General features: G+C 46.6%; 3 protein-coding genes across 5 annotated transcripts; all 3 read right to left on the bottom strand.

The window, feature by feature from the left end:
* Positions 1-2,376: 2,376 nt before the first annotated feature.
* Positions 2,377-40,125, bottom strand: SLC45A3 (solute carrier family 45 member 3). Of its 3 annotated transcripts, XM_045012567.1 has the most exons (6): positions 40,019-40,053; positions 19,445-19,607; positions 13,878-14,312; positions 12,405-13,232; positions 10,049-10,314; positions 2,377-4,739 (listed from the first exon to the last, which is right to left on the bottom strand). In XM_045012567.1, the coding sequence occupies exons 3-6, from the start codon at positions 14,047-14,049 to the stop codon at positions 4,299-4,301; spliced, it is 1,707 nt and encodes a 568-aa protein (XP_044868502.1). In that variant the 5' UTR covers positions 14,050-14,312; positions 19,445-19,607; positions 40,019-40,053; the 3' UTR covers positions 2,377-4,298. The 3 variants fall into 3 exon arrangements, with proteins under 3 accessions (XP_044868502.1, XP_044868503.1, XP_044868504.1); XM_045012568.1 differs by lacking the exon at positions 19,445-19,607 and having other exon boundaries at positions 40,019-40,125; XM_045012569.1 differs by lacking the exons at positions 19,445-19,607; positions 40,019-40,053 and adding an exon at positions 18,257-18,387.
* Positions 40,126-63,374: 23,249 nt separating this feature from the next.
* Positions 63,375-87,805, bottom strand: NUCKS1 (nuclear casein kinase and cyclin dependent kinase substrate 1). Its single transcript, XM_045013990.1, has 8 exons — positions 87,547-87,805; positions 76,929-76,978; positions 75,678-75,783; positions 73,349-73,404; positions 72,736-72,885; positions 71,561-71,713; positions 70,912-71,061; positions 63,375-69,024 (listed from the first exon to the last, which is right to left on the bottom strand). The coding sequence occupies exons 1-8, from the start codon at positions 87,561-87,563 to the stop codon at positions 68,822-68,824; spliced, it is 885 nt and encodes a 294-aa protein (XP_044869925.1). The 5' UTR covers positions 87,564-87,805; the 3' UTR covers positions 63,375-68,821.
* A 2,256-nt stretch (positions 87,806-90,061) lies between these two features.
* Positions 90,062-111,600, bottom strand: RAB29 (RAB29, member RAS oncogene family). Its single transcript, XM_045016360.1, has 6 exons — positions 111,390-111,600; positions 110,734-110,829; positions 105,773-105,844; positions 98,184-98,365; positions 95,232-95,353; positions 90,062-93,783 (listed from the first exon to the last, which is right to left on the bottom strand). Exons 1-6 carry the CDS (start codon positions 111,418-111,420, stop codon positions 93,666-93,668), a joined length of 621 nt encoding a protein of 206 aa, XP_044872295.1. The 5' UTR covers positions 111,421-111,600; the 3' UTR covers positions 90,062-93,665.
* Positions 111,601-120,485: the final 8,885 nt, after the last annotated feature.

The following is a 120,485-nucleotide window of genomic DNA, read 5'->3' on the forward strand; positions in this document are numbered from 1 at the left end:
AGTTCGATTGCTCAACTCTCTCTTTTCAAACACAAACACAAACACAGCCACCTCCCCTGCCATCGTATCTTGGCTACAAGCAAACTGACTAGGCTCCTTTTGCACACAGGGTCTGCCCCCTCCTGGGACTGGCCAGATCAGGGCATGACAATAGAGACAAAGGCTAGAGTTTACACTGGGATTTGGGTGCCCCACTCCCTCTGAAAATCTCAGCCTATGTTTAATCAGGGGCAAAGGAGAGGCTCTGGTTCAGGATCTGTGTGTTTATTGTTCTAGGCGGTGCCTGCCTGATACCTGGACATATTACAAGCAGACCTTCACTTCTCCTCCATCCCATCACTTTTCCATGCATCTTTCAGATGAGTGGCCAAGAGGTCCCGAGCGCTCACGGACCATTATTTTCAAACCTGAGTGCCCAAAGTTAGGTACTTAAATAAGTGGTTTGCAGAGGTGCTGAGCCCCCAGCAGCTCCCAGTGACTTTAAAAGGTGTTCAGTGCTTTCGAAAAACCAGGCCACTTATTTAGGTACCGAAGAATGGACTTGGTTTGAATATCTTCGTCAGTGGTTATTACAGAGTTTGGTCATTAGGCCTGGCATCCTGAACAAATGCCATCTTAGGTAAATACATTGTGCCTCCTTAAGATTCCCCCCTGCTCCTTTCTGCTATACAATGTAAAGGGGTTTTCCTTACATAGTAAATAACTTCCCATCTGCAACCCACATGTAATTGCTCATTGCAAGGGCGGGTTACTTCAGCCTCTAATACATGATTAAAACACACATCATTATATTTAACATGATGACACCAGTCTGAGATAGGTGCTGTGTCCGGTCTACTTCATCTAAAAAACAGTGGATGGGATTTTGTTTTGGGTGGGGAGGGAGATGGAAGGAAATGAGAAGGGTGCTTTTCAGCCACTGTCCCTTCCCCCAGAAAATTCTATCGATGGACTCAGAAGACGTAACCTTTTGGACCCAGAACTCAGATTTCTACTCAGCGAGCTGGAGATTAATCGCCACGAGCCCAGCCAGCAACAGAGGCTCTTACACACACATCCAGAGTGGTACATTCCAGAAGCGTGCATGGGGGAGAATCCAACCCCCCCCCCCATGAGCTCATTGGGAAGGTTCTCCCTAGAGCTGGAAAACAGTGACTTGGGGTCGGCTTGGCAGTGAGGGATCTAGGTTAAAGCTAAAGAGACTGGGAGGGCTGGAAGCCAAAGTCCTCTATTGGCATGTGGGGCACCGTGAACCCATCTCCCCACACCATCAGCCCCATGGCTCTGCTTGACATGGCAAAGCTCCACACTAGCTCTTGCCTGGCTGCTGGCCCTTGTGTCTGCCCTTCCCTCTTCTCCCCGTCCTGCGGAACGGGGGCATTGATCCCATGGGTGGGCGGGTGGCTTATTGAGTTGGCTCCTTGGGCCAGGCATTGTCTGGGCTAGCGGGACTCTTATTTAAAAAGTTTGCTGGTGGGGCAGTTTCCCGTGGGAAGAACGATAGCAAGAGGCAGGGGAAGACAGTCCCATTGTGAATGAAAAAAAACAGAAGAACCAAGGATTTTAAAAACCAGTAGGGAGATTTTCAGAGGCCCGAATAGTAGTTTGGTTTTCAATGGGAGTTAGGCCCCAACTGGCATTTCTGCTTTTGATAATTTCCCCAAGGTCTAATGGGTTTGTGAAGTTAAAATGGGAGGTGCAATTTAATGACTGAAGACTTTGTAGGTGTGTTTACGCTGCAGTGTAAGCCCAGGATCTGAACTCAGGCACAAGCCTAACCCCCCCATTCTCCATACACACAAATTGTGCTAACCCAGGGCTCAGACCCAGCGTCCCAGAACCACATGGGGATGGAGGGTCCAAGCCTGAGTCAAGCTGGACACCGGGTTCAAGCCCTATTGCTTTGCAGCGTAGATACAACTTCCCTGGACGCATGCTCTGGAAGTCTGCCGAAAATATCCCACAATGCCACAGCCCGGACTTTCTTTGGGCTCTGGACAGTCAAGTTTTCCAACACTGCACCACAAACAAAGGGCTAGAGCAACCACATGGAAGAGCGGCGCCAGGGTTTCTGGCGCCCAAGGCAGAATTTGGGGGGCAGCATTTTGTGCGCTCCCCACGGGGCGCACGGGAGCTTCCGGTTCCACTCCCATCGCATCGCCAAAGAAGGACCCTCCGCCGAAATGCCGCAGGCGACAGCGGCAGTCATTGAGCTGCTCAATTGCCTGCCGCTGTTTTCCCGCGGCATGTCGGCAGAAGGTCCTTCTTCGGCAGCGCAACAGGAGCGGAACCGGAAGCTCCTGTGCGCCCCGTGAAGAGCGCACAAAATGCCGCCCCCCCGAATCCTGGCACCCTAGGCGACCACCAAGAGTCACTTAATGGAAGCGCCGGCCCTGACCACATGTTGGTAGGGCGTGAGGAAGTCTGGTCTATGGGTGGTTGAATTTGGGTGCACATAATACAGTGTAGATGCTGGAGTCCCAGGTTGGGACCCAGAGTTCAACGGTTCCTAAGCTGGGCTTCCAAATGAGCACAGACGCTCAAGCCCTAGGTTAACAAACCCCCAGTTTGCTAACTCAAGTTCTACTACCCCTGGCTTGCGTTGCAGTATAGACACCCCATGTTTCCATAAGGGTGACTCATGGTGGGTGGGATATAACTGACCTGGGAATATCCTCTTAGCTGGGAACGATCTCTGCAGCAGCAGGATTTCAGAATCCAGGACAGCTCTGCCATCAATTCATGGCAGCAAGAGCAGGACCAGATCAGTGGAAAGGTCATTCTTGGCTTCTTCCCTTTGAAAAAGGGGCAAAGCAGAAAGATGTCCCTACAGGGGAGTAGAACCCAGGACATGCTACAGGGTCGCCTCTCGAGCCTGCTCCAGCTTACTCTCCTGTCGGAGGGAATGACTGCACCCTATTGGCATCAAAGCTATTCCCGAGTGGAGGGGAACGGGAATCAAGGGGACCCAACGTGGGTGGAGAAGACAGAGAATGTGAGGAACAAGAGATTTGAAATGGAGGAAGCACCTCATGAGGTGGGGAGGGAGAGGGGCAGGCAGAGCCATGTGGATGAATAAGGACAAGGAAGGGATGGCAAGGCTAGGCACCAGCAGGGGTTTATGCAGTGGAAGAGTCTCCTGCACACCCTTCAAAGGGCAGGGTATATGTGCCTGCTCACACCATCAGTGAATGTGACCCGAAGACAGGGCAGCACGTCCAATTATTAAGCCATGCAACAGGGCAGCCTGGACAGGATCTCGCCCAAGGGCTTAGTGCATCTCCTACATGGAAAGGACTTCAGAGCAGTAACCTGGGACAGGGTGTCCCATTAACATGCCTCAGGCAGGGGGACAAAGGATAAGTGCTTCCAGCCCCTGCAGGACACAGAGGACGCCAGACCCTGCACATTCCGCTGGGGAATATTGCACTTGAATACAGGGTAATGTTCAGGCTGATGAGGTCTGAGCAGTGCCATAAAAACGGGGCCCTGGAGCCTTGTTAAATCAACTCTGCCTACTGCCTCTAACCAGGCCATTTTATAAGGCTACTGCAAATAGGTTTCAGGCACTTTTGGTGCACAGAGCAGCCGGCCAGTTCTGCAGGGCAGTCTGGAGTACACTAACACCGAGCGGTCACTTAGTGTGGTGCTCACCAGAGCAATGGGATTACCAGCCCTGGACAGAGCCAGGCTCTGCCCATGCACCTCCAGCACCCCTGTGCCATGCAGGACTGCGTCCATACAGCTCTGCCAATGCACCCGCGTCCTGACCTGCAATACCCCATTCTCCCCCACCCCCGCCCAGCTCTGTCAATGCAGCACCCTCCCGCCTGTCCCCCAAATATTCCAGTCCACAGCGGCCACCAGTCAGCGAGGGGATTTACACTTTTGAAGCAAGGTGAGGCCTGCCAGAGCAAGGCAGGATTTAAGCTTCTCTCTCCAGGAATGAGAGGAGGAGCACTCTCCCTCCGGGATGAAACTGCGGAATTGCACAGAAATTTAACCCTGTGACTGACGGGAAACTCTTCTCCTGTCACCTCACTGATGCCCTCTGGGCAACACTGCTCTTAGACAAAAGCAGCACGGGGCAAGCTCTGATGGTGGGAGATAGAACAGCCTGGTGCCCTTCCTAATACACCCGCACTTAGCCCAACAGCCTCTCCCCAGCCCCATGCCCCACAGAAACAGCATGAGAGACAGAAAGGAGGTGTGCACAACGTGCAGCCTGCCATAGTATATAGTGTCAAGGCACGTGTACAAACAAGTTGGCGGTGTGCCACGTGCACACGTACCCTGTTTTACACCGAACACTTGGCCATATCGCTTTTATCAAAGACGACTTTGGTTGCAAAGTAAATAGCCACCAACCCGAGGCCGGTGGCGAACACCATGTAGGCAGTCACCGACTGTGTAAACTGGACGATCGAGCCCATGACGAGGGATGGGACCACCTGAGAAAGGAGGAAAGCGCTGTCTAAAATAGCCAGGTCCAGGCAGATCCCTCGACCAGGCGCTGCAGGGTCTGAGTCTCCCACCCTCATCATGAGCGAGACCTCGCAGGGGGAGCCGACGCACAGGGCCGAGCTGGCAGCTGGAAGAGAGGAGGAGAAGAGGCCCCCAGCATGGCCGTTCTGGTAGGTCAGCTTCTGGCTGGAGAGGGGGCCTTTGGGGAAGCCTGATTTCTTGTCCAGCTGAGCAGCATCTTCCTTTTCTTTGCTTTTGTACTTATGCAAAAAAACCTGAGACACAAAATAAAGAGAGAGGGAAGGTGAGAAACTGCAGGTGGTGGGGCCAGGAGAGCAATGCCATTAGCTAGAGCAGTGCAGAGCTGGAGCGATACACCCCTAGGCCTGGCAAAACTCCCCCTGGCTTCAAATTGTTCCAGTCCCATGAAAATCCTCAGGCCAGGTTTGGCTAAAGGCTGGGGACATTTGCAGCAAGTCTGGGGCAAGTTTGATGGTTTCCAGCAGCGTGGGTAGGATTGGCAGGAACTTCTTTGTTAGGCTTCACATTCAAGGTGATCCTGACCTGCTGCGGTAACTTGGCTCGAAGTGGCACCTTTGTGTGTTTGCTTCATGCATCACCAACGCTGGGGAGCATTTCAACCCAAAGCCAAACAAGGCTCTGCCGTTTGGGGCAGTTTTGCTCTGAGCCTTTTGAGAGTCGTCTGATCACTGGACTCTCAGAGAAGCAGGCGGTGCAAACCCATAACGGACCCAATTCTCTTCTCTCTCAAAGCACAACTCCATGAACTTCAATGGCCAAACTCCCAGCACACACTAGTGTGAGGGGAGAATCCTGCCCCAAATACTCCCCCCTGAATCCCTCTAAATAGAAAGTGCTCCATTACCTAGGGAGAACGGCCAAAGCCCTCCCCACCCTCATGCCACTGCAGCCAGGCCAGGGATGAACTTGGTCTAATGAGGGAGTGATACCATCACCCAGGGCTACAGGAATTGTCTGGGGTGGGTGCAGTTTGTTAAAAGGCAAAGAGCAGTACCGCCGAAGCAGCTGATCTAAGGGACTCAACGGTGAGTTGCTCACAACCAACCCTTGCTTTGGAAGCATGGGCATCACCCACATGGACTGAAGGCAACGTGTTGGGCGGTGGATTTGGCATTATTGTTTTTCAAAAGCTGAGTGTCAAAGTGATAGTCTCAAGACCGGAGCACAGGTAGGCATAGAGGCAATTGTGCGTTCAAAGGCGTATCGCTGCAAATAAGAGGGGAGTAGCTGCATAACTCAAGTGCTCAAATTTTCAAGCAATGGCCCATATGGCTTGTCTACACATGCAGTTATTCAGGACTAGCGATTGCATTTCAAATTCACACTCTACCTTAGTCTGAATTAACTTTCCATCATAGGTCTTGTCTACACTACCAAATTAGGCCAACTTAAGTCATGTTGACCTACAGCCACGGCAGCAATTAGATCGGCTGCTGGTGTCCACACTGCCCTCCTTCTGCATGTCCTCACCAGGAGAGGATGTGCTGACTGAAATGGAGTCCCCTCGCCGCAGGGCTGAGCGCCAGAGCCGGAAACAAAATGTGAAATCCTGGCAGCTGTGAAACTGACAAGAATGTCAATTTCACTGCTAGTAGGCTGCCTGCTGTGAAACTGAGCACCTGCATGCTCCAGCTGTCAGCCCTGGGGGCAGGGAGGGAGGACTCCAGCTGTGAGCCCAGCACCCAGCTGACAGCTCGGGCTGACAGTGCTGGGGTGGGGGCAGCTGTGAGCACTACGTAAGTAATGTAGTATCTACACAGACACTGCATTGCCTTCACTAGATTGGACCCAAGCACTACACCTCTCATGGAGGTGGAGTTATTAGGTCGGTGTAGTGGGTGATTTACATTGGGGAGAGTAGCGCTGTAGAGTGCATGCTGATTGCTGTGGTGTCCATGTGAGCTGCCCGACATCAACCTTACTCAGTAGCACAGACCAGGCCTTAAGTAACTTCTGTGACACTACCCAGCATGAACTGTGACATCGCTCCGTGCACTCTAAGGCTGCATAGGTTCCCTATACAACTGGGTGGCACAGCGGACTCTCAAGACAATCTGCCAAGGCGCCAATGCTAGGAAGATTCCACAGCTGCTTAGTTAAGCTCTTAGTGAGGCAGGGAGTATCACTGCAAAGGAGCCATCGCTCTGGGTAACCCAGGCAGCCTCTTTCGGCCAAGTTCCTTCCATTGCTACCAAGAATTTTACAATGACACCCAGCTGGGTTAAGGTACTGCACTGGGACTCAGGGGACTGGGACTCTGTTCCTAGCCCTGCCACAGACACTCTCGATGAACCTGGGCAAGCCATTTAATCCTCTCTGTGCCTCACATTGCTATCTGTAAAATGGGGAGAATAATCCTGCCTTTCCTCCCATCCTTTGTCTGCCTGTCTATTTAGACTATAGGCTCTTTGAGGCAGGGACTGTCTCTTGCTGAACGTATGTACAGCACTTAGCACCTTGGGGCCCTGATCTCAGCTGGCACCTCTGTGGGCTACTGTAATACAAATAATCAATATTTATGTGCAGCAAGTGAAACTGCTGCAAAACTCCTGCCTTGAAATGTCAAGGTATCTGTGCTTAGACACATCCCATGCACTGTAGCTAGCCACGGATATATTAATCCTTTCTCCATGTGATGGGGTAAAACCAGCCAGGAGAAAGAAGACTGACTGGTTGAGAGAAGAGAATTTTATACCAGCAGTGCAAGGGTCAGAGCTGTACTGCCCAAAATACCAACAATATCAGCTTTCCACTCACAAGGGAAAGGCAGGGGCCACTGGAGAATTACACAAGCATACTCCAGGGTGTGCAGGCATCTCTGCTGCATTCGATGCCTAAGCCACACCACAGCAAATCAGCAGCATCTCATACCTCACCTGACACACACAGGGCTTGGCTACACTTACAAATTTGCAGCGCTGCAGCAGAGTGTGAAAACACACCCTCTCCAGTGCTGCAAATTGCGGCGCTGCAAAGCGCCAGTGTGGTCAAAGCCCCAGCGCTGGGAGCGCGGCTCCCAGCACTGTCCGTTATTCCCCACAGGAAGGTGGAGTACGGACAGCGCTGGGAGAGCTCTCTCCCAGCGCTGGCGCTTTGACTACACTTAACGCTTCAAAGCGCTGCTGCGGCAGCGCTACCGCAGCAGCGCTTTGAAGTGCTAAGTGTAGCCACAGCCACAGACTCTGCTGTGGTATAGCATCACTAGCTATTTTTCCATTAATGTTCCCTGAAGCCATGGCTACAGCTCTGCAATGCACCAGTTTCTGATTCAAGCAAAGAAATGAAGCCAGATGAGACTTGGTCCCCAAGAACCTTTTGTTGAGAGTCAAACAGCTTTACATGGACTCTGACTAGCCATGAATCTTACCAAGACAGTATTTTGTAATAAAGTTTGTCACTTCACTGGTCTTATGAATTTAAGTCAAGCCATCTGAATCCCACATGCAATGGCCAGAGCGTCACAAAACTCTCCGTTTACACCTACCACACCCAGGTTAGAGGGATCCAGCACAGAAGAGAAGTTGGTTAAAAACTGTGAGCGCTAAACTCCTCAGAGCTCTAGACACCTCATACTTGATGCAGGATGGTCTAAGAAGCCTACTCGGATACCCTGAAGGCACATGCCACAATGTCTTGCTCTTTCTGACCTGGTCTAGACCAGAATTTTAAAAGGGGTACATGTTCCAACACACATGCACATGCACACAAAGCCTAGCCTTAAGCCTAAGGGCATGGCTACACTACAAAATTACGTTGACTTAAGTTAGGTCAACCTACAGCCACTGCAGTAATTAAAGCAGCTCTTCATATCCACACTACCTTCCATCCTCACCAAGGGCATTTGCACTGACTTCAGTGGAGCATTGTGGGGCATTGACAGCCAAAGCCCCACCGCCCCACGCAGGGCTGGCAGCTGGAGCCCTGTTGCAACTCAAGTTAGTTGAGTCGAAGAGATCCTAGGTTTTAACTCATCTAGCTTAGCATGTGTTAAATGCAATGTGCCTCGTCTACGATAGACATTCAAATGCATTAATTAGAACACCTTTTATCCTACTCTAGACAAGGCCTCTTTGGTCTCACTAGTACAGGTAGAATCGAGGGCATGCACGAAAAGAGACCAACTTACACGGTCCATGTGAGCAGCGTCAGATGGGGTTAGTCTTGCAGGCTTGCACTAAGGTTCCACACAACGCTGGAGGGGCAGCCGTTATGCGGCACCCTTTCATTGACTCACTTCAGGAGGAGAGGGAGGAAAAAAAAAAAAAGAGAGGAAAACAGAAAGCAGGAAAAAAGGAACGACAAAAGGCAACAAAGAAAAAGAATTAAAACAGTAAAAAAAGAAAAACAAAAAGGAAGTGGATCCAAGAAGATGGATACATTTCTGCAGAGGCATTTTTTGGGACTTATCTTCTCTGGGGTTCCATTGTAAGCCGTTAGGAAGACAACGGAAGCAGGAAGGCGGGACCTCACAGCTAGTCAGAAGTGGCTTTGTGAAGGCCCATCTCCTGGTCATGGACGGTGTTTCCCCATCAGCCCTTTGAGGAAACAATTGGACCCCTCCACTCACTAATCCCTGCTTGGCAGGAAAATGCCCTGGTGGGTTTAATTTTTTGCTGGCTGGAGTAGATCCCAAGACCAGGACTTTGGAGGAAACCGAAGTGGAACAGGCCCTCCAAATGCATCCCTAGTTTGACAGGCATCCTAGTGCATACTGGGATGGGCTGCCTGGAAGCATTAGTTCTATGCGAGCACCTGGATGTCTGCAGCAAAAGCTCCAGTTTTAACGTCACAGCAAGTTGCCTGCCATGGGGACGAAAGGTGCTCTCATGCCACAAGTCATTGGTGCGTTTACAGTGTGTGAGAGGCTCCCAGTGCTGTGGAACAGCTGCATCGCCAACTATTGTGATTTTATCATGTCTCAACATTTGGTGTTTTCTTCAAGCCCCAGCTCTCAGTTTTCATTTCAGACACCCTTGGTGGTTATGGACAAAAGCCTGAAAGCGTGAACCCTAAAGGCTCAACAACCAGAAGGCAAAATAGAGAACCCAACATTTGTAATTTATTACTTACTATCTCATGGGGTGTTTTGGGACTTGACTCGTGATTTTTGAGTTGAGGTTGGTGATACTGCAAAGGTGATTGGGTGCAAAAAGCACAGGAGCCTCTTGGGACCCTGGACTGATTTCCAGCCAAGCATTCAGAACGTGGAGGAGATGAGGCGCTGCCTTTAGAAATATGCAATCCTCATTCAAAGCAATATGCACATCCATGTGCTGGTTGTGCAAGTAGGGAGAGGCTAGGGAATTGGATCCCCCTCCACCCCCCAGAACCAGCATTGGGTTAGATCCAGATTGTGTTTTTATTCAGAGCCCCAAGATAAATGAGGCCTCTCATCTGAGCCCTCTTGGTGTTGTGAGGCATATGTGACAGTGTGTGTGTGTGTGTGTTTCTTTCCAGCCACAGGCCAAGCTGAGCTGCACCCCATGTTGTGATTGCCACCACGGTGGCCATTGTCCTCCATCACCCCCCAGAAGGCCCCCACCTGCTTGTCATGGTGATACAGCGACGCCAGCGTGTACGGCAGGATCTGGAGCGCAGAGAAGGTGAAGCCCGTCAGGGCGGCCGAGACAGTAACGATGAGGACGCTCTGGGAGAAGCATATGACGAAAGGAGCCAGGGGGAAGAATGCCACGCTGGCCAGGTAGACTGCCCGGGTTCCAAACTGCTTCACCAGCCGGTCCATGATTGTTGAGAAGAAGATGGAGATAACGCATTGGAGGAACAGGCCCAGGCTGCCCATGCGGACGCCTGAAAACAACAGACACACTGGTGGGGAAGGGGATGGTGGGCAGGCTACCCCTGCTCAGCTTTCTGAAAGCCAAGCAACTATGGGGACTCCATAGGGCCCAAGCAGGATCCTTCTGCGCTACTCCATAGAGGTCAGCGCATTTCAACACAAGCTCTGGAGACCAGAGTCCATCCTTGCTCGGAGCAACGTGAGATTCCCCACCCTGCCAGTCTCCATAGTCCATTTGCTCCTTTGATTCTCTGCCCAGATTACGCACAAAGGACCCCCCAGACAGTGCTGGTGAGAACACCAGCCCCTTTCAGGGGAAGAACCGAGGGGAACATTTTCAGAGGCACAAAGGGCATTGGCAGCTGTGCCTTAGAAAGTCACTCCCTCACCTTCCCCCAACTCTCTCCCCAGAATCCATCTCTTGCCCACTTGCTAACCAGGAAGTGCTATCCGACACCAAAGCAGCAACACAACAAAAGGGAACAAAGAGTGGTTTTAAGCTGGTGAGGAACTCTAGAGTTTGGCACAGAGTGAGATATCCACAAGCTGCTCTGAAGCATCCGGCAGCCATCCTGCCCTTCCCCTTCGAAGAGGCATGTCGGGTTACAGGTAATTAGAGCATTAACTCTTTGGAGCAGGGACTGTCGCCAACAGGATGTTTGTACAATGTGTAGCACAATGGCCCTACCTGGTAGAAGCCTCTGGGCCTACCATAGCAGAACTGTTAAACAACAATTAAGCTGATTCTTGAGCTAATGGAGACATTAATATGAATGATTACAGCCTAACAAAGGAGGAAACGTACAAGGCGGAAATAAGGAAATATAGAGGCCAAGGTACATAACTGACGCATTCAGGAGAAAGAGGACAGTGACATATGTGCCTCGATCTGGGAGGCCCAGAAAATGAGAGGCTGTGGAGCTGGGCCAGAGGGCTCCAGGGCTTCCAGAGAACATGCACATGGAAGGGAACCCAGGAAGAGAGCAGTGTAGGAATGAGCGAGTCAGTCCGGAGACAGGGATCTGAACATCATTATTGCAGCTTGGCTCATCTCACCACTACTTAACACTCCCAGGGCTTTGCACCCCCAGTCTCTAAGTGTTTTACACGAGGTGGGCAGGCATCAAGAGTGCCATTGTATAGATGGGGGGAAACTGAGGCACAGAGTGGTGAAGTGACAGTGGATCAGTGGGAAAGCCACAAACGGCCAGTTGAGCGTGCTAGCTGCTGGACTACAGTATCGCTTAAGAATTCAGGCACCAGACCTGCGCTCCATCGAATCAGGCTCTAGTCCCATATTTTATGTTTCAGAGGAAGAGGAAAGTCACCCCATAATGTAGCCAACCAACTGTGTAATGTTGCCTGACAAGTGGGAGGGTAAATTCCTTCCTGCCCCTCCACCTCCAAGCTGATCAGCTTACATCCCTTGGAGCATGAGATTTTATGTCAAGGAAACTAACTCAGTTCTTCACACTGTTGCCAGGTGCTGGACACCAGTAAAACCTAGAGGTGGGGTTTGGGGTTTGCAACACCACGTAGAGAGAAGTTGGCTTTTGGTTCTGCTCATCTACCTGTGCCTCAGTTTTCCCACCTGTAAAATTGTGAAAGTTCCATTTACCCACCTTTCAGATATTGGGATGAACTACTAACAATAGTCATTAAAAAACTGGCAGGTTCAGGCAAGTGGTTCTGGTCCTGGCAGATTCTCACCCCTGCCTATGCAGCAAAGCCACATGTGGCCCAAATAGAGCACCAAGTGCTGACAGACATAGATATCAATATACCTACCTCCCTGCCTCCATCTCAGCTAGAGAGGATACCCAACTCAGACATGTTTACATTGCAACTGGGAGAGTGCCTCCCAGCCTGCTAGACAGACTTATGTTGGCAGAACTCAAGCTAGTGTGCTAAAGGGAGCTGTGTGGATGTTGTGGCACTAGCAGAGGCTTGGGCTACGCACCTGAGCTCTGACCCAGGGGGTAGGGAGAGATGAACCCTATAGGTAGAGCCCATCCTGACCCAATCTCAGTGTTTCAACTTCCCTGCGTATGGAAACAAATTCTGCCTCCGCAGCCTTGAAGGCAGTTGGCTCATTCATTACCTTCATCATAGTGACGTCTGGCTTCTGTTCCCGGCTCGGCCCTGGGAACACCCTGGTACAGCCCTTCGCCAACGAAGTCCGTGTAGAACAGCATGAAAGTCATGAGGGCCATCCAGCTGCATAGCTCAGCCACGAAGAGCCGCCGGATCACCTTGGGGATGCGGCAGCAGAGGCCATGCAGCCGTGGGACCAACGCACAGAGGTTCCTCAAGGCCTGGACCACATGCCTGGCTCTCAAGAGGCTCTTGGAAACCTGGCACAAGCAGCAGCTGGGGGACGGGGGCTTGGGGGAAGAGTCCTTCAGCGCGGGGCCTGCCAGAGCGTCCACCTGCCCCACTGCTTCCTCCGTCACAAAGAGGGTGGCCAGGACGCAGCCCAGGAAGATGACGGTGAGGAGGCTGAAGAGGCACTTCTCCTGCCCCCCCAGGTAAGGGGCCAGGAAGCTACCGGCCCAGTTGATGGCCGGAAGCAGATAGCCGACGCAGCCACCCAGGCTGATCATGAAGGCGTACATGGAGAAAGCCTGCCGGCAGTTGTCGGGCTCCTGGAACAGGTCCGAGAGCAAGGCCTCTAGGGGAGTGAAGCAGACCTGGCCGCAGAAGTCCAGCAAGCCAATGCCCAGGATAAGGAAGGCAATCTCCAGGGGGTGAGCGTTGAGGGCGAAGAGGCCTGCCAGGCGGCTGGCATGGGGGATGATGAAGAGGCTCAGCAGGACTCCCAGGCACAAGACCCAGATGAAGGGCCGCCGCCGGCCGTAGCTGCTGTGCCAGTGGTCGCTGGCGGAGCCAATCAGTGGTACAAAGACAAGGCCCAGGACAGGCCCGATCCCTGGAATGGAGACAGAGACGTGGCTTTAGGGGCAGCGTCCTAGTGCTGCAGACAATCCCTGTGCCCAGCAATAAGAGCTAGGGCCAAGGCTTTCACAAGCGACTAGTGATTGTGGGTGCCCATCTGAGGCACCTTAAGGGGACCTGTCTGTCAAAGTGCTGAGCACCCGCCCTCTGACAATCAGGCCCCTTTAAGCGGTCTCTCAAGTGGGACATCCATAATCACTTGTGGAAACCTTGGCCTTAACTCAGCCCAAGAAACCAGCCCCCCACCATCACCTGCCCCCTCGCCATTTTGAACTTTACGGCTTCTAGGCAACTTGGTAAGCGCACACTAGAACAGCCCTCCACCATGCATGTCAGAGCACTTCATCGACATTAAGCCTTCAGCCCCTCAGGGAAGTACCCCCATCTTAGAGAAGGGGAAACTGAGGCAGAGCCACACAGGCAATTCAGAGGCAGAAGCCAGGAATAGAACCCAGGAGCCCTGGCTCCAAACCAATAGGCTGCACATTCTCCCTGGAATAGAGTTGTCTCAGCTGATCAGAGCATGGGGATACAAATCTTCATGCCCCAATTCCCCACTGCCCCCTGAACCCACAACGGGGGTGAGCATCTCAGTTGAAGAAAGAAAGAAGCCACCTACCCAAAACCATGGTCATGAACTTCTCCTCCACGCCCACTTCTAGCAAGAGTGGTGGCACGTAGGTGATCCCAGCAGCCAGGCAGACCTCCAGGCCGAACGTCAGAGAGTTGACCAGCAGGAGCTGGGCTTTGCGGTTGTGGAAGACCATGCTGACCCACACTTTCTGAGCCATGCTGCCCTTGCTCCGCTCAATATGAGAAAGCTGTGTCAACTAGACAGCAGCCTTCCCGGGGCGCCCAACAGACAGACATCAAGGTCCGAAGTCTCCTTTCACAGTCCAGTGGAGAGACACTGGCTGCCATTTTTAAATCAGCAGTGAACAGCTTGTCCCTTCTTCCTCCTTAGGTTGCAAGATGCAGTCACTACAATGCAGAGTCCAGGCACCGGTAGACAGGCTTCATATTCCAGGTCTCTCCCCTGGCTTCACATTCTGTACTACGGAGAAAAGAAGAGAGCACATTAGAAATCAGAAATCCCACACCAGGGTGGGTTCTTCTTAAGGGGACCAAAACAAGAAACAGTTCCCCATTCCATTGACATCAACAGCAGCACCCGTCTGGAGTGGGACACAAAGCTACAGTCACGAGGAGGGCACTGGACAGCGTTCCCCAACACAAAATCACTCCCACTGGCCTTTGCAAACAGCATCAATATCGGCAATATCAAAGGACCATGGTTCACAAAGAGGCCAAGCCTTGGAAGGCTCAGCCCCTTCACTGTCAGTCACCCCAGACCCTCTTCCATTTCTTACTGGCATCACAGTAAGTGCTTAGAGGCCCTCACGGACAGGAGCGGCTCCAGGCCCCAGCACACCAAGCACGTGCTTGGGGTGGCATGCCGCGGGGGGCGCTCTGCCGGTCACCGGGAGGGCGGCAGGCGGCTCCGGTGGACCTCCCACAGGCGTTCCTGCAGAGGGTCTGCTGGTCTCGCAGCTTCGGTGGAGCATCCGCAGGTACGTCTGCGGGAGGTCCACTGGAGCCGCGGGACCGGCGACCGGCAGAGCGCCCCCCGTGGCGTGCCACCGTGCTTGGGGCGGCGAAAGGGCTAGAGCCGCCCCTGCTCACGGAGATCAGGGCCTGTTGTGCTAGGTTCTGTACAAACACAACGTCAGAGATGAACCCTATCCCAGAGAACTCACAAGCTAACTAGACAAGACAGGCAAAACAAAGGATTATCTTTGTTTTACAGATGGGCAACTGAGGCAGAGGGAGATTAAGTGATTTGTTCAAATCACATAAGGAGTTGGGGACAGAACCAGGAGTTGATTTCAGATCTCAAGGCCTAGGCTTAATTCTTTGATCACGAGGTCAGCTGTCACACACTGCTCCTTCCCACAGCCTAGATGCACAAAGCTCTCAGGTCAATATTTTTACCTGAACTATGTACCCACCATCTCGGCAGGGGCATGATATTCAGCAGCACAGATGGTGCCTCATTGAGTTCCACAAATAAATATGACCCAGTTCAGCCTCCCCTGCCAGTAAATGGCAATTATCATGAGCATTAGTTTGTCATCTGAGCCAATATTGCCAGCTGAGTCATCTGTTTTCCCTTTAACATGTTCCATCTCTCCCACCTCGCTCATGCAGCTTCTCACGGGGACTCTGTGAGAATGGGCTCAAAGCAAGGGGAGGGGAAGGGGTCTTCTGCCATGAGCCTGCAGATATACCAGGGTGCTGTTCCGCCTCAGCAGATCCTGTAAACTCAGCGGGAGCTGACCTGGTCAAGCATAGGATGGCAGAGTGAACAGCAGCTCCAGGCAGCTGTGCTTCAGTAGATGGAATTGCTGACTGGGGCAATACTGAACTGGCGCCCTTTGAGGAGGGAACAGCCATTCATGTGCCTTAAAGCTGGAGATCAGGCCACTTCTGCTCTTTGAAGTCCTCAAGGCATGTTTTCTACCTTGGTTCTTTGTGACCCATATCCCACAGCAGTGGTGTGTCTTCCCAAGTATTTATGGGGTCATCACAACATGGGGAACTGAGGGCTTGTCTATACCGGGAAATAAACTTGGATTAAGGCAGGGTATGAAAATTTAAGTGGAATTCCTGAATAACTCCATGTGTGGATGCTCTTTTTCCAGAATAAGAGTGCCTTATTCTGAATTACCTTAATCCAGATTGGAAGTGGATTAAAATAATTCCAAATAAGGACATCCACACATGGAGTTATTCAGGGATAAGTAATCAGGAATAGTTATACTGGAAAAACTCCCCATGTGTACAAGCCCTGAAATCCAGGAAGATTAAGGGTTTGTCTATACAGCCCCACAGTTCAGACTATGGAGGAGTGAACTACAGTAACTCCCCTGTGTGGACGCTGTGGGAGTGAACTATATATAGGATACCTTGGTTTGCTAGGACTAATTTAACATTAACTAGGTACCTTTTATTTTGGGCTCGCAGCATCCATACGGGGCCGTTAAAGCACAGCGCACTAGCTGCAGTTCACACACCCCTAGTCTGAACTGTGGGGCCATGTAGACATAGCCTAAATGACCTGTCCGGTGTCACACAGATCTCCCCAGGCAATTGCTTTGCTAGCAGAATGCTGGAGGAATGGCACAATGGACATTCAGGCAAGTTAGGGCAAATTTACGTCAAGTGGGAAGTTAAAGCACATTAACATCCCTCCCCGCAGTGGACATTCTCATTCAGAAGTAAAGTGGCCTAAGGTATTGTCTACATGAACTATTAGTCTGCAGCAAGCTAGGGTGTGAATCTACCCTGTGCTAGCCTGCCAAGGACTGTTATGTGCGCCCTGCTGACACGCACATTAACAGTTTGTTAGAGCACTTTGAGCGGTGTGAGGACAAGATCAAAGTGTTCTAAGAAACTATTAATGGACATCCAGAGGTTCCCAGGAACCAGTAACCTGGGGCAGGCTTTACTGTGGGGTAGATTCACACCTGCGATTGAACTATGTAGGTAAACCCTTAGTTTATTGTAGCATAATCCTCACTCAAGCAAACGAAGGCCCCTTTACTTCTGAATGCACTTCACCTCAGTGGCCTAGGGAGATCTGTTAACCCCACAGAGCGAGGCACTGGATTAAGTATAGCCAGGTTTGGATTCCTGCTGCAGCCTTGGACAAGACAGAATTGTGCTTTTTACCCCAGTGACTGAACCACCACAAGAATGTGGGGGTTTTAACTCCCTAGGGCCAATGTATATTATCTGTCTACCCAGGGTCACCTTCATCACTAGATAGGAAAAACAATGAGGAATCCTTGTGGCACCTTAGAGACTAACAAATTTATTTGGGCATAAGCTTTTGTGGGCTAAACCCCACTTCCTCAGAGTCTGGGAGAGTTTGGGATTTCTCCACCAGCCAAATAGCTCAGCCCAGACTTGGAACAATCTCTTCTTGGAGCATGTTGATGAGGCTTCACAGAGCATCATTCCCAACCTTTCCCTGCTGTTGCAGTTATGATAATTGACAGAGGAGTCTCTTTCCTCCACAGAGTTGAGAAGTTCATGGGCAGTCATTAACTCATCACAGATAACCAGCGCCCATGGATTCATGCCTAATGTCTCTCCCCTCCCACTCAATTCTGTGTGACTCATTTGCTTGCCCCCAGCTTCCCAAGGGTTAATGACTTCAGGGTGCCTCTTATTGTGTTTTATCTTCCTTGGATTATGTGGGAGACAGAGAGACAGCCCAGCCCAGCCCAGCCCCTAGGTGGCATGGGGAATAGATAGAAAGATCCATGCCAGGAGCTGCAAGCAGATTAATTGTTGATTCATGCACCCACCTCTGGGGTAGAGTGCAAAGCATCGGTTTTACAAGCTGAGCCCCATAGGTTGACCCCAATGGCCACAGTGACTAAATGGGGCTCCCAAACATTTGTAAGGGTGCAACCACATGGGGACAACTGCAGCAACTGTAAATTGTGTTGGGAGCCTTCAGAATGTAAGGTGCTACCGAAACAAGATCAAACCTCATCCAAGTCAACTGCTCTGCGGAGAGAGTGCCTAACACAAGTACTTTGCACCTCCAAAACAGCTGGGCTTTGGCAACCATTAAGACTCCCAACACTCCTCTGAGAGGTTATCCTTTCACAGCAGGAGAAACAGAGGCATCCAATGAGGGTTTAAACAACTTGCCCATGGTCAAATAGCAAGTTAGTGGCAGAGGTGGGAACAGAACCCAGGAGTCCTGTCCCCTAAGCTAATATGGGAAATTTGAAGGCCCATTTGGGATTGGCCCAGATATTCTGAATCCATGAGATACACTAACGTCTATTGGGAAAGGATTGGGGGGCAGAAACCCACCTTTCTTAGATGTAGACTAGACAGGACATCTCAACAAGGCCAAGCATCATGCATGCGACAGCCACCATCCTAGACAGCAAACTAGAGACTGAAGCAGGGACATACCTGACAATAAGAGCCTTGATACTCTGAGCTGGACAGCCACGTTGAGAGCCATAAACACACCCTTATCCTCTGTGGATCAGGCACAGAGCTGAAGACATAATGTACACTGACCAGTGGGTTACATGCACTGCAGTCCCAGATGCCTGGATGGTTTACGGACTGGGGTTTAAAAATACAAAGACCTCAGATGCAAAACCCCACTTCCCACTTCGTACTGTAGTGGAATTTCTAGCATTAAGAGTAGCTGTAATGGGGGAAGCAGAAGGTAAGATCTCAGACTGCCCTAGAATTTCAGACCAAGGCAGACGGGATCCGCCTCTCTTGTATCAGGAGAGAAGAGCGAGGTGTGTCTCTCTCCCCCACATCCAGCCTCCACTAAACTTTAACAAGAAGATTACACCTGGCATTGCTGCTGTGTACATTGGGATTAAAGAGCAGATTGGGAGCTACCAACTGTGACCCAGTTACAGGTGATGCTGCTGCTGCCAGAAGCCCTTGTGGTATTAATTGCACCTTGCTCAAACGTCCCTTTTCTTCCTCTTTCAGGACAAGCATTTACCAGTCTGAAGGTAAATGCCAACTTGGTTTTGGAGAGACAAGGTGTGGGGAGATAATAGCTTTTATTGGACCAACTTCTGTTGGGGAGAGAGACAAGCTTTCTAGCTTACACAGAACTTGTCTCTCTCACCAAGTAGGTCCAATAAAAAAAATATTACCTAACCCACCTTATCTCTGTAATATCCTGAGACCGACATGACTACAACACCACTGCATACAACTTGGTTTTGGCCACACAAGTGGAGCTGGGTGAGCGAACCACAAGAGAAAGAACAACAAGGAGTCCTTGTGGCACCTTAGAGACTAACAAATGTATTTGGGCATAAGCTTCCGTGGGCTAGAACCCACTTGGTTGGGTGCATGAAGTGAAAAATACAGGAGCAGGTATAATACATGAAAGGATGGGGGTTGCTTTACCAAGTGTGAAGTCAGTCTAACGAGATAAATCAATTAACAGCAAGATACCAAGGGAGGAAAAATAACTTTTGAAGTGGCAAGAGTAAAGGCACAGAGTTAAAAAAGCGTTAGGATAGGATCAAACCACCGATTTGGGCAAACGCAAACAAAAAGCGTAGTCTTGGGACGCCTCAGAGAGCCAGCGTCTCTTGAAGCGAAGAACACCAGACTCACCTCCCTCCCTGCAGAGGAGCCAACAGATGATCCAGGTAAATTCCTGTCTTTGCCCTGCAGGAACTTCATTTAATAAAGCCAGCCTGGCCCGGATGCAGAGAGCTCAGCGCTCCTTGGAAAAGTAGTTAAGTAGAGTTTGCAGGAAGCGGGAGGTGGAGCCAACCTGTGGGCACACACAGCACACCTATGGGGTTTGGTTGCCGAGCCCTCCCTTGCCTCTGATCTTTTTAAACCCGGAACCACAGTATATTACCCCAGCACCGAGGGGCTTCACCCTGTTGTGCCAAGTTCTCTACAAAGACACAGTCCCTGCTCCAAAGAGCTTACAACTTTCACGTTACAAAGGATCCTGTTCTTCTGTTTCAAGTTCTACAGAGATGGGTTTGAAAGCGAACTCCACCTCCCTTCAGATGGGAGCCCCCAGGGTCAGATCCATATCCAAACCTTGCTGCTCAAGCCCTGTTCCAATACAATAACAACAACACTTAGCACCATCCATCTCCAAGCATGCTAAGGCGGCGAGGGAGCATGGTCATTCCTGTTGACAGCCTGGGGAAGCAATACTGACTTGTAACTGCAATGGCAGCAATGGGAACTCAGCATATCAGAGGATCAGGCCCAGGGCTTTGCAAAGCCCTGCTCTAAATCGAGCGGATGCCTGAAGGAGAACTACATGGCTGGCCCCAGTCCTGCAAGGTTTTCTCGGCCGGTGGACCCCTGTGTCTCCATGGAGCACCACGGGGCTCTGCCCTTAAGGAAGAGCTTGCAGGACTGGGGCTATGCTTAGAGTGACCATACATCCCGTTTTGGCCGGGACAGTCCCTTTATTAAGGCCTGTCCCAGCCCTCCTGACTTTTTTTCCCCCCCAAAAGGAGGCATTTGTCCCATTGGCTCTTGCTGAATTGAGCAGTTGGCAAGAGCCAATAGGACAAATGCAAAAGTGGGGTGCGGTGCAGAGCAATGGGGGGGGGGGGAGGCCAGCTCTCCACAGAGGGGGAGGCAGAGTTGAGGGGGGGAGGCAGCGTTCCAGCATGGGTGGAGGGCAGGGTTCCAGCGATGGGCAACAGCCTTGCGTGGGGGCCCCAAAGGGTTCCAGCCACCGGCAGCAGTCTCCATGGTGGGGGGACCCTCAGGCGAGCGGCTGGCGTACCCCATTTTCTCTTTGGGAAATAGGGTCACTCTAGCTAAACTCCCTCCCAAGGAACAGCACTCAGGGAAACTCAACATTTTCCATTCACAGGGTATTCAGGGCTCACTGTTAGCCACATTCCCATGCACTCCATCCCCATGAGTGTCAGGTTCAAGTGAGGCCCCCAAAACTCAAAGCAGAACTCCCTCCCATGACCGAGTTCCTCGCCCTGACTCTTAGGGAACTCCTTCCTTGCAGAAGGGGGGGCTTCCGTCTGAAACTTAGCTTAGATCTGTGGCACCTTAGAGACTAACAAAAATGTATTTATGCTAAAATTAATTTGTTAGTCTAAGGTGGCACAAGGACTCCCTGTTCTTTTTGCTGATACAGACTAACACAGCTACCACTCTGAAACTTAGCTCAGATTTGCAAACCTGGCCCACCAGTGGGCTTTTAGTGCAGCTGGGGCGCATGGGGTGTCATCTGCATTTGGATATTATGGATCTGCCCCGCCTGCCCTCAGTGTCTTGCCCCCAGCCACAGGTTTAATTCAAGATTTCATTTTAAATTATTTTTACACCCTCCTGACTGAACTGGCAATAGCTTTTCACTCAGAGAAACACAGATCAGCTTGTAAAGACTTCCTCCCCTGGTAGCCAGGTAGGTGGGTGGGACTTGAAATGATTTGAAGGGAGAAAGCCAGAAGAAAAGGAGCTTGCTGGCCAGACAAAGGGAAATTAAACTCTCAGTCTCTGAGGTGGACAGGGGATCCATTTCAACAACAAAAAAAGGCAAACCCTGGATGTTTGACATTCTTGCTGTCCCAGCCTCTCCAATAAAGCGGGAGGAGAGACTTTTAAGTGTTCAGAGACTGACAGATTGACTGGGTCCAGCTAAATATAGCTGACCTGAAAAGACTGGCCGTTTATTATTCAAGCAGCCAGAGAAGGTGGGATAAATCCAAAAAAAGATAGCTGCCTGGGGGATACAATCCTTGGAAGCTAACTCATTTTAGCTAGTAGCCCAGTGGCTTCTTTAGATTCTTGCAATTCCCTCGTTGAGATCCTCTCCTTATTCAAAGGCTGCAAAGCAGATTTCAATGGGTTACTAATTATTTATATTGTGGGATTACTTGGGAACCCTGGTTGTGAAGCAGAACGCTACTGTGCTCGGTGCTGTACAAAGAGAACAGAAAGGTGATTCCCTGCCCCCAAAGAGCTCACACTCGAAATATAAGACTAGAGGTGGAACAGACAGATGGGAACACAAGGGAACAATACTGAGTTTAAAGCTGGTGAAAGGAACTAGTTTGACAGCCTTGGAGGCTAGAGTAGACAAGGTGACTTATGGTAGTTGGTAGAGGTGACCCCTACACTTCCCCTTTGCCAGCTAACATGTTAAAATACAATTTACCCTGGCTACACTAGGGGTTTTAAAGCTTTGTAGCTAACAGGCTTTAAGCAACACCTTTTATTTTAGGTTCAGCCTCCCCAGACACTGGGAAATGGCCTATACACAACATGCTGTCAGCTGCACGAAACTAGCTGAAGAAAGGACTCTTTTTATTCTCATCTCATCAAAGCCAGAGAGTTGCAAGTAACAACAACATTGTTCAGAAAGAGAGGAAATTTTAACTCGATGTCCTTTCAAGATCTGGGTCGATCTATGATCAGCTGGCTAAGAAAGTTCCTGCCTTTGGGATGAATTCTCACTGTTAATAATTTTCTTGGGGGGGGGAAATCACAATTTCTGATAATTTTTTAAAAAGCTAAGTAGTTTGAGTGAGATACCTCAACTAGCAAATCAATACTCTGTAGCCTGAATTGCAAGGATACCTAGCATTTTCTCTTTCAAGAAATCTGATGTCCTTACAGGAATGAGTCACTGACAGAGACAACAGGTTGTCTGCCCTTGATGTTGTTGGCCTGCCTCAGTCTGTCACTTCTCTACCTCTCTCCTTGTTACAATACACATTCCCCTTGGCCCCAGGGCCTGATTCTCTAGTGCTCTGCATCTCCTCCAGTGCCAAAGACATTCCCAAATCAAAATCGCAGCCATTCAGGTCTGCCCAGCCTTTCACCCACTTGGCACTAGGTATCACTGACTGTGCAAACTGCAGGGCAACAGAAAATCAGACCCAGTGACTCTGTGAACCACCAGAGTTGGTAGGAACTGCTAAGCATCATCTTATGAAGGGGAAAAAGGAGAGTAACGAGACAGCTCCCGGAGGACTCGTTGCCATATGCAAAGTCTCTCTTAAGCAGTCTTACTGTCCAAACTTAAAACAAACCAAAACAATTCCTCAACCCTCTGGGCTCCCTATTCCCAAGGGGAGCAGGCAGTGAGAGCCCCATGCCCAGCTCAGCCTGACACACCTCACCAGCTCTCTGCTTTTCAAGCTCAATTGGGATCAGTTGACCAATCACAAACACACTGGCCCTGCTCTCTTCAAGGGCCAGTGTCACCCTGTGATGGGGGCATCACTCAGATTTCGTAACGAATACAGTCATGGTATTGTGCATTTGTACAGCCTCATTTATCAGGTCTCAAAGCACGTTACAGAATAGGTCAGTGGGATCCCCCATTTTACTGAGAGGGCAACTGAGGCACCGCATTTCAAAGATTTGCATAAGGTCCCGCAATGAGTTCAGCTGTAAGTACATCTCCTGCCTGGACTCCAGGGGGGGATCCACAAAGGGACTTGGGTGTTGGGGAGACTTGGGTCTGATCCAGCATGTAGCATAATGCTTCAGTCAGCATAACCCTGCCTGCCCCTTTGCCGCCCCACAACCCAGCAGGTTTGGTGCAGAAAGTCCTTCTAAGCAAAGAGAGGGGTGTGGGGTTTCCATTTACAACCACAACGTTACATTTCTAACCTTTGAGGGACATTGTTAGGATGATTATTAATTCCCCTCTCTCTGGAAGCCTTCTGGAATCAAGGGTGTGTGGGAGAAAGAGAGCGCAAGTGTTTAAGGAAGGGCCGTTCAGACGCTGCCAGATCCCTTCACGACTATCAGAGTCTATTCACTGTGGCTGACTGTGAAAGACCCCATGGAGAATAGCTCTGGCAGGCTTGTGCAGGATGAAATGGAAAACTCACCTGACCTCCTCTGACTCCCCCCCACAATCTCCTTGACCCCTCTCAAAGCGGAGGAAGGGAGAGTGACCATTGAAGAGGGGAGGTGGAGAAGTGTAATTTATTTAGTCTCTCTGAATTAACACTATGTTTCCTTTGAGCCAGGACTCCATTATCTCAGCCTCACTGGGTTCAGCCAATACTTTAGGGAAAGAGAGGAAACCAAACACTGGAAAACCCTTCCCTTCAGTACCAAACGTGGGAGGTCCAGGAAGGCTTCAAGGTCTCAAATCCACCTGCAATTCCATTGCTTTCCCTAGCTCTTCAGAGGGCAGGGCTGGCGCTTCCATTAAGCGACCCTAGGCGGTCGCCTAGGGCGCCAGGATTTGGGGGGGCAGCATTTTGTGCGCTCCCCACGGGGCGCAGGGGAGCTTCCGGTTCCGCTCCCGTCGAGCTGCCGAAGAAGGACCTTCTGCCGACGTGCCGCGGAAAACAGCGGCAGGCAATTGAGCAGCTCAATGACTGCCGCTGTCGCCTGCAGCATTTCGGCGGAGGGTCCTTCTTCGGCGGCGCGATGGGAGCGGAACTGGAAGCTCCTGTGCGCCCCGTGGGGAGCGCACAAACTGCTGCCCCCCGAATTCTGCCTAGGGTGCCAGAAACTCTGGCGCCGCTCCTGGCAGAGTGTAGCACAAAGACTAGTGTGGAATTTGGGCACTATGTTTGGTGCTGCAGGTTGGGAGGCCCCTTTCACTTTGATTTGCAGGGAGATGTTAGACCATCAGGAGGACATTGATATTAGTCAATAAAAAGCTTGTCTTGCCGTGACAATAGTCTCTTCCTTGCCAATCCAGCCGACATTATTACTTGTCTTGTAGTAACACCTAGAAGCCTCAACTTACATCAGGGCCCTAGTGCTCACCCCAAAGAGATTTCAGTTTGAACAGACGAGACAGACAGAGGAAGGATTATCCCCCATTGGGGAATAGAGGCCAAGAGAGAGAGGAAGGACCAGACTTTCAACTGCTCAGCACCCACAATTAGTGGTGGATTTTCAAGAGAGCTGAGCACCTAACATGCACCCATTTTGCAGAGCTCTTTTGATAATCTGGAAGCGAACAATGTTGTATTTGGCTGCTGCCCAATGTCTGTTCAAAACTATGGTGATGGAGTCCATTCTCTTGCCAAGTCCCCTCATGCAGCAGGTACTGGCTGAGCTGTGATTTGAAAGGAATGGCTCAGCAGGCGAGGCTGATGACCAGAACACGTATGCTGAGATGGCCAATGAAGCTGCTGTCAGCCATAGCCTTGGTCTGCCGGGCAGGCCACTTTGCCTGGATGGAGTTGTTTAAGATGCAAGCTCTGGCCTACCGCAGGCCATCTCATATAAGATTGTGGGCCTGGTTCTGCTCTCAGTGATGCTGGTGTGGATTCAGAGTGATTCCACTGACATCAGGAGACTAGCACTGTGTCAGAGCAGACACAGGCCCCTGGCCAGACAACGCCAGCAGAGGTTTGCTGGAGGGATTGAAAAGCTAAGTTGGGATGGTTGGTGAAAGTTTCCAGCTTGTTAGGGAACAAGTCAAGGAAGGAGGCAGAGATCTACTGGTCCTGGAAGGAACCCAGGAATCCAGAGGGAACCCCCAAAAATGCAGAGGAGGGGCAGAAAAATCAGGAGTTCTGAACATATTCCAGACACCAGACTATGTTTCATTCAGGTGTCGTTTGTGCATTGAATGGGTGACTCGGCTCAGTTTGTTTTACACTACAGTACTTTGTGCCTATGTACTTCCTGTCGTCTTTGAAAAGCACGGCGTAGAAACAAGCAAGGCCCAGGTAGCTGGTCAGTAGTTATTCTCATTTGACCAACAGCGATGCTAAGGCACAGCCCAGCATGGCCACTTGCCAAGGCCACACGCTGAGTCAGCAGTAGAGGGGATGAGTGTAATAGACAGCTTTTATGGTGGGCTTTTCATCCAGAGAGCTGAGGGCTTTGCAAAGGAGGGAAGTAGAGCAGGTTGGGATTTTTCAACAATCGTTTATTTCCCCAACCCCCCACCCCCAAATCGCCTCTCCCTCCTAAGCTCCTTTTCAGTGGCAAAAATTAGGAGAAAAAGAAAAAAAAACGCCTACAATTGTATGTTGAAGGACGTGGGGGAGGGGGAGAGAGAAAAGGACTGAAAATATTTGGTAAAAGATTTCAGCAAGTCCATTCTTTTCAAAACCTGTGAAACACATTGATTCCCCTCTTCATTGTTCCACTAGCTCGTCATCTCCATTTCAGTGGAGGGGAAAACTGAGAACAGGGAAGTGACATGACTTGCCCTAGGTCACCCAGCAGGTCAGTGGCAGAGTCAGGGATTTCAGCAGAGATCTCAAGTCCCTCCAGTGCTCAGGCCACTAGGAAACACTGCCTCAGAGGTTGCATGTGACTCAGACAGGCTCCTACTTTGATCAGACCGTCCAGCCAAACCAATTTATCTTGCTAGAGAGCAGGGGGCGGAGGGAACAGTGATCAGAGACAGTGTGATTTTACAGAACAGTCTATCACCTTGAAGAGAGAATTCACTGTTCTGAAGAAGTACTAGCCCAGGACTCTTTCCTGGCCTGGGGACGCCGGGCTGGCTAACGGCTCCACGTAGCCTGTTGTGTAGAGATGAGTGCCCCTGAGTGGATCAATCCCCCTGCTCTTCACCCCTGCATTTCTCCCCCTGCTTCATGCTTTTTGGTGGTGCCACGACAGAGATTCTGTGGGACTCTTTATCTGAAGCCTCACCCTTCTAGAAGAGCCTCCGGCAGCTCAGCAGCCTGCCGGGTTCCACAGACCTCTGGCCCCGTCATCCATTCCCTCTACTTGGTTGACAAAGGAGGAGGACCAAGAAGGGAGGTTCTCACACTGAACTCCAGTGTCCTACTCCCCTGTCCCTCACCCTCTCCAACCCAGAGGAACGATACTGCAGCAAAGGCAGTGGCCAGTTCGAACCGGACATGCTTGCCTGTCTCTGTTAAAACACCAACCACATGCCTGACCAAGAGAGGAGTTGACTGACTCACCAGAGAAGCAGAGGCCATGGGCGGATGCTGGACACCACAGGAAATACATTACGCTTCCCGAGAGGGCAGTGCATCAGCAGCCCAGTGGGTAGGATCATGGTGGTCAGGTCTGTTGAGTAGCAGAGGAAGGTACCTCCTGCCTGGAAGGCTAAGACAAGGAATGAGGAGCCAGCGCTGCAGGCTTCTACTGCCGGCATTAGGAGGCAATGTGGCGTAGTGGTTAGTGCAAAGTGGTAGGAGCCAGGACATGGCAGGGCCTCTCACCGTGACTTGCTGGGCACTCCTGTGCAAGGGAGAAATGCCAGAGCCAAGGCTCCCAATCCCGGCACTCTCAAACATTGGGAAAGCTCAGAGCTGCACTGGAGCTCTGGAGCTCAGGCCCATTTCCATCAAAAAGAAGTTAGAACCTGTAGGGGAGGGAAGACATTAGCCCACTCCAAGGGTCAAATCAGCAATGAGGGGCCAAACACAGTGACTGAGATATGGCAGGGCTGAACTTGGCCATAAGAGGGAGATCTTAGGACAGCGTTGAGGGAACAGCAATGGGACTGCGGCACCTATGGCCCTGCAAGCCAGCCCTGAACAACTTTGTTTGCCCAGAACCAAATTTCTGCTTCGTCATCTGCATCCAGCACCTGGGAGTCTCAGACACAACACGTTATTCCCCAGGACATCGGAGGCTGCCCCTAGTGCTGTTTCTTCAACACAGGAGGAGCATAAGCGTCGCCAGACAAGGTCCATCTTGCCCAGATCCTGTCTCTGACAGCGGCCAGCACCAGCTGCTTCAGATGAAGCTGTAAGAGCCCCACCATAGGCAGATAATCGACCTCCCACATAGGTCTCGTCCCATCTCTAATGGTTTTTAAGAACAGGCTGAACAAACACCTGTCAGGGATGGTCTAGTTTACTTGGTTCTGCCCCAGTGCAGGGGGCTGGACGTGACCTCATGAGGTTCTTTCCAGCCTTACATTTCTATGATTCTCATCACCCTCCTTGGAACCCCCTCCAGTCCTGCAATATCTTTTTTTGAGACGGGATAACTGGGCCTGTGATTGATGTTCAATAACTAACCAGAGTTTCATTCCAACTCCTCTCTAAGCGGGTCCCACTGCACCATGCCTGCTCAGGCTTTATTTTAAGAGATGGGCCCATGTTATGAAGTCAGGATCCGAACACCCCCAGGGGTCAGGGAAGACTTGGTTCTGCTTTTTATTCTGGCTCGCCTACTGTGCCCATCACCATGACATCTAGCCTAGTTTGCCCCTCTCCTTTCCCTCCCCTGCTCTAGTTTTTATTATTAGCAGAAGAATAAAAATGTAAATTGAATTGGAGGAGCGGGGAGGGGGGGGAATAATGAGCTCCAGCCAGGTTCCCTCCCCTCCTCCATGGAGTGGTAACTGGCACAGATTATATCCAAGGAGCCCCACATGACCAGGGCCCCGTATTTATATGTCAGTGTGTAAAACACACCCTGCTGAGCTGCCTTTTCTCTGCCAGAGGCTGGGGGCTTCTGCTGCGCGTCTGGTCAAACAGACGCACAAAGAGGATTAGGGAGAGCCTCTCAGCCCCGCAGCGTAATCCATCAAATTATCCCCTTGTTGGCGTTGCCATCCTCTTTAAAAAAATAAAAAAATGAAAAAGCCTCCAAAGATTTTTAAAGGGACTGAAGTTACGCTTGAGCCTGAAAGGCTCCACCCAGCTGCTCTAATCCGGCATCACAATGGGCTGGTTGTGAACTGAATGCTGGGGCGTAGGGAGTGAGGAGAAAGACACAGACACTTAAAAAGGACAGCGGCCTCCACAAGTGTGGAAATCCAACAGGTGGCTCAGGATCTGCCCTCCCCCCCTACCCTCTTTCTGTATCTAGGAACAGAAACAGAAGCGCTCAAAAGGGACTAATAATAAAATAGAAAATGTGACAACCCTCCTACTTCCAGCCACACGCACACACACACACACGCAAAAGAAGCCTGTCTGGTTTTCTGGAAGCAATTGGATGGGTTAGCCATGCCTCAGGCGGCTCCTTCCACCCAGCTTTGCCAAGTTCAGGATCTGCCTTTGCCTCTCTCAGTACTAGAAAAGGACCCAGCCTGCCAAGCTTGGATCCAATTCCAGACCCATCTGACTGCAGGGGGAGTTCAGAACGGGACTCTCCCCCGTTCAGTCGCTGTGTAATAACACATGGGCACTGTGCATTCCCAGGTGACCTTGTGGGCTTTTGTAACCAGATTTTCAACAACAAAAGCAGCTCAGCAGCCACCACATCCCTAAATTCCCAGCTCTTGGTAGGAAGAGGTTAATTCATTATGGAAAGAAATAGGTTCCCTTGAGTCCCCAGTACAACCCTCTCCACCCTTTTTCCTACACAAGGTAGAGACTCTTTAGGTGTGGACACGGATACTCGCGGATAGCTTAGCTAGATTCAGGGGGTGCCAGGAAAGGCAGAAAGGGTTTAATTTGCCCTTTCCCAGCACCTTGCACAGCAATTTATACGGGCACAAAGTGGGTGAAGTGCTCCCATTCTGACCAGGTAGCATTTTCAGCTCGTGCAAGTGACTTTGCAAGGTGCAGTGCAATGGTGAACCAGGCCCATGGGCCTCATTTCCAGTAGTGACCAGCTTTCAGGGGTCAATTTGAGCCTGAGCCACATGGAGCATGCAGACTCTCTGGATAGATTCCCTGGCTCATTGCTGCACCTGTTGGTTTATGCCCATTCGTAGCAAGTGTGTCCCAAACCTCTTGTTCTGGACATTTGAGAGACTCACTTGAGTAGTTTCCCAGCAGTCCTAAAGAGAGTGGTTGGGGACTTTTAAGGAGGAAGAAGGTTAAAAGTCAGCCCTGATATTACACACGCACGCAGCAAAGACAAAGGAAATTACAAAAAAAAAAAAAAAAGCCCTGAAACATCCAGTCACAGATAGGAAACTAGCTCATCATTACATTCCACAATTAGAAACATTCTGACTAACAACTAAAAGAAAGAAGCATATGATCCAGGGATTCCACACAGTTCCTCCTCCCTAGACAGATAACTCACCAGCTTAACATCTCTCCATGGTGTCAAGAATCTGAAAAATGCAAGAGGCTTAGAAATGCGAGACTGAGAATGGCAGCAAAATAAAATAAAATAAGTTAAAAAAAAACAAACCCTGCAATTACAGAATTTGAGAGCAACCAACACAGTCAATACCAAATCCACAGGGTCAGAGGAAGTGTTGCCACCAGCCAGACATTCATTTAAAAAAACAGACCACTTTTGCACCACCCCCTACTAGCTAGTAAAGGGCTCAAAATAACAGAATGTCTTGGACAGATGTACCCAATGGAGTAGGGATGGCTGAAGCTGGACCACTCAAACTCCACTTGGGATGCCAGGGACAAGGCCTCCCCCAGCACACCCCTCTGCAACTTAATGTCCTGGCAGAAGGCGAGACAGCCCCAAAGCTCTTTCAGGGTGCAAAGGGAATTTCAGTATAAATCAGATCCGCCTGGGAAAACATGAGATTTGACTTTTTTTTTTTTTTTTAAACCATGATCCCCTGCATTACTTTTGTTAAAAAAATAATAATGCTTCCATAGATTGTCTGGGGGAGCAGTCCAGCACTGGCCATAAAAAGGAGTTAGGGAAGAGAACAAACAAGAAGGAAATGTATAAAGTACCTGCCCCTCTAAGTTCCATGATTGGAAACACAATAGGAAGGAAAACTAGTTCAGTCTCTTCTTCCCATATGAGCAACATGTGCTGAAGTCACACTGAACTCAAGTTACACTACTGGGAAGTCAGCCCTGGCTCCAGTCCTGCAATATCAGCATTATAGTTGCTTTGCTCATTTATGATGAGAAAAAAAAAGTCTCCAAGACTGTAGCAACTGTGAGGGTGTTAGTGGTTATCTTGTCTTGAGACCACACTGCCTGTGTACAGAGCAGGGAAAATAGGAAGCGAAAGCCAAACTTCTTGCTTACGATGGGAAGGTGGATACTGCACAATCAGGGATTTAAGAGCATGAGAATATCCATACTGAGTCAGACCAATGGTCTATCTATCCTGTCTTCTGACAGTGGCCAGTGCTAGATGCTTCAGACTTAACTCACCTTTGAGCCAGCATCCTGCCTTGAACTCCCAGCACCAGCCTTGGGGAGAATTTGCAATGCTAGAAAGCTGCAGTGCTTGAGATATTCCACCTGATGTAGTTAATTTGCAGACCAATGGCTCTGGTCTGCACTGACATATAAAACATCCTGGCTGGATTATTGAAATGATTTGTGGTTCTCTGGGAATTCAGCAGAGACAAAATGCTCAAACCCTGTGAGTGGTGGCAGAAGGGAATGACGCATTAGCCTTAATAATACCCCTGCTGGCCAATTCGGAAGTAGCAAGAGTACTCCAGTAGCACTCCCTCCAAAGGGAGTTCCATTGCAAGGCGGGAACGGTGCTGTTTGCAGACATGGTCTTGAGAACATAGTGGAGGGAGGGGGGGGGGAAAAAATCTATCTTTTGATAGACACAGAGGATCACCACTGGGGACTGCGGGGGGTGGGGCGGGCACCACAACTGTCCAAAAATCATCCATGAAAATCCCAGAGTAAAACAATCTCAAAGTTATACAGCCCTTTGTGCTTGACATTTCAGGAGTGTGATGTCATGCTCTTCCTCGGAGGATGCACTTTGAATCCCAGATGCACATAGAACGAATAGGCTCTTTTGTAATCACATGGTAGTTAGGACATTTTCTCATAGCAATTTTCTGGCCTGCAATTCCAGCTATTTGTGTCCCTGCTGAAGGAGCCTGATGCGAACATACCTTTCAGCATGCCCTTTGACCCCCACCAGCAGGTGGGTGGGTTTCTCCCTCTCCGTTTTCAGTCATCAAAATGAAATAGTCTTCGAAACAGACAAAAGACCTTGCCGTTTGAGGACTAGCCTCAAGACAGCTGGAACCAGGGAGCTCCCCTGAGTCGTATCAGACCAATGAGTGTGTGAGAAGCAGGTGGACTGGGCAGTGGACCATAGTTCTCCCTGAAGTGTCTGGCATTTACCCTCCACCCCGCCATGAAAAGGGGCGTGAGAGCTCTTTTAGGGACACTTTTATAGCACCAATCCCTTCGTTCATATTCATTAAGATTGTTACGGTCCTGGCATCATCAACAGAGCAGGTCACAGATCTTCCATCAAAACACTTTTCTGATGAAACAATGGCTTTTTGACCAAAACAAACCTTTTCATGGTGGTTGAAAATCTCCAGCTTTTGTAAAAACAAACCAAAGATTTTTACCAAAATATCAAGTTTAATCAAAAACCTGAAAGATTTTTGTGGGTAATTTGGGGTGAGGAAGAACAGATTTTTCAAAATTTCACATGAAAATTGGCATTTTTTTAAACCATCTCAAACCATCATGAATTCCCATCTCCCAGGGATTTAACAGACAGCTGTAAGAATTCATATGAGGCTATTGCTCGGCTCTATGTACCTGGAAGGAGATTTTCATCTTTCTAAAGAAGTGGCTTTAGGCTGGGATTTCACTTAAAGCCCTGACAGCCAATGGGAATTGAGCATCTAACTCCGTTTACACACCTGTGTAAAAATCCCAGCCTTATTTATTTAAAGTGAAGCTTGATAAATTTATGAATGGAAATATATGATGATAGCAGGAGACTGGAGTCAGTGACCCAGGCGGTCCCTTCCAGTGCTGTGTTCCTATCAGGGTGATAGTCCAGAGAAAGGAGGATCAGCCACTTAGTGCAGGAGTGCTTGGAGCCAGAATTTGGGCTCGTCTCTTGTTGTGCACGCTTAACAGATTAGCGTTGCACTGATACAAAATGGGCTGCGTTAATGCCGGGGGCATCTGCTGAAGAGGACAGACGGGTGAGAGCCCTCTTACAACTATGCTGTGTTTAGCAGGATGTCAGTGGCGCACTCTCCATTGCAGGCTCTCTTTGGAAAAGACAGGGTTTTCTCCTCCTGCAGGCATCTTAGCATCCTGCCGTATTTACTGGAGCAAAGTTCAGTGTGGATACACATGAAGGGGAAGGAGACCTCTGGTGAGTTATACTTCTGCATTACTTCCCGGGATGCCTCTAGCACACAGTCAGGCCACCATGGGCAGCAGTTTCCATTATCGCAGGAGCTGGAGCTTTCCACTGTGCCTACTGCAGCCACAAAACTATGGTGCTGGCACTGCCCGTTACTAAGTACCTGTCCAAGGGTTATCACAGCAGTTGTGCAGCCAAGATGACCAGAAAAGAGGACACATGCAAACCAGCACCCAAGCTCGGTTTCAACTGGTGCGGGGGATAGCTAGAGTTCGCCGCTCTCGCCTACCAGGCTCGTGCCCTGCTATGAATGGCATTTGCGAACAATGATGAATGGGAGTATCTGGGGGAATAAGAGTGGACTGTGTTCAGAGAAATTAAAGATGAAAAAGGCCCTATTGCATCATCTCCTCCCCAGGGGAGAATGCAGGACTGTTCCCAACAGTACGTTCTCTAGTGCTTTGTCCAGTCTGGTTTGATGTGTCTCGAGCATTGAGGTTGTCAGCATATCCCATGGGCACTATTCGACGGTCTAATAGATCTGAGAGCTGGGAAGGTTCTCTTCTCAGTACCAAGCACCAGATATCCCCCTTCCCTTTCCCATTAGTCCAAGTTATATACCCTGTATGAGTCCTGTGCCCCTCCACTTACTTACACCCTTTATATTCTTGGGTAGGTACATCCCACTCCAGATGTTGTTTAGCCAAGCTCTACTTATACAGCTGTGAGCTAGTCCTCATGAAAATCCATCCCACTGATCATTTCAGTTGCTGTTTTATACCCAGTGTGGGAATTTCAAACACCAGCCCAGAGATTTCATGGGAAGGGAGTTCTCTAATTTTCAAACAAGCATCTTTGTTCTTCTCCCATGCTACCCCTCAGCTCTTCCTTAACATCCGCACCACTCCCTCATTCTTCTCCGTAACTCTCCTTGGTTGTGATGCCCACCAAAAAGCTGGACAATGGTTAGGTTGCTGTTGTGCCGATTACACTGACCAATACGGTCTCACTGTTTCCTTGTCCTCCCCCATTGGTCAGCATATATTCATCTGTTGTCTCGTCTTATACTTAGACTGTAAGCGGTCTGGGGCAGCGACTGTCTTTTTGTTCTGGGTTTGTGCAGCATCTAATGCGATGCGGCCTGGGTCCATGACTGGGGCTCCCAGGTTTTACAGTAATACAAATAGGATATGTAAATAGTTAGAGGCTAGTCAAACGCATACAAGACTATGTAGGCTAAAGGCTCAGAAACCAAAAGGCAAGTAAAAAGAACCCAACATTGGATTAAATCATGTATTTAAAAAAAACAAAAACCAAACGATCTTGTGATCTTTGGGACTATTTTTTTTAAACTCTTGGGAATGGCAGCGCTGGGATTCTAGCTCTAAACAGCTGGAAATCAGTGCCATGTTTCATTGCAGAGGTACTATACCCTCACAGACATGGAACAAGATCTTGAGAACTGGACTGGCGACCGCAATTTCACAGTATGGGCATTTAGAGGAAGAGAAAAATGTTTATTCAATGCCTGTAGATCAAACACCTGCTTACTGCAGAACATGTTCCAACCTCCCTCTGCCACCAAGACAAAGAAGCCATTCGGGCTACATGCCTCTATTACATTTCTTATTTTGCCAGACAATATTCATGGGGTCTGCTTTTTCTCTTATGCAGATTAGCAAAAATGTTAAATATTTTCAAACTAAACCAGGAACTGACATTTGAGGATATAAAAACAAAAAGGGCCACAAGTTTAGAGACCTCCAAGGAGCAGCACAAAATAATAGAGGAGTCTTTTAGCGTTCCATATAGTTATATTTCATGATCAAGCCCCTGGGTGGCTTAGATGTGAAACACACAGGCACCTCTGTCACTGACACTCTTATTGCAGTGAGTAATGCCATATTGCACAAGCAATACTGTGATTTAAAGGATGTCAGAGTTTTCTGCATTGAGTCTTAAAACAGGTACCTGGGGTTTGACAAGCCGAATGACAAAAACTGCAAAGGACGTCTTTGTCTTGCTCTTTTCCTATCCTCTGGATGTTCCATGCTCGTGGAGATTTTGCTTGCATAACCTAAAGTGAAATTCACTCACATGCTTCCAGGCAATATTTTCCTGGTGCAGCACATATTATTTCATGGATGCCTTCAACTGTTTGCAAGCTTCTCTGCTATTCTTAAGGCAAAGATCCTCCCAGGGACACCTCCCTTCCTTGTCTCCCAGCCCTGCACCTTCTCATGCAGAAACTACAGGGCTTGGTTATATGAAAGAGTGACCCTGGGACAGCAGAGAGGAAAATAAACCTGCCAGGTGCTGCTTTTTAAATTTCCTTTCCCTTCCCCCATCTTACTTCTGTGCTGCTTATTTCTTCTCCCAGGGTGCAGGGCTTTACACTGATTAGTAGCAATCTTCCCCTTTATTGCTTTCCTCTGCTCTGCTCTTATCTTTCTGGGTCACTTTGCTTCTGTCCAACTCCAGTTTTGGAGCTGTGCACAAATCTGATCATGGTTGAAGTTACACCAAAGAAATATGTGGCAAAGACAGACGAGAAACAGCCTGGAGGGGACAAAGAGGGACTTGTGATTTTGTAAGTGAGAGTCAAAACAGCTTTTAGAAACACTACAAACAAACAGAGTCCTGAATTGGGCTACAGCTAGGAAGAGTCCACGTGGAGTAACAGATGCTGCAGCATTGGGGATCACCAGAATTATATGGTTTGAGAATTTAACACAAAATGAAACGGAAAGGTAACAGATTTAAAAAACGACCAAACGGAGATAGTTTACACAATGAACCGTTAACCTGGCGAATTCACTGCCATTGCGCCAGTGGTTGGGGCCAAACCAAGGGCTTAGCAAGAGTCAAAGAGTGGATTAGACATGCATATGAATAAGAAGAACATCCTTTGCTACATAAGCTAGGATACAAATTTAAGGGGTATGAATTCCCATGCTCAATGAATGGGCCAGCCATTAACGGACTGGAAGGAACTTGCCCCTAGACACAAGTTACTCTGCATTGTCCATTAAGAGGTTTTTCTTGCACTTTTCTAGAAAGCATCTGGCACCAGCCATGGTGGGAGTCAGAATCCTGGGCTACATGGACAAGTTGTCTGATCCAGTTTGTCAATTGCCAGTAATATATATTGTGAAAATAAAACATGACAAATTACAAGCAGGATGAGATTTCCAGAGCGCAACTTCATAGAGCTGCACTCCTATGTCAGACTTTCCTTTCGAGAACACACACTAGCAGTTACTCTAGTTGATTGCATGAAACTGGCACAGTATATTAGGTTCCACCCAGGGTGAACTTCCACAGAGAGGTGGAGAGGTGTAACCAAGGGAAGACTGATCCTTTTAGCGCTCCAAACAGAAGTACGTTGTTAGATTAAATGATTAAGAGTTTATTTTCAACATCTGTATTTTGTAGTTACTCCATCAAAAATAAGACAGCTCCAGATTTTAAGGAAGGTTTTATTTTTATCTCAGAGTCTGGTGATATGAGCATCCCTCATGATTTATGTAGCGAGTGTTTCTGACTGCCAGCATCAACCTCAAATGCAGCAATGCCGCCACCCCCTCCTTCTAGAAGATTGTGCTGATGGATTTTCCTTGTGTGTTTGTCTGTAATGTATTGTACAGAATTCTATGTATTTCTGAATCAATAGGATTCTTTAGGAATCTTTATCTTATTCAGATTTATGTATGGAGAATCCCTAGCTCTGGACACCTCCAACACAAATCAATAGGGGTTGGGCCTAATGGTATCAGTAATGCATCCCAAGAGGTTTCAAAGTTTTTTCCCCAAGCAAGTGCTGTCTTGTGTTTTAAACAACAGACCCCCCCTAGAGATGATGGCAAGACATGATTGTGGGAATTGCCAGACAAGATCAGAGCTCTGGTCCATCTAGTCCAGTATCCCCTCTGCAACACTGGCCCACTTCAGCTGCTTTGGAGGAATACGCCCTGCAGTAGACTCTTATGGGAAACCCTCCCGCAGGGGAAAATTTCCTCCTGTCTCCTGGTACTTAAAGGTTGGTTTATGTCCTGAAGCGTGATGTTTTATACATCAAACTCTCCCTTGCCAAGCTCTCATTTCTTTCTTTCATAAAGTTATTTATTAACAACTCTGGATATTCTTCTTAGCCATATTATGTCAAATCCTTTTAAAAATCCTCTTAAGTCCTTGGCCTCAAGGATATCTTACGGCAACATGTTCCAGAGTCTAACTGGGCAATCTCAGCACAAGACTAGGAGCTAGGAATCCCTGATTTCTAAACCTGGCTCTTTCACTGCAAGCCCCTAGGAACCACTTCCCTTAAGGGTGGGAAAGCTACCAAGGAACAACGGGAAGATGCAAGAAGGGACCCGGTGGCATGAATTGATCCTTTATGATAGAAAGAGGCCTGCAGGTATAGTGAGTAACTTAGAAGTTGTTCAAGTGTTAGCAGGTAAGATTTTCAGAAGTGTCTGAGTGACTCAGCAGCCCAAGTCCCATTTTTGAAAGTGACTTAGGAACCTATATCATTTAGGCACTTTGAGAAATAGAGTCTGCGTAAAATTTTCAAAAAACTCCCAGTTAAGTTCTGATTAAGTGTCACATACACACATCCTTGAACCTTTATCTCAGACTGTAACCAAACCGGAACTGAACCTTGTTTGAGTTTGGTTTATTCCTTTTCATTATCCATGAACCTTCCAGGTCCAGACTGGGAGTAGAAGTGTTGTTCCTGAAACATTTCCAGTGCAGTTTTGCAGACCAAGTGACTTTGGAGAAGCACTGAAATCAAACGTCCTATCACTAACAAAAAAATCCTAATTCTTTACATTTTCTATTTGATCTAAAAGCAGTCACACATAGGTAGGGCCCTACCAAATTCATGGTCCATTTGGGTCAATTTCACAGTCATGGGATTTTTAAAATAGTAAATTTCATGATTTCAGCTATTTTAATCTGAAATTTCAGAGTTTTGTAATTGTAGGGGCCCTGACCCAAAAAGCAGTTGGTGTGTGTGTAGGGGGGAGCAAGATTATTGTAGGGGGGGGGTTGTGGAACTGCTACACTTACTTCTGCGCTGCTGCTGGTGGCGGCGCTGCCTTCAGAGCTGGGCGGCCAGAGAGCAGCGACTGCTGGCCGGGAGCCCAGCTCTGAAGGCAGATTCGCTGCCAGCAGCAGCATAGAAGTAAGGATGGCATAGTATGGTATTACCACCCTTACGTCTGTGCTGCTGCCTGCAGAGCGAGGCCTTCAGTCAGCAGCCGCCACTCTCTGGCCACCCAGCTCTGAAGGCAGCAGCACACAAAAAGTAAGGCTGGCACGGTATGGTATTGCCACCCTTACTTCTGAACTGCTGCTGATGGGGCACCACCTTCAGAGCTGGGCATCCGGACAACAGTCGCAGCTCTTCGGCCGCCAAGCTCTGACGGCAGCATGGAAGAAAGAGTGGCAATACCATGACGCCCCTAAAATAACCTTGTGACCCCCATGCAACTCCCTTTTGGGCAGGACCCCCAATTTGAAAAACACTGGCCTCCCCCGTGAAATCTGTATAGCCGTGGTCCCCAACGCGGTGCCTGTGGGTGCCATGGCACCCGCCAGGGCTTCTAAGTGCGCCCACGTACTGTCCAGCAGATGAGCATCCGCCGAAATGCTGCCGAGAAGCAGCTGCATCCAGAGGCATCGTTGCTGAAATGCTGCTGATTTTCGGCAGCATTTTGGCGGCAACGCCTCTGGATGACGCTGCTTGTCAGTGGCATTTTGGCGGCAACGCCTATTGACATTGCCGCTTCTCGGCGGCATTTCAGCAGATGCTCGTCTTCCAACCACAGTCCTCGGTGGTTCGTCCTCCGGCACCCGCCAGACAAAAAAGTTTGGGGACCACTGCTGTATAAAAGACCAGATTTCACGGTCCTTGATGCATTTTTCATAGCCGTGAATTTAGGAGGGCCCTGCACGCAGGGAAACATGAACTGGTACCTACTCAGTTAAAGCAGCGTGGCCATCAGGAATTCAGCTCATACCAACATTACTAGTTTTGTGACATGCTTGTTTTCTTTGATTCAGGTTAATTACCGTATTGGCTGGTTTGTCCCTGCAAGTCTCTCAGGATTCTGGAAAGTCCGGATTCATCTCTCTTCTCCTAGACTTTCCTCCCCTTCCCTCCAGTGTTTAGGACTAATATATGTAACAATTTCTGGACTGCACAAAAGCAGCCAGAAGAGTAATACACAAAATCCACCAAGAACAAAACTGGATCAGGAGGACACAACACCACACACTGGTTTCTTATCGGCGCTACCTGACGTGACATTCTCACCTATGTCCTGCACTTTTACACCATCCATTTGTGCTGACTAAAGCTACTTCTATATTTTTATATTAAAAAGAGCTCCCTGTCTCCAATAGCCTCATTGTTATTACTAATGTTACTTAAAAAGGCACCACGTTTGACTACCTTTTCAAATACCTCAGGAGAGGTAGAACACATTTATTTACAGCTACAGGAAGAGTGCTAGTCCTCAAAATCCCTTCCCTCCTTCAGAAAGAGCCAGTTTTTGTGGTCTCTCACCCCCTTGACAGATGAGGAGTGTGTTAAAAGCATGTTGTTTGCTCTATGCAGGAGAGGGAAAGGCTGGAGTATGTCAAAACTGAATATCTATGTATATATATTTACAGTCATATTAGACGACTGACAAACTTCAGCAACCCCAGAGTTCCACATAGTTCAGATTCCTGGTTTGTTTTTGAATTAAGTAGAGCCAGCACAACACAAACCTGGGGAAAGGAAAGCACTGAAAAGTCATAATAAACACGCCAGATCCAGAGATGAAGTTATTTCATTGCCCGATAAGAAAAGGAATAAACATTTATTTTTTTTAAAAAAAAAGCCAAAATAAAGGCGTGTCCTCCTAGGGCAGCCCCAGGACAGAACTGATTGGCCCCCCAGGGAAGCAATAGCCCAAAGCGGAGGAGAGCGGAGCAGGGACTCTCTGACAGAGGCTTTGCTAAGGGCTGTTGCGTGTCCCCCACCAGAACCGCCGGCCCGGGGATTAGGTGCGAGTCAGACGCCCCCGCGCGTGGGGGTCCGAGTTCCCACGGAGAGCCGGGCGAGGCGGCTGAGCGGCCATGGGATGGGGCAGCCCGGCCGGACCCCTCGCGCCCCGCTCGCCCTTTGCCGGGGCTCTCTGGCCCCTCTCCCCGGCCGGGGGCAGCCCCGGCTTCCCGGCAGAGTCTGAGCCGCGCCCGGCGGGCAGGGGACCCACCCGCGCGCGCTCGCCCTACCTTGGAGAGGGGCAGGGGGCCCGGTCCGGCTCGGCTCAGCCCGGCTCCCCGGCGGCTGCTCCGCTCGGCTCCGCGCTCTGCCGCCTTTTAAATCGCCTCGCTGCTGGACACTCCCAGGGAGCATGCGCCGCCGCGGCGCTCGGGGGCGGGAGGGACACACTGCCCCGGCGGGGCGCATCCCCTCGCGGCCCCGGGCTTCCTGGGGCGTGCGGGGCCCCAGCCTGCCCTGCCCCCTTGTCTTGGCGTCAGCACAGAGAACTGAGAGAGCCTCTTGCTTTTCAAACAGATGCCTCCCTTCCCCGCTTAAAATGCATGTTAAAAGAGCAGCAGCCGCTGGGCAACCCTACAATAACACACCACAGGGCACAGCCCCCCTGGGCAACCCTACAATAACACCCACAGGGCACAGCCCCTTGGGCAACCCTACAATAACACACCACAGGGCACAGCCCCCTGGGCAACCCTACAATAACACCCACAGGGCACAGCCCCCTGGGCAACCCTACAATAACACCCACAGGGCACAGCCCCCTGGGCAACCCTACAATAACACACCACAGGGCACAGCCCCCTGGGCAACCCTACAATAACACCCACAGGGCACAGCCCCCTGGGCAACCCTACAATAACACACCACAGGGCACAGCCTCCCTGGGCAACCCTACAATAACACACCACAGGGCGCAGCCCCCTGGGCAACCCTACAATAACACACCACAGGGCACAGCCCCCCTGGGCAACCCTACAATAACACACCACAGGGCACAGCCCCCCTGGGCAACCCTACAATAACACACCACAGGGCACAGCCCCCTGGGCAACCCTACAATAACACCCACAGGGCACAGCCCCCTGGGCAACCCTACAATAACACCCACAGGGCACAGCCCCCTGGGCAACCCTACAATAACACACCACAGGGCACAGCCCCCTGGGCAACCCTACAATAACATACCACAGGGCGCAACCCCCTGGGCAACCCTACAATAACACCCACAGGGCACAGCCCCCTGGGTAACCCTACAATAACACACCACAGGGCGCAGTCCTCCTGGGCAATCCTACAATAACACCCACAGGGCGCAGCCCCCCCGGGCAACCCTACAATAACACACCACAGGTCGCAGCCCTCCCGGGCAACCCTACAATAACACACCACAGGGCACAGCCCCCCAGGCAACCCTACAATAACACCCACAGGTTGCAGCCCTGCTGGGCAACCCTACAATAACACAGTACCCAACCAGGTGCCCTCCAGCAGGCCTACAGTAAAACAACAGCTAACCCAGCGGAAGGACTCGGGAGGCAAGGAAGGCCATACCATGTCCTAGTCAGGACCCCAGCCTGATTTTGTCAGGAGAGACTCCCAGGAAAGGAATGCCAGAGCCCCAGTTGACTATCCTGGAGATCTGGGTATTGCTGACACTTGGACAAGAGGTTTAGCCAAGCAAATGTGCTGGATCTCTGCCACCGAACTATGTAGTCTTAGGTGGGCCCAAGGCTCACTTGAACTGGGTACAAACTCAACTTCCACCACCATGGTTGACTCTAGTGCCAGTTACACTGGGCTCCAGCCAAGTCACTTCAAGCAAGTAGATGACCAATGTCAAATGTGCTGGATCCAGAGCACTAGACTCTGTCAACCCAGAAGGCTCCTGAGACCTAACACTATCTATGCTGGTGCTGGACCACTTCACTCAAGTGGCACCAGTGAACCGTGCCAGAACCGTAGCACCATACTTGGCTGACCCAGATCCAGGAACATTAATGCCCTGTATAATGAAGTGGTTCACCAGGGTCCATGAAGCTGGCTTCCAGGCACTAGACTCCGTTCAACAGGGATGAAATACCTGTGAGCAACCCCACAATAATAATACAGAGTACACCAACCCGTGGTCCTGTGCAACATTACAATAAGAATCTAGGGCATGCAGTCTCAGCACCTATGACAAGCCCTACAATAACAAATAAGAACCACAGAGCCCTTGAACAAACTAGAAAACACAGCCCCCAATGCCCAGGCCATCAGCAACCCTACAATAACAAACCAATGTGTGGCATTAGTCATTTTGAACAATTTAGCCCCAATTTTTTTTTAATCCCTGATTGTGAATTATCCACAGTATTGACCTTCCCTCTCCATCCCCTCTAATCTGTAATTGTTTCAACTGAATGCAAACACATTTCACACTATGGGCAGTTTGTGACCAGTCCCCTATTCATTGTTCATGGCGTGTGATTTGTTGCTTAAGTCACTCAGTATATATATATTTTTCTCTTTGATTGGATGCCTGAATGGAATGATTTATGGAATAATGAATGCTCTTGTTCATCCATGAATCCCCTCATCCACATGTAAAGACGGGTGCCCGTACGAAGAACAGCCATTCCCCAAACATCTGTGTGAACAACTATCTGTTTGTGCGAATGTTCATGAACAGAAGATGAAAAAAAGGCAGGAATGTGGTGGACACGAACAGCTGCTCTTAATTCAAACTAGTGTTTGCAAACAGTCACTTGGGCCAGTTCTTCAGCTGATGTCAAACTGGCATATAGTCAATGGAGCTATGCCGATGCATCAGCTGAGGATCTGGCCCACTGTTTTGCAATATATTCACCCAGCTCTATCAGTTGCAGAGACAAAGACACTTATTTTTACAATGTCCCTTAGCTGAGTACCACTGGGTCTCTGCTTGGGTCTCAGTCCCACTTTGTATTCCAGTTTGGATCAGTTGTGTATGAACAGTCTTGTTTTCACTTTGAGCAGCTGTTCCCTCCTGAACAGTTTGCTGAAGGGAATCCGCGCACTGCTGGGAAAAGCACAGGAGCACCTGCACTTGTTGTCACTTGAACCGATGGGAACTGACTCATTGGCACAGCTCACTGGGATGGCTGACGGGTGGAAACGCTGCTGCTGTTTCCTGCAAAAGTTCCCTCCAGTCCATATTTAGCTGGAAGCACATTTTAAAAGAGTCTCGTTATGTTTATGCTTGTAAATCTGCGTGGGCAGAGCTGTCCATGTTTTCTATTTGGGGAAACCTTGTTCACTTATAATTATAGATGGGTAATTAGGTAAGTGTGAGTGTTATTTCAGTGTAGTCTGTATGGTGCATTCTCAGCTGGAACATATGTCTGACTCCCAAAACACCATGCCTCCAGGATGCATTGCAAAGGTCTAATGGTTAGAGCCATAGTGTGGAAGTCAGAACTTCTGGGTTCTAGTACCAGTTCTGCCTCCACCTCTCTGTGTGACGTTGGGCTAGCTACAAGCAGCCAGATTTTTGAAGGTGGCCTGTAATGGTGGGGGACTTTGTTCTCGAGGGGCCCACTTTGAGACTTCTTGGTTTGGAATTTTGAAGATGCTGAGCATCTGCTGCTCCTGTTGACTTCAGCTGGAGTTAAGAGTGGAATGGGGGGAACAGTGGGGAAACAATGTGGCAAAACTCTTCCAAGCTCCACTGTGAAATCAGCTCTGCCCATTGGGTCATCATCAAAATGAAGCATTGCTCACAGTAGATTGTGCAGATGTCCCACATGTGGTCGGGGGTGCTCGAGGGCATGGCCAGTGCTCAGTGGAGTTTGAATATGCCCATGAGCTTTGCTAGGCACCTTGGGCTTTGCTCTGTCTTGACTGTGGCAGGAAAAAAAAAAGTGATGGCATCTCCCAAACTCCACCCAATCATGGAGCCAAAATGGGACCTCACTGATAGCAGATGGCGCAGATCCATGATCTTTCCTCTCCTTGTTTGCCTGCTTCTGTGAGCAATGAAATGGTTAATGATGTTGACATTTACATGATTATCACTGAAATGAAGGGGGCAGGTCCCACCTTTCCCAGCATCCAAGCTCAGGCAGACAGCCCTGTATCAGTTACATTTTCATGGTTTTCTTCCCAGCTATAACAGCTGGAAACTCGATATGAAAGCTGAGATTCTGGAGCCCGAGAAGGCAGCTCGGTGGAGATGCCCATGTGTGCCACACCACCGTTTACCGGTTCAGTGCCTGTGCTGCTTATGGCTGCTCAGCATCTTTGAATATCAGGCCCAAAGCGTCTCCAGCTAGGCTCTCACAAACGGAGGTGCTCATAATGAGGGGTCACTCTTGAGCATTTGAGCCTTCACATGTCTCTTCTCGTTCACCCCCTCAGTAAAATGAGGCTAACGATATTTACTCACCTTTGTAAAGCCCTTTGAGATCAACAGATGAAAAACACCACACGTGCCAAGTATAATTATTAACGATCACTCCTAACATTTACTCTGCACATTTCATCTTCTGTACGAGGCATGCATGATGTGTGCACACGCACACACGGGCCCCGGCTCATGCCTCTTCAACAAAGCACGCGCGTGCATGATTAACTTTAAGCCGTTGCCTAAATCCCATTGCCTTCAAGTTAAGCGTGTGCTTATGTTTTTTGCTGAATGGGGATGGATTCTGTGCTGAAAGGCTTTGCTGAACTGGGTCCAGAGGATGGATCTGTTTGGAACAAGACAGGCCCACAGGCACCCTAAGTAGCTGCAGGATCTTGTTTTCGTAATCCTTGCCCTGCTTTCCATTTATTCCCCCCCCCCCCCCACTGCTCATTGCTATCATCCACTGCATCTTGTTGAAAATGTTCAATGATAAGCTCTTTCAGGCAGGGACGTATCCTTCTTAGCTGTCAGCAAAGCACTCAGCACTGTGTAAGTAATACATAATATTAATGTGCCAGACTGACACCCAGGATGGGGTGGGAAAGTTACAGCCGTAAATGGACCAGAAGGGCACAGCCTCCTCACCTGCAGTGCTTGTCTGGCCGCAGCTCAGGTGCATTGTATGTGCGGCTGTACACTGTAAGCACAGTACAGCAGGAATGGCAGGGCTATAGTCACCAGTGGGATTCTATTATTTTAATGTGACTGTCAGGCAGTGAAAAGACAATGCCGTTTAGCCACAGGACTGTTAGAGTGTGGGCAGTGGCAGTGAGATCGTCCTCCATGCTGCCCTTCAACATTACAGTGAGAGTGGTGTTGATGCTTGTCCACAGGGGGTTGGGCTGAGACCTGACAAATTCATTACACAGAGGCCTCTGATCCATCACCCTACAATAACAACTCTCAGTCGCTGGGCTGTATTTGAGCTGGTCAGCTAGAGGTGAAGAGCTGCAAATCTCCTGAGCCAGCCAAACTGCCCACCCTCGTGCCCCAGCTATGAATTTTAAAAACATTTTATAGTTTATGGTTTCAGGGCTCAATCCTGCAAGGCGCTGAGCATGCTCTCCCCGATCCAGCGTAGCGTTAATTACAGCATTAGTTCCACTGACTCCACGTGCTTTAAGTTAAACATCTACTTAACAAGAGTTACATCTATCAGGAGGAAGGGGAAGTGCTGGGCTAACTGCCACTAACTGCCACTTCAGATGCTTGTGCCCGATTAGATCACATTGCCGATTTACCCTGGGCTTATCCAAATCTAACATACCAGGGTACGTGCTGTGCCTGATGTATCTGCCAAAATCTTGACGGGCCGGGTGTCAGCAGCTCACGTGGCAAGCAGAACCCAGAGTGAGTGAACAGAGAACTGAGACGGCCTGAACCTGGGCAATTTGGTGCAGGGTATAAGGAGTGTGGCAGATTCAGCTCAGCCTCTCTAGCAACTGTTAGGGCAATGTCAATGAGGAGACTGTGAGCCAGGAGACTTGGGCCAGATTCCAGTCCCTGCCATGGAGGCCTGGAAAGGCAATGGAGAGGCCTCTGGGGGAATTCTCCTTTTGCAGAGCTAAGAACGGCCACACTGGGTCAGACCAAAGTTTCCATCCAGCCCAGTGTCCTGTCTTCCAACAGTGGCCGATGCCAGGTGCCCCACAGGGAATGAACAACAGGGAATCATCAAATGATCCATCCCCTGTTGCCCATTCCCAGCTTCTGGCAAACAGAGGCTGGGGACACCATCCCTGCCCATCCTGGCTAATAGCCATTGATGGACCTACCCTTCATGAACTTATCTAGTTCTTTTTTGAACCCTGTTATAGGCAAAACCCTAACCCGCTAGCATATGGGCACCCTTCTTTCGCAGTCCCAGCGTAGGGGCATGCTGGCAGCAGGTGGCATGACTGCAGTGCTCTGACTCCATCCATTCCATGGGGATAACCTACTGGCAGGAGTGAGGAAGTTGCCTTAAACCTCAGAATCCGGAAGGGGCAAAGCCCATCTCATTCCTGGGCTGCACCTTTCTGTGCTGGGCCACCTTAAAGGTGCAGCATAGAATCCGGCCCCTGGTTCCATTGCAGACTTGCTACTGACCTGCAGTATGATCTCAATCTTCTGTGCCTCTCTGTAAAGTGAGAAAATAAGCTCCTCTCTCCACACCTTGCCTAAAGTGTTAGGCGGCTCCGTTATTTATAATGCCCTTGGAGATCCTCTGGAGGGACAGGTTTCAGAGGGGTAGCCGTGTTAGTCTGTATCAGCAAAAACAACAAGGAGTCCTTGTGGCACCTTAGAGACTAACATATTTATTTGGGTGTAAGCTTTGGTGGGCTAAAACCCACTTCATCAGATGCTAAAATTAAAAATACAGTAGGCAGGTATATATATTACAGCACATGAAAAGATGGGAGTTGTCTTACCAAGTGAGGGGTCAGTGCTAACGAGGCCAGTTCAAACAGGGTAGATGTAGCCTAATCCCAACAGTTGACACGGAAGGGTGAATAAGCTTATGCCCAAATAAATGTGTTAGTCTCTAAGGTGCCACAAGGACTCCTCGTTGTTCTTTCTGGAGGGAAAGTGTGCTGACTGCAAAGTGACATATTCATTTAGTGCTCACTGAAGTTTCCTCTGGAATTAAGGGAGGAATTTTTGCTGGATACTTGTGAGTTTAGGAAGCTTTCTCCTGCTTTGCCCTGTGTGCTCCCTGGATTCCCAAGACTCTCGTGCCAGCTCAAAGTGATCCTTGTGGGAGATGGATTGTGTATAATTGTGTCTAATGCATCTATAAGGGAAAAAAAAGGCAACAGAGCTGACAAAGGGAGCAAAGGGGTATGCTGGCTGTTTGCACAGAGGGTGGCCAGAGCAGACAGCTGCACTTTAGGGCTTATCTTCTCATTCTCCCTAAACAGGAAATGTATTTTTCTCTCATGCATTTTTCTCTTAGGAGAAGAAACAAGGGGCCCGGATTTTCAGAGCTGGGGGTCTAAAGCAAGGCTGCTAATGCCATACTTAGGAACCAAGATCAGCGGACAGATTTCCAGATTAGTAGCTGCCATTGAAGATAATAGAAGATGTTGGGTGCTCAGTATCTTTGAAAATCAAACTACTGATTTCAGTGCCTAGATATGGACTTCAGAGTCTATTATTATTTGTATTCCAGTAGACACCTGAGAGCAGGGCCTCATTGTGTGGGTGCTGCACATGCACACACAATGAGAGACTGTCCCCACTCCAAAGCGTTTGCAGTCTAAGCAGACAACCCAAAGGGTGCAGGGGAAAGGTGAAGTGACTTGCCCAAAGACACACAGCAGCTCGGGGCAGAGCTGGGAAGACAACCCACGTCTCCTGATTCCCAGTCCAGAGTCCAATGCACTGTGCTGTCTCCCTAGTCCACAACATGTTCATTCTCCAGCGTGAGGTGAGAGGCAGCTGGCTCCCGAGGATTTTCTCGGTGCTTTTGGAGGAGTTGCCAGCAAAGCTGGAGAGGAGCCATTGGAACAGTTGGGTTTTGTTCTGAGTGTTCTTGAAGACCAACCGTTTTTGCCAAAGGGAGAGGAGGGGAAAGGAGACTGAAGCTGCCACTGCTGCTGCTGCCTGCCCTAACCTAGAGACAGGGGTGAGCCTGTTTTAGGAAATAATCCTTGTGTCCTGTCTCAGTGGGAGGTGCGGGAGCCAGACAGTGCTCTGATCTAATGAGCTTTCCTCCCACTCCGGGGGAAGGTTTCAGCATCGTGATACCCCAAGAGGGCTCGGAATATAATTTGTGCACACAATAGTTGTGTGTGCACGTGCCTTGTGCAGCATTTCACAAGCATGAGAAGAAAGAGATGAACAGGTTATGGAAAGAAGTCCAGGGCAGGCTTCTGAAATGCAGGAGGAATGCCAGGGAGAGAGGTTCACCCCAGCCCTCTTCATAGGGACAGGAGACTGAAGGGAGATTTTCAAAAGTGCTGAAGTTACTAAGACCCCCCAGGCTAGCCAAGGAACCCTCAGAACAATGTCACTGACTGCTCTAGGAAACGGAGGGGATGTTATTGGAAGGGCAGTTCCAGCTTTCATGCCTTTTAGACCCTGCAAGAGTGCTGAGCAGGCAGAACTGAGGTGAAGGGGGAGACTCTCAGGAGCTACAGGAATGACACCCGGTGTTTGCTGCCAGTGAGAGGCATGAGGCCAGGCTTCCCAGGGAGGGACATTAACTGCAGCTGGATTGTTGCCAGGCTACACAACGTCTGGGCCTGAAGGTTTGAAAAAACATGTTATGATTTCCTTTTCTTGTGTGTCCCAGAAAATTATAGCGGCCACACAGTGCAGGCTTATTCCTGTGCCCTGGCTAATGGAGCATCCGCCTCTCTGGGCTGTGTCCCCAGTTCCATGTGGAGAGAGTAGCAGCACTTGGCCAGTTTTATAGAGCTGCCATCTCTCGTGATTTCACTGGGAGTCTTGTGATAGTTGGGTCTTTCTATCGAGGGGCCAGTTCCAGGAGTCATGTGATTGGGGGAGAATCTCCGTTTTTATTAAAAATATAAAAGCAGGTATCTAGTCCTCTTGGTTGCAGAGCTTGAAAAGGTGACCTGATGCAGCATAACTTCCAACAAGAAGGCAAATGAAAAGAACCCAACATTTATTATTGGGAGTCTCATGATTTTTGGTGTCCATACATGATTTCTGAAGATTTTTCCCCCCTATAGCTTCTAAGGCAGAAGGGACCTTTGTGATCATCTAGTCTGACCTCCTGTGTAACACAGGCCATAGAACTTCCTGTGACGGGGTTTGACTCACTGCTGTGGCACCTCCTGCTGGCTGTCCTGGGAATTAGCTTAGTTCACCAGTGCACCCTTGTCTGGTGGCGTCTTGCCACCATCACATCTGCTCCAGGAAGCGTGTTGTCCCAAAGGGCTTGGTGTCCTCTTAAGGACAGAGCCCTCCGGCTGTGTCACACTCTGTTCTCTCCACTGCCAGGGGAACCATAGTCCACTGTCCAGCCACTTCCTCAGTGGCAAGTGGGGGTAGGGAGAGACCTGGGCCCACCCACTACTCCGGGTCCTGGCCCAGGGACCCTGTAGATGGCAGCCACGTACTGTGTCCCCTCCAACCCCGCAGTCTATGTCCCTGGGCCATTTCCCCACAGCCCCCAGCACCCTCTCCGTCCCTGTCTCAGGACCCCAGCATGCCAGCAGTCAGCTCGCTCTTGCTCCCCTGATCCTGCCCAGCACTGCTCTGTCCAAGGTGCTGGCTGCCCTCTGCCTGCAAGGCAGCCAGTCCTCCTCCCTCCTCAAGCTCCAGGGAATAGGGGACCTGCTCTGCCCTGCAGCTTTTCTTATATGGGCCTGCCCAGCCCTGATTGGCTGCCCCTCATAGCCCTCTCCAATTGGCTGTCATAGACTCCCTAGGGTCTTCTCCAATTGGCTGCCTGTTGTATAGCCTCCCTAGGGTTCAATTAACCCTTTATGGGCTAGTGTGGGGTAGACGCCCCATCACACTTCCCCAAAATAATTCCTTTTCTTTGTTAAGTCAAATAGATTGAGCTCCTTGACTGTCTCACTATAAGGCACGTTTTCTAGTCATTCCCGTGGCTCTTCTCTGAAACGTCTCTAATATATCAATATCCTTCCTGAGCAGCAAAACTGGACACAGTATTCCAGCTGTAGTTGCACCAGTATCAAGCAGAGGGGTAAAATAACCTCTCTGCTCCTACACAAGATTCTCCTGTTTATGCATTCCAGTACAAAGAGTATTAGCTCTTTTGACCACAGGTCACGCTGAGAGCTCATATTCAGAAAATTATCCCTCACGACCCCAAAATCTTTTTCAGTCCTGGCTTCCCACATCCTGTAAGTATGGCCTACATTCTTTGTGCCTTATTAATTTTCTACAGTTCCTGACTTCTGATTTACTATTATTACTATCAATTTCCCCTTTCTTCTATTTGTTATACATTATTTAGGGTTGGCAATGCTAGAGTTAGGTGGAAGCATTTTTCACTGCTGTGTCAAGCCACAGCATGGGATTTCTTGCTATTATTCACTCATGCAGAGCTACAGATGTGCACAATGCTTTACACACAGACACACACAGTTCCTTCTGCTCCAGGCCCATATCCTATTCTTTATGTGATCATACACCAGGGGTAGGCAACCTATGGCATGCATGCCAAAGGCGGCACGCGAGCTGATTTTCAGTGGCACTCACACCGCCCAGGTCCTGGCCACCGGTCCGGGGGGCTCTGCATTTTAATTTAATTTTAAATGAAGCTTCTTAAACATTTGAAAAACCTTACTTACTTTACAGACAACAATAGTTTAGTTATATATTAAAGACTTATAGAAAGAGACCTTCTAAAAACGTTAAAATGTATTACTGGCACATGAAACCTTAAATTAGAGTGAATAAATGAAGACTCGGCACAGCACTTCCAAAAGGTTGCTGACCCCTGTCGTACACCATGCTCATCAGGGTAGTATCTGTGCAATGGACGCTGCGTGGGTGGAACCCCACTGAAAGTGAGCAAATTTAGTTCAACGGAGCTCACGGGAGTCTCACTGCAGGACCAGAGCCTAAATCAACACGTCCACATAAGAGGCTTACACCAATGTAGCTAATTGGTGCAAACACTGTGCCTAGGCAAGGCTTAATGGACTAGTTCAGGCAAGGGGATTGCTAATGAGGAGGGGGAGGTGTGAAGAGATGGGATCTGAAGTAGGCAAGGGGAGACTCCTGAAGAAGAAAACAGGGACGGTGGGTTTAGGCACAGGAGATAGCATGTAACAGAGGTGAAGCCACAGGAAGAGCTAGGCAAGGGTGGGGCCTGCCAGATGAGCATGGAGGGAGCCATGGAGGGAAACCTGCTACTTACTGCAAGAGGAAGGGATGAGAATTGCATTTGGGGCAGGGACTGGGGATTTTTCAAAGGGCTCAGCAGTCAGCGCCCACAGCTTCGGACAGATTTTCAGGAGCGCTCCAGGCCTGAGCACAGCAAGTTGGGAAGTGGAGCTTGGTTCCTTGGGAAATGTCAACTAGTCGTTAAAAAAAGCAAAACATTTCAGCTGAAAAGTTGCTGTTTGTTGGGGGCGGGGGAGGGAGTTGGCGAAAAGTTGGAATTTTCTGCCGAAATCACACACTTCCCGTGAAAAACTGTGTTTAGCTGAAAACCAGATGTTTTGGCAAAAAAAACCCAAAACAGTTTTGATAGAAAATTTTGAACCAGGTCCAGGGTTGAGCTCTTTTGAAAATTCTCCAGCAGCCTCTCAGAGGGAGCTGTCCGCTTCTGAAAAACCTGGCCCTGGCTGGGGGCACTAGGGTGACGAGATGTCCCGGTTTGATAGGGACAGTCCCAATGTTGGGGTCTTTTTCTTATATAGGCTCCTATTACCCCCACCCCCATCCCGATTTTTCACATTTGCTGTCTGGTCACCCTAGTGGGCACTGACTACTTGGAAATATGGCCTTAGCGGTGACAGCGGAGGCTGGAGTGGCTGATTATCCTGCATTCTCATAGCTTGCAGCCCTTGTTTCCTGCTCCTCTAGGTCTTCCGTGAGTCCTTTTGAAACCCCAGACACTGAGGTGAAACCCTTACTGAATTCCCAGGGCTCTACCAGCCAAGCAAACAAACTCACTCCCCTGATTACGTTCCTGATAGATACTGGAAAGGTTCTCAGCATTGGCAGCCCAGTGTCGCTGCGGCTGCAGCAGGGGATGCGAAAAGCTCCCCATGAAACTTGTTTGATTTTTGCTAAGCAGTGTTTGAAATTCAGATGTATCTACCCTATTTGCCCAGTGTGAGACAAACACTAACGTTAGCATTCACTCAGCTGCTTGCCAGACTGCATTCTTAGCCTCTGTTTCCTTTCACCCGTAGAGTTATCACATGTCTTATAGGCAGCATGTTCAGTCTCCTGCCCTCCCTGGCAGGGGTGCAGCTAGAAGTATGAACAGTGTCTACCATACCCCAGCTGCTCTGTCCTTTGTCCCTGGCCCTGCCCACTGGCTGCAACAAACCAGGGATCCCTGCCAGAAGACATGTCATTGCTACAGATGCATGAGCTGTTTCGAGGGAAATAGCCTGCCCGAGCTGCTGTGTAAAATGCAAACCAAACCTTTTAAAGGAAAGCAATGACCTTCCTGCTAACTTTGCATTGTTGTTGGGTTCCTCTGGTTTCCAGACAGGCCTGAGTCTCCTCTTAGTTACACCAGCATCAGTGAGAAGTAACCCCACTGAAGGCAATGGACTGACAGCAGTGTAAAACAGGTGTACGTTAGAGAGGACCCAACCCTGTTTGGTTGAAGCAGGGAGCACCAGGCCTCTCCTGGTGTTTTGCAGCCTCTGCAGACCCAAGTGGTGCACGTTAAACATCTCTTGAGTTTTTGGTTGCTTCTCTGAACCTTAACACAGGCCCTTTGGCAGTTGGCCTGTCACTAATCATTACACACACTCTGATCGATAGCTAACACCTGGCTTCCTGGAGCTCGCCCGCTGATTAACCCTTAGCTCCCCAAGGACAACAGACGTGAGCTAAGGAGACTGCAGTGAGGACAAGCACTATCTTGGTCACCTTTCCCCACCCTAACCCCCAACCCAAGAGCAGCCCCCCATCACACCCACTTCCCTCCCTTTCCCTTCTTTAAAACAGATCACATCAGACTGTTACCACTTCCCAGCACACATGGGGCAGGGAGCCTCACATTCCTCTCCTAGAATACTGGGCCATTCTGGGTGGATGCTCGGTCTAAGAGAGCCTTGGCAGCAATTCCAGCAGGCCCCCCACCATGTGGGAAATGAGTCCTGCTGTATAACGGCCAGGACTGACCTGTAACCAGACTAATGGTGAAATGCCCAGACCTTGCAGGACAGACAGCAAACATGTTCGGCCGCAATTGGAGAAGCCAAGGCAGAACCTATCTATGGGGGACATGGCTGCTCTGCCTGAGTTCCTTCTGAGGGCGTTTCTGACCTTGCCCTACAGTCTTCTCTCATCCTCCCCCTCCATGTTTACGCTGCTTCCATTCTGCTGTGACACGGGTGTGCTGCCCTGACTGCCTGTGACCCGAGTGATGTGCCCCGCTGCAGGGTTCCTAAGCAACTGGCGGCTGGAGGCCAAAGGAGGCGGGCTCCATCCATCCCACGCTGCTGCATCGCGTTGGGATTCTCCTGAGACCGCTCCGTGCTGGGCCTGCATTGGTCCCACCTTCCCCTTCCACTAGGTTATTTTACTTCTGCACCGTCTGGGTGCCAGACAATCAAGCCTCTCTGTCACCAGGTGGAGCAGCCAGAGCTGTTGGGGCAGGATTTCCAGCTCGCTGGGGTGCGGTTGGTGGCACTCTGCTTTATGATTTAATAGCCCAGTTTGATTAGTGTGGCTAGACATAAAAAGAAATGGGAAAATATCTCTGTTCTCACCTGCGTATTTGCTCCCTGCAAGTCACAGCTGCTCACTTTTCCTCCACTTAGCCCTGCAGAGCCAAAGACAGGGAACGGCTTTCTCTTCTGCCTCATACACCAAGCAAGCTGTCAGCTCCCATCCCCCATCTCCAGCCAATCCCTGAAGCATGTTTGCTCCACTTGCAGCTAATGTACTCCGTGAGCCATCCAGTCAATACCCAGGGATAGCTTTAATGAAGAGTACTGCCCCAAAGGATTCTGGATAGGCAGGTGATGGATGTAGAGGTCCTGGTATGGAAGAGGTTGAGGCGACTGAATTGGCCAATTACTTATAAATACTTAGTTCTTGGTATCCATAGATCTCACAGTAACTATCATTAACCCCTACTTCACACATGGGGAAACTGAGGCACAGAGCAGGGAAGTGGCGCATCCAAGATCACACAAAGAGTCAGCGGCAGAGGTGGGACTAGAACACGGATCCCCCATCACCAGCCTTACATGGAATCCGTTTGACCATAGCTACACAGCTTGAGCCTGGCGCAGCTGCATGACTCACAGCCCTTTGGTGCCAGGCAAGTAACAGATAGCGGAGTCTCCCTCAAGTTTGCTAATGCCCTATAAGCACTTACATTAAAGGCTTAGGGCTTGTCTACATGGGGAGTTATTCTGGAATAGCTATTCCTGATTAACTGCCTGTGTGGAGACTCTTATTCTGGAATAAGAGTGTCTTATTGTGAATTAGTTCAATCCACTTCTCACAGGGGAAGGGCCATGCACCATCAGTATTAAAGCACTGCAATACATTTTCAGAACTTTATGATTGTAGCTTCTGCCAACCCCAGTCATGGCCCAGGACTCTGCAGGTGCAAGGTGCTGTACAATCACAGAACAAAAAGGCAGTCTCTGTACCAAAGAGCTTGCAGTCTAAGCATCTGATGAAAGACAACGGGTGGATGTAAAACACAGACAGGGAGAGTGCAAGCTGAAGTGCCCAGCCCTGTGCTTCCTTGTCCCTGAAGGTGGCCTGTGAGCCATAGATTGTGACAGAGTCTCACTTTCGAAACTTGTCCTTTTATTTGAAGTTCAGCCTTGTGCACACATTCCCCACCCTCGGAGCCTGGGAGGAGGTTTCTCCTCACTGCCCCAAGAGCCTTCCAGGATGTGCATGTGTCACGTTTTATTTATAGCTGGATTTGAATCAAACACAGTTTGGAAGCTGAATTCGGGGGGTGGAGGGCACGCAAAAGGGTGCTGCTGCTGTAGCAGTGTTAACTTCAGGGAGACTTAATTAAACAAAAGCCAAGAAAGATCATGTGGCCAAGCTTTTGGTAAGGAAGACTGGGGCATATAGATCAATCCAGCTTAAGAACATACCACTTAGCCTCTTGGTCAATGACCGTGTCAACCCAGGGCAGACTAAAATATCTTTTTACTAAAACAGGCTGACAGCCAGCCTGCCTAGTGGGGAAAAAGCAACCCTATCTGCAGACATCTCAAGAGGCTTGGATTCCCCCTCTCTGCTTCCATGGATAAGAGAAACAGAATCACTCTCCAAGTGTGCACTGGGCTGGGAGTGCATTCTAAGCTGACCTCTTCCACCGACGGTAGCTTATTTTTGTGTGCACTTTAAGACCTTTATCCTTTAACATGGTTTCATATGCCTTTACCCTAAAAAGGGAGGCAGGTATCACCCCCCTACTCTCAACCTCTTTTCACAATAAATGAGATGGCAAATGATCACTCTGGCAGAAGCAGGAAGAGAACCCAGACCTCTAACATGGCAGGACCAAGTTGCAGACCTGCTGCCTTTCAGAACGTGTGTCCTAAATCCCTGTGCTTGGCAATGCTGTCTGTAAGCGGCAGTCCACACTGCTCTCCCAGGAGCAGAAACAGAATCCAGGAATCCTGATTCCCCCAGCATTCTACTGCTGTTTGGCAAAGAGCTTTGTAAACTCCTGGGGCTGTGCACCCTCCCCCTGCAGCGGCTTCCCTTCCCAATCCATCCTCTGCAGTATGACAGGGTAGGAAAGCAGGTAGCTTGTTGCTGATGATGCTTACAGCCCCATTTACCTAGAGAAGGAACTGGAGGCAGCCCTGTGGGACTGCAGAGAATGGGTCAGAGAGACCTCTGGCTGCTTTGCCCAAGTCTGGGCCTCAGGCCAGACCCACATTACAGTTTGTATTGGACAGCCCTGCCTCCTGAGCAGATAATATTCTCCCACAGCAGCTGTGCACAGCAGGAGCAGTCACAGGGATTAGGATGGCTATGGAGCTGGATGACTGCAGAGCTGTGGCGTAGTCTGCACCCCGCAGCTTATTTACTGCTCTTCGCGGTGGCGGCGGAAGGAGTCCAAGCGCAGCAGTCAGAGACCACACAAATGGGGGCTGCAGGGAAACAGTGACAGTTGCTTTGAATGAAAAGGACCACAAAGGCCTCCTCCATCCTACAGTGGAACCCACGCTAGCGGCACTGGTCCGAGAAACCAGCCTGCAGCCCTGCTATAGTCACAACTGTATTGACACCCGAGCAAAGAAATCTGCAACAAAGCTCGCACATTGCAGGAGATTTAAGGATGGTTTTCACTTAGTGCTGTTTTAGTTACTTTAACAATGCAAAGCCTTTCCTGGGTTGAATGAAAGGCATCTTTTTTTCCTTGCTTTCGCTGGATCCCAGTACGTCAGTTCCATCCCCTGCTAGTAACACCTGCCTAGAAACATGCATGTGAGAAGGCTTATGCCATGTGCATTTGAACATGCAGAGACTATCCATAAACACAGGCATATTCAGACTCGTGTATGTTCATGAATATGCAGAAATTCACACCCCCACACATATCTAGAGACACAGGTACTTAATACATAAATACTGTTATGGCAGGAGTCACCAGGAGTTACACGTGGTCTTAGGGCCTGCCTACACAGTGTGGCAATGTGCAACAGTGGGTTGTGAATTTGAATGTGCACCAACTAGCTCGTGTAGACCCTGCTGGCGTGCTCTAGAAACTCCCTAGTGTGCATTAAGGGAGTACTGGTGCGTCACCACAGGTACGCATTACGGCACCACGTAGAGAAGCCTTTATAAATTCTAACAACGAGGAGTCTTTGTGGCACCTTAGAGACGAACAAATTTATTTGGGCATAAGCTTTTGTGGGCTAGAACCTACTTCATTAGATGGATGGAGTGAAAAATACAGGAGCAAGTATAAATACATGAAAGGATGGGGGTTGCTTTACCAAGTATGAAGTCAGTCTAATGAGATAAATCAATTAGCAGGATACCAAGGGAGGAAAAATAACTATTGAAATGGTAAGAAAGTGGCCCATTACAGACAGCTGACAAGGTGTGAGTAACAGTAGGGAGAAATTAGTATTGGGGAAATTAGGTTTAGGTTTTGTAATAAGGTCTGTTTCTTAGCACATGAGCATTGTTCAATGTTTGGAGACGTGCTGTGTTGCTGTTAGCTCTGTGACATAATTTTGTACTGAAGAGCTGTTGCAAAAATCAAGAGTTTGCTCTCTGCCTTAATGTTTCCAATGGGAAACTGACCTGCAAGACCCCAACATCCACTGTCATGGCAGCAATACAGATATCCACACACATGTACAGCGTACCCCATTCATACGCACACACTTGTGCACGTGTGCACCCCTGAGACGTGTACAACTCTCAGTTTGCAAACCTGAACAATGCCCAATCCCCCAGTCTGAATCGGAATCATTTATTTTACTGCCTGTATTAAGATCAAACAGGTAAATACAACCTAAGGAGCTGTGGGATAAAGTGCTGTGTTGTATACAAACAATCTGACATGGAGATTGTTTTGGAGCCAGGATTGCAAGGAGAATTTCCATGGGGACTTGCTCCAGCAACCCAGCTGCAGGGGTGGCAGAGCAGCAAAGTAGCCAACAACCCAGCCCAGAGTCAATGATTACTAGATGAAGCAGGAAACCTGGAACATTGACTCAACAAGGAAATATTTCACGAACCATCTCGGTCATTTTTCTGCAGAAGTTTGTAGTCAAACCAGCTGATCTGGAATCTTTTTTTTTTCTTTCCTTTCCCTTTCCCACCTCTGTTATAAAAGCATTGATGGCCTGATAAGAAGATGTTTGCTTCAGGTAAACACCATGGACCCTGTTTATAGAACACTGTGCAAATATTTCCCAGTGTTTATTCTGAAAGATTTGCACCATGGAAGCAGGAAGTGATCACAGAAGGAAGGCGCTCCAGCTACGTTCATTCACAAAGCGCTGGCTGGAGGCAGCTGTTAGATATGCTAAATCCTTGCCTGATGACATAGATGGCTTTTTGGGGCCCTCAGGCTCATAACAAAGACGGCAAAAACCATCCCCCTGCCTGGAACAGGATACAACCCTTAAGGTTTATTGAACTGATACTATGGGAGTGTCAGAATAAGGATGCCGCTCTGTAAATGAAGGAAAAGGGAAGATGTGGCAAGAAACACGTGGGAGGCTGTGTTCTGCACGTGCAGCCCACCCAAGACAGATGGCTTGGCACGGGGTGGTCATGTAGCTACAACAGATATTTACTTAACTCCATCCTAATGGCCTGTCTTTTCTCTCTCCCCTGTCCTGTCCTGTCCACCCCTTTCTATTTCCCCACCCATCCTTCCAGGAAGAGATGAGTTCTGCACAGTTCTAGGAGCCAGGAACTCTAGTGTTCTAATCCCAGCTGTGACACTGATTTCTGTCTAACAATCCTGATCTGCCTCACACGGGAGCTGTGATGATTATCTATATAATGGAGAAATATTCACCTCTTGCTCGGCTCCATCAACTCACACCCAAGGGATGAATGGGGCAATATTTAAAAAAAAAATGGTTTGATAAATTCTATTATCACTGATGTTTCAGTTTCAGCCCCAGTAGCCCAGAAAACCTAGCACAGGGTCACTGACATTCAGCAAAGCACTTCTTTATCCAGGGAAAAACGGGGCCTTAGCCTCAGGATGAAGCACGCAACATCATTGGAAACCCCAGAGCAGCTATCCTAGATGTTGGCTCCCTCTGTCTGATAGACTGAGCGCTCAGTTGATGTAATGGGCACTGTCAGAATGGGATCAGAGTAGTTTCCACAACAGCACTAGACAAAATATACAATTCTCAATATTCCCATTTATAAGGAGCATAAATCTCATCCGGAAATGGACTCAGCTGTCCATAATTTGGATTTATAGGGAAACCTATCAAATGTCAATGCCCAGATGTCAGTGCTGGAAAAAGTCACCTAGATCTGCTACCCCAGTTAATGGAGGATTGGTCCCTACCACATATTCTCTAATGGTTTATCCAGTAGTTTTAACAGGTAGGGAAAGTAAAGCATAGCAAGGGTAAGTAACTAGGCCAGATGAGTGAGGAAAGTCTGCAGCACGGCAGGGAATAAAACTTACAGCACCTCTTGATTCTTCGATTAAAAGCTAAAGAAAATATTTGAGCTAAGCTGAAGCCCAAGCTCTTGTCAAATACTCTAGTTTACATGCAAATTTTGAATTCAAAAAAATCATGTCAGCGACTAAGTTACAGGGGTCAAATCAATGAGGGCAGTTATGCTCTTACGCTAATACAGCTTGATATAGAGTTTATGGACATTTAGAATTGTCTACCAGCACGGATTATTAACCCATGACTTATGTCAGGTCAGGCTCAGCTACATTCGGGGGGGGGGGGGAGGGGGAGGCAAAATGCAGTAATTTATAGTGTTCAGAGTGGAGCCAAGATGCCTGGATGGACAACTTACTGCACTGTGTAACCTCGGCCAAGTAACTTCAACTGTTGTCTCAGTTTATTATCTGCAGTTTACACATGGCAAAACAGAAAAAAAAAATCCTAACTTTGCAGGGATGAGAAAAAGCTCAAATGATCTCGCTATAAAACACTGAGACCTTTGGCTGAAAGTCAGCAGAAAGAGCAAAGTATTACAAGTAGTATGTATTAACTTCATCTCAGAAAAGGGGACAGGACAGTTCTCATGACCCTAAACTCCCCCATTCATCAAAAATGTTTGAAAAGGGAAATGTTTGTAGTGTACAAAGTTAACAGAACCCAGTGCCGAGAAACCTCTAATTGATAACGCTAACTAAAAACTCCCACCAAGGCCTAATATCTAGTTAGAACTGCTATGGGACAGAGATAGTGTGACAACAGGAAATTCATTGCTGTTGGGAACAGCATCTTATCTATCAAAACATGAATGGATGTTATTCAACCTGAAAGACAAAGTGATTAAAATAAAATACCAGCCTCCTTTGAGAGAGACACTTGGAAATGAATGTCAAATTGGGAGTTAAAGCACAATTTATAACTATGGAATATAAATGAAATGCCAATAAAACCCCTTCCCAAAATTTGTACAGAATTGCATCTATATTTCATTCCAGGACATCCTTCATTGTTCATCAAAAATCCTGTGCAGACAGAGGACCAAAGTGAAGTTAGTGGGAATTGCAGGAGTTTAAGCTAAGTGCAGAACCTGACCTACAGTTTACTCACTGGTGAGTTTAAAAAGAGGCATCTAGTTTATTGATCTCTTTAGTTCTAAGGCTAGCTATTGGTGTTCATAGTGAAGACGGGTCCAATGCCTAACCCCCAGGGGGCATAACAGAATTGGAATAGTAACCTATGCCTATAGAAAGAAAACCAAAAAGTCTAGCATTTCCTGATCTATATGAACTCCAGAGTTGGAAATGTTTTAGCCCACAATGTTATTACCAAGCTAATAAGAAAACACTCTCAGATCGTATCTCAGGTTTTATACATTTAGTGCTCTTATTTAATGCATGAGGTGTACAGGAGACATATACCCTTTTCAGACGCATGTCTCCTCTTTATTCCATATTCCCCAGGGCAGTCTTTCCCCACATTACAGGGGGCTCCAGGTATCTCTACTAGCATCTTTCTAGGCTTGATTCACCTTGACCGCTTGCCACATGGCCCCCAGGCTTCAGTGAAAGATTAAAAGTAGTTATTTTTGCCAAGTGACACATGGCAAACCGTACCTAAGAAATTAGCCACCACAAGATGCTGGTTTGCTCAGACATCTCTCACTTTCCGCAAGGATAAAAGAAAGGCAGTCTCAGCCCAGCTAGATGATACAGTAAGAACAGAAAGATGGGGTGTTAAATTATTCTCTTCATTGTGCCCTGTATCAAAAAATCATAGCTTATTATTAAAGGCCATGAAACAGCGATATCACTACTGCTTTACTAAGAGTCTATATTCTTCACTAGGATGGAGGGCCTCTAGCTCACTTATTTTTATGAGCCTGTTACCATATACTATGAAAGGTTTGAACTGGGCTGCTCCAGAGGCAGACTTTCATTACAGGATATGCACTTAACAATGGACAGTCCTGTTGTCATATTCGGTGCTGGGGATCCGTTCATCCAGAGACAGCAGGCACTGTAGCCATGACAACTCCTGAAAGAGAACTTATTTGACTTCAATATTGCTCCCGTTACTTCCCCACCCCACACATCCTTCACTAATGGTACTTATCCCTAGATAACAGTACTTTTCCCCCCAGACCCAAAGCCACTATATTTTTGTGTCTTTCAGCACAGCTTCTGCAAAAAACAAGATAGCAGGAAGGAAGATGCTTAGCCCGTTACATCTGAAGATTCAATAGAGGGGAGGAAGACAGCTAAAAGCCTTAACACACAGGTCCCGAACCCCTATTAGATGTGATGCTTTGTGCATGAATAAAGAGTTTGTTGCAGGTATCTACACTGTGCTAAGCTAAAAAAAATCCTGTAGTTTCAACTGGATGCAACACTCCTGATTTATTGTTCCACACAGCTGTATGTACACATTGCAGTGCTTGAACAATTGAAAAAAAAGCTTTGAGATCCTAATGCTGCAAGAGAGATCCCAACAACCCTATGTTGGAAAGGGCATTGCCAGAGGGCAATCCTGCACCTAAAGCACTGCTTGAAAATAATCTGGTCAGCCAGCCCCTGGCTTCACATATTTATACTTTGCACCACTGAAGACAGTATTTGTTTGCCAGGCCAAAAAAATGCTGCAGCACATGCTACTGGCCTCCCATCCTCTACTGAAGCAGAGTAACAATGTTTAAGGATTATAAAAACTACAGCCACAGCTGCATTCAAAAAGGAACCAATTTCAAGGGACTCTATGCAACAAGTTAAATGAGCAATGAGTTAGTATACCTGCCAAGGGCAGGAAATTGGGGGGCATTCAGAGGGGAAGAGAGCTGATATGCTTGAGTATCAGCTGGAAGCCAAATATATAGCTATGCAATGTGCTTATATATGTTACTGCACAGTAGAGAGGGTAATTCAGAACAGTTAGAGGAACTTAACAGCCAGATCCTGTTTTACCACTATAAATGGGAATTCAAGTTCTATTAACACCGAGATATGACAATGCACAAGCAACAGCAGCGTTTGAAAGCAGATGTTTACAGGAAATGGCATGAATCAGTCCACACTGCAATTTGGAATATAACTACCAGGTATTTCAGGGGAGTGGTAAGACCCCATACATAGGCCCCAATTCAGCAAAACACTTAAGGATGTACCCAAGTGCTCTGCTGAATAATGATGAATGCAGGCACTTAGCCATCCATTGTGGCCCTGATATAATTTTGCAAGAGACTTATGGTTGGTCCTATGCCCAGAGAGGAAGCAGGTGGCATCCATCCTGAAGCATGAGGACGGACACTCCTGATCGGACCGGCAAGATGCCACAAGATTTAACAAACTGATGATCTAGAGTTGAATATTTCCAGTTTTCACTTGTTTGAAATAGGCCTTGTAAAATGTACCAGAGCAACTGCCAGATCACAAAACAGAAAAAAAAAAAAAGCTTATTGCAATACAGCACATTGTGAAACACACAACTCACAAGCTATTTGTACTAGGAGGGGAAAAAAAAATTGTGATAAGAGGTCAAGTTACGCCCTCTGCTGCATGAAAGGAATATTTGCACTGCAAGTGTTGCAAGGTGACCGTGCCTCCTCATGGCAACTTTTTAGAAATTGACAGTGATTACAGTCCCAGGAATGTTAAAAAGTGGTGGACTAAGCTTAATTTGCGCAAAACAAGACTGGTCAACTTTTTTGGCTTTAAACTTTCTAAGATAAAGATGAAATATTTTTGTAGCAGATTGGAGGGAATTTATCTATACGATAGGTGGCAACACACCTAGAAATACTGAATGTATTTTGGCACATGCTTACCTTAATTTGAACTGTCACATTAAGGACACACAATGTGCACATGCTGGCTAAATTCTGCTGGGTTCCCTCATCTGACAACCACAGATGAAGAATTAATGTATGATAGTATGTAGCGTTACTGGTAGGAAATATCAGGAAAGGCTAGCGATTGCTGCAGGAAGCCCAAAGATGTGTAATATGCAAAGTTAAACAGTGTTCTCTCCTCTTCATTGATTTCCATTAAGTTTTCAACACATTTCTAATTCGTAAAGCATGACCCACCACCTCATCTTGCAAAGGAACAGCTGTGTGGGAAGCAGGGTGTGTGCGCTTTGCTCACAAGCAGGAAGGGAATTAGATTCTTTCAATCACTCCTCAGATTGAAGCAGCAAAACTACACTGGCCAAAGGACCAACTAGCCTCTGAAGATGAAAAGTAAAGCACAAATCTTGCAAAGGAGATGAATTAATAGGTTTACAGTGTTTCAGACATCACTACTGGTCACAAAACAAATGCAGAATAGCTACTATACACCAGAAAACAATCAATAGCTACTGCCTTAGAACAGCAGAAAAATTACACAAGGCATATTTATGGGTTATAAAAGCCCTTTTATAAAGCCATTTTTAAACAAAACCAAAAAGTTTACAAAAGAAAATAAAAGATACAGAAGAATAAGTTGCTTAATATATTCCAAAAAGAGAAAAATAAGAGGGGACACAATTCCAACATGCTGAACGATAAAGGGTTTTTTCTTTCTTTTTTTTCTTTTTTAATACAAAATACAAGCGAAGGATACACATACTTAAAACAGAGCTCGGGAGCAGGTACGCAGTCCTGGGAACCCCTCAATAAAAGCAAAGCAGGGTTTTGTTACTTTTTTCTTTTTTGCAGGTACATACAGAGACTGGAATATGTAAAATTAAGTAGCACAAAAGACCATCACACAATTCTACCAATGCAGTTGCATCTATAATTCACGAACATGGTCAACGAAGTCATGTTCACTTCAACCCCTTTATTAAAAAAAATAAAAATTAAGCATTAACTTTACATTCAAACTTAACTCCTAGTACCATGCTGCAGATCTCATATTGTCAAGGTATTGCAAGGACTGCCAACCCTTACGAGGGTTTTGTGCCCAGCGATGACAGACCCACGTTTAGCAACACTCTCAGGTCATGGACCAGTAGAAAGAGTCCTTTATTTGCAGCCCCTCTCCTTTTTCTGGCCACTAATGGGGAAAGAGGTGCAGAACGTGATGGGGGTTTATTTTAACAAAAGCCCAACAGGGTTGTGAATACACAAGACAAATATTCATTGCATACCACTGAGTGATGCCTTGCTGAGGTTAAGAGCCCAATGCCCGACCAGCAGTCTCTTCCTCCTTTGTTTCAGGGTAGTTATTTAGGGTTTGCTGTGACATGTTCATGGTAAAACAAATTATGTAGCTCTTATTTACATTTTTTGTAACAATTGCTTCTGCAGGAAAAAGTAAAATTCAAATTTCCAGAACAGAGGGATAAAGTTATCAGACGCTCCCATGCGCACGCGCGCACACACACAAAATACTTCAGGGGCTTTTACACACATTGGTGTGGCTTAAGTTGACTGAGTATTTCTCCATCCCACCCTGCCCTTCCATATATATATATATATGCAACCCTTGCCCCTGACATACAAAGCATATGCACCATGATGTCTTGCAGCCATACTGAGCATGCTCAGACTGATGGAACCATTCAATTCCCTGCAGTTGTATGGGGCAGGCAGCTTACAGAGATCTTTCCAATAGTGGTTGATACATAGAGTCAGCACACAGGGAGAACTTGACTAGACTTAGAAAGAGAAACATTTATGTTTTCATAAAGATTTTAAATGAAAAAGGACATTCAAATGCCAGTCATCGACTGAGGTGGGGAAACCTAAAAGGAGGACACGGTAGATTTTGGAAGGTGCTTTCCAAGGACAGTATCAGTGTCATTATTGTTCTGAGAAGTTTGTAATAGCTGAAGTCAGGGATTAATTTGTGTTTTTTAAAAACCATGTTCACTAGTATGATTTGTTATAAAAATAAACCTTCCACAAAAAAATTACATAAAGCAAAGCACCAATTTCTACAGCTCAAAAGCTTCCAGCATGTTAGTTTCTCCCCAACACAAGCACCTCAGCTAACTGTCCAGGGTACATTTGGGTTAACAGCCGTTGAAAAGTCAAATATATCTTCTGCTCCCGCCCCCGTACAAACAGTTCTTTGCTCCCTGATGCAGCCACATGGTGGTGCAGAAACTGAGCATGCTTAGAACAATTACCTACCCACCCTTTCATTCACTCCAGGACAGCAGTACAGCTACTCAAGGAGGTACACCATTTCCTCTCCCCCACCCACTTCTCTGCTTTAACATGATAGTTTGATCGAACACTGAAATTATTAAAAGCTTCCCAAACTGTTCCCCACATCTAAATTCTGCTCTCACCCCCAACCCACTCCAAATCCTAACCCCATCTAATTTTAACTTGAAAAAGAAAAATCCTCCACCAAAGGGAATTTTGACACTCGTTGAATTTGTCTTATGGATTTAAACAGAAATTAAATACAGCTGTATTTGTTTGCCTACTAAATCCTAACATCAATCTCCACGCATCAGTGAAATCTTGTTTGTAAACCTTTGCTGGCCACACCGAATGGACTGTTAAAGACATTACTGTTTGTATACAAATGCAAACTCAAATGTTGTAGTGGGATCCTGAAGCAGAAAGCTCTGATGGAAGTTAATGGATAAGCTGCCATTTTAGGATGGAAACCAGGACAGGTGCTAGATTAGTGTAACTTTGGAAGCAACCCATTCACTTCAGTGGAGGTGCTCCAAAGGTACACCTAGTACTACTCTTCACTGACCTGGGGAGATTGGAGGGGTGGGGGATGTGTGTGGAAAAGAGGCAGAAGCCGCAATCTGTTTTGTTCATTGTTTTTAAAGCCTTCTCATAGGAATGAAACTATTTCTGCTCTTTGAAGTAGGAACCCAGTCCTATCCTCCTCCTAAAAAGAGGCACCCTATTACTTTCCTTCATGGAATTAAAATGCTTGAAAACAAAACTTTTAAAAGGACATGTTTAAAAAAAAAAGTTAGTCTACAGCTAATCAGAAATGCTCAATTTGTCTTAAAAACAACAAAAAATTTGTCTTCACAATTTTCTTATCTGCAGGAAAAATGACCCGCTCTATTTCCAAATGGAGAGGGTAACCCTGGAGACAAGTGGCTCTAGACCACTATGATTTAGTGTTTGCATGTACTACCAAAACACTAGTCTACAGAGAAATAGTTACAAAGATCCAAACAAAAATGTACCATTTACATAGTGTTCAGATTGTGACAGATTCAAAATTAAGAATCCTACCATCCTGTCATGTCAGCCATTAGTCATGAATACACAAGCAGAACAACAATTTTACAAAGATTCAGGGCCATAATTGGCAGGTATGAGAGAATCCATAGTCCAAAGACTTGAGTTCATAACTGAGGTCTAGTCTGAACATTGAATTTCCAGGTTTCAGGTATGTATCACAGCCTGGACATTAGTTTAACTTGTTAAAAAGGAAAAAATGCTTTAATGGAAACTACAAAACGTACACCCTTCAGAACAGATCTGGTCTAGGGGTGAAGTGTATTTAGACATTTAAAAATACATTTAGCTGATTGACCAGATCTACTACTGGAGGCAATCTACTCTTAGGTAAATCTAGTACACTTAAAAAAAAAAAAGAAAAAAAAAAGCCAAAAAAACACAAGTGTGAACGAACAACCCAACAGACAAGAAAGGCTTAAGTGTGTATACTTGTAGTTTGTATTGAGAGGGACTATCTGCATGGATCAGAAAGTCATTCATGGAGGAACATGTTACCAAAAGAGTCAATTTACATGCACAGTGTCCACATAGCTGACCATTAGGAAGTTGTCCATTTAATTTTTTTCTCCATTACTAAAGAATTACAGGACTATGATCTGAAAAGTTTCTTTTGCTCTCCTAATATTTGGATGGGAAAATTATACATTCACTTCTTGCTCAAGTCAGTCACATCACAGCCCAGCCTGAAGTTGTACTGCAAAGTTAAACCCCTAAAAGTAGAGATTTACAATGGAAACACTGATAGCCTTTATTATAGTGGCAGTGTTAGTCTCCTAGTTGAGAGTTAGAAAACTTAAGATGTATACGCCAAGATAATGTACAGCCTCCCAATGAAGTTCACAGCCATGAATCAGATAAGACAACGACTTGGTTGCTATTAACATTTCATTCGGTGTCTTTAGCTCCACATTTAGCTCAGTGTCTGTAGACTCCATGGGATACTCTGCCAGGTCTCCTCCCAGATCATAGTAGTGCATCCCATCTGAAAGCTTTCAGAAATCTAACAGCCTTAAAAATCCAACACAAGACCAGAAATCCAACTCCCTAGCTGTCTTGTTACCTTGAAGAGGCTGGTTTAAGAACATATATAATTGACTGAAAAGATTATGACTGTCAAGCTTGCCAGCTATGAGAGAATGTGCAATATACATAGAAAACAAAAAAGGTTAAAAAGATGTCAAGTCCAGTTTTTATGTTTCCACCAACAAATACTGCAGTCCCTGTATCAAGGTTTCAAGGAAAAATCCTGTGTACTTTTATTCCTAAGGGTTAAAGGAGATATGGCTGCTTTGATAAAAGCACATTAAAATGCCACTGCACAGACATCAAGTGTCTTGAACTTGGTGGGACAGCCTGCTTTTGTATGCACCACAGTCCTGCTACACTGCCATCAACACTGTTCCCTCCCAGTTTTATCCTATTAGTGCTCCAATTCCCACTCCGCCAGTGTTTTGGCTTCAATAGCAGAATGCTGACTCATTAGGCGCAGATATACGGGTGTGGGATCAGCATGAAGAGCACTCCCACGCTGCAGGAAGGAGGAGAGAAGAAATAGAAGTGATGGTGGGGTAAAGTTATGTTCTATACTGGTGGGAGTCTGCCATCCAAACACTACAGCTGGAGAGGGTTGAGAGGTATGACTACACAGCCTTTCTGAGGACAGACGGAAAGAGAGGAGAGAAACACTTAAGCATGACTCATGGGATCTGAGACTGTGGCATTACAGGAATCCATTGCTTCACATTTATAAAAAGGCTACCCCCTCATCCCCATAACTAGAGTTTAGTTTGAGATTAAGTTAATTTTTTGCTTAAAATACTAAGAAAAAACTCCCATACCATCATAAGAAAACCAGGCTTTAAAATTTTGTTTTAAAACTTTCTCCCATGTTCTGCCTAACTATATCCAGCCATGAAAAGTGACAGGAGTAATGGGTATGAGCAGCTGGTGGGTTGCAGGTCTGGAGCCTAATGAATGCACTTTGCCAAGAGCAGAATGCAATTCTACCCAGGCAGAGACAAAGGATATCACATCCCTATTGGATAAGTCCTTTTTATGTATTATAAGTCTCCTGAATATTGCCTAATAGTTGCATGAACCCAACAAGCTCAAATATGAGTAATAAAGATCTTATTTAGAATTAATTAACCTCCTTTTTTCTGAGGGAATGAATTTATGTCAACTGAAACCACATGATGGAAGGTGAATTTGGAACAGTAGTTTTAAAGACCCTTTTCAGCTTTGGGAAATCTATGCTATTTGATGATTTGTAAGTATAATTTTTAAGTATCAGCCTCATATGCTATTGCTTCACAACTGCAACATCCCTTCAAAAATATATATTTTTAGTAAGTGACCCATTTAGTTTTAAATGGCTTTCAGATTTGGTGGGGGACAAGAGCAGAATGGCCAATAGAGAACAGTGACTTCAAAAAACATTACTGTATAAGGGTTTTTTCTTTTAAAAAAAGGATACTGTATTAAACAGTCGAAAGCAAAGACAGCATTCAAAGCCCATGAGTCAAGCCACAGCCAAAACCGTGTTCTACCGCTAAGTATGTTTTCTTTTCCTCTTATTTAAAAACAAAAAACAGAACAAAAAAAAAAAACAAGCTCCCCAAACTGCCATTTAATCTTCACCAGAGGCTGCTTCATCTTCAGACCCTTCATCCCCCGATTTCTCTGGTGGAGGGCTGGCTGATTTTTTCTTCTTTTCTGGGGGACTCTCAGGCTCTTCATCTTCTTCTTTGGGAGATGGGGTCTTCTCTTTTGATGCCTTTGAAGCTGTGGGGCGACCTGCTTTCCCTTTGCCTTTCACCGGACTGGGTGTCACTAAAGAAAGCAAAGCACCAGTTTCATGAGATCAGCTACAATTACATAAATAAAGAGAATTCACACAGCTTTACACAAACAACCTCTACTTGGAAAATGTATTCTCCAAACAAAATTCAGGTTGTTTTTTGTAAGATGATACTTGCAATGGTGAGTCCTGCATTATTGCCGTTGGAGCAACAATCTGTTAATGTGGATAATGATGCCATACCCAAAATAACAGATGACTTGAGCAATGAGAAATCGGCAGAAGCAGGAAAGCAACTGAAAAGAAAAATCCATAATTCTCATTTACTTTCAGATAAGCTGACAGGAGATAGTACGGGATAGGCAAATCAGTAGAAGTGCTGAATTTGGCACATACAGTAAAAACTCCATCTTTTCATTTTCAATCAGATGAAACTCCAATTTATTGGTTGAAGAAGGGTGCCCTCACTTTTATAGTTGAAGTTATTTACATCAGAAAACGAGACTTGTGAAGCACAAGAAACAAATCTGACAGTATTTTAGTTTTGTGATATTAATTTTACTTGGGTCCATCACCTTGAGTGTGTCACATATTTCAGCCCACACTTGAGCTGGCTTTGACAAGCTAACAGGCACCATCTTTGGTGCAAGTGAATGCCAATCTACTTATAGTTAATGGCATGCTATGAGGCCCGTCTCCTGAAGCTTACCCTGAGTGGGAAAAATTACTTTAGGACCAGACTACTATTTTATTATGGGTCCATTTGAATGTTTGTAGGCATTCAGAGGAAAATAAAAAAAAAAGTGTTAAGACAGATGACTGATAGATCTAAAAAGGACATTTTACTCTTATGCAAGATTATTTAAGAGCCTTAACTCAATGGAAATTTTTTCTAAAAGATATTTACAAACCATTTAATTACAAGATTTAATGAGCTGCTGGATGGCAGCACTGTGGCATCAAAGTAAAGCAGCTACCTGCAGCACAAAAGCTGAACTCCATGGCATCTCAGAGAGAGAGAGAGAGAGAGAGACAAACCTCACTTCCACAAAACAATGGAGCTCATGGGCATCCCCTCTCAAAAAAAACAAGACAGTTCAAATCCCAATGCTAGTATTCTAAGCTCCCAGGAGCCAACAATATATTATGAACCAAATATCTTTTGAACTTTTCTCCACAAGCATGAAAGTTACAAAACATGGTTTTTCCCCTTTCTTTTTAAGAAAGCTGCAATTCTGAAGCACAATTTTGCAACATGTTCAGTAGCTGTGAAAAACATAGGTAAGGTCATAGTAGTAATGCTATAGTTTATGGCTGCAAAGGCACTTTCATCATAGACTCCTATTTCAAGGCATTTTCATTTGTTGAAAAGCTTCCTTTAGGTTAAAATTTCTCATGCTCACGGTCAGCTAGATACATGGAATAAAAATGCATTCAGTAATTTGAATATCTGTGCACCTCTATATAGCTATGCCTACATCCAGAGGTCTGCATACTGAAATAAATGAAGTGGTTATTCAAGGTTGTTAGGCCCAAGTGTAAACTACTTTAAGTCACCACAGGACAAGCTGACTAGAGACAGGACTGGAAGCTAAGAACTCAGGAGTTCTCATCCCAACATTGCCACTGGCATGATTTTTTTTTGTCTCAATTTCCCTCTCAGTAAAACTGATTTAATTCTTATTTACTTCACAAGGCTGTTAATTTTGAAGCATTAAGTAGTTTAAAAATCTAATTATGCTTTATTAATCTCCAGAAAAGCAATGATGAAAATCATTTGACTAATGTTCCTTTAAGCAGATGAACGGTTAGGAAAGAGTGACATTTACACACTCAGACACAGCCTTGCTAACTGATCCTTACAGCTGCAAAAATACTCATTTTTTTGAAGCAAGTGGCTTCCCGTCCAGTAAGCTCACCTGTAGCCTTTAGCCTGGGCTTAGGCATTTTCTTTTCTTTCCTCTCTGGCTTGGATTTCTTGGCCACCTTTTTTTTGTTCTTTTTTGAACTGCCATAATCACTATCATCATCATCTTCCATGAGGAAGTCTTCATCACTGCCAGAATCTTCTGCAGGGACAGAGAAAGGAAGTGTGTGTTTGTGAAGAAGCCTTTATCTCTCTTCCAAGTGCAAAGAAAGGAAAGTGGTCTAGCAATTAGACTGGTGCATGGGAGAGGAGTAAGAGTCAGGACACCCTAGTTCTAAGCTGTCACATACTTGTGTCATCTTGGGCAAGTCATTTTACCACTGTGCCTCAGTTTATCATCTGTAAATATTTCATAGCAGATGACAATGTTTGTAAAGATACCTATTTTATGGTGATGACTTAGTATTTGTAAATGGATAGTGTATCAAGTCATGCACCTCTTTGACCTGAGCTTAAGACAAAAAAAGGATACACTCTACACTACAGCTAAACTTGATTCATCCCTTGAACAGATATGCCTTAACCCTGAATGCATTAGTGAGCCGTCTGCACCCAATGCCCAAGAAGTTAACTACATGTAAGTCACACTACTCCAAACAGCTGCTTTAGTATGTTTTTCATTACAATCCCCATCTACTTACTCTCCTGGAATGGTGCCTCCTCCTCCTCCTGCTCTTCCTCCTCACTGCCCACATCATCCATAAGCATCTCTCGTTGCTTGGAAGCTGCTTTGGATGCTGCCTGCCGCTGCTGGCGCACGTTTTTGTGGTCTTCTTTCTCATCCTCACTGTCCTCTGTAACACAAAATTCACCATGTTGCAATAACTCATGACATACCACATATTCCTGGCTTGCAATAGAAGCTAAGAGCAAAATGAAGGCCAAAAGAATTCCTAATAAAGCAGGAGAACCGAGAGGCTTGCTGGGTAACTATCATGGCTGGTTATTTGAGTGTGGTCAAGATTCTCCCTACAAGCATGTGTGTTGAAAGGGCTCAACCTTGAGGTTATGTCCATTAACCATGAACTTACGAACCAGGACACTTTTTCATAACAGGAATATTTCCCCAGCATCCTGCACCGACCCATTCTTAATACAGAGCAGAGTGCTGCTTAGTGAAAACGTGCTTCCGAGATCCTTTGTAACGAAAGGTGCTCTATAAATGTCAGATATCATTAACGTAAATTTAAAAGCAAATGCTATTGTACAATATGACAGTTATGGTTCCCACAGTGAACATAACTGAACACTGACTCAAATTGTTCAAGTCAATGTTGCATTGTAGTACTATATTTTTCATTGTAAAAACATTTCACTCAGTTATAGACTGTGTGCTCATAAGATATTTTTGTGATTCTAGAGCAGCATAAACTGGGAAATACTGTAGTAAGTTATTTAAACTCTCCTCATTTCCATCCAGCTGACAGACTGAAGCTTGAATAAAAATGCGGAAAAGCAGAAGAATCTCAGTACTAACGCTGGGGAGTGAGGTCAGGGAACAGCTTCACACTAGTCAACGATCCTTGAGCTTCCCCATCTCCCATGTAAAACCCACTTGCCCAAAGCTTAGGGATAAAAAGTGGGGGCATAGGACAGCAGGGGTTTCATACTTTTCATCTAAAGGAGGGGTGGAGGGAAGGAAGAGCACATAACTTGCAAGAGAGATAGAGCAAAGAGTATACTTCATTCCTAACTTCGGATTTTGCTTTCTGGATCTTTGGCATTCAGTCACAACATTTAGGCCAACTCAGGACTGATTTCAGGGCAACATACCCGAAACAGTCACTTAACAGATCTTTGTTTTTACCCTCTTTACCTGCAGCCCTTTTCCTGGATTTGGAGGCTCTCTTGTTCTTTTCAGGTTTGGCTTTTTTTGCTTTTTTGCTTTTTTGCGAGCTCTCATAGTCACTGTCAGCTTTGCCATCATCTGCTCCTAAGTCATCATCCTCACTGCCAAAGTCTTCATCTAGGAGAAAATAGTGACAAAATGAGGTCTCAAATACTTCTCAATGGAACATATGCATTGGAGCCATAAGAGAGTGGCAGGCACAATGGACTAATATTCTTGGCCTTCCCTGCTGGAAGCATTACTCTAGCATTACACGAGCAAGAGCTCTGTATAGCTCAAAAGCATGTCTGCCTCACCAACAGAAGTTGGTCCAATAAAAGTATGACCTCATCTACCTTGTCTTAGTAGTACTATATCACAAAGGAAGAAAATCTGGTAGTCTAGTCCACCAGGACTAGAAAGAACAGGAGAATCAAAGATAGCATCCAAGTTAAGGTGCAACAGCAGAGCTATGTATTATGAACACTACTCCTGTCGGCATCATTAGTCCTTTAACTTTAATATAATCCTTGTAATATTATTACAAGGATGATATTCCTATAATAAGCCTACTTGGCGATGTTAGCAGCTGGGTAACTACCTGGTGAGTGTGAATCATCTTTCTTGGTCTTCACATCTTTTTCTTCTGAATCCTCACTGCAAAGGAGAGAAGGAGAAAGTTTTATCACTGTTTTCAAGGATGGATCTGCTGTACTGGGTAAGCCTGTGTTAACTGGGTGAACTGGTACTTTTAGAGGCTGCCACTTTGTGCTTCAGAATCTAAGCTCTTGTTAAAAAAAAAGTTATGTAGTCATTATGGTTGTATAAATAACCACAATTTGAAGGTGAAGCAAGTGTAAACTGACTGACAGCTGAAACAACAGCTCTCAGAAATGAGCTGCACAGTTCAGCTCAATAAACTGTTAGCTCTGAAATGTAAAGTAATTACTATTGTAATTAGCTAGAAGAAACAACATGGAGTGAAAGCATCTTCCTTTCAGATGCTAAAGGGTGTTAAGCCAACACTGCAAACCTAGCCTAAGGGTAAACAGTTTTAAATAGGACTGGTGAAAACACAGGTAAAAGCCAGTAATGGTGAAACAAATATGCTCCAGACTACTGAAAGGTTGTGCCAATGGCAAGAATGGATAGGGGACTGTAGAACACAACTAGTTCTAAATTGAAATTTAACACCACACATTTCTGAAGCATGTTTTGATTACTTGAATAAGCTAGTTTGTTTACAAGTTCAAGTCTTGTGGGAACAATAATTAAGTTTGTATCACATACCCATATTTGCCACACACTGAGAAGGAACAGAACCAGTGGCTCTCATAGCAATCAACATTTAGATGCTTTCAGATCTGCTTCTCTGGTAAATTATATCATCTGAAAGTGGCCGAAAATATCTAGATTCCAGTAATATTTGGGAGTAATTCCTGGACGGAAATCTTGGCCTCCAATATTTCTAAGCTACTGGAGCACAGGTAAGTAGAAAACACAGCAGCAGCAGATGTAGACTGCAGCAGTTCTCACAACACTGCATCCTGCAAGCAAAGGCTAAAACAAAAACCACCCAGGAAAATCGTACAAGTGCCAGCACTAAAAAGCCCCTTGGGTCAGATTCCTACTTACTATTTATGTTGCCGTATTGTGCTAAGATGTTTGTCAAACAGAATATCACCCTTCCCTGAAGGACCTAGCATAAAAAGGTCAACATCTCAGACGCAAATGTCCATGCCTCTACGTTAGCTACTGAAGTTCAAAGCCAGACTGAAATATTTCTCCTCTGTCCCACCCACACCAAGACAGCACTTGGGCACACACCACTACCCACTTAATCCTACAACTGCCACCAGCGCTCCTCCTTACTGCCCAGAAACGTAAAAGCACCTCAAACCTTTGTGGAAGAAAACACAGTCTTCACTCTTAGGTTGTTTGCAACAATTCAGAGACAGTTTATTCTCAAGCAATTGCAAGGGGGAGAGTATGCACAGACAGGGACTTCCCCCTTCCTAGACAGGTCTCCGCCTGATAAACAGTTAGGGCAAGCATTTATACCTTTTGTTGCATACAATAATGATCAACAGCCGCGTCTTGTTTATACATATTCCTTCCTGATATCTTTACTTTTCTCAGCAGTTTCTGCTACAGTCTGCATTCCGTTCTTATCTAACACAAGGTTAAAACAGTATCTCTTAAAGTTTTTTCCCCACTAGCCCAGGCCCTGCCTCAAAGTCTCGCATTATTAGAGTTAGTTTCTAGGAAGAGCGCAAGAGTCAGGCTAACACTAAGATATCTGCATTCAAATTCCCTTTATCTTTTTCCACTTCCACACCTTGAAGTAAAATGTTAATTATTAACATTTTTTATAGTGCTTTTATCCAAAGTGCTTTACAATAGTTAGCTAATGGTACAAACAACAACATTTGGAAAGATTATTAAGTGGCCCGCCAACACTCTCAGCAATTTTCAAGTGGTCCACGAAAAAGTTTGACAGCCACTGCCTTAGACAGCAGCCTCCATTAATAAATGTCAATGTCCAGTTAGTCACTTGCAAGTGGAAATTCACGTACAGTCTGGAGGCTGATTCTCCAGATTCTCTCAAGAGTAGAAGAATGTCAAACAGGGTGGAAAAAAAAAGAAAAAGCACCACACATTCCTAGCCCTTTGAAAGAGGTCTGGCACACTATTTAACTGGAGATGCCTACACACCCTAAGCTTCACATAACTGAGCCTTAGATGCAAGGTAAGGGGACCATTCCATGATTAAGATTTCTTTACTCTTTCTAGAACCCCTTGAAAGCTCATCACCATACCAACTAGCATTGAAGGCTCCAGTGCAATGAAGTGCACATCACTTCGATTGTTGCTACCTACATGGCAAGTTTGGTTTAGCTAATGTTGGGCTATAAGAAGTAACTTCTTACCTGTCCTCCTGAGAATTCTTTCCAGGCCGCCTCTTATTTTTAGCCTCCCGGGGAGATGAACGGATTTTCTTGGCTGGAGGGCCAGAATCTCTTCCATAATCTTCATCTGGACAGTACAGCAGAGGAAATGGTTTTGAAAAGAAGTGAACTATGCTATAACTTCCAGCAATCCAAATAGCCAATGGAGTACTACCTCTTCAAGTACACCTCTACCCCAATATAACACAACCCAATATAACATCAATTCGGATACAACGTGGTAAAGCAGCGCTCCACGGGGTTGGGCTGCACGCTCCAGCAGATCAAAGCAAGTTCGATATAACGCGGTTTCACCTATAACGCAGTAAGATTTTTTGGTTCCCGAGGACAGCGTTATATCGGGGTAGAGGTGTATATTTAAAAGTTACCAATCCATGTCATTTTTAAGGAGGTCAGATCAGCATCCTGTCAAAAATCCAAGTGTTCAAAACTTGGATTCAACTTTACAAAAGTGAAACATTATACTCAACCTGTATATCCGCAAACTGCATAATAAGTTAACAAGTTTAAGATGCAGAAGTCATAGGAAATACTGCAGAAAAGGCTTTATGGCCAGAGAAAAGTTGATGAGTTTTATTGAAAATCAGAACCGTATATTCTTGTATTCAGAATCACACACAAATCCATTAAAATTTGCACCTATTTCTTATCTTAGGTGCTCCGAAAAGAAACACTGTTTAGATATGACAAAAATAGTCAGGTGTAAGGTCTTTCACAAAATCATTTTAGTTCCAAATTATGCATAATGATTACAGGATACTACCAATAGTACTGCAGTTAAGAACTAGGCAAGTTTCAGTCATACTTTCTTTCCACTAAGTGTCAATATAACCTCAATTAGCAGAGCAGCAGCATGTCTACTTTCCAAGAAAATAAAACATTATGATATTTTTGGAAGCCATATGGATAATCTAATTCTAAATCTAATGAATATGCAAATAACTAAAAAAGGATGATTCACAGAAAAGCCTGCGTGCTAGGATCAACTAATAAATTGGCTGTGGTAAAATACGAGGAAGTAATTTCAGGAAGATTCTGCCAATAACAAACCAAGAAAGGCCGTTAGAGCTGTCACAATAAGTGCATTAAAATAGATTTTTACTACATTTAAAAAATATTGGGGTACATATTTACATTTTCAAACCCTTATCAATTCATGGCCATGGTAAAGAGTGAACAATTTTTTTCTGAAAAAGAACAAAAATAGTTTACCAGCATCGTCTGATTCCTGAAACTGTGAATAATCGACCACCTTCCTGTTCCTGTTTAAAAAAGAAAAAAGTTAAGTTTAGTTAACAATTTATGATCTTGGAAAGACAGCTTTTTCAAACTAACAAAAAAGCACCACTCTTGTTTTCCGATATACAATTCAAAGTCTGCAAAGTCACTACTCACCAATACCTCCAAAGGGCAACTCTAAAAGCACTTCCAGAAACACAGCCATCTGTATCTTATCCCTCAGAAATTAACGCAGGATCAACGCTCTAGCACAGGAGTTCTCAAACTTCATTGCACCGCAACCTCCTTCTAACAACAAAAATTACTACATGATGCCAGGAGAGGGGACCGAAGCCTGAGCCCGACGGAGCCCTGCTGCCCAGGGTGGGGAGGCCAAAGGGCTTCAGCCCCAGGTTGGAGGCCTGTAACCTGAGCCCTACCATCCAGGACTGAAGCTGTGAGGCGCAGGCCCCTGCAAATCTAACGACAGCCTTGGCGACTCCATTAAAACAGGATTGCGACCAACTTTGGGGTCCTGACCCTAGTTTCAAAACTGCTGCTCTAGCAACTTCATCTGGAGCCCTTAGGATTTATTTTATATATGGTAAATTTCCAGTTTCTATTAGAGATTGCTAACAGGTATCCATCACTTTGCCTTTGCCACTAAGTTTTTGAACAGTATTCTTTGTGCAGCTTAAGAGCCAATTAACAGAACCACCCTCACCTGTGCATACATAGTTCCTCTACACTACAATGAAATCATATCCAGTGTTGTGTTGCTGTAATATATTCAGCTACAGTTCTTGAGAAGCATCTTTAAAGCACCAGTAGCACCCTAAGATTAAAGTGAGTTTTCACTACCCCTTTGAAAAAAACAAACCACCCTGTTCAGAGGTCAGGAAACATTCAGTTTAGTCAATAACTAGTTTTAGATATTTTCTATCTACCTCCCTATTGATACTGCATTTATTACACTAGTTACGTATTAGGGTTTATCAACATCTAGAAGTTGCACTATTTCAAATTAAAATAGTTAACCCCCCACCCCCAAACACCTTTAGTTAGGGTATGTCTATATGTACAGCGCTGTAGTTGTACCATACAGATGTGATGCTGCAGTGCATCTGGTGAAGACACTCAAAAAAAAAAAAAGCCCACCTCCGCAAGCGGCCGAAGCTCTCCTGCTGACGTAGTGCTGTACACGAGCGCTTATGTTGGTGTAACTTATGTCACTCAGCGGGGTAGAACATTCACACCTTGAGTGACAAAGTTTTGCCAACATAGACCTTAGACATAGCCTGAAACAGGTGGAACTTTGTTTAGACCAGACCTAGGAGTTCCTACATCCGTCTGTATCTCCCCCTTTACCCCCCAAAAACCTTTAGCCTCAGATGTGAAACAGTTGCTGTAGAAACAGTATCAAAGATTGACTTCCAGGTACAGACTGAGCAGGTGAACTGACAATGTCATGCACATGCCATTAATACAGGAAGCCTCAAGACATGGTAAACTGCTTGTACAAAAATAAAGTTGTCCATAGGGTATCAGCTGCTCTTTACACAAAATTCAGTGACCTCCAACTGAATTTTTAAACAGGACAGTGAGCGGGAAGCTGTAAATGTTTTTGTTTTGTTAAATAAAAGATAACAGTGACAAAGACTGTCATTTCACAATGCTTTGGCCATTATATTTGAAGCTTCTTCACAGAATAAGCCTACAATCAAAATATTTGAATATGCCAAGCAGACAAATATAGCATTTTCAAGATTAAGAAAGTCAGTCCTTGAATAGGAAGAGAAAAAGATTTGTGCTCCCTCCTCCTTGTTTTTAATTTCTTTTGGGATATATAAAGAATGCCTGAAAGGTTTAAAAAAATGCAGATTCCACCTATCCTTTAAGACTTCATAATGACAAGAGAACAATGAGGCAAGAGTGAAAGCTGACAAGAGTGAAAGTTGGGTTTTTACAGAATCATGTTTAAGTTGGTGTTAACCATGAGAAACCAAAATTTTAATTTCAGTGATAAAATAAAAATTTGGAAGAAAAAAAATTACACTGGACCTTTGTGAGTTCAACGTATCACTACCCCTCCCTCTGATTGAAGCAGCAGTTAGGAGCAACTTTTTATTGGAATTCAACTAGTGACAAGGATAGAGAAGTGCCCATCACACAGCTTCTGTGGAGACTTCCCTACTTAGTCGTCTGGAGAGTGAGGGAACAAGTAGATCAATGTGACTTCCATTAGGGGCTCTCTGGGTATACAATGTACCCTACCAGTTGGCTATTTTGAGATTGTAGCCCTGCAAATGAGGTGCTCCTGTGGTGAACTGTATTATGGACAGCCCCAGAAAGGGAAAGACAGTTTTAAGAAGCTGTTCACAGTATGTTTGAGTGGAGAGCTGAGCATGGATGCTGTATCTTAGAGTTTCACTTTCTCCCTCATGCCCCATGGCTCTTATCCTTCCCAGAAGTTATGAGAAAGATCTGGCAACCTCCAGAGAGGGAACACTTAGTTAAGGTATGCCCTCATACCTAATCCACACCTCAGCAAAGTCAGGGACAACCAGACCTTACATTCATGGTATTTCTTGTGTTAAAGCTTTTCTTGGAAAACCCTTTCTGGTTCTCCTTCTACATTACTACCAAAAAGGACAAAACAAAATGGGGCACAAGGCATGTTTCAAATATTCTGATAGACAATTATGCTTGATTAGAAAAAGTAAGTAGTTATAGCTGTAACAATGCACTATGAGCTCCAATTTTTGGCAGATTTGGTTGTCTAATACCATAGAAATGACTTAGCAGACACTTCCCAATTCCTCCTCATTTGCCTAGAAAATGTAAGACCTGTACTTAATAGATGAAGTCTAAAAAAAATTATATTAAAATGTCATTTATTGAGATCTAAGTAGAGATCATATTCAACATCTGACTCATTTACATTAGTGATGAGGTATTACTACTTTTCAGTTCTGTTAGCCCTGTACAACCAATACAACTACGCAAGTGCTCACTGGATTCTATTCAGGCTCATAAAATAATATTATTACTGAAGTTCCAATTGCAGGGCCAGATTCTGACTTTGCGATCTAATATCAGTGATTGACTTAGATTCTAGGTTAAGCAGCAGGTAGGACAGTCCTTTAAAAAAAAAAATCTAAAAAAGCATGGGCTTTTATGACAATCACTGCAGTATCAGAAATCCAAAAGTGATGAGGAACTTATCCTCACAAATGCATTTATGAGGTTGGGTAGTTTTCACTTTTACAGATGCCAAGAGTGAAGTTTAAGACATTAAGTGACTTGCCCAATATTACACAGACTGGAAGAGTGCTATGATTAGAAAGCAGCTCTGAGACTCAAACCTGCACCTGAACCACAACTCCATCCCTCCCATCCTCCTCTTAAATTTCACATGGAGCCACTAATTCAAACAGAACCACACAATGCCATTTTACATGCACTTTCCAGAAAGGAGCAGCACTTTCAGATTAATACAACGTACTCTTGGCAAGGCTTTTTGCTAGGATACCCCTAAAAATCATACTTTGACTACAGCTGTCAACTCCTTCATATTCCTTCTAAGCTTCCTTTCTTGGCATGCACCTCAATTCACAGCTATTAGGAACAGCCTTAGAGAAAGAGGAAGTACCATAATTCAATTAAACCAAACCTACCAAACCCCCTCAAAAAAAGATTTAAGAGGTGGACAGTCAGACTTTTGCAATGTTGAATCCAATGCAAGTGACAAGAGGGGATTTAAGTACAGCTGCAATGTATCACACTGCCCACTCATCTGTAGTCTGAACATTGTAAAATATGAATTTGGGAATATAACTACTGGCAGGATTCACGGAGAAGGATAGAGGCCAGGCCACAAAAAACTCTTCTTCTAATTTCAGTTTCAACAATTAGCTTTCCTGGGGGCCTAACTCCGCTTTTTCGCTGTGAAGCGGGACAAGGATTTACATTTTTTAAATATGTAAAGAGAAGCTCAAGCACTAAATGATGAGATAAAGGTTAATCTTGTGCACGTCCACTTATTTTGTGTGCATGAGCTGAACAGACATTTCCCCCTTAAAACAAAAACTGAGGGTAATTTTGCTGCACACTCAGTCTATCAATTTCATAAGGCAATTGTCTTCACATTTCACTAACCTACTGAGCACAATGTAAATTGCAGGATAAGCACCTTGCAAAAAACAAGCAGTCATAAAGGGCTTCACCTAGCTTATTCATAGTATTAGAATATAACGTAGCATACACATTTAAAACGCAAAATATTATTTTAGGCAAATAAAAACATTCTAAGCTTCTTTCCTGGTTCCAAGCACTAAGCCCTACAGGTTGAGCTAGCAAGATGGTCCCTACTGTGCTCCCTCATTACATTGTCTACAGCAATATTGATTTTTAGAGAAAGTGTGATAAAAATCAGTAGACAACTGTACAGTGAAGGCTGTTCCCTTTTGCCTTGCAGGAGAGAACAACAACAGAGACATAAGAGGGTAGATACAGAAAGATAAGAAACTTCTGGAAAGGAGTCTTCACAAAAGAACAGGTGCAAAGAGCACACAAACATTCAAGGACTGTTTAACTATCGCTGTTGTCTCTACAAACTGAAGTAAAGCACAAACTGTTCTTCAGTCTAGCATTCTTATTCATGGCTCAACATTCACTACATCTACCATCCCTATGTCATGTTTATATCATCTAAGGTGAGCATAAATACAGTCTCTAACAGCCATTGGCAGAAAAATGGCAAAGGTGTCATGAAGACAGAAGGTGCTAGAACACAGAAGCCATTCTAATACTTCCAAGGGACAAGACAGTATGTTTGTGTATAGTGTTGAATGTTGGCTCACTAGGTAAGTATATGCATATAGATGAATTTCTTAAGAACATTCTGTCCAAGAAGCCCTTTGTGTAATCCTCATAGTACACCTCATTGGACCACTACACACCAGTTTTAAGAGTTTTTTTGCCTGTGGAGGAAAGACCATTGTCACACACTTAGAACCAAGAAGTTGGCTGTACAATATATTTTTAAGTATTGCTTGAGTAGTTGTATGCCATCTTCAGCAAAAAAGGCACTCCCAGACTCAATATTAGTGCATACGAGTCACCCTGTTAGCAGATAAAAGCTCAATAGGGCGGCATGTGGACATCTTAGGAAGGCAGATTAGAATGATTTATCCCTGCCTTATGAGGTGCTTAATCTCAAGGTCTCTCCCTGGCACTACAGTGACATATGAAGTTTGAAATTCAAATTAAAAGAAGAAAAGAAAACCTCCAAGAAAACTTGGCTCATGACTGCAGAGGGAATGCAGCTGGCAGAGTCATCCCATCCCTAGGACAGATCGTAGCAATCACCCCAGGCTTTGGGGCCAGGGAAGCCTGAAAGGTTAGCGGGGGGCCTGGCGCCGGCAGCAGCGAGTGACCTGGCGCCAGCCTGCCCCACTGCCATTGCTTGAGGGAGACAGCAGAAGCCAGAAAGAAGCAGGACAGGGGTTTGGGGGAAAAGGGGTGGAATGGGGGCAGGGAGGGGGCAGAGCAGGGGTGGGAAAGAGATGGGGCCTGGGCCGGAGGGGGTTGTCCCGGGCCCTGCACCAGGACAGCCCTGGCAGCTGGGGAAAGAAGAGTAAATCCTAAAAAGCCAGCAACTGGCTACATTGCCTAGCAAATTTGTTAAATGAATGCTGGCAGAAACACACAGTTACATCTCAGGTAATGCCAGAGAATAAAATATGAGCAAGACTAATTAGGTAGACAGATCAGAGACTGTTAAGGTAAGTAATTCAAAAAATATTATTCAGTGTTCAGCTAACACCATTCTAAATAACATGAAATATTTATTAAAACATAGGTAAGCTTTTCACCAATTTATGCTACTGCCTTTTTGGATTCCATTCAGCCTGGAGTGCTAAACAGAAGTGTTCAGTTTCACTTTCTGGTTCTCATCCAGTTGACGGGGAGCCGTAGTTTGGTTTCAACAACAGCACAGGGAAGTGTTCCCATATGGGTGTTTTACATCTAAGAAATATTTCTATATTTGTTTTGCCACACTGGAATATAATGCTATATTTCTGGCCTTGACTAAATAGACAAACTTATAACAAATCTTTATTTCCAATGCTTATGCCTATCAGTTATTTGCCTAAGACAACTCACTATTTGAGTGAGGGATAATCTATGCTAGAATTGCTACAGCAGCACAGCTGCATCAACGCAGCTGTAGCACTGCTAGTGCAGACGCTCTAAGCCAATGGGAGAGAGGATCTGCCATTAGCATAAATCCACTTCTGGTAGCTATGTCAGAGGGAGAAGCACCCCCATCCACATAGCGCTGTCCACTCCGGCACTTAGGTCGGTGTAATTTATGTTGCTCAGGGAGTGGCTTTTTCACATCCCTACGTGACATCAGTTATACTGACATAAGTGCTAAGGCGTACAATTCTCTTTAAAACGACATAACTGTACTCAAATAAGATTAACGGCCTAGAGGCCCCCAACTACAGAAAGTGATCATTTAGGCCTGGACCTGGTGCAACAAACCATCTAACTCTGGGCACTGATGGTCGTATCTGCAATTTTCGGGATATGTCTGACTTGCAACTCCATAAAAAACATTTAAGTGATTTACGCAGTAACAGTTTTAAGCAGCCTTGTGCATATCCTCCATTTAAGCCAACTACTGAGGAGAATATTTAGGAAAAAGAAGAGAAATATTATGAGGATAAAAAAGTACAGGAAAGATACAACTGACTTTCAGCCACACGTGCTATTTGGGTGTTACTTTATGTATGCTGTACCGCTTACCACTACCCTTTGCCTGTCTCTTTAAAGCATGAACACCTGAGCACTGGGATCATGTCTTTTTCCCTCCCCATTAGAAAAGTATCTGGCACATTGTGGACACTACCAGAAATAATCTATCTCACTCTGAAGGGTAAGCAAGGAAGGGACAATTCTAAGGAAAAGGGGAGCAGGGAAGCTATATTTAAGTTTTCAAGAAGCACTCCATCTTAGTTTGAGCATTTGTTTCTTAGATGGCCCAGGTATAGTATTAGGAGTTATATGGTCACATGTAAGTTTTGACCTTAACACCTCTAACTAGGGGAATACTTTCCCTAACACTCTGGCAGGAGCACTACCTTAGCAGTAAACATCTACACCAATGAAAGACCTAGAGTATTATTTACCATTGAAGGGACATGAAAGTTAGACTTGCGTCCAAAAATCAATGCTTTGTGAAATTCAAAGTTTTACATAACTTTTAAAATAGAAACATATGTATTGATTCAAAGATCTTATTTCAAACATACTGGATTTAGACATTTGCCTGCAGCATTTTATTCTAGAACATTATATGTGCAAGTAAAAGTGACTAGAATTGTGACAAGTGAAACTGACAATTGAGTGAAAGGCAGAAGTGCCCTGCATTAATTTAAAACAAAAACAAAAAAAACCACATACAAGATTTAATAATGCAAGGAAATATAAAAGCTGTCTAATTTAACAGCACATAAGAGTTACACTTTTAATATCAATTTACACATCAGAATAGATGAGACAAATACGAGATGATACAACCATGTGCTGTAAATGACCTAGATATTATTTAGAAATTGTTTGTCATATTATGCAAAGATCCTAGAACATCCTTTATTTTATCCTTGCAATGTTGTATTGATATTGGTATTAGCATCACTGCACACCTCAAAGACACAGATATTTTTGAAGAAGGACGCTAGCAAAATCAATACAATTAAGTAAGTAGTATTCTACTCCAGGGCACCAAAAATACTAGGTCTGGTGTTAGGTTTTTTTTTGGATGCCCGTGAAAAGGAAGAAATTGCAAATAAATCAAAACTTTTTTTTTTGTTAAAAGTCAATTTTAGCATTGATTCAGGCTTTGAGACCAAAGTCCTCTAACTACCAGCAGAATAAAGTGGCAGTTCAAACTTCCCCCACTATCCCAATACTGGTTTATCCCCATATTCCATTTAGGGTGATATTTTTTAAATGGATACTTCTTCAGCCAGAAGCAAACTGAGACCACAAATTCATTTCACACAGGCCACTGAATATTTTAATATTACATCATCGCTGACCTTGGATAAGTTCACCTGTATCTCCCATTAACAATACAAGAAGAAGAAGAGCTTTGTATAAAATTGAAAGCTTGTCTCTTGCACCAACAGAAGCTGCTCCACTAAAGATACTGCCTTACCCCCCTAGTCTCATTAACAGTACAGTAACAGATCCAATCTGCAGGTAAATCATACATATTTTCAAACCAAGAGCTTTAAAATTATGTGCAGTTTTCCAATTAACTAACACTGGAGGGGCATGTTGAACACATTTGCAGTTGGAAGATTTCTCTTCTATTTTTCATAGGCCTGTTAAGTCCAGCTAGACTGTGGATTGCTGGCTCCAATTTTGCAACATCCCAGCAGGTATTCTGCTGTTAACATCCCACTGAACTCGGACACTCAACTCTGCTGAAGGCTAATGCTTGTCTACACATATTAAGGCAAGCTGCATCTTTTACAACTGTGTATGGTTTTCCATTTTTTTTTGTTTAAAGTTGGTTATAATAAAGAATTATGGGTTATTTAATATAAACAAAATTTAGAAACCATACTCTAAAAAAATATACATGTTCCTTACCTGTAGTCAGGTTCCAATATTGGCAATTAAGTCACCAGTGGAATGTATACTATATCACACTGAGCAGCAAAGTAGTATCATCACTGTATTCCAGGACACAGGCATTGTCATTCAAGCTCAGACCACTAATCTATCTAGTACAGCATCCTGTCCTGCAAAAGGCTAAGGATGCTTCAGACCCTATTAATGTAGCTGGGCAACTAAGTGTTTCATAAAGCAAGAGGAAAAAAAACCCTTCTGGACCCTGGGCAATTACTTTCAGGCCTGACCTATGAGATACAATCGCCCTTATCTTGGCATGCACAAATTATTGGTCAAAATACACATGAGACCTGAAGGCTTATTATTATTACTACAACTAATAATACAGCTAATACAACTATCAGTGTACTTAATGTCCCTTTTATCCTCCCCATCTGGGGACATTCAGCAAAAATCTAGACTAGACAAACTTGAATCCCACCTTTAAAACACACAAAACTTCTACAGTTCATATTATATTTGTTATTCTAAATTAAAAGTCAAGCTAATGCATATTACAATCCTCTTCCACAAACAAAAAGTGTGCTATGTTTCAAGACTGGAAAGACAATCACTAATTTACACTACAATTTCAAGTGCTATGCGCAATATCAATCAATATAGGCAGGCTACAATAATTTACCACGAAAAAACGTCAAAGAATTTTACATTTGCAACTATCACAATTCAACATTGTAGTTTATACTCCCTGGAAACGCTATCAGAACCCAGGCCCAACCCCATTTAACAGGAGTCCTACCTGCTTTTAAACTGGGGAGAAGAAAGCCTGACTAGGGACGAACTTCACTGTTTCCTCATCCCCGAGCCCACAATTTAATGACAGGTCTTTCAGGGACTCGGGAATAGTAGGAAACCCACTCTAAGAGGAATGTTGTTTTACGGCAAAGGAAAAATAAGGGGAGTGTGTTCAAATACCGCTCCCCGCCCGTCCCAGGTGGGCGGCTCCTCCTAACTCCTCCCCCAAACGTGAGGCAAGTTGGCGGCAGCTGTGCCTAACGGAAGCGGACTCGGAGCCCATCAAAACCTCTCCGTGCCGTGATCATTATGGCATATTGCATGCATGTCCCCCTCCCAAGAAAACCGTAGAGCATGGTCTGCCCTTCACTGCCACTCTACTCCTCCCGCCTAAGCAAATGCAGCAAGGTATACTGCATGCCTCTTCCCTGAAAGTGTTAAATACATCCCACTGCATCCAGGTACTCCGCATGCTTCCCCCTAAAGTGGGTCATGGCATGCTGCAAATTTTCACCGTTCATCCCGAGCCATAAGATGAGGGACAGCTCCCAGTAACCGCACTGCATGCCCTGTTCTCCTCCACCCAATAAGCTTGCAGCAACGCACGTTACCCTTCCACCAAGCGTGCAACAAGGTATGCTGCATGCCTACACCCCTTCCCCCACTACAAGCATGCTGTGTTCACGCCACTACCCCCAACCTGGGCGAAGCACGCTACATGCACACACACTCCTCCTCCCGCAGTCCTCCTACAGGGTGCAGAAGGGCACGCACACGCTCCTCCCCCTAATGAGCATGTAGCCGCCCCGTCCCCCTTACAGGGTGCAGAAGAGCACCACGCTGCAAGCATGTATCCGTCCCTCCCTCCAACGAGCAAGCAGCCTCCCCCTACGGGGTGCACAAGGGCACGCTGCAAAGATGTAGCCCTCCCTCCCCCTCCAGTGCGCAGCAATGCACGCTACCTCCATGCATGCCTCCCCTCGGCATGGCCTGCAGCAGGCCGCCTGCCCATCCCACGCCAGAGGATGCAGCGGGGCAGGGCCTAGTCCACCCGTCCCGCTCTCCCCGCAGGGAGGGGGGGCACTGGAGGAGCGCGGAGCACGAGAAGGGGGTTGGGAGTGGGGGCCTCCCCCTCTCCCCACCGCGCTCGCTCCCCCAGACTCACCTGACCGGCCTGGACATTTTCTCCAACCCAATCGGGGCCCGAATCGGGCGATGTCGGCCAAGGGGCGGGGGGGTGGAAATCGACTAGCCTCGATTCGGTGACGGACCCGTCCCCTCCCTCCCGGGAGCAAGCGGGATCCCTGGGCCCAGCGCCTCGGGCCGCGCCGCCGGAACCGCCTTTCCCTCAGCCGCGGCAGGCCCCGCTCCCGTCCCCGCCGGAAGGTGCGCCCCGTCCGCACGCCCCTCTCTCCGCTCCCAACGCCCTCAGTCTGGGTCCCCGCTACTCGCCGCTTCGCTTCCCTCCCCCCCCCGCAAAATGGTCGCGTTCGCCCAGCCGAGGATATGCGCCGAACGGAGAGGCGGTACAACCTAGCCCGCTGGCACCTCCTCCTTCTCTCATTGGCCGACTGAGCAGCCCGTCCAACGCAATTGGTCCGTTCGAACCATCACGGCGGTTCGGCTCCACCCCTTCCTCCCCGCGGGGAGGGGGGAGAGGAGGACGCCCCACACTCAAGCTGCTATGAGAGGGAACATCCGATAACAGCCCGCGAGCCCAAGCTGGGATCTCTGCGGCTGTAGATTCGCCACGGGTCGCCCTGCCCGTCGAGCAGCCCTGCGGTGGGGCCCGGCCCCACTTACAGGCCCCCGTCCCCGTCAGGTGTATTCGGACCCGATTTTATTATTGGTACGGGGTGTGCGATGGGCCGGGAGATGGCACCGGATCAGCAGATTCGGCACGCGGCCTGTCTTGCGTAGATTTTGGAGGGAAAATGTAGTCAGGCTGAGCCCCTCCCCACACACACCGACCTTGATCCTCTCATACCTTAACACCGCCCCCCCCCCCCCTCTGCCCCTGTCCCAGTACCTGAGCACTGCAAGAGCTTGGCTATGCCCTGAGCCCCTCTCAGTCCCTATCCATCATCCATGCCTCCTTCCCTTCCCCAGATCTACCCCAGGCCCATACCTTGCTGATTGCCCACCCCATCATCTCTGGCCCGCCAGTCTCTCTCCCTCGATGTGAATAATACTTTAATGTTTGGGAGGCAGTCACGTGCTACACTATGAAGCAATCAACGCCTATAATGACTGGCAGAACCTTTGTTTCTGGTGACAGCAGATGTGCAAAAATCCAGCTTACCCCCCAAACAGAATCTAAAAAAAAAACTCCATGTCCCTATTTGTAAATAGAACATTTCATAATTAAATTACCAAAACACAGGTATGGAAACTCAGGGTGGTAATATTTTTAGTTACCTTTAGAATCATGCAGCTTTTTAGGTTGACCATCCTTTTACACCTTCATTTCCCTCAATCCCCTCAAGTTATACTCTAACACAAAATGTCTACTGGATGGTCTCATGAAATATGATCAATAGCTATGAGAAGCTTATATCAGTACATCACTGCTGATTTGCATCTATTGCTTCATGTGGAATCAAGGAACGTGCAAGTAGATAATTTTGGCTGGTTTTGATTTCATTGTTGCACCAATGGTAGGTACTATTTTCCTAAGCTAGCTCAGCTTTAGTAGAGAATAAGCACAACATTGACAGCATGTAGAAATTAGGCAAAATGCAGGAGTCAGGGCTGTGTTTCAGCTGCAGGTCTTGGCTCATTTGAATCCAAAATACATGGTGAAATTCAACAGCTGCAAACGCTGCTCTGTTCGAAAGAGTACTGATGTGATATAATATAATGACTTTGTCATATCCACAGGCACTGTTGTCCAAAATGGTTTTGGGCCTCAAATGTGAGCAGAGATGAAAAATGCTGATCTGTGGGTACAGTTGCTAACTCATCTCCTCCTACTTTGGTTCCCCTAAATAGTGCAGTTTCCCAATATAAACACAGCTAAAGGGACACAAGCTATGATCACCACAAAATACCAGTGCAGTACATAAGAAAACTATAGGTGAAGCTGCAGACTCCTTAGAGACAGCAGAGCTTAAAAGACTCAGACTATGTTGACATTACAAATTACTTCAGTATAACTTACATCGCTCACAGGTGTGAATAAGGCATCCTTCTGAGTGACGTAAGTTATACCAACCTAAGCGCCAGTGTAGGCATTGCTATGTCGGCGGGAGAGCTTCTCCCGCTGACATAGCTATGGGCCTCTCGCAGAGGCAGGAGTTATTAAGCCAATGGGAGAGCTCTCTCTTACCAGAAGTGCTACAGCAGTGCCGCTGTAAATGATGTAGTGTAGACACAGCCTCAGAGTAGTACATGGAAATTTAAATCTCTGGATTCATAAGAGTCAACAACTTTAACAGCAAATATAACCCTTAAACACAATATCATAACACCAGTGTATTTACATGAAACAGACCCATTTGTGTTGCTGGCCTTGTAGGACAGAAATCTTATTTTTGGGGCAGAGAGGGAACAGTTCAATGTTCACACACAATTTTCTTTACTGATACGGTTGTTGACAGTGAAATATTTTTGTTTTGGACTTGTGAACTCATCTGCTGTTAGAACTGTTTAGACAGGAAACCAATAACTAATACATAAGCAAGAGTAAAAAAGTCAGAATTTTTATTACAAATTTGTTTTAATGTTTGCAATACTGCCTTGGTTACTGATTATTACAGAAGAAATCACCAGCTTTTTCCTTTTTATATAAACAAAATAATATTGTAACAAACACTAACCAGAATCTTGTCTATTAAAAAAAAAATCCTTGCAAGACTTTTAAACAAAGTAACAAAAAACAAACAAACAAAAAAAGAATTCAATTTATATGGTTGACTGGCCCTTTGAACTGTATTCTCTCCTCATCACCTGGAAGTTTTACTGCAGTACAATTTTCTAGTTATTGGTAGATTTGTAGTAATCCAAGTTTCACAATTTAAAAATGTGTAACTAAATCTAACATAATCTGAGTCCCATGGCTACAGACCAAAGATCTCTGATATTAAGCAATAATGTGGGGGAAAGAGAAGAGAGGTCAGTTGGCATAGAATCATGCAAAAAGAGTACAAAGTTGTAATAAGCATCGATGAGATGAAAATTCAGCCTCTTTGCTTAAAAACAGTTTCCTACCATGTTTCTGATAGAACAGCTATACAAGCCTGCATAGATGGGGCATAACTTTGTTAATAAAATTAAAAATTATTATTTTTTTTAAACAAACTTTGATCTCACATTAAAACACCCAACAAACTTAAGCTAAAGTATCCCAACCACCATGGACGGGACAATCACATTAGCAGAAAAGAGTTTCACAAAGCATTGTTTAAGACTGGTTGCCTAACATAGCGAAACCTGAGTTTAGATGGGGTCTTTGAACCCGAGTTTGTTTTGCAGAAGAACTAAACTGAGGTTAACAACAAGCTTGCTTTTTTGTTTTAAGTGCCTTGTGTGTCAGAGAGGCAGCTCTAAAAAAACACATTTGCACAGTCAGATTGTTTTCCTGTTTGGCTGAGTTTTTAAACAGTTCTCAAGCAAAGGCCATTCTTTGTTGCACTGGGTTGATTTTTGACACTATTTTTTTTTCTATTGCGCCTATTGAGCGATTACCAAACAGTGAATTATGTGTGAAAACAAAAAAACCAAACCTGTGCACATAACATTCCACAACTCTTGGGCAGATCTTTATGTCTTGCATATGAGAAACCTTTAAAGGATTTCAAGTTTTTTACTTATTTTTGAGTGGCAGTTACTTATGCAAAATTAAGAGGCCCAGGCACTGTAGAGCTGCTGCTGAATATCAGGTTAAAGTGCATCACCACATGTGATGAAATCTATTCCTCCAGGCAATGTAGCCTACTGGGTAGGGCACTGGACTTACCTCAGGAAAGCTGAGTTCAATTCTTGGCTCTGCTACTTTCTTATTGTGCCATTATGGGCAAATCACTTCCTTCCCTGTGCATCAGTTTCCCATCTGTAAAATGGGAATATTAATAGTGATCTCCCTAGTAAAGCACTTTGAGATCTATGGATGCTGAGTGCTAGGTATTATCATCATGAACATCAGAGGAATGCTGTCAAGATCAACTCTTTTAAAAACAAGACCTTTTCCTTTTCCTATTTAATCTTCCTATTTTTAGAAGTCTAGATTTTTAAAATCCAATGTACTTATATTTTAGGCTGTTTACTTAAAAAAAATATATGAGGATATACCTATCTCATAGAACTGGAAGGGACCCTGAAAGATCATTGAGTCTAGCCCCCTGCCTTCACTAGCAGGAACAGATACTGATTTTGCTCCAGATCCCTAAGTGGCCCCCACAAGGATTGAACTCACAACCCTGGGTTTAGGAGGCCAGTGCTCAAACCACTGAGCTATCCCACCCATTTTTATATTATACTTTGCTTGGATAATAAAATTAAACTGGTCAGTTCCACTTCATTGCTGGTTAGTTCCTCTTTCCAGTTTTCACATACCTTCTGCACAGTATGGGTTCACTGTGAATCCTGACTGCATGGTGATGGCATATTTAAATGCATTTAACACAACAAAATCCTTGAATTTTGCTTGTGTCCTATTCTCATATGGATTTTATCCTTTAACAAAATGCTGGGCCTAAATTCCTTATCACTCATCATTTATATAGAACTTTTAAAGTCCAAAGTACATTACAAGCACTCTTTAATCTTCAGCTCTTTGTGGTAGTAGGGTAATTAGTCCCATTTTTGTATATAAATGGAAGGGTGAAGTAGTTTACTAAAGGCCACAGAAAAGATCACTCCCAGAGCAAGCAATAGATCCCATATGTTCCTGGCTCAAAGTCCTGTGTTCAGATCACTCTCTTATTTGACAGTAGTCCTTTAATATCCTTCACCCAAACAGTCTTCTTATTGAATCTGCCACAGAAAAATGCCACCCCTGTTTCAGAGGATTAATTTTGCCCTTATTTAAAATTAAGATTAAAAACCCACTCCATCAATCCCACTCCATGTAACCACTGCTTTACTGGGCTGAGGTCTATATTAACTCCTTTATTGGAAACTGCCAAACATGTGCTTTCATGAAACCATCTGAATGTTTTTGCCCAAAAGTCAGTCAGCAGCCATGATCACATGTAGAATATGCAGGGAGAATAACAGGCATCAAAAGGGCAAAGAGGAGTTTTCTCCATTATTTCCTTCTGACCAGTTAAGTCCCTTTCTTTGCTTTTCCTAGGATCACTAAAAGCAGCAGTTGGGCTTTCAGTGAGCACACCACGACTTCCACCAAAGACGCTGCAGAATGGTTGCAAGGAAGTAATTCATCAGCATTTGTAAAGCTATTTGAGATCACAGAATGGAAGGTGCTATAAAAGCAAAGAGTACTGTTGTTCTACAACACAAGAGGGTTTACAACCTTTTTCTCATTCACTGCTGGATGCCCTAATAAAGTGGCATCAGAAGAGTTATATGTACGGGGCACAGGGACAAAAAGGGATAACTGGCAAAAGGCAACTGGACAATTCTTGAGACAGAGCAGAAGGCAGGGACAAATTAAGCACTGCAATCAATGTACACCCATGAAAGCTGTGCTATAGAATCTCCCAAATTCACACCAATCCATTTTGCACATCAGGCAACACCACAGTGGTTGCTAGTAGGTATTATGGCTACCCGTAAGTGTCCTCTTTCAACCCAAGGGTGATTGCCACAGCTGACAAAGAGTCCTGGGCATTTCCACAACAGATACGTTAGTCATACGCAGATCCAGAGTGTGAAATAATGAGGAGTTACTGTAACACCATCTCAGCAATCAGGAGACACGTGCAAATCGCTAGATCTTCACTTTCAGAACAGAAGATCATTGTAACCGTCCCTTCTGGAACAATCCCTCTATGTATAGCTGGGAGTTAGTGGTATATATTGAAATATTACCTTTCCCTCTCAAGTCCAGTCACTTGTTACAGAAGTAAGTGGAGCACTCTTACTTCAGAGGTGTTAACCCAAACCATGCAGCTGAACAAGACGATACAAGCAGCAGATAGCTTTACCTAGCTTTAGCCACGGTGTTGGAATAAAGAGGAATTCTCCCACAGTCATTGACAGCAATGCTTTACTGAGAGTCAATGTGTGCTGAACAGGAGACAATTCTTCATCACTTAATAAAGCCAATTATCAGTGAAAAAGACATTCCCTTTTGCTCTGACGCAGACGGAGAAGTGAGCAAAGCTAACAGCATCCCCAGCCAGGTGGGGAAGCATCTTTTATGTTAATATAATCCCCGCGGCCAGAAACAGAGAGGTCTCCATCACCCGTGGACGACGCCATCATCTTTTCAATAAGGACTCTAGGAAACAACACACATGTTGTAACAATCAGCAAGAGACTACACCCCTACAGTCTGGTACACAACTGGATATAGCCACCATTCCTGTGGGAGAAACACCACCCACCAGGACAGAGCTGGCTGCTGTGGACTTAAAGGGACAATACTAGGTAATACAAATTAGAGCTCTTAATCCAATTCCCTGGGGGCAACCGTTCCCAGCACAAACAGCACTATCAGGGACACTAGCTGGCTCATATGCTGGCAGCATCACTAGAGAGGCCAGTGACTGAATGAACCATAGAGACTGAAGTACCCTCCCCACCTCTGGAGGTGAGCCCCTCCTGTTCCAGACCAAGGCACAGCAGCAGGCTTGGATGGGGAAGTCTGTGTTTTCCTGCCATAGCCACTATGTGAGCAGAGAGCAGTGCCCAGGAATGAGAATCCAACACTTTTTCATAAACCCTCGGAAAAGTAAAAGGGCCAAGTTCTCTGCTGGGCAGGGGCGGCTCTAGCTATTTCGCCACCCCAAGCACGGCAGCATGCTGCGGGGGGCGCTCTGCCGGTCGCTGGTCCCGCAGCTCCGGTGGACCTCCCACAGATGTGCCTGTGGAGAGTCCAATGGTCCCACGGCTCCAGTGGACCTGCCGCAGGCGTGCCTCTGGATGCTCCACCGGAGCCGCGGGACCAGCAGACCCTCCACAGGCACGCCTGCGGGAGGTCCACCGGAGCCGCCTGCCGCCCTCCTGGTGACCGGCAGAGCGCCCCCGGCGGCATGCCGCCCCAAGCACGTGCTTGGCGTGCTGGGGCCTGGAGCCGCCCCTGCTGCTGGGATAACTCCACTGAAGGATGACTATGTTACAAACAGATGTCCAGTCTCTTGCACCCCGCTCTTATTCTCCCAATAGAGACCAGCAGATGAAAAATATCTGCTGTATTTTGTTAAACCCTGTATTTCCCAATACCTGTCACAGCTTAGACATGGGCACGATAACTTCTGACCTTTCCGGCTGCAGTTTCCCTTCAGATTGACTTGCACATTATTACTGCTCTATGGTAAATGCCAACAGTGTGCTCAGTTCCTTAAGAGGTTAACCCTTTAGAGCAGTGATTCTCAGACCTCAGTGATTCAGGAGCCAAATTAGTGATCAACATTACCCCAAAGAGACACAGTCGTGTGAATTCACTGTTTCACTTACTATTTTTTACATATATTTTTATAGATATATAATTCTCAGAGCAAAATGACTGACCAAGTATTATGTTATCAACTACAATTGGTTAATAACATAGTAAAAGCATCCTGATTGGTTAATAACTTTGATTGGTTAATAATTAAATCACATGGTGTTTTAATATCATGTGCAGCAAGGAGCCGCAGGAGACACATTAAAGAGCCACTTGCAGCTTCTGAGCCTCAATCTGAGTATTCCTGCTTTAGAGGCACTCTGAGAAGCCATCATACCTACCTCATAGACTCATTAATATTCTTGTTTTCCTTGACAGATGTTTCAGTCCAGCCAGAGAACCCGTTCTCTTTGCTGAACCGATCAATCTCTTCCCTGGTCACTGCCCATGGGGAAAGGTCGCACTGTAAAACAAGAGTTGGTCACTTTAAAAGGAGTCGTTTTATTTATTTATTTTAAACAAAAGGAGCAGCCCTCCTTCACCCATCCCAACTTGCTCATGTTAAGACATCATGGAGTGCCAGCCCTTCCCATACTTGAGAGCATGATCGGACAGGGGTTCCTAGTGGGATGATGTAACTGCCAGTATGTTTATCTGGTTTGAGAGTAATCTGGCACAAGCATGCATGTGCTGGGGATCTCTCCAGAGTGAGACTGCAAACAGTGGGGCAGAGAAATGTTCTCCCTCATCCAGGCTAGGTAACACTCTGTCTACATCAAGAAAATTCACATCAACCTAACCACACTTATGCAGTTACACTGATGCTAATATAGAGAAATAAGGTGCAGTGCATCTCCATTAGGGGTTTGCACTGGCACAGTTACACTGGTGCAGATTTTCTTAGTGTAGACAGAGCCTGCGTTCTTTAAACTCTGCTGTCAGGAGGAGGTGTTGTCCCCAATGAGAAGAAGAATGACTGTATAACATGCTGTCCCCTTTATCATGCCTTTGATAACCAGCTCTTGGCTAATCTTGAATTTTAGACCTTATCACTCAAGCTAGACAAATCTCACCAATCTGGACCTTGAAGGGGCCACAGAGCTGATAGCACAAAGAAGGGACACCCCTGTCACCACAGAAGATGTATTTAAAAAAAAAAAACAAAGAGAAATAAATCATCAAACAAAGCAGCAAACGATTCGAACAATGAAACATGACACTGTGCACCAATACACAAATGGCATCTCTCTCAGCAAGGGAAGTATCAGGTCACCCATATAGGTGACCTCACTTGAATACGAACCCGTTTGTCCTAACCTGGTGCAAATTAAAGATCTGTGTGGACAGAAAAGCTTTGCAACCCTCTGAAAGCCACCATGCTCTGGCTCTGATCGCGCAGCAGAGGGAGCAGATTCCAGAGATGGAGCCCCCGTGGGAGAGCTCTCTGCTGCCGGTTCTGAAAGCGATACCTGCCAATCTGAACTAGTGCTGCCCATGGGACAAGACATGGGCAGCCGCCTGACAGCGCATAGCAAACCACACTCCAGTGGAAGATGAGGAAGCAACTCAGAATATTGGGCATCGGCCAAAGCTCTGTCTACATAAGGCTGGCACTGACATTGGCTAACCAGCCTCAGAGAGTTTTATTAAGCCCGACTAATTCTGTTTCAACACAGAACTTGGCCAACGAGACCCTTTTTAAGCTCAGTTTATAAATCGCATTGTAGCCTAAGCGGCAAGTGAGGCTAGAGCCCAGTCTAAACATGGTATGGCTCCGTCCAAAATGGACAGCCCAACCATATTTAAGTATTAGCCTGGACTGGTTAAAAGTGCTTTTCAAGATGGTTTTGCAAACAGTTCAAACCCCCAGCAGGGTGCGATCTGAAAATCTTCTCACAAAAGGACGTAACAATCCCTCTCTTCTGACCAATCTTCACTGAACCATTTTGCTGACTCACCAATTCCACAAGGAGAATCATGGAAACCAGGTGTGGAAGGTGCTCAGATACTGCAGTGATGGGTGGCTGTATAAACCCCAAGGAGAAGAGGGTCTATTAGATCCCATTCAATCTATCCTTCCTGACAATGCAGGATTGTCTCCTCGAACACATTCTCCAGTGTTTAGCCCAGGCTAGAAAAAAAGTCACTCTGCTTATGTCAGACTCAATGTTTTAAAAGCAGCAAGGAGTCCTGTGGCACCTTATAGACTAACAGATGTATTGAGCATGAGCTTTCGTGGGTGAATACCCACTTCGTCGGATGCAAGCTCATGCTCCAACACGTCTGTTAGTCTATAAGGTGTCACAGGACTCTTTGCTGCTTTTACAGATCCAGACTAACACGGCTACCCCTCTGATACTTGACTCAATGTTTTAAATAAGTTGTAAACAAAGTGGAAGTGAGAAATGCTAACGGGAGCCAGTCACAAATCAGACCAGAGGAAGGAAATCTAGCTATGCAGAGGCTGATCTTGCATACACATCGAGGGGGAAAAAGCTCAAGCAGAACTAACCAATCTGTCTGGATGATTTCCACCTCACAAGCTTATCTAACACCCACCTAAATACAAGTGGTTTGAGAGGTATTTGAAGAGACTCCCAGCTGGGCCCCATTTTCTCTTCACTCTTCCCTATACCCAAATTGTTCCTGGGATCACTTTTCTCAGAGAAAAAATAACGATGCCACTTTCAACCTAGAGATATATCTACACTGCAAGTGAAGGGGTGGTTGTAGTGCAGGCAGGTATACCCATACTAGCTTTAATTTAGCTTGCACTGAGAACAATAGTAGAGAAGATGCAGTGGGATGGGCGTTAGCAAAGTACGAGGCAGCTGGGAACCCTACGTATGTACTCTGGTACGTATGTACTCTGGTTCCTAGCCCGTGCGTGCCACTGCGTCTTCACTGCTACTGTTAGCTGCACTAGCTAGATTAAATGCCCATGTTATAATCACACCTTCCTGGGCAGTACAGACATACCCTAGGAGCCAGTATTGTCCGAATGTCTGCCCAGCCAAGAAACGACTAGGTCTCCTGAACTGATCCACTTCCCTCAAACCTTTACAAGCTAAGTAAAAATAATACCATTTAAGGAGCAGCACTGTCCTGGCTCAGCATTTTAATAACAAGATCCTTGCCAGATAAAGGTGAATGATCAGGAAAGGGATTAGCAAGACCACAAGATACGTAACAGCTCTGACGAAGTCTAAAGGAGAAGGCGATCTTCCTCACTTCAGTTTAAACCCCCTTTCCCCAAATACACATACACTGGAGGTCCACCTAGACTTGCTCACCTTATTAGCCAGCAGCAAGCAGGGCACCGGGCTTCCATCTGGCAGCGTGAGCTTGCTGTCCAAATCCTGCTTCCACCTCTGGCTGTTGCTGAACGTGCTGAAGTTAGTGACATCAAACATGATAATGCAGGCCGATGCCTCTCTGTAGTACAGCCGGGTCATGGACGTGAAGCGTTCCTGCCCTGCAGGGGCGGGGAGGAAGAAAAGAGGGGGAAGATGTTTTTTAAAGATCGTCTCTTTGGATTGGTCCATGCCGAGGATTTCATAGAATCATAGAATCTCAGGGTTGGAAGGGACCTCAGGAGGTCATCTAGTCCAACCCTGCTCAAAGCAGGACCAAACCCAACTAAATCATCCCAGCCAGGGCTTTGTCAAGCCTGACCTTAAAAACCTCTAAGGAAGGAGATTCCACCACCTCCCTAGGTAACCCATTCCAGTTCTTCACCACCCTACTAGTGAAAAAGTTTTTCCTAATGTCCAACCTAAACCTCCCCCTCTGCAACTTGAGACTATTACTCCTTGTTCTGTCATCTTCTACCACTGAGGCCTGGTCTACACTAGGACTTTAAATCGAATTTAGCAGCATTAATTCGAATTAACCGTGCACCCGTCCACACCAGGAAGCCATTTAATTCGACCTAGAGGGCTCTTTAGTTTGAATTCGGTACTCCACCCCGACGAGGGGAGTAGCGCTAAATTCGAATGGCTATGTCGAATTAGGCTAGGTGTGGATGCAAATCGAACTTACTAGCTTCGGGAGCTATCCCACACTGCACCACTCTGTTGACGCTCTGGACAGCAGTCCGAGCTCAGATGTTCTGATCAGCCATACAGGAAAAGCACCGGGAAAATTTGAATTCCTTTTCCTGTCTGGCCAGTTTGAATCTCATTTCCTGTGTGGACGTCGTGGCGAGCTCAGCAACACTGGCAGCGATGCAGAGCTCTCCAGCAGAGGAGTCCATGCAATCTCAGAGTAGAAAGAGGGCCCCAGCATGGACTGACCGGGAAGGCTTGGATCTGATCGCTGTGTGGGGCGATGAGTCTGTGCTTTCGGAGCTGCGCTCCAAAAAACGGAATGCAAAGACCTACGAGAAGGTCTCCAAAGCCATGGCACTCAGAGGATACAGCCGGGATGCAACGCAGTGCCGCGTGAAAATCAAGGACCTGAGACAAGGCTACCAAAAAATCAAAGCGGCAAACGGACGCTCCGGAGCCCAGCCCCAGACATGCCGCTTCTACGAGGCACTGCATGCCATTCTCGGTGGGTCTGCCACCACTGCCCCACCAGTGACCGTGGACTCTGAGGATAGGATAGTGTCGAGGGGCAGTTTCTCGGCGATGTTCGCCGATGGGGAAGATGAGGAAGGGTTTGTGGAGGACGAGGCAGGCGACAGCGGTTACAATACTGCTTTCCCCGACAGCCAGGATCTCTTCATCACCCTCACAGAGATCCCCTACCAAACCTCCCCGGCCGTTAACCCGGACTCCGAATCAGGGGAAGGATCAGTCGGTAAGTGCTATAAACATGTAAACATTTATTTTTTAACAAAACAGGAATGAAAACTATATAAAAAGAAGGTCAATGCATACAGGGATCGAACAGAAATCCTCTTGGGACAGTTCTACGAAGCTCTCGGAGAGGTACTCGAAAAGCCTCCGCAGGAGGTTCCTGGGGAGAGGTGCCTTGTTGGGTGCTCCGTGGAAGCACACTCTTCCGCGCCAGGCCATCCTGAGGTATAATGGGAGCATTGCCTCGACCAGCATGGCAACATAGGGCCCTGGTCTGTGCAGGGATTCACGCAGCATGCGCTCTCTGTTTCTCCTGGAGACCCGCCTCAGGGTGATCTCGCTCGGCGACTGCTGCATCTAATTAGGGGAATTACTTTAATGTTACTATTGTGAATGCTTGACTTTTCCTTTGCATAACAATGACCATCGTTTAACAGCCACGTGCTGGAGGCTGCAGAGGAAAAGCATACAGGGATCTTTCCCGGGGACAGCCGCGAGGGGCTGGAACAGGGTCAGACTTTATGCTTTCCAGATTGCCTGCAGCAGGAGGGCACTGCTATCCATTAACTGTTAAGCAGCCTAAAGTTTACGGCTTACCAGGCCTGGCTGCTACACAGATTCTGCTGTCCTGCCCCGCTTGTCCGATCTCCAGTGCAAGACCCCAGGCAATGAAAGCGAATGCCGAAAATTCGAACTTGTCCTGAGAGCACATGAGATTAGGTGCCCTGTATGGTCTTGTTCACAGAAACTGAGTAGACTGTGTTCAGTGTTCGCAAACATGTATCTTTGCAAGGAAATCACTTCCTTTTTCCCATCACACAGCTGCGGCTCTTTCCCGAACTGCCCCGGCATCCACCTCACAGAGGCTGGCGCAGATTAGGCGGCGAAAGAAAAAGACTCGGGACGAGATGTTCGCTGAACTGATGGCCTGCTCCAGAGCCGAGGCGGCCCAGCAGAGCCAGTGGAGGGACACCCTCTCTCAGCAGCAGCGCTCACACAGCGAACGGGAGGACAGGTGGCGGCAGGAAGACCAGCAGGCGACTCAAACGCTGCTTGGACTAATGAGGGAGCAAACGGACACGCTCCGGCGCCTTGTGGATGTTCTGCAGGACCGCAGGCAGGAGCAGAGAGCCCCCCTGAACTGTATCTGCAACCGCCCTCCCCCGCCACAAAGTCCTGTCACCCCCTCACCCAAAATCACAAGAAGGAGGGGCACTAGGGGCCGTGAAAACTGTCACTCCACCCCAGCAGAGCGCTCATGTACCAAACAGCTCTCATTCCCTAAAGTATGAGAATTGCTTGCCTTCCTGGCTCACCCGATCCCAAATCCCAGTTTCATCCCCCAACTGTGTAGTTGAGTATTAAAAATAGTTTGCTGTTCATTACTGTTTCCGTCATGTTTCTTTGCAGAAGACTTTGTGTGAAGGGGGGGGGAAGGGTTTGTTAATTACATAGGACAGCCACCATTAACAGGGTACAGACATGGGGGCAGGATCAACAGCAGGTCACACACAGAGTGCAGTCACTAGGCACCCGGGTCACTCTGCGAGGTGTCTGCTGCCACAGGTCAGTCTGGGAGGTGTATGTTGCCCCAGGGTCCGAGCGCCTGGCATCCACAAATGGCAAGGCAGGCTGCCCTTACCATGCCCTTCCACCCTAGCCATGAACCTCTCCGATGCCCTGAGCCCCAGCCAGAGCCATCATCCCCCCACACCTACTCACCCTTCCCACACACCCCTCACCCCTTCCTGCAAACCCACCCCTTCCTGCACACCCTCCGGTAACCGTCCTCCCCCCAGAGACCGCTGTAGGAGCAGGAGCCTGTCAGTCCTCGAGTGTAGAAGCGGTCTGTACATCACTGCACACCGTACCCACCACAGTCTGCGTCCCTGTTGGAACCCTTGAACGAGAATTCGTTAGTAAAGAAAACTTTGTTAATTAAAAATGTTCCAATAACTTTATTTTTAAACGTCTGTTGGAAGGGGGGAAACCTGGTGAACGGGGTATGTAACCGCTGAAAAAAGTCAATAGTAACTGAAACAGGGGCAGGTTCAGCTTCTCTGTAAAGAGACTGGACAGTCATAGGTTACTCTGCTCTCTGAGGAACCTGGCTTTCAAAGCCTCCCGGATGCACAGCGCTTCCCGCTGGGCTCTTATAATCGCATGGGTGTCTGGCTGAGCGTAATCAGCAGCCATGCGATTTGCCTCAACCTCCCATTCCGCCATAAAGGTCTCCCCCTTGCTCTCACAGAGATTGTGGAGCACACAGCAAGCTGCAATGACAATGGGGATATTGGTTTCGCTGAGATCCGAGCGAGTGAGTAAGCTCCTCCATCTCCCCTTGAGACGTCCGAAAGCACACTCCACCACCATTCTGCACTTGCTCAGCCGGTAGTTGAAGAGCTCCTTGTCACTGTCCAGGGCGCCTGTATAGGGCTTCATGAGCCAGGGCATTAGCGGGTAGGCTGGGTCCCCGAGGATCACTGTAGGCATCTCCACATCCCCAACACTTACTTTGTGGTCCGGGAAGAAACTACCTTCCTGCAGGCGTCTAAACAGACCAGAGTTCCTGAACACACGCGCGTCATGAACCTTGCCCGGCCACCCAACGTAGATGTTGGTAAAACATCCCCTATGGTCCACCAGTGCTTGCAGCACCATTGAAAAGTAGCCCTTTCGGTTAATATACTGGCTGGCCTGGTGGGCCGGTCCCAGGATAGGGATGTGAGTGCCATCTATAGCCCCACCGCAGTTTGGGAATCCCATCGCGGCGAAGCCATCTATGACGACCTGGACGTTTCCCAGGGTCACTACCTTTGAGAGCAGTAGGTCAACGATTGCATGGGCTGCTTGCATCACAGCAACCCCCACGGTAGATTTGCCCACGCCAAAGTGGTTCGCTACTGAACGGTAGCTGTCTGGCGTTGCAAGTTTCCAGAGGGCTATGGCCACTCGCTTCTGCACACTCAGGGCTGCTCGCATCCGGGTGTCCTGGCGCTTCAGGGCAGGGGCCAGCAAGTCTCACAGTTCAAGGAAAGTGCCCTTACGCATCCTGAAGTTTCGCAGCCACTGTGATTCATCCCAGACCTGCAGCACTATGCAGTCCCACCAGTCCGTGCTTGTTTCCCGGGCCCAGAATCGCCGTCCCATAGCATGAACGTGACCCATTGCCACCATGATCTCCGCGGCGCGGGATCCCGTGCTTTGTGAGAGGTCTGTGCCACTCTCACACTTCATGTCCTCACCGCGCTGCCGGAGCCTCCTCGCCCGATTTCTCAGCAGCTGACTGTGGAAGAGGTGTTCGATAAGGTGCGAGGAGTTGACAACGGCCATAAGTGCAGCGATGATCGCAGCGGGCTCCATGCTCACAGTGCTGTGGCGTCCGCGCTGTCACTGACCAGAAAAGTGCGCGAACAGAGTTCCCGCCGGCGCTTTCAAGGAGAGAGGGCGGGAGTGACGGTTGAATGACGACAGTTACCCAAAACCACCCTCGACACATTTTTCCCCCAGAAGGCATTGGGGGCTCTACCCAGCATTCCAATGGGAAGCGGGGACTGCGGGAACTGTGAGATAGCTGCCCAGAATGCACCGCTTCCAATGTCGACACTTGCCCCGTTAGTGTGGCCTCACAAAGTCGAATTAGTGTCCTTAGTGTGGATACACAAATTCGAATTCATCAGGTCGAATCCACAAATTCGACCTAAGTTAAATCGAACTACTCTTGTAGTGTAGACATACCCTGAGAACAGTCTAGATCCATCCTCTTTGGAACCCCCTTTCAGGTAGTTGAAAGCAGCTATCAAATCCCCCCTCATTCTTCTCTTCTGCAGGCTAAACAATCTCAGTTTCCTCAGCCTCTCCTCATAAGTCATGTGCTCCAGCCCCCTAATTTGCCCCAGTTAAAGCCAGCTAGTGCTAGCCACCTCACACTGTGCCTCCAAGTACCCCTCTGAAGAAGGAAGGACCACTATCCTCATTTTAGAGATGAGGAAATTGAGTCACAGAGAAGATAAGTGTCTTGCCCAAGCAATTCAGCAGCACAGCTCATATTAGAGCTTAGAAGTTCCTGACCACCCACCATCCCCCCACCAATGTGCTCAAGTCACATGTCTCCCAAGCCTCTGTTTTCCAGCCACTTTCCTCTCGCTGTTATTTTTGTGGCCATTTAAGCCCATCTCATTTCCCACCTGCAGCTTGACCTCATCCCTGGTGAAGCCTGGCTAACAGCAGCAATACTTTGTCTAAACACAGCTGTTCGGAGGGTTCTAGTAACATTCTTCCCCGATCAGTCTTCACAGGGATTTTTTCCGAAATATGTGCTAGCACAACAGTGCTACAGGCTACATGCTATATACATCTTGTAATGTTATGAACACTGTTCTCAGAAAATAACCTATCCATGTTAGTTAGAGGAACTGCTAGGACCCTGGTAACTACGCAGTTTGTGCAGTACAGTTTTAACCACAGGATGAACAAGCCCTTTGGGCCTTACTATGCTACCAAAACGAGTGTAGCTATGTCTACAATACCATTTACGTCGATATAATTTATGTCGCTCAGGGGTCTGAATAAGCCATCCTCTGAACAATATAACTTACTCCGACTTAAGTGCCGGCATGGACTGTGCTATGTCAGCAGGAGAGCTTCTCCCGCTGACCATAGCTACCACCACTCATTGGGGGTGGATTAATTAAGTCAACGAGAGAGCTCTCCCACCGGCTTAGAGCGGCTCCACTAGTGAGTTGACAGCAGCGCAGCTGCATCGCTGTAAACCCTCTAGGTAGCCACAGTCTGTGTCTAAACAGTGCCTCACCCCGTAGACAGGACATTTCTGTTACATGCTTCACTAACACAACTGAAATGGGACTTGGTCAAATCTACACAGACCAACCCTTATATACCACGGGATGGATGATGATTGTGTTGTAACAACACAGCACTGTAGGTTTGGTAGCATTTACAGGCTCTTACGCTGGCAAGGGGTCAGCAATAATACATTCTCTACTTACCTCCCAACTGCTATTTTCCCTGTGTGCCTTTTAGTCTGTAAGCACAGCAGGGCAGGAACTGGCAGTGTCTGAGAGTCTTGTACAGCCCTGAGCACATGGCTGGGGGTTAAACAACAATGCAGCAGCCATTAGTCCCACAAACCATAAATGGCCTCTTGGGTTTTCAGCTGGCATCTGCATGCTACTGCAATTGGAACAACTTCTCCTTTTTTAATGATTAGATTGATGCCTGTGACACACTCACACCGGAAATACTGAAACAGGATAAAGCCACAGCTAGGAGTTTCACCAGTCACCCAGTCCCACAATTCCATGCTCCAACCCCCTACCCTGCCCCCCCTCGACGCTGCTCTGTCTCCTTTCTTTTTTGCTGCTAAGCTTTGATAGAGCTGGAAGCGGAGTTCTTCTGGTTCTCTACAGAGGCAGCTGCAATGGAAGTTTTCTCCATCCCACTGTCTCCCAGACACTGTGCCTCACCCCAACCCAGACTCACCAACTCCAGGGCCTGTAGGGGAATCCTGTCTCCATGATCACTTGATTGCTGTCTCTGATATGGACACTTATTCTCTAGGAAACCACTGCCCTTTTCACACAGGCCACCAAACAGCTGTCAGATGGTAACTTTCAGGGCCCAATTCTTTTCTCATAGCAGTGGGAATTTCTCCTGATTTAGCACTGAGGGCGAGGAGAATCAGCACTCTACTCATGGCAACCAGCCCGTGCTGTATTCCGACAGGGGTTCTAGAGAGGTGAAAAACGCTCCATCCAGATACACATCACCTTCCCTCTCTCCCCATTCAGTCTGTGTTCCTTTTAAATAGTGGAAAGCATGCTGTGGAATTTATCAATCCATGCTGCTGGTTCTCTCTAGACTAGCCACATGAGTCAACGTTTAATCACCATGGGGGGCGGGGGATGTACACCACAAAACAGAACCTTTGTTTTTTCCAACCCAAAATAAAGTCGTTGGGGTTTTTAAGGGTCTTTCGCTGAAGAAGAAAAAAAAGTCAAACAAGCTGGACACTTGGAAACTCTGTCCTCTACTGACTCCAGAGGCTTGTATGAGCTCACCTGCGATGTCCCATAGCTGAAGTCGCACCGTCTCGGACTCTGACCACTGCACCACCTTCAGAGCAAAATCCACTGTGAGGCCCCAAAGAGAGAAGAAATCTGATCAGGGATTGTGCGTTTCCCCCACCCATTTCTATCATTGGTTACAGGCATCTTGCTTTACAACTGATGGATGCTTTACTAGCAATGGCAATTTGTAGTGGACTGTAGCATGAATGCCACACGACTTTTCTCCTTCTAAACCCTGCTATTATTTACTCTTTCCCTGGGCACAGCCAACCCCATGGCCACCCTGCTCCCTCTGCATCATGCAGGCTAGAGCTTCGCCTACATCAGCATTTTGTGGGAAATCTCCTGCCATTGCAGCTCTACCAGTACTGGCTGCAGCAGGAGCACTAGCATAGAAAAAGCTTTGGGATTTTCACTGCCATGTTGTTTATAGCCACAGGGTTAGATAACCCAATGGGGGGAGGGACAGCTCAGTGGTTTGAGCATTTGCCTGCTAAACCCAAGGTTGTGAGCTCAATCCTTGAGGGAGCCACTTAGGGATCTAGGGCAAAAATCAGTGCTTGGTCCTGCTAGTGAAGGCAGGGGGCTGGACTCAATGACCTTCCAGTTCTAGGAGATAGGTATCTCTCTTATTATTATTACTCCCACTTGCTAGCACTGCTGGAGCTGATCTGGTGCAAGATATCGCCCCAAACTGTGGCATAGATGCAGTCATGCTGTCATTTAGGAAAGAGGAAAGCAAGGTGGGATTAGCTCGCTGTTGGACTAACTCTGCTCCCGCCAAAGCCAGCACTGACTTCAATGGGATCAGTATTCGGGCCACCACTCAGGTTTGTGAAAAATCCCACCCAAAGCTCTTGATTTGCAGAATGGGACTCAAAACCCTACTTGTAAGTCTTATGCTCAACTAGCAATGCTGGGCAAGCACCGTGGCTTGAGTCTTTTGGGGCAGAGAGAGCCTTTTTGTTCACAGTTTGCACAGTGCCTCGCACAACAGCGGCCTGGCTGGGGTTCTTAGGTGCTACAGTAGAGGAAATAATAAACGGGATCATCAAAGGAAGATTAAATTCGCAGGGAGAGTTCTGAAGAATAAGCCTTCTCCAGCACCTGATCTTGAGAAATAACAATGTAAACTAAAAAAATAACACAGGTAATCTTATTACACAGAGAGCTTTACAGGAGACCTCCCCTCCCCCCAGTCATCCAGATTTACTTTTCATTTCAGTCAAGTGTATTTGGATTGCACATTTTGTGCCCTTGATACACAGTTTCAATGGCAGGCAGGACTAATCAGATCATTTTGATTAGGGGCCAATATACACAATGGGGATAGTTTAAAATGAAAAGTCAGCCTTGCTAATCTTGCTTTTTTTAAAACTGATTGATCCTAGATCAAAACGAAAGAAAATGGCAATTAAACAGCTATGTTTAGTAATCTTTTTAATAAAGCAAAATGTATCAACGCATTAAAAATAAGCACTGCCATCTGTCAGAATCTAGCATTGGTTCTTCATAAACGCACAAGAATTTGCAAAATTAGCCAATTTTTTTGTTTTGTTTTTACTTGTCTCCATTTTGTGCTGCCTGAAACAATGCAGATGTGTTATTTGGGGAGCAGTTTTTCCTTTCACACACAACCTCCGCACTCCAAACCAAATCAATCCCAAGTGCCCAGTGAGCATAAATACACACACCTGACCTACATTTTTCAGGAGTGACACAAATCTGATGGGCTGCAATCCAAAGGAAGGCTGTCCAGTTGAGCTAATATCTAATTCAGTGGTTCTGAAACTTTCTGAAGCTAGAGATTTATTTTCTAACGATTGAGGACAGAGAGAGAATGCATCACCCCTGCTGCTGCAAATGATCAAAGCTGTGTGTAAGTGCACGTTTTGCAAGGCCAAATCCAGGCACTTTGTACATCACTGTCTCAGTGGGGTGCAGGCCCCCAGTTTGAGAACCTCTGACCTAGTTCTTCATCTTGGATTCTCCAGCAGAGAGATTAAAGTAAGCGTGTGCTTTGAAAAAGAGGAAAAGCACCAACACTGGCCTCTATTATTCTGTCCCACTCGGACACCGTTTGGACTGAGCCTTAGTGCCTCCTGCACTTGGCCTGTTATTCAACCCTGCTATGTTAGCGTTTATAGCTGGGCTGGACGATGTTTTCAAACATAGGATTGTTTCCACACACTATTAAGGTCCTGCATGCAAAAGTCAACTGTGTTGCGAGTCTCTGTTATGATGCGCTTGTCCTAAAGTCTATACTTAAATGTTTAGTAGTGATTTAACAATGCTACATAACACAGCCTTAAATTCTAGCATAAACAGGACACAGACATTTGCATTATAGAACAAATATTTGGGCTGCGGCTACACCAGACTTTACAACTGAGTTAATTAACACATCATACCACAACTAAAAATTCAAGGGCCCACTTAGCCTTTAAAGTGTCAGACACTCTTAACTGTGTTCCCCAACCCTGCTAACCTTGTGCTCATTCAAAATCTCTCCTCTGAGGAATTCAGGATGAAAGACTATTGCAGGGGTCAGCAACCTCTGGCACGCGGCTCGCCAGGGTAAGCACATCCTGATGAGTTCCAACTCTGAGGTCTCTGATCATTACAAACTGCCCAATGAGAACCTGAAGCCAACTTCTCTTTAAGGCCCTCCCTATGCTGGGAGCACCAGCTATGGTTGGTTATCACGTATGGGAACTACTTTGGAATACATTTTCCAAGGTGCCTCTAATCACCGTGGTCATGTTGCCTGTGGCGGAAAGGAATATTGTTTAAATGGCTATCCTAGCAGCATTGCAGCTATAGACAAACCTGCTAGCGAATAGTCCAACCCCTGGACTATTGCGATCCTGTCTACGTGGGAGACATCTGTCTATCCCAGTTTGCTACAAGGTGTTCAAAGTATAGATACCATTCTTACCGGGAAGCCACGGCCAAGCACATCCCTCGGCGCTTCCCGCTGCCCCCATTGGCCTGGGACAGCGAACCGCGGCCAGTGGGAGCCGCAATCCACCGAACCTGCCGACGTGGCAGGTAAACAAACTGGCCCGGCCCGCCAGCGTGCTTACCCTGGCGAGCTGCGTGCCAGAGGTTGCCGACCCCTGAACTATTGCGATCCTGTCTATGTGGGAGACATCTGTCTATCCCGGTTTGCTACAAGGTGTTCAAAGTATAGATACCATTCTTGACAGCAGTCTTCCAACCTGGCCATAACTAGCATGGTTTCATTGCACACAGAAATTTAGTTTCTGCTAGAGTGGCTTCAACTATGTTATAAAATAGGGAACAAGGCCAAGGCCAAGCATTAACCATGTCATGGGACTAAGGTGCCGTCACCAGGTCCTCCAACACAGCTGGTTTTACAGTGGAGACAGGACCTCAAACTGTTACCTAGCAGTGTTAAGAGGTTGTAACATACATTCGCTAGCAGGTTTGTCTATAGCTGCAATGCTGCTAGGATAGCCATTTAAACAATATTCCTTTCCCCCACAGGCAACAAGACCACGGCGATTAGAGGCACCTTGGAAAATGTATTCCAAAGTAGTTTCCATACCTGATAACCAACCATAGCTGGTGCTCCCAGCATAGGGAGGGCCTTAAAGAGAAGTTGGCTTCAGGTTCTCATTGGGCAGTTTGTAATGATCAGAGACCTCAGAGTTGGAACTCATCAGGATGTGTTTGTGCTCAAGTGGCTAGAGTCAGACTGCCCAGATCCTTTCCTGTAGGATCAGAAAAATTACTAGCCCATCTGTCAACAGGGGGCTAATTAAATAACAGGTGTAAAACAACATGAAGTCCTCAATTGTAAGATGCTGCAGGAACTGCAAAAGATTATACTTGCAGGCTGAAAACTGCTCCTTTTATTGAGTTACTTCAGGTTTTTACTGCTGGGGGGGTATAGGAGAAACAATTTTCACATCTCAGCCTGTGAGCAAAGGTCCCTCAATAAATAAGAATAATACAACAGCTTTCATCTTAAAATGACCCCAGAGCACTTAACAAACACAAGATAAATTATGGCCTACATTTTCAAGAGTGACTAGTGATTCTGGGAGCCCAATATAAAAGGACCTACTTTTCAGAAAGTCCCAGGCATCCACCCTCTAAAAATCTGGCCTCTTTGCACCCCAAATCTCTTTTGAAAATGTAGACCACAAACTACTTCAACCAGCACTGAAATGTTGGCATTTCTGGGGTGGAACATGGAACACAACAGCTATTTAATGGCACACAGCAACACTAGGCCGCAGTGGTCCACTCATATAGTAAGTGCTAAGAGGCAACCATCCTAATTTCCCCCTTTATGCCAATAGTAATTCCTTCCACACATCAATCCTTCATTAAAACAATCCATTAAAACTCCTTGCCTTCTCATGGAGACAGCTCACCCTGTTGACAAAAATCCTTGTTGACAAATATGCAGTGGTAAAAGATGTCCAAGGTATCTTCCTTTCGGATAGCTGCTCCCCACTACCATCTTTCTGGGGATCAAATCCTGCAGCTCTTGCTCAGGTCAAACTCTCACTGACATCAATAGGAGTTTGCCTGTATATATACACTGCAGAATTTGCCCCAGTAAGACACTGTTGATGGGAAGGCAATGGAAGCCCTAGCAAGGAAAGGGAAGTCACACAAAGGACTTCTAATTACAAACCAGCATGTTCTAATAAGCTTAATAATACTCCACAGTGGCATAGTGCTTCCAATCTTCAAAGCAGTGCACAAACATTATAATTTAGCAAATGACAATGCAATCCACAGAAAAATATAGCAAGAGGAGAGGGAAATATACATCCCAAACCAGGAAAATATTCCACATGTAGAAACACTGAACATATAGTTTAGAACAGAGTGAAGGAGTATTGGACAGTTTTGCTGATTTCCCCCCTTACAAATAGATCGCTGCAGGCCGCTATCTTTTGATAATCACTCACCTCCCACGGTGGATTTGTAGTGCTTGTTGAAGCTGTCGTTGGCATATCGCTGGACCAGCGACGTCTTCCCAACCGTGGCATCTCCAACAATGAGAACTTTAAACATATGGTCATTATACCCCATTTTTGTACCAAGCAAACACAACCACCCTCTCTTTATTATTCAAGCATCTTTAGTCTAATCTGAGCACACGTAACCCAAGGGAGATGGGGGAACCGAAAACCACTTTCTCCTGTGGAAAACTCTTACAGAAGTAGACACGTGCTAGCCAAAGTTTGGAAATACTTATTTCCCCTCTCACAGCCACAATCTGCTCTGCACAACACACGCAGACAGAGTGGTCTAGTTTCTGTATAACTTTCTGCTCTTCCCTGGAGATGCAGGGTTTTGTACAAAATGCCCTTCACTTAGAGAGAGGGGCACACCATTACCTAGCTACAGTACATAACTTTCTGCTTCCTCCTGCAAGCATGGCCTTCGCTGTACCGCTCACTCAGAGAGACAGATCTAGCTTCTTAATAACTTCTGCTCCCTCTTGCAGACACACGCCCCTCTGTTCGGCTTGCAGTGAAAGCACGTTAAAAAATAACTAGTCCCAAAGAAGAATTATCCACAGGATGAAGGAGGATAACATAAAATAAATCAACAGCCAAACCCAGAAGGTTTCCTGGAATTTCAGTCTTCATGCAGTTGCACTGGCGGGAGAGCTGAGCCCTGCCACACTCATCACACAAGTTGGGGGGAAAGCTTCCCCACGCTACGCAATGGTTGTTTCCTCTGCTTACTACTAGGGAGGATGGAGGTAAAGACCGAGCCCTGCTTCCGCCTAGTGGGACAGAGCCGAAGCTGCTCCTCCTTCAGCAGCCGCCAGCCCCTTTGCCAGCTGCTGTCATGTGAGAACGTCAGGGGGCTGCACTAGCCCCGCCCCGCCTAGAAAACTGCATTACCCATCAGGCACCTCGGGGAAAAGTGAGCCAGAGAGGGGAGTCTGTGGGCGCAGGGGCTGGTGGGAAGTGTAGTCTGTAGGGAGAAGCGTGACCGCTCTCTATTCTTAAAGGGACACGCTGTGCTTTTTGTAAAGCTACTTCTCCCTCTCTCTCTACTGTTGGATCAGTGCCCTTTTTTTAGTAAAAGAGCGGCCCCTACACAGGATTACATTTAGGACATTTACCCAGCACTGTGTGTGGTGCAGAAGTAAACTTTGCAGACTGAGAGCCAGGACTCCTGGGTTCTAGTTCCATCTCGGAGAGGCAGTGTAGCCTATAGGTAGAGCAGTGGGGGTACAAGACTCATGGGATTAGGGTGACAAGACAGCAAGTGTGAAAAATCGGGATGGAGGGTAATAGGAGCCTATATAAGAAAAAGTCCCAAAAATCAGGACTGTCCCTATAAAATTGGGACATCTGGTCACCCTACATGGGATCTAATCTCACCTCTGTGACTCCCTTGATGCAGCCTAGGGGATAGTGTGTGGGATGGACTCAGGACTCCTGCATTCTTTTGCCAGACTTGCCACTGGCCAGCTGAGTGCCCTTGGACAAGCCACTTCCCCACCCCGTGCCTCAGTTTTCCAGTCTGTAAAAGGGGGATAATGACACCGACCACCTTTGTAAAGTACTTTGAGAGCTACTGATGAAAAGGTCTAATAGGTATGATTGTTGCTTAATGACTTTTTTATTCAAGTCCTTTGTGTGACTTCCCTTTCCTTGCTGAAATTCATTTATTCCACAAAGGCATGGTCATGGACCTCCACCCCACCCAATGATTTTTTTTATTTCAGTTATTGACATTTTTTAAACTTTGATTTTTCAACGTTATCACTGAAATTTCAAATATAAAAAAGGATGAATGTATCACACCCCCACACCTCCAAAGTCACAAATAATTCACCCAGCTTCTCTTCCAATTTGGTATGAGGTCAACATTTTCTGAATTTTGATGAAAAAATGTTTGGTTCAAATTTTGACCAAAAAAGGTAGATATTTTCCCAGTTTCTTTCCCATATTTTCCAATATTTTTTATTAATTAATGCGCTCCTATGAAATGATATCTTCAACCCATGTATCACATGTCTGAATTGTATTTGCCATATCCAGTTGGCAGTAAATACTGTGAGCTCTTCAAAGACATAGTAACTTCTATGGGTGTATGCACCTGAGTACACAGACAGCATTCAATAATCACATTGCTTACTGACTTCAAAGGGATGAAGTGCGGTTTAATTAAGAGCTGCAAAAGATATGGAAATTGTCAGAAGAAAGATACTATGTAAGCACATATTGTAATGAACTGCTGCCACGGTCCTTATGCTGTGTAGAATGCAGTCATAGGCCCTATAGTGCTAAGAGCTAATGGAGATGCTCCTTCAGCTCAGGTGGTAAGGGCTTGTGCATTTAAAGCAGGAGGAACTGCATTTGATCCTGGGTACAAAGTCTCAACTGGGCACAGACCAGGAATTTCAGCATTAGTTAAGATTAAGTATAAACTGCACTTGTATGCTGTTTGGAGCAGGGACTGTTTTTCACACTGTATGTTTCTATTACACAGTGAGGTACTCCCATGGTTGAGACCTGTAGACACTATCACACTCTAAATGTTAAATAATGATTAAACACAAAGGGTAGATTGAAGAAATAATCATGAAAAAAGTTCTCCTAGAATCTGGGTCAAGGATAAAGGAATTTTGATTTGTTAAAATTTTGTCGTAAAGAAAGAACCTAGCAAGTTTGTAGGTTTTGCTCCCATGTCTCAGGCCTTGCTCAGTCCAGCTTCCAATCAGGTATCAGACTGTTGGTGGCACCAGGCATGGCCCAGTGTTGACAGAGGGGTGGAAAATGACAGTGCCAATGAAGGCTCTCTGTATTAGGCCTCTGCTTGTCTGAACCGCTTCCATGTTTAAACTTTAATTAACCCCACAGGCTAGATGGAAAGAATGGAATGTGTGGCAACTAGTTATCAGTACCAGGAGGCAATTATACAGCCTGCTTGCACCTGGCTAAAGGGAGTGAAACAGAATGACCGGTCAAGAAAAGTTACTAACGAGATAATATATTTTTTGCCAAGTATGATCTAACCTGTTTAGAGTAATTGCTACGTTATAATGTATTTGCTGTATGGGAACTAAAAAGGAGGGAGAAGAGGGGGAGGGGGGGGGAGCTGGGCATTGGGGGTAATAGACATGCTTAGCTAAGATCATGTATAAAGACAGAGAGCTGCTTGTCTGGGGTGTGCTTGATCTGAGACCTTTCTGTGTCTCCAAGCATCCTGCGCTTTGAGATCTCAAATAAACTTTTTTTGCTTCTCCACCCTGGTGTGTCTAATTGGAGCGAGGCACTCCAGGCAACGAATCACTGTTGCTGTAGCCTCAGGCCTTTTGTGCCGGCAACAGTTTTGGCGTCCCTGGGTGGGCTTGAGGCTAAATTTAGCCTTGCCCGGACCCCTCCTGGAGGTCGACGGATTGCGGCGACGACCGATGCCTAGCGCGCACCGGTGACTTCATCGGGGGCCTCGGCGGAGACGCGGTGTGGTCAACCCCGGAGGGCACTACGGTGCAACGCGCTCAGATAGTGGAGAAGCAGCTGCGGGCGACGGTGGGGAACCGGTCTCGTGGATAAGGTAGGAACAGTCCAGTGCTGTTAACCTTTTGTTTGCCTGTTAAGACCTGGGGACGCCCAGTGTCTTCCCATAGGTATGGGGCAGGGACAGAGTACAGGCAGGGTACGGTGTACACCCTTAGAATGCATTCTGATGAATTGGAAAGTGTTTGAAAAAGATCCATTGACTAAAAGTAAACTGAAAAGATTCTGTACAGTAAACTGGCCTCAGTATCAGCTAGAGGGCCAGGAAAGGTGGCCACCGGAGGGATCACTTAATTACAACACGATCCTTCAGTTAGCTTTGTTTTGTCAGCGAATGAATAAGTGGAATGAATTTATGTATGCACAGTTGTTTATGTTGTTGAGAGATAGGTCAGATCTGTTGCAAGAGTGTAATCTGACTCCGACAGGCTCGGCAGTCACTGTTGTTAGTTCCCCGAACCCCTCCCCGGTTGTAATGGCAGAGTCGGTGTCCCCTTTGGCTCCTACACCCCCACCGTATAAAGACCAGGTGCCTCGGGTTTCAGAGATTGCTCCTTCAGTGGGACTTTATCCGTTGATTACTGAGACTGTGGTGGCTCGCCCGGGAGCGGAGGGGCGCCGGGGCACTACTATGCTAGTTTACTCACATGTGCCTTTTAACCCAGTGGACCTAGCAGCCTTTAAGGCACAGGCAGGGGAATTCTCCACGAATCCCAGCAAGTTTATTTCGGTTTTTGAGGGATGTTTTGCCAGTCACAAGCCTGACTGGGATGACTGTAATATCCTTATGAGGACCCTGTTGTCTGAAGTGGAGAGGAATCAGGTTATAGCTAAGGCAAGAGAAGAAGCACAACTAAGGCATGATCGGGATCCAGCTAATGTTGCCACTCCTGCCAATATGGTCCCCCTAGCAGATCCTAGGTGGAATCCTAATGAGCCTAATGGTCAGACCCGCCTCACTGTGTACAAGGAGCTGCTCTTGCTAGGACTCCGACGCTCAGCTGTTCGCCATAACAATTGGGCCAAGCCTTATGAGCTCATACAGGAGCCTAAGGAAAGTCCGGTCGCTTTTCTGCAGCGCATCCGGGATACCATTCGGCAAAACACTAACGCAGACCCTGATAATGCAGCAACTGAGGCAATTATAAAAGGTATTTTTACCAGCCGTGCTGCCCCTGACATTAAAAGGAAATTGCAGAAAAAGGAGGATTTGATGGGCATGTCTGTGGCACAGATTTTGGAAACTGCAAACAGGGCTTACAGCCTTAGAGAGGGAGAGAAGGAAAAGAGGCAAGTGAAGATGATGGTTGCAGCAGTACAGGCTGGTGACAAAAGAAAGTTTCAGGAAGGAGGTGGAAGGGGCCGGGGAATGAGAGGTTGTGGACGTGGGCGCCCTGGCTCACAGGAAAGGCGTTTGGGTCGCAATCAGTGTGCCATATGCCGAAAGGAGGGACACTGGAAAAATGAGTGCCCCGAGAGGGAAGATACCCCTATGATGGCAGCAGAGAATCAAGACTAGGGGTGTCAGGGGAGACGGACTATCCTGCCCCCGGAACCCCGAGTAAAAATGCGGGTGGGAAATTCTGAAATAGACTTTTTAGTAGACTCTGGAGCAGCTCGAACCGCTGTAAATCAACCCCTCCAGCTGCCTGTGGCAGATTCCCTCACTGTGGTCGGCGCTACAGGAAAAGGAATCAAATGTCCAGTGTATGCCCCAGCAGAATGTGCTTTGGGAGACAGAACTCTCTCCCACAAGCTGGTTTACCTCCCCGACTGCCCAACGCCTCTACTGGGACGGGATCTGCTTTGTCGCTTAGGTGCCACCCTGCACTTCACCCAAGATGAAATCACCCTCACCTTGCCCCCAGAGAATGCCTGGATAATGACTCTTGCAGTTGAGCCCTCAGCCATGCAAGCCCCAGAGTGGAGCCAGTGGGAGGACCAGGTTTTTCCTCTAGTATGGGCATCGGGGGTCCCAGGAAAGGCAGCACATCACACCCCCATTAAGGTTCAGCTCCTGCCAGGAAAAGGTCCGGTGCAAATCAAGCAGTATCCGATCAAGAGGGAGGCCAGAGAAGGGCTGCAGGAAACTATAAATCAGTTTCTGAAGTACGGGGTACTGCGAGAATGCCAGTCAGCCTGGAACACCCCCATCCTGCCTGTTCGAAAGCCCAATGGCACCTATCGGCTGGTCCAGGACCTGAGGGCAGGTTAGGGCTTAGTCCCTTCGAGATTATGTTTGGGAGGGCATGGCCTATGAATGGTACACCGGTTCTGTTAGGGGAGTGGGAGGTAGGCTGCGGTTTCTTATCTCAGTACATGTGCTCTCTGTCTGCTGTTCTCTGTTCTCTCCACAGGTATACCAAAGATTTGCAGCCTCTCCCGCTGGATGCCCCTGTCCACTCCCTGCAGCCTGGTGACTCCGTTCTCGTTCGTACCTGGAAGGACGAGCCTCTCCAAGAGAAGTGGAAGGGACCTCACACCGTCCTGCTGATCACCCACACAGCAGCAAAGGTCGAGGGATACAAGAACTGGATCCACTACTCCCGTCTGAAAGCAGTGCCAGCTCCTGAACGGTGGACCGTCCAACCTGCGGAGAAGACTGCCAACGACGATCTGGGACTTAAGCTGTTATTCAGGCGACAGTAAGGCCTGCTGGGAATGCCCTGTGACCCCTTTGGACAGTTACAGCGCACTCCCCGTGAACACTCTGAGCGTTGGCTGTGTTTATTTTCACAGGGCCAGCCTAACCTGTGGGCCTGGTCCCTTTTGTTTTTAATCTGCTTGTTAGTAGTACAGTAGTAGTAATTTTGTGGGTATTTGGGGAATTGTAATTGTTAGGCCTTAAGATCACTGGCCCAGTATGGATCCAGGCCTAGGGTTTGCCACAATGTTACTCTTTGCTATGGGAACACTCCTCTCGTTAACTCCCGTTTCTCCCCAGGCACATGCGGGATGGAGGGGAATCCCTAACAAATTAGAGTCAAATACATATGAGAACCTGAAGATTTGCTTTGCCCAAGAGTTTAATCTCTCTAACTGCTCCTCCGTAAACTTTGTACCCCCCGTGCCCCGAAGGTCCCTATGTACCCTCTCATTGACAGCCCCAGCTCCATAGAACTCAATTACGTTTTGTCCACAGTATATGAGAACACTCAGCCAAAGGTTTGTTGAGTATTCTCAAAGGAGGGAATTGTTGGTGGCACCAGGCATGGCCCAGTGTTGACAGAGGGGTGGAAAATGACAGTGCCAATGAAGGCTCCCTGTATTAGGCCTCTGCTTGTCTGAACCGCTTCCATGTTTAAACTTTAATTAACCCCACAGGCTAGATGGAAAGAATGGAATGTGTGGCAACTAGTTATCAGTACCAGGAGGCAATTATACAGCCTGCTTGCACCTGGCTAAAAGGAGTGAAACAGAATGACCGGTCAAGAAAAGTTACTAACGAGATAATATATTTTTTGCCAAGTATGATCTAACCTGTTTAGAGTAATTGCTACGTTATAATGTATTTGCTGTATGGGAACTAAAAAGGAGGGAGAAGAGGGGGAGGGAGGGGGGAGCTGGGCATTGGGGGTAATAGACATGCTTAGCTAAGATCATGTATAAAGACAGAGAGCTGCTTGTCTGGGGTGTGCTTGATCTGAGACCTTTCTGTGTCTCCAAGCATCCTGCGCTTTGAGATCTCAAATAAACTTTTTTTGCTTCTCCACCCTGGTGTGTCTAATTGGAGCGAGGCACTCCGGGCAACGAATCACTGTTGCTGTAGCCTCAGGCCTTTTGTGCCGGCAACAAGACCACCTGTTCTAATGTTAAATTCACTAGGAACAACACAGAGGAGAGTAAGAGCAGTGGGCATGAGCAAGATGTAAGCAGCTTGCCGTAACGCCAGCTTTTGTGATATCTGGCCCCAGCTTCTGGAGTCTTGCGATCACAGGATCTCACTTTAAAAAAAAAAAAAAAGAAATTTAAGTTGTAGCCCTTGCAGTTGTATAGAAAAATTAGAAAATGCCCTAATGGCTGAAAAATGAGAAGGCAAATAAAAATAACTCAACATTAGGAAAAAAAATCTCATGATTTTTAAGAGAGTCTGACTCAAGGGCAGGATTTCATCCAAGATTTTTGAACACTCAGGGTTGGCGTAAAGGACCAAAAGCAAGGTTCTGTCTGAAAAAACAGCCATTAAGAAATCTTCTCACAGATTCCAGTGAATAAATAGATAGTGGCAAGAGACCTCTTTGGTTTTTATTCATAGTGGGCTGTTAGTTAGAGGAAGCAGAGTGATGGGTACTTCCAATTAAAGGGGACTTTGCAAAACAAAAGTTACTTCTCACCTGCAAATGCCGGCTTCTGCTTTTTCTGTAAAATGTATACATTTCTCTCTCTCTGTCTCTCTCTCACACACACACACACACACACACACACGGGAGAATCAGAACTCAAGAATGACAAGTTATGCGGCATGATATAGATTCAGATAAGAGAGACTTTGGGAGTAAATGAAGTCTCACTGGTTTTCACTTGTCCTTAATGCAGTGAGACCGCTTGGGTTGGTTTCAGAAAACACAAGGTGACCCTTGCTCAGACGAGCAGTCAAAAAGCACATCCATACAGGATAAGAAATGGTCCATGGTCTTTAAAAAAAAAAAATAAAAAGGCTGCAGCTGTAAGGAACGCAGCACTGGTTGTGGGCTCCAGTACCAGCAGGTCTGGGAGGTTGCTTAGCATTCACTGTGCATGGGCCCGAGTGTCCTTAGCTGGCATAGACCTTGACAAACAGATTACGGGAGAAGAGGAGATACATGTTAATAGAGATGCCCTGCCATCAGAGATTGTGATTACAAAAACAGCAAAGGGTTCTGATGCACATCATGTGGCTGAAAAAACAGCATTCTCTGCCTAGAACTCACGCTGAATTTATAGGAAGCCATCTGAATGCAGCGCTATGGCTGGGATGGGTAGAGGCTGGTGGGCTGCAATCATGGGACACGTGTGGCTTGCTGTGTGTACAAATTTTTACATATATTCCATTGATTGTTACAACACTGAGTTGCTAGAGAGCTTTAGTGAGAGCCAAGATGAGCTCAGAGAAAGATCTTTAATCAAGTGGCTGCTGGACTTGATATACATTAAAGCACAATGTACTAGGCAAGATGTTATTAATTCAGACAATGTACCATGTTCCATATCAATTATTAAGCCAGATGTGCCACATGAATAAGCCACTCATGCAAACCGCTTAGCATAAACAAGGACAAGAGAGCAACCTTTGACCAACCGCGTGAACTCCTGCCTTTTGAAATCCACTGAGAATAGACATCAGCTTCCTGGCTGTCCACTTGGTGACCCTGCCACAGGGCTAGCCAAGTGGCTAAGCTGCCAGAGCTTCCTTGTTCAAGTTTATAATGCTTGAATCAAAAGGTTATCCTTAAAGCTGACTGGCAAGCTGTTTTGCACATACACTCCCTTCACTCACATTTTTTTTTCCAACAACCCCTCCACAATGTTAAAAAGTGTTTTTTTGTGTGTGTGTTGTAAAAGTTCCCATTTTGTTGAAAAGCCATTTCTATTTAAAAGATGGAACTATTTCAACCAGTTATGTCTCTCTCCGATGCAAGCAGGGACAGCTGCATGCTTCTCCCTTCCGAAATAGGGGTAGGGATCCAGACTGTTGACTATCTGGGACCTTGCTCCAGCAGGGGCCAGGCAGCTCCCTTCCTCAAGGACATCCTCAGCTTGTAGGATCTAGTCCTGTGGGTGACTTTCAGCCGGCCTCTGTTTGCATTACGTAACTATTAGAGAGCAGCTTGGCATGATCTGTAAGAGTAGGGGCCTGTCCTGGCAGCCCAAAATGCCCTGTGTGTGCTGGTTTGGTGTTTTCCTTCAGCCCTGTGGTAGCTGAATGTGAAGTAATGGTGTAAATTCTTTGGGATCCTCTATAGAAACTGCAATAGAATTTCCCCAGTCCTCCCTCTGCTAGCCTGCAGATCCAAGTCATCTATCTGTAACCTTGCCTTTCCTCTCCTCAGCTGAGCCAGTGCTGCAGGGAAGCCTTGTATCACACTAAGGACTTTTACATGGTTAGGCTACAGCACACATGAAGTATTTAATGTTAAATTCCCAATACTCTTGTCAAAGTAAAGGAGCATAGCCCAGTTTGTGATTCAGTCTCT

The sequence above is a fragment of the Mauremys mutica genome, chromosome 4 (genome assembly GCF_020497125.1).
Source record: "Mauremys mutica isolate MM-2020 ecotype Southern chromosome 4, ASM2049712v1, whole genome shotgun sequence".
NCBI classification, from domain to species: domain Eukaryota; kingdom Metazoa; phylum Chordata; order Testudines; family Geoemydidae; genus Mauremys; species Mauremys mutica.

Coding starts and splice junctions, on each gene's coding strand:
- NUCKS1 (XM_045013990.1), bottom strand. Junction 73,405..75,677: donor AAGAATTCTCAGGAGGACAG/GTAAGAAGTTAC, acceptor TCTCCTTTGCAG/TGAGGATTCAGAAGAAAAAG. Junction 71,714..72,735: donor ATCCAGGAAAAGGGCTGCAG/GTAAAGAGGGTA, acceptor TTTGTGTTACAG/AGGACAGTGAGGATGAGAAA.
- RAB29 (XM_045016360.1), bottom strand. CDS start 111,420: ATGAAGACTGAAATTCCAGGAAACCTTCTGG. Junction 110,830..111,389: donor AATTCCAGGAAACCTTCTGG/GTTTGGCTGTTG, acceptor ATATGTTTAAAG/TTCTCATTGTTGGAGATGCC. Junction 105,845..110,733: donor CTACAAATCCACCGTGGGAG/GTGAGTGATTAT, acceptor GGGGCCTCACAG/TGGATTTTGCTCTGAAGGTG.
- SLC45A3 (XM_045012568.1), bottom strand. CDS start 14,049: ATGGCTCAGAAAGTGTGGGTCAGCATGGTCTTCCACAACCGCAAAGCC. Junction 13,233..13,877: donor GTTCATGACCATGGTTTTGG/GTAGGTGGCTTC, acceptor TCTCCATTCCAG/GGATCGGGCCTGTCCTGGGC. Junction 10,315..12,404: donor CAGACGTCACTATGATGAAG/GTAATGAATGAG, acceptor TGTTGTTTTCAG/GCGTCCGCATGGGCAGCCTG.